The sequence below is a fragment of the Coenobita brevimanus genome, chromosome 71 (assembly GCF_032717465.1).
Source record: "Coenobita brevimanus isolate Jiangsu-jjx chromosome 71, ASM3271746v2, whole genome shotgun sequence".
Taxonomy (NCBI): domain Eukaryota; kingdom Metazoa; phylum Arthropoda; class Malacostraca; order Decapoda; family Coenobitidae; genus Coenobita; species Coenobita brevimanus.
In genome coordinates, this window is record NC_137024.1 from 36,916,720 (window position 1) to 37,060,898 (window position 144,179).

Genomic DNA, 144,179 nt, shown 5'->3' on the forward strand with positions numbered 1-144,179 from the left:
CCTCCCTTCACCCCCCTGAGAAAGCAGCCCCCGGCGACGACGCCCCTGCAGGTGGTTCATTGCCTCCCGCAGGAGGACTCCCCATTAGGGCCCCCTCCCATGCCCGGGCGCCACCTCTGTTAGCCCAGGAACCAAGGGCATAATGGCGATTTCAATGCCTCTCTTATGTCGCGCCTAAGTCTTAACCACAGAGCCAGGAGTGAACGTGACAGTGGAACAGTGAGGGCAATAATAATATAAAGTGACACACAGATACATGAATGCCCAGGCAAAAAGTAAGGATTAATAAGTACTGGCATCAAGACGATCGGATATAAGGAAACATTGTGTCTATACCAATGGCGCACCGAGAAGAGACAAAAACCAGTGAAATAGTGACGCCGCAGCTAAGTGACAATCCCAGGTGCCGTGACTCGCGCCATAACAAGTGTATAGTAATATTAACCAACCTGACGCTTATTCGATCCGCCTATACTACATCCGGTCCAGAATATTAAATGACAATTATGCCCAAACAATAATACTGGTGTTGTGCTCTAGTGACTAACAATCTGTGTGTATCTGAATATCACCATGTTCTGTTCTTGATGTATTTGTGTACGTTGTATTGGGAAGCCAACTCTGTTATTCTGTCTATTCCATATCCAGTGTCTCTTTGTTCTTATATTGTAAGGTGTGTTGAGCTAAGACAATAGATGTGTTAAGGTGTACTGCCGAGTTTTTATGCCCTGTTCCTTTGTGGGTGCTTTACTTTCGGTCCGGAAAGAGGACCCCGCTCAGTTGCGGGCGTTTTTAGGACGAGAGGTCGAACTAAAAACACCCCGCATAACAAATACTGTCATGCTAGGTGTTTTTAGGCCGACCTCTCATCCTAGAAACACCAGCTGTTGAGCCGGGGTTCTCTCTTGAGACTGGAGCTAGAACACACAACGAGATGAGCAGGATATTAAAAACTCTGGATAACAACCTTACACACTTATTATTTCACTTACAATTCGCAGTATACAATATGAATGTATGTAACACACAGTACACTATTCAGTCTCAGATACATCAGGCAGACTAGAGGGCTCCGACTGAAAACACAGGTATCACACATTATACTTTGCAGTTATAAGGGCACTAGACAGAGACAGTACACAGTATGAACATTGAAATACCGGCCGTGGCAACCCAGATCGCCACCACACCCCTAGGAGGAGACTAAGGAGGGGTAGACAGCGCGCGGCATGTCCAGTCTATACGGACATAAGTTCACCCGGGCCACGTGCCCCTATTCCCTGGAATGCGATCGACGAGACCACCCCAGTCTGAGTGCACTACCTCTCGGGCGAGCTAGCTTTCGCCAGGATCGGGGCGGAGCTGACCCTAAAGCTCCGGGCAGCATCCCGGCGACGCGACGTCCCAAAGCTGCGCAAATAAAGAGGCGGCCCATAGCTATTCCGACCAAAGGGCCACAGCCTATAGCCGGACCCCAGTGACGGCCAAAAACCGCACACAAAAAAAAGGCCACGGCCTATAGCCAGGCTGCCCATAAGGAGACAGCCCATCGCCGCTCTGCCTGGTGCTGCCCACGTCCCCTGCAGAACCAGTGATGGCCCATAGCCGTCCCGGGGAGAGACAGGTATGGCTCCTCTCTTTCTACAGTTGCTTCGGAGGGCAGGACAGCACGTCGCCCTCCATGCGGGACTTCGGCGACAGCCCACTGCCGCACCGACAGGCTAAGCTCCAGTCTAGAAGGGGAACCCAGCAGAACCCAGCTACACTCTAGGCGTTCTGGGGTCGGGAAGCCGACCCCTAAACATAACAGTTATTATTACTCACACTCCCAAACTGAGTTTACGGTCATTCCCATTGTGAGTATTGAAAATATAAAGTAGCGACTAGCGAACTACCACACTCGCTAAAAGGCTTCACAGGTAACTATTATTACTATAGCTTATACCTACAGCTCTACACACTAGCGAGCAAGCTCCGCTCATAATAATCGCTACAAAATGGATTTGGGTAGACTTCTGTAAAATGATAAATACATAATGTGGACTGGCGTGTTATGCTTTCATGTAATAAACATTTTTCAAAGAATGAATCAACGATAAGAGACAATATTGTCTGTTATCCTTGGAATGAATGGTGTGAGTTTCGTGTATTTTTGCTTTAAAAAATTTAATTTAGCATCATGTTTGTACGACAGAGATATAATGTTTAAAATATCTTTTCGTAATTTATTGCTTATCCTTAGTTTGGGATTTGGTGGAAAATTGTACGTGGTGCTTTTTTTTTTTTTTTTCATTAGCGTTTGCCGTGTTGGGATCTGGGAACACTGTCATGGTTGGGTCAAACACACGCGTGTGTATATGGTAATCGGATGCCAGCAGCGCTGCAGTGGGTGTATATATCTTTATACACCGATTAACTACGGACAATAGAGGTCTCCTACCAGTATGGCAATGCTGGCTGAGCCACGACGCAGGCAAAAGTGGTCACTGAACCCCAGAGGAACGGCTTGGGCCAACGGTACTTATGTATCTGTAACAGTTTTTAGACATTAAATAAGTACAATAATATAATTGATAATTAGTTCTCATTTGGGTATTATTTTTCAAGTTGCCAATATGCGGTTCAGGGATATTACAACCATAAACGCATAGTATGATACCTGATTCTCAGGTAAGCATTCTGCTGCAGCAGGTTAGGTTAGGTAGGCTAGGCCCTGAAAAATATACTGAACAACCTGGGGATGTGGTATTATTTGACAAGTTGCCAATACGCAGTTCAGGAATTTTAGCACCATTAATGTACAGTATATTCCCTAAGGATCATAATGAACCCCCATAACCCTATTTGGAAATTGGTATTTTCAGAGATAATGAATTTAATTTAAAATTCCAAAAAATACATACTTTGGATCTTCACTAGGCCAGTCCATGTTAACCCGCCATGTGCCGGCTATTTTTAACCGTATGGGTCACCGCAGTGCCAGCCATTTTTCGACCTTTTTTGGGGGGGGAGCTTAAATGATAGATTTTGAGGTGGAAACAACGAATTTTGCCATTAAAATGCTCATCGAGGCTCGGAAATCAGTTTTATTGAGTCCTGCATACTCGTGTACAGGTATAGCCGCTCTCATACTCACCACGTACGTGAGAGAAAGCCATTTTCTATGTAAGGTATACTCAGGTATCTATGCTGGGAAGGTATAGCAATGTTCAGTACACTTTTCTGATTACTTATTACTTCAGCATCTATCACAATTTTTGCGTCTTTCTCTGTGAATGCATTATCTTACACTTAATTGAAGGTACAACCTGATTTCATTACATACAGTCCTGGCACTTACAAGAAGGTATTTACAACTTGACTTCACTATATAGTCCTTACACTTACAAGAAAATATTTACAACTTACACTTATATGAAAATACAGTATTTACAAAATGCCTTCACTATGTACAGCACTGGGTGAGGCACACGGGCAGAGTGAGGCAGAACAAACATGAGGGGGGGAGAGAGTGAATGTATGGTCTTGACAGCGTGGGGGATGGTAGAGGAACAGTTACCATACATGCCTGCCAATTTTTACCCGCGAATCTTGAAATATGCGCTCACAGCGAAGTTTTTTTATTTTAAATCGTTTTAAAACGGCACTGATACTGGCTGCGAAATTATGTCAGACCATTTTAAAATGGCACTGGCACATGGCGGGTTAAAAATGCGTGCGTTCGTACGTGTGTTTCTCTTCCCCTTGACTGCGCATGCATCTCATAGGTCTGTATCACCCACTCATAGGCCTACTTAAGGCCTGTCTATCTATTGCCAGATGCCTCAGTCCTGTATGGGGCAGCCACAAACAAATCTCCTCCATGTTGCCATGTCCCCCGCCATTTTACTGCACTGCTTCCAACTCACACCCCCCTCTCTCATATACCTCTCCACCCCACCCCTCCATCTCATCCTCGGCCTCACCCTCCCTCTCCCCCCCTCCACCTCACTCGCATACACCCTCCTCGTCAGTCTTTCACCCTCCATCCTCTCCACATGGCCAAACCACCTCAGTGTGTTCCTCCTAATGCTGCCTATCACATCCACACCACAACGCTTCTTTATATCCTCATTTGTCAGCCTGTCTCTCCATGTGACTCCACAGGCTCCTCTTAAATAACTCATTTCCACTGCTCTCACTCTTGACTTGTGTACTTTTAGGTCATGTGATGGTATTCTACCAATGAATTTGAACCGTGGTCTTTGATTCCTTGTGGATGGAAAATTCAAATCCTTCTCGGTATGGCCTGTGAAGAAAAAAGACATGCTGTGTGTCCCGGGTGTGATATTGATTATTTACGGGTGAATAAGTGTTTCCACTCGGAACCTGAGGAGGCTGTTGAGTTTCTTAGAAGACACGGTGTATTACCTTCAGAAGTTTATTGCCCAGACTGTCAGGAACCATTTAAATTTAGAAAAGACAGACATCAGTGGTACTGTGGTCGGTACAAGAAGTACGTCCTATTCCTGGAGGACAATGACGACCTAGACGGCCCTCATCCTGGACCATCGTATCTCTAGGGTAAGCATTCCCCTAGGATAGGTTAGGTATGTTGGTTAGGTTTGGTGTGTTTGGTGAGGTTACGTTATGTATTCCCCTAGGATAGGTTAGGTATCTTGGGTTAGGTTTAGTGTGTTTGGTGAGGTTATGTTACGTCTGTTTGGTTAGGTTTCGTCTGTTCCGTTACGTTAACCGGTGGTGCAGTATATTTTTCTGGCAGTTTTTGATGCAATTTGAGTTGTTTTTTTACTTCATTTTCCCTGGAAAATGCTTGATTCACCTGTTTGTCCAATCAAAGTTCATGATTGGAAAAGAGGGGAAATGAGGCATTTCCGACAAAATTGAAGGTCAAAAACATTCGAATTGCATCAGAAACTACCAGAAAAATATATTGCACTACATGGGGGGTGTATTGGCAACTTGTAAAAATTTACCTTGGTATTATTCTACAAGTTGCCAATACGCAGTTCAGGAATTTTAGCACCATTAACGTATATACAGTATAGTACAGTACTCATCAAAAGTATTCAGCGTTGTCTGCCGGGCGCGCAATCCTTATGGCCCAAAAAGAATCACCCATTTTTGGGGGTGAAAATTGAGCCACAAGTTTGCGCCGCGAGCATGACGTCACGGTAGCCTGAGGCCTTCCGATGCGCTCGTTGGTTCCCGCCTCAGTCGCCCACGGGCTGCCTGAGAGAGAGGAACTCCGCCGCGTGTCCCTCTCAAATTGCACCATTTTTTACCGAGTGTCCCGCAGTGTTTTGGGGTTTACCACTTTGTTATGGCACCTACCCGTGAACTATCGAGTGAAATCATATCCCAGATCATTGCTCTAAAGGAGGCAGGTCACCAGACAAAGGAAATTAGTGAATTGGTTGGTGTGGCACGATCGACAGTGCGTCGTTGGTGTGCGCGGTTTCGGTTGGAAAACAGTGGTGAAGTTCCCACAAAGAAACCGAGGTCTGGTAGGCCTAGGAAAACTTCCCCTAGGCCTGTTAATGTTTTAAAACGTGCAGTGGAGTTTAATCCTCGTGTGAGTGCAAGGAAAATTAAGGAGAGCAACCCGGAAGTGTTTGGTGAGGTGTCAGTGAGAACAGTGTCTCGTAGGGTGCATGAGCTTGGTTACACAAGTCATAGGCCTGTGAAAAAGCTTCTTCTCACCAAGAGCCAGAAAATTCATAGGCTTGTCTTTGCTACTAAATATCTCAACTGGGGTGAGGAGCAATGGTTGTCAGTGTTGTGGTCTGATGAGGCAACGTTTAGTGTTACCTGTAACAGAGGAGCACGTGTGTATCGACGCAAAGGTAGTGACCCATTTGATCCACGGTATGTGGAAAGCACAGTAAAACATCCTGATTCACTCATGGTATGGGGTTGTTTCTCAGGGAAGGGTTTGGGGAAGCTTGTTGTACTTCCCAAGAACCTCAGAGTGAATCAGGATGTTTACCTGGAGCTTCTGTCTGGTCATCTACCAGACTCCTTCGAGCTAACAGGTGCACGAGTGTTTCAGCAGGACGGTGCACCTGCTCACAAGGCAAATTTGGTCACCAATTGGCTTCATGACTGCGAGGTATCATTCATGAAAGACTGGCCAGGAAATAGCCCAGACCTCAACCCGATTGAAAACCTCTGGTACCTCGTAAAGAAGAGTCTCCAAGGGAAGGACGTGAGCTCTCTGCCTAAGCTGGAAGCCGCCATTCGTGACTCCTGGGACAAAATACCCCTCCAGCACCTCAGGAGCCTCGCCCTTTCACTTCCAAGATGTCTCAGGTCCGTGAAGAAGCGTAAAGGCTACCCTACGAAGCATTAGAGGTAATTAAAATGCATTATTTATATGTTTTTTCAACGCTGAAAGGTTTGTTTCTTAGGAGGGACGCAGGGTGCTCCATACTTCTGACGAGCACTGTATATTTCCTAAGGATCGTAATGAACCCCATAACCCCATTCAGAAATTGATATTTTCAGAGATAATGAATTTAACTTAAAATTCCAAAAAATGTATACCATGGATCTTCACTCAGCCAGTCTGTGTTAAAAATGCTTGCGTTAAATTGATACAGTGGAGTCTCTTTTATCCGAAATTCTTTTAACCATAATATGCCATTAACCTTAGGTTTTACTAAAACGTACTCATTTCGATTAACCGCAAAAATCTGAAAAATATCCAAAATTCAAACGGCAGGCTTGTTTTGCACCTCTAGCATTAATTTACGGTTGCTCCACTAGTCACTAGAGCGAGCGTTGGTTGCACCAGCCCCCATCCACCGCCTCAGAAGATTTGGATGATGTGGGAGATGATGTGGAAATGACTGAATAAGGAAACAGAAAATATGGAAAAAAAAAAAAAATTAGGTTTAAGACTTAATTTGTTCGAACTGCTTACAGTGAATTATGTAATTGTTTTGATGAAGGTTTATTTAAGTTTATTTGAGTGAAGATTTATTGAAGTTGACAGTTTCTATTACAGTTACAAAAGTGCAGTTACATATGTACAGTATTAAGTGTTTTGGTGATGGTTGAGTGGCTTTTGGGGTGCTGGTGGTGGTGGTAGGCTGGACGTCGCCAGAAATGGGTGAGTACAGTACTGTTCCCTTGTATCCTATATATTATTACAGTATCTTTTATCCAAAAAATCAGTTAAACAAAACTTTGAAAGTCCCATGATTTTCAGATAATAGAGACTCCACTGTATTTATTTTCTTTATTGCTGTTTTGTTAGTGGACAGTCTTATCTTACCCAGTGGAATTGTGCTATCATATTGTGTATGCCTGTATATGTGTTTTTGTGTGCAAATGCATATTTCTATTTTTTTATGAATATTATTCATTTTTAATTTAAAACAAATTAAAAAATTAATACCGTAAAACGCCATAACTTCGGACATTTTTTATGTGTTTTAATGAATAACTCATTGTAGAATGGTGCAATTTTATTCCTGTTGGTGTCATGTGGTAGCCAGGGAGAGTACCTACTAACTCCATATATTTAAAAAAATTAGCCAAGCTAAACTTGTGTTTTTTTTTTTCATTTTCAAGTGTCCGAAGTTAGGAACAAATTTTCTAACTTCGGACAGCTCTTCCAAACTTCGGACATCCATGTATTTTCCCTTTAAACATGAGAATGGTTAATGGGATCTATCTCTGGACACACTGGCCAAACTTCGGACACTTGAGAAGTTTTTAAAAAATGTAAAAAAAAATATTGGGCACTCGTGACCAGAGTTATACATATATATAGAGAAGTATCCCAAAATATCTTCTTTTTGGAGCTCGTAATTTCATATCACATTAAATTGCATCATATCACATTGTAGTGAGGTATTCTGGCCGTAAATAGAACTAAGAACTATTCAGGAACTTTTTGAGATGAAAAAATAAAATAAAAATGCACTGCATATACCCAAAACTGTAAGAGGAACTGTCCTCATTTTCCTAAACAAAACTTCACTTAATTATCAAGTATCTACCTCATTGACTCAAGAAATGCATACTGAAATAACATAATATGATGTTGAACATTTCTTACAGGTTCTAAAGACACACACACACACACACACACACACACACACACACACACACACACACACACACACACACACTGTCACTGCTGTCATCAACCATTGGGTATACAAATGTGTGAGGTGTACCCTGAACGTGTTTGAGAAACCTGACATGTATTTCTGGTTTTACCTTCACAATGATAGCAATATAATGCCTATATCTGTCTTTGGTATCAAAGGGAACCCTCACAACTACCCAATCTGAGGGAACAACTTTATCCCCAATAATCTGGGTAGAGGTGACTGTCAGGGGAGATGCTTGTGCTTCAATCTGAGGGAACAACTTTATCCCCAATAATCTGGGTAGAGGTGACTGTCAGGGGAGATGCTTGTGCTTCATGGTTGGGTGCAGATGTGGAAGTGGAAGGCTGTGCTGCTATCTCTGCTGTATCCTCTTGTGGCTGCAGTGGCTGGGGTTGTGGATCATCAACTTCACACTCTTCATGCTGGCTCTCTGTTTCATTTTGTAGTGCCCTTGTAGTAATAATCATGCCCGGTGACACATTCAACCTTTTCTTTCGCCTTGGTTTCGCTATAGCTGGACTTGAGCTTGACTGACTGGTTCCATGCCTCATGTCCTTCAACAATTCCAACACTGAGCTGTCTAAGGCAGTACTGGTAGATGGTCCTGGTGTACCAGTATCAGCTGTATCTTGGATTGAATCTTCTGGAAGTCTTGAGATGGATTTCTGTGGATCAAGAGGATAAATGCCGCACTTCCTAAACCCACTACGTAGGTTGTCAGCAATGGTCCCTTTAACTTTATCCACCAGTTCGGTCAGTAATGCTGGGAAGCAGTCTTTAGGTAATGAAGCACTCAGCCTACCAACATTAGTTTTCTTGAAGTTCTCGAGGATCTTACGCTAGTGCACTTTTAGAGGCCGGAACACAGCAACATCGAGAGGTTGTGTCAAGTGCGTGGAGTTAGGTGGTAAGAGAAGAAAGGAGATATTATGTTTCTCACATGACTCAATAACACTGGGTGATACATGGCTTGCCAAGTTGTCTCCTATAATGACAAATCTACCTGTCTTGCGTTTAGCATAGGGGAGGATAATTTTGTGGAACCAGTCATCGAATGAACACGAGTTGAACCATCCACTGGGGGACCTATTGTATAGTGTTCCAGGAGGGCCCCCTTCAGTCCATGTATCGTAAAGATGGATAGCTTTATACACCACATATTGAGGGAGTAACACACCAAATGCAGTTCCAGAGAACATAATAGATATTGAGGATTTTGTTGAGTTCATGATTCTCTCTGGATATTTAGTGCCCCACCTCACTATGACTTTCTTTTTACCTGGATCATCAGTAAGATTGGTCTCATCAAAATTTATTATGTTCTTTGGAGGCACACCTTCTAGGGATTTTTTCAGGTTACTGTAGAACTCGGCTAGCATGGCTCTTGTCACTCTGGCTCTGTCAGTCTTTATATTCTGGGACAGTCGTCTACTAAGGGTTTGTTTGTGGCACTTGAAGAAGGAATGGGCCCATTTAACACCAGGTACATTGTTACTGAATCGTGACACAACAACCCCTCGTTTGTCTAAATATGCTTTCACTAACATCCTCAAGTCCAAATTGTCGAGTGGGAATCCCCATTCTGCCAATGTGAGGATTATCTGACACACCAGTAACTCTTCATCATGGCTTAATGAAGTATTACGTCCCACTTGTTTGCAATGTTTTTGTATCAGGTAATCATGTAATGTGCTCTTTTTTAATTTATATTTTTCAGCTGCTTTGCGCACACTCATGTTCTTGTTATTTATGTCATCTTTAGCCTTTTCCAGGGCACTTTTGGACACTTTACTTGTGTAGGCTCTTTTCTTCTTTATAGGAGATTTCGCTGTTTTAGCCATGTTTTTCTGTTTATATAATTAGCATCACTTTACCATTAATATTATTGTCTGTCCTAAGTTTGGACTTTATTTGGCTCAAATAATTTGTCTGTCCGAAGTTAGGAATTTTTTCTGCGAAATAAAGAAGTATTCATTACAGCAGGCATAGCAAGATTATCCATGCATATATTTTGAAACAGTTTACTTCCCAGTACTTACAGCACTTTTCTACATATAATCGTACTGTTCACTTTTTTACAATTGAAACTGTTTGTTCTGTGTGAACAAAGTTTTGCAGGGTAAGAAAATTCAGTTATTTTTTCCAATGGATTCACGAATTTTTTTCACCCACACATATTCAAGCTAGTTTAATAGGATTAATACATAATAGTCTTAGAGGATTACCCTACCTACCCACATCATTATTTTTTGCAAATATTGCACTCTTCCAATAAACTTGAATTATTACATTTTTTTACGAAATGTCCGAAGTTTGGACGCCGTCCGAAGTTATGGCGTTTTACGGTAATAAACAAAAAAAGAAATATGCATTTGCACACAAAAACACACATACAGGCATACACAATAGAGAGATTATTAATTTCTATGATCTTAGGAGGAAGTAGTTCATACAAGGACGGTGGAAAGGTTACAAGTGGATGGAAAAAAGGCAGAATATAAGAGGGAAGTGGAGGAGTGATTGGATAAATATGGATTGGAGCAGGTGGGGGATGTGGAAGGTGTGTGCAAGATATTCACAAATCTGTGCAGCATGTGAAGTGGTGTGTGGGGTGAAGAGAAGACGAAAGGGGATGCAGGGAACAGCATGGTGGAATGAAAAGTGAGAGAGACTGTGGCTCAAAAGAAGAAAGCATATAGTGCGTGGATGAAAAACAGGGACGTGGAAGAAGTTGAGAGATGGAAGAGAGAGTTATATGTAGAGAGGAACAGAGATGTGAAAAGATTAGTAAGAGAGAGTAGGAAGAGAGTGGATGAGGAATTTGAAAGTAATTTGAGTGTAAAGTGGAGGGAATGTAAGAAAATGTTCTGGAAAGAGGTAAGGAGAGTAAGACAGGGTGTTAAAGAAGTTAGTCGGAGAGTGAAAGATTAAAATAGTAGATAACTACTAGTGGAAAAGGGAGAAAAAGTGAGCAGATGGAGAGAACACTTTAAGGAATTGTTGAACATAGAGAATGAAAGTAATGCAAGTATAAGTGGCTGGGGAATGGCAGGGAGACAGAGGGATGTGAGAAGAAAGGAAGAAATCAGTAGGATGGAAGTTGTGGAAGCAATGAAGAAAGTCAAAATGGGGAAAACCCCAGGAATTGCTGGAGTGTGTGGTGAAATGCTGAATCATGGGGGAGAGAAAGTACAGTATTAGAATAGATGTGGAAGATGTGCAGATTGGCCTGGGAGGAAGTTAGAGTCCCAGAAGATTGGAAGTCAGGTATAATTATTCCCCTGTACAAAGGAAAAGGGAAAAAAAAAATGTGTGGTAATCATAGGGGCATTTGTCTTTTTAGTGTAATAAGAAAAGTATATGGTAAGATACTTATTGACAGAGCTAGGGAAGTAACAGAGGAGGTTCAGGTTGAGGTTAGTTCGAGGTGTGTAGCCTTTCCAGCGGCACAGCTGTTCACTTCTCTATGTTTCTGTTTTATTTTCCTTTAGTTCATTTTCTCTTTTTATTCACATATCATATAGTTCTTTCTTTTTTTCAATATTCTCTGCCTGGAATAAAAACAATCACTCATTTTTCGCCTTCTATTCTGGGTCTCTGTAGCTCTACGATACTGTTTCTGTATCTATCTATCTATCTATCTATTGCCAGATGCCTCAATCCCATTTGGGGTGGCCACAAACAAATCGCCTCCACATTGCCCTGTCCCCCGCCATTTCACTGCCCCGCTCCCAACTCACACCCCCCTCTCTCATATACTGTACCTCTCCACGCCATCCCTCCATCTCATCCTCGGCCTCCCCCTCCCTCTTCCCCCGTCCACCTCACTCATGTACACTCTTTTCGTCAGTCTTTCACCCTCCATCCTCTCCACATGGCCAAACCACCTCAGTGTATTCCTCGTAACGCTCCCTATCACATCCACACCACAATGCTCCTTTATATCATCATTTGTCAGCCTGTCCCTCCATGTGACTCCACAGGCTCCTCTTAAATAACTCATTTCCACTGCTCTCACTCTTGACTTGTGTCCTTCCAGCAACGTCCAAGCTTCACTTCCATACCTTAGAGTTGGTATCACAATACTGTCTTCTAGTAACTTTTTCACTTCCATGCTCACTTCCCTGCTTCTTATCACTGCTTTCAAGGAACCAGCAACCTTTCTTCCTTGTTGTACTCTTTCAAGCACTTCACCCTCCAAACCTCCATCCTTACTCATCACACTACCCAAGTAGCCTACTTAAACGTACTCACATTTTCCAATTCCTCACCATCCAACCTCGCTGTACATTCACTGACTTCACGTCTCTCAAAGACCATCACTTTACTCTTCCCTATATTCACCTTTAGATTCCGTCTCTTACACAGTCTCCCAAACTCATCCACAAAGCCTTGCAGCTCTCCTTTGTCTTCACTGAACTACACAGTATCATCTGCAAACAACAGTACAGGGAGTTTCCAAACACTACCCTCTCTCACCAGGGCCACTCCAACATCCACTACCCTACCTTGTACCTCTTTTCTTATTCCATCCATGTACAGATTGAACAACCATGGAGACATGACACATCCCTGTTTCAACCCAACCTTCAAAGAGAAAAATTCACTCAGTTCACCATCCACATGCACTGCAGCATTAGCACCATCATACATACTCTTCACAGCATTCAACAACTTCCCATCTAATCCATATATTCTTAATACTTTCCACAATCCTTGTCTATCCACCCTGTCATATCCTTTCTCCAGATCCATGAAAGCTGCATACAACTTCTTTCCCTTCTCTAGAAACTTTTCCACAAAAGATCTAAGAATGAATATCTGATCTACACAACCTCTTCCCTTCCTAAAGCCTCCCTGTTCTTCTCCAACTAATTCATCTGTTCTTTCTCCAGCTTTGTCAATAAGTATCCTACCATACACTTTTCCTATTATACTAAGAAGACAGATGCCCCTTTGACTACCACACACTTCTTTTTCCCCTTTTCCTTTGTACAAGGGAATAATTATACCTGACTTCCAATCCTCCGGGACTCTACCTTCCTCCCAGGCCAATCTGCACATTTTCCACATCCATTCTACTTCTATCTCTCCCCCATACTTCAACTTTTCACCACACACTCCATCAATTCCTGGGGCTTTCCCCAATTTACCTTTCTTCATTGCTTCCACAACTTCTATCCTACTGATTCTTCCTGTCTTCTCACCTCCCTTCTTCTCCCAGCCATTCCCCAGCCACTTATACTTGCATTATTTCCATCCTCTATGTTCAACAGTTCCTTAAAGTGTTCTCTTCATCTGCTCACTTTTTCTCCCTTCTCCACTAGTAATCTACCATTTTTATCTTTCACTCCCCTGCTAACTCCACTTCCACCCTGTCTTACTCTTTTCATCTCTTTCCAGAACATTTTCTTACAGTCCCTCCACTTTACACTCAAGTTTCTTCCAAATTCCCCATCCGCTATCTTCTTACTCTCTCTTACTAATCTTTTCACCTCTCTTTCTTTCTGCATATAACTCTCTCTTCCGCCTCTCAACTTCTTCCACCCCCCTATTTCTCATCCATTCATTATATGCTTTCCTCTTTTGTGCCACAGCCTGTCTCACCTCTTAATTCCACCACGCTGTTCCTTGCACATCCATCCGTCTTCTCTTCATCCCACACACCACATCACATGCTGCACATATTTCTTCTGTAAATATCCTGCACACACCTTCCACATCCCCCATCTGCTCCAATTCATATATGCCCAATCGTTCCTCCACTTCACTCTTATACTCTGCCTTTTTCTCATCCTCTTAATCCATACAGATTCATTACACTGCAGTTCTAATGCAGGCTTAAATGAGTGACATTTTCAGTCCAGGTGTAAGTAGTATTTGTTTCACTTTGTGTCTACAATATACAGGAGAAGCTTCATTTATGCAAAAGTTCATTTTTTCTTTATTTTACGTGACATCATTTTGGTATCGTTGTGTACCCTCAGGCACGGGATACCCTTGGCGGTCTTTGATGCTTAGTGCTATAGTGCATTGTTGTCCATAGGGCCAGTCCAAAGCAGTCATATTTCTGGGGGCAGAACAGCTTTTGACTAGTCTTGACTGGTCTAGTTATCCAAAACAGCCGTGGGACCAGTCAGAACCAGTCCAGATTGTATTTAAAAGCCTCACAGAAATAGGTACTGCTTATGGACCTATTAAATCTGTAAAAAAAAAAGTGTCCCTTTTGAAAAGCCTCACAGAAATAGGTACTGCTTATGGAACTGTTAAATCTGTAAAAAAAGTGTCCCTTTCAAGAAAAAAGAAAAATCTGCTTGCTGAATTTAACCTATACTATAGTTTTTGCTGTGGTCACTGGCCATATTAGTGTTTTATTGAAAGTTGTTGTTGTTGTATACTACCATTTCCTGAGCAGTGTTAATAGCCTGGAAAAGTGGGCAGGGCTGTGGTTCTGCCAAGGCCATCTGGTGTGGGAGAGTTGCCAGGAGGGAAATATTGGAGTTGATGGGGTGAAACCAGGGATGTTTGAGTGAATGAGGGTCAGACTCTTGTCACTTGGTACGCTGCCTTTGTATTTTGCTCTTCATGTTTATGGGTGTTATGTAGTTGTTAATAATTGGAAGTATGATTAGGATGTTTATCACTGTCCAGTATGGCATATCAAGGAGCTGCTACGACTAGTTCTGGTATGTAACAGATATGATTTATTGAAGAGGTCATGCTGGATTTATTTTTGTCACATTTACAAGAGTTGAAATGAATACTTTTACTCAGATACCTTTAGTAGAGTTTAGGTATTTTAGTACCACTAGTAGAGTTCTTTATTTCATAGTACCAGTAAGTGAGTGTGAGATGTTAGTAAATTCTTCTAATTGCAGATGGCAGCAAATTTGGACAGAAGCTAATGGAGAAGATGGGCTGGACTAAAGGCAAGGGCCTTGGACGAGAGGAGCAAGGAATGAAGGAGCATCTGTCTGTCAAATTAAAAGATAACACCAAAGGTCAGAAAAATTCATGTTGTCAGAGGTATATCTTGTATAGTCTCACTGCATTTTGGTACATAGGTGTGATCACGTTGATGAAACTGCATTTACAGAATGGTGGTTTTGATCCCGATCTCCTGACCAAAGTCCCAATTTTTCTTTCATTGCTTCCCTTTACTGTCAAGCACATTCTCACACATTGTGCAACCTAAATTGTTTGCATTCATTACCCTTTGAAACTGGGCTAAGCTGTAGGTGAACTGTTCAAATTTTCGCACTAAATTAGACTTCAAAACACCCTATATATAGAAGAAAATCTATTATTTATTGGCACAAAATTATTATGAAAAGCGATAGATCTAGCACCAACAGCGTCAGACTGACAACTATGGTCACATGGGTACCAGCAACAAGCTGGCGACCTAGTCGCTGGTGCTGATCGGCTCAACATATGGCCCAAAAGAGCAGAGGACTTTTGTATTGGGACTATTTATGGAAACCACCGAGAGAGCGGAAATACTGTAAGACCAGATGCCAAATGATAGGACCTTTACTGTATTACTGGTTTCAAACATGAAATTTTACATGCAGTAATCCCTCCACTATCCGATAAAATAGAGCCAAAGGCATGTCCGGAAAGTGGGCCCCTGGCTCCTGGACTGGTACTTAAGGACCCTAACCCAGCCTAACTTTGAAAGCTACCTAAATAACTCCCTACTGGACATGCATAGAACCTATTTAAACCTATTTAAGACCCTGTTCACACCAATAATGGACATAAAGCATGAAATAAATGAAAAGGAACCAAAGAATGAGGAATTAGAAGTGACTGTACCTCAGCATGTCTTTGGCTGCCTTCTCTAAGGCTTTGGCAGTGGTGAAAATGCTCTTGAAGCACGTACAGTAATCCATTGTTGTGCCGCACTTACAGTACGATAATTCTTTGCACTGTGAGTTATGATTGTTTAACACTGCACATTCTGTTAATTGCACCACGCCAGTTTCAACCGTCAGTTTGCACGCCACAGTTAATCCTTTGCACTCTAAATTCTAATTTCTTTACACTGCACAACACTGTAAATTCCTGTGTGGTCTAGTGGCGAGGTATTGCAGTTTATTCACTGTTTATTCACAAAAAATGAGCACGTGCACCATCCTTTGCGATAAGCATCTACTCGTGATTGCAGTTAAGCAGTAACTGGTGGTGAGGGAGGAGCAGGGTTGCCAAATCGGAGCTCGACCACATTACCACACTCCTCAGTTTTCATTACCAAATTTAACTTTTCATTACCAAACTCGTAAAGCTAGCATTTATTCTTCACTAATTATATATACAAGTGGAAATAGATGTACATCACTCTTCTTATAATTAACAGCATGTTGATTATTTTCACACTATGTAGGCTAGGATTAATCAGAGAGAGCAGACAATCCACCATCTCCATCCTGTGTATCCTCATATATGTGAAAAATCCGTTTGGTAATGCATTATTCTGATTCATTACTAAACAGATTTCTCATTACCAAATTGATCCACATTTGGTAATGAAAAATAACCACTGTCAACCCTGACAGGGAAGCGGGAGGGGGAGGAAGGAAGGGGTGAAGGGGCTGTGGTGTAAACAGCTGTTCGACGCCCCGCGGCAATTTCAAATTACGAGTGGGAAAAAATCGTATTTTTGGGGGAGATTTTAAATTTTTTTTGGCCATTTTTGGGTTCCGAAGGTAAAGGCCCACAATGTCCGGTAAGTGGGGTGTCCGGAAAGTGGGCGTCCGGATAGTACGGGGATTATTGTACTTTATGAGTTCATAAAGTGTTGTGGACACTTGTAAGAAAAAGTACAATGTTAGTTTTACTTGATGCGCTCTAGCAGTAATAATATAATTATCCAAAATGAAATGGAGAGCTGAATGGTTTAGTAGGCTATAGGATGATGCTAAAGTAGGTAATGTACTTACTATAACTCCTTTGCTGACGAGGACCTTGCTTGCATGGACTTTGTACACACAGAGACCATAAGTGGCACCAGAGTTTGGTAGAGTGCTTCAAACTGCAGTGCTTTTGAACTACCCACATAGTGATCTCTGGGCTATCATCTTGGCTGCCATCTTAACCTTTATCAGGAAAATTTGAGAGGTTTGCAACTAACACTTAGGAACTCTGTAGAGGACTTGGTTTTTATTTAACAAGTTAGTCTGTTATTGTGAAGCTTTCCCACTTTTTTATTCCTTCAAACCCTTTTAATGTCTGCTTTACCTCTGTACGGTAGGTTATGCATATCTGTAGTCTTGTCATGGAGAATTTTGTATTGGCAAGGTGGGAGTGTATCATAGTGAGATTTTCCCCAGTTTTTTATCCCTTTAAACCTATTTAAAAGACCTGTCTTATGTTTGCTTTACCTCTGAGAAGTAGGCTCAGCCCATAAGAAACATCTTTAGCTGTAGTCTAGTTGGGATCACAGAGGGTTTTTAAATGGCTAGCTTTAGTGTATCAGGGTGAGATTTCTGTCTTTATTCCTTTGAGACATCTGAATCTGTTTTATGTTTTGTTTTACCCCTGTACAGTAGGCTTATGCCCTCATGAAGCATATCTGTTCTTTAGTTGGGTACATAGAGGAATTTTAGTCTGCAAGTTGGGGTCTGGCTGGAGGATTGGTTAACACATTAGCTTTATTATAATGGGTTAAAGTGGCATTTTTATATGGATTCCACATGTACGGTCTGCCAAGTTAACACTTAAGTTGCAAAGAGGAGATACAATGTACATTTACAGTACTTTGCTTAAAATCATAACTTCTTCATGCTGAATATTTGTTTTGATATTTCACAGGTCTTGGTTATCAGGGGAAAGATGATGAGTGGATTAAGCATTATGAAGGTTTTGAGAATGTCCTTGCAACACTTAACAGTGAAGAGAACAGTGCTGCTAATTCTAAGAATGCCTCCACCAACAACAGTGCCACTAACAGTGATGATGAGGATGTTTGCCAGAAGAGTCAGAGCTTCAAGTCTTTGGAGGCTATGTCAAAAACCTCTAAAGCCAGGGTGCAGTAAGTTCCTTTTAGCAGTAGTTTGATTTCCATTTTTAGATACTTTATATTTCATCAGAAAGTGAGTTGGTGGAGGGTTAGTGCCTATCCTCATAAAACAACTAACTCATAGACAAATGGCCATCCCTCGTGGGATTTTGGTGTCTGGCTGTAAATAGATAGATACAATGGGAAAACAGTGGAGTAAACATAGATGGAGAAAACTTAAACCATTTCAGATTTTCAGTTGACGTTGTCCTAATTACTGAAACAGCAGAGGCATTGTAAGAAATGTAATATGACATGAACAGAGAAAGTCTCAAAGTATGACTAAATTTGAACCGAGTAAAACTAAAGTCCATCTATCTATAGCCAGATGCCACAATCCCATAAGTTATGGCTGTTTGTCTTTAAGTTAGTTGTTTTGTGGGAAGGGGCACGAACCCTCCACCAATCCACTTGTTGACACGTAGGGACTATGAGTTGGTTATATGGTTACCACCCAGTGTTGTAAATGGTTTCCTGGCTTACAGGAAACCATTAGGTTTGTCACACAGTGTAAACCCACCTGGAAAGGAAAGAAGAGAAATAAAAAAGTGACAGGAAAGATGGGAGAAATGGGAAGATAGGAGGGTAGACACAGAAAAAGAATGATAAAAGTGAAGGAAGAAGTAGGCAGCTCAGCACGAAGTGAGTGGATGATGGTCGCCACCGCCTACCAGCAGTGACGTGTAATTAGAATTCGCCAAAGAGTGTCATCAAAATAAATGAAGAATCTCTCATCAGGAAGTTGAGTAGAACAATTACTTGGAGGAAATACGAAAACTAATGAATGGGCACGAAAATGAAGTAAGAAGATGCATTGCACATTGATAGAAAGCTTTTGGTAAACATAGTGACATAATGAAAAGTTGCATGCTAGTATGCATTTAGTGAGAAATATATAATGACAGCATGTAGAGAGTGAGAGCAATGTGAGTATAAGTGGTTGGGGAATGGCTGGGAGAAGAAGAGAGGAGGGAGGAAGAGATCAGTAGGGCGGAAGTAGTGGAAGCAATGAAGAAGATCAAGATGGGAAAGGCCCCAGGAATTGATGGAGTGTGTGGTGAAATGCTGAGGTATGGGGGTGAGATTGTTGTGGAGTGGATATGGAAGTTGTGTAGATTGTCTTGGGAAGAGGGAAAGGTTCCAGAGGACTGGAAATCAGGTGTAATTGTTCCATTATACAAAGGAAAAGGGGAGAGAGAAGTATGTGGTAACCATAGGGGTATTTGCCTTCTTAGTGTGACTGGTAAAATATATGGTAGAATACTCATTGATAGGGTTAGGCATATGACAGAGGAGCTAGTTGGAGAAGAACAAGGGGGATTTAGGAAGGGAAAAGGGTGTGTAGATCAGATATTTGTTCTAAGATGTTTAGTGGAGAAGTATCTAGAGAAGGGAAAGAAAGTGTATGCTGCCTTCATGGACTTGGAGAAAGCTTATGACAGAATGGATAGGCAAGGTATGTGGAAGGTATTAAGAATATATGGGGTGGAGGGGAAATTGTTGAATGATGTGAAGAGTATGTACGAAGGAGCTAGGGCTACGGTGCGAGTGGACGGTGAGCTGAGTGAGTTCTTTGATCTCAGTGTGGGACTGAAACAGAGTTGTGTGATGTCTCCATGGCTGTTTGATATATACATGTATGGGGTTGTGAAGGAGGTGCAAGGTAGGGCAGTGGATGTGGGGGTGGCTCTACTGAATGAGGGTGAGATTTGGAAGATTCTGGTGTTGCTGTTTGCTGATGATACAGTATTGTTGAGTGAAGATGAATGGGAGTTGCAAGGTTTGGTGAATGAATTTGGGACAGTGTGTAGGAGGAGGAAGCTGAAAGTTAATGTAAACAAAAGTAAAGTTATGGTGTTTGAGAGGAATGAAGTCAGAATATACAGTGAGGTTGGATGGTGAGGATGTGGAGAATGTGAGTGCATTCAAGTACTTGGGTAGTGTGATGAGTAATGGAACTTTGGGGGATGAAATGCGTGAAAGAGTACAGCAGGGAAGGAAGGTTGTTGGTTCACTGAAAGCAGTGATGAGAAATAGGGAGGTGAGTATGGACGTTAAGAAGTCACTGCATGATAGTATTGTGATCCCTACCCTGACGTATGGAAGCGAGATGTGGACCTTGCAAGAGGGGAGCAAGTCAAGAGTGAGAGCAGTGGAAATGAGTTACTTGAGAGGAGCATGTGGAGTGACATGGAGGGACAAGTTGACGAATGTAGAAGTGAAGGAATGTTGTGGGGTGGATGTGGATGTGGTTGAGAAGATTAGGAGAAATACACTGAGGTGGTTTGGACATGTGGAGAGAATGGAGAATGAAAGACTGATTAAGAGGGTGTATGTAGGTGAGGTGGAGGGAGGGAGAGGGAGGGGTAGACCGAGGATGAGGTGGAGGGATGGAGTTGAGAGGTATATGAGGGAGGGGGGGGGTGAGTTGGGGGGAGGGTAGTCAAATGGTGGGTGACAGAGCGACTTGAAGGCGTTTTGTTTGTGGCCACCCTTTGCTGGATTATGGCGTCGGGCTATAGATAGATAGATAGATAGATAATCCCTAGTTAAAGTTTGTGCCAACTTTAACATATGGATGTGAGACTATGGTGTGTCATGAAAATGAAAAGTCAAGAATTAGAGCAGTGGAGATGGGACTGCTGAGGAATGTATGTGGATTGTGGATGGTGGATAGGAATAATACGAAATAATGTTATTTGTGAAAGATGTGGAGTGAGGAAGTCGGTGGACACCAGAATCGAAGAAGGTGTACTGAGATGGTATGGTCATGTGGAAAGAATGGATAACAACAGATTGGTGAAAAAGGTATATCTGAGCAAATTTGAAGGAAGGAGGAGGCAAGGTAGGGCAAGGAGAAGGTGGAGACATGTGGTGGATGAGTGTGTGAGGAAGATAGGTTTGGAAGTTGATGAGGCTAGGGAACTGACAAGAAATTGAGCTGGCTGGGTGAATGTTGTGAGGAGAAATGCATGATCAGGGATTTGGCACCCCATTTTAACATGGCAGCATTCGGATTGACTCTGTCGGATATGTTTATTTGAAGCTACAGAATGTGGTGAATGTTTTGGTGTACCTGATAGAGCCAGGATTCTAGGGGCTTGAATGAGTGAATGGAAGTGTGGCCCAGTGGATTGGGGAAACTTGGGCTGTCTGGACGTTGCTACTCCTCACCGTACCCGAGGGTGGGAAATGAGGTCTGGATGATGATGATGATGATGTATGACATACAGGTGTGAGACCTGGAAACCAACGAAATCAATGGAAAATGCCTTGATGTTGTTGCTGTCGATCAGCTTCAGTCTGTCTGGCTGAACAGAGCCACCACCTGCAGCAAACAACCTCCCCTTCAGGACCATCCCTTGCAATGAACCAGTATTCCTTTATGGCTGATTGCACCTTGCCACAGTGAGGTACAGGAAGAAGTGTGGAGGTATGGTTTGTGGATGGATGCCACATTTGCATCTCATGCAGTTAATAGGGGCGCCGTAGCATGCTCCACTTCACCCTGTAATTTGCTTGTATGCTTACCACTCAGCATTGTTAATGGTTTCTAGAGTAAGAGGAAACCATTAGATTTGTCACTCGGTGTAGAGCCACCAGAAGTGGAAAGGAGAGTAATAAAATGTGACAAGAAGGAAAAGGAGCTGTAGGAAGAGAAGAGGGACGATACAGAGTCAGAATGAGAAAGGAGAAGAAGTAGGCAGCACTACATCAAAAGAGTGGATGATGGTTGCCATCATCAAACACCATGCTCAAATGTAATGTTGTGATGTGAAGGATTTCCTCCATGCCTCGAGGTGCCAGGAACTTGATGATTGGTTGTATTTTTCTGTGGCCCCTAGGTTGTATAGTAGTTTGCCCATGTCATTAGTCTTGACCTCTGGTAAACCCTTTAAGGGAAAGTTCAAAGCCTTTCTCGGTTTAAGGAACTACAGTCTTGAGAGAGGTGTTGTGATGGATGAAAACATCTGCTTTTCTGCATATGGAGTTTTTATTGTAGTGTACAGTATCTGAGCAGTGTCACAGTTCTTGTAAAGGTCATAGTGTGTGTTGAGCACTAATGAAGTACTGTACTTAGAATGAACTGGCACTTTTGAGAAACCAATGACCAGATCCTTTATTATGTGAAATATATTCCTCATTTCTCATCTACCTATCTATCTCTCAGTAGCCAGATACCATAATCCCATAAGGGGTGGCCATTTGTCTTTGAGTTAGTGGTTGTTGTACAGGGAGGGGCACAAACCCTCCACCAACCCACTTGTTGACACATAGGGAACACATAAGGGTTGGTTATGTGATTTCCACTCTGCATTGTAAATGGTTTCCCGGCTTACAGGAAACCATTAAACTTGTCACTCAGTGTAAAGCCATCTGAAGAGGAAAGAAGAGTTAGAGGTGATAGGAAAGATGAGAGAAATAGGAAGAGAAGAGGGCAGATAGGAAAGGAATGATAAAGGCAAAAGAAGAAGTAGGCAGCACTTATTTACAAGGTGTGTACAAGATAATCTTGGGTTGAGACCGCTGAATGGATAAGGGAATATTTGAATGATATTGTGCATTGGAGGGAGCACAGACAGTCAAGAAGATGCTGGATATAGCAGTTGAATGTGAGATAGCAGGATATGAAAGTTGAAGAAGCGAAACAAGTGTTGAAGGGTCAGAATAGGTTGTTGTTGCATAATGCTGGTCTGTCTGGTTGAGCAAACCTGTCAACCCCAGGTAAGCTACTGCTTTGATGAGGCCATCCCACAGGTACAGTACAGTGTATGTGTGTGTCTGGTGCCTCCTTATGGTAGACAGTATCTTACTGGGGTTGAATTAGGGTCCTTCCCACAGTGAGGTGCAGGGAAACGATGAGGTTTGGCTGCCAGGTGCATGCTGCAGCTGTTTCACCCAGGGTCACAGCTCCACCATGTACAGTATAGGCATTTTTTCAAAATGGATAGAGAAAGTATATATGGAGATGCACAGGTCAGGGATTGTCAACATAGTCATGGCCTCACAGCTATTTATGAAGCATGTTAAAGAAAAGAATACCGGTATGTGAATGATATGCCATTATGTTGGAGTGGAGTACAGTATTTTTAACCACAAAGCATAAATTTCCCATCCATCCCATGATGTAAAAAAAAAAAATAATAATAATAATCCATGCTTTAAGCCAGTTTTACATGATGTGAAAGAGAATATAGTGAAGTATCAGTACAGTACACATGATATTAGGTGAATCTCTCTCATTTTAGTCATCCATCTATCCATCCGGCATCTAAACCCGTGTTGCCCCATGAGAAGCATAGGGGCCCAGGGTTAGGCAAGTTGGTCCTGACATTTACAATGAGAGTGACCAGCCTCACTCATCCATGAGTGGCATTATATGAGCAATAAATCCCAGTCATCCCTTGGAAATGAACCGACACAGGCTTAATCCAGTTGGAGCACCTTAATTACGCACTAAAACACTAGGTGCCATAGTTTGGTTATGTGGTTACCACCCAGCCTGGTAAATGGTTTCATGGTGTACAGGAAACCATTTGGCTTGTCACTTAATGTAGAATCACCCGTAGACAAGGAAAAGTAAAGAATTAAGGAGAGAACAACATAGGGAGGAAGGAAAGAAGGAAGGAAGAGAGGAAAGGGCAGCCACCTGAGAGCAGCACTACATCAAGTAAGTGGATGGTGAGTGCCCCCACATACCACCTCATAATGGAATTACTTCTGGGATTTTATTTAATCATTTACCTTTTTATTTTTATTTTTGTTACATCACAAGTAGTTTTTAATGTGGTGAGATAAAGGTCAGATTTTTAGGTTTGGGTGTGTCAGTTTGTAGGTCAGTATCTACCATAGTATAGTATGACCAGGGAAAATACTGTACATGTATTTAAAGATTAAAATTCAGAGCACTGCAGGAAAAGTTTCAGATCCTCCAGTTTCCTTCACACACAAAATTTACCGATATGAAAGGATGATACTCAGTATACGACATGCCAAAGTATGGGTCTGCCAGTTATTAGGCATATGGTAGAGTTTGTTTAACCATGGTGAAGCTGGAGGCTGAGAATAGTTGGCTCTGCAGCATTCAGTGAGGGATTTATTTATGTCATGTATGGCACTAAATTAGACATGGAGTATTAAAAAGTTCTGATAATTGTCAACAAACAGTTTTACTGAACATCAGATGCATACTTCAAAAATCCACTTCAAATTATTTTCCTCCTCCATCCACACACTTATTCCAGTGTTGCTGCCACTGATAAAAACAATAATGGAATTCTTCATTCTTGGTGCTCTTCAGGACAGTTTCATATTAGATTTCTTCAGTTGTGTCAAAACAGTGTCCTTTCATTATGGCCTTCAGTTTGGAGAGTAACCATAAGTTGCATGGTACTGAGTTAGGTGAATTAGGTAAAGTTCGGTTTAATGGAATATTATTCTTGACCCAGATCTGCTGAGTAGCAAGTCATGTATGACTAGGCCTGTTGTTGAGAAGCAGTAGCCACCCACCATTGCATTCCTCACATTGTCTGCATCTCATTGTCTCACGCATTTATTTCAGAACTTCCCTGTAAAATGCTGCAATAATGGTAAAACATCTGGGGATATATTCTGTGTGCACAATTCTTTCCACTTCAGAAAATGCAAGCAGTGTGAGTTTTGCCTGTGATCTTTACTGATGAACTTTATGAGGTCATGGTGACATTGACGTCCTCCACTGGGAGCTCTTGTCTTTTGGCCTCTAGGATATATGTGTAACCTCAGGTTTCATTCTTTGTTGTGACAGTGGATAAGAATGCAGGATCTGATATACCCTGCAAATCAGGCTGGAGGGAGATTTAACACAGTGCACTTTTTGGTCATGTGAGAATGTGGAACACAGTTGACAGCAAAATATTGACAGTTAGCATGTCATATAAGCACATGTTTATCCATGCTACACTGCATCAGAACCACATATTTTGTTGTCTGGTGATATATGGCATTTAGAAGAATGGCTTATAAATGGTAAAATGGCCTGAATCAATGGCCATTCATTACAAATGGATGAGACCATTGTCAGAGTTTTTTATTACACCTTGTAATAATTGTCAACAGACAACATCTCAGTTCAGAGTTAAGTGAAGGATGATCTTGAGCACTATACAGCTTAAGCTGTGAATGGCAGTTTGAATGATGAGATTAGATGTGTGGCCCATTTCTCCTTGTACATTCTTGATACAGTAAACTAATTTCCTGCATTCTTGTTTTCATTTTTGCCATGTCAGGTAATGGATGGGACTTGACTGTATTAGTGTTGTGATGAGGAGGGGTAGATTGAGATAGTTTGAGGATGTTGAGAGGATGGAGGATGACAGGTGGGTGTAGAAAGTAAGAAGTGAATATTGGGAGTAGGGTTTTGAGAGGCTGACTGAAAATGTCCTGGGATGAGGTCTTAGAGACAGTGTGACCTCAGGGGTAAGGGACTGAACAGGGACGCTGCCAGAGATCGAGCAGCATGAAGAGCCACTATTAGGTGACCAAGGCTGACACATGTAAGCATGTTGAAACCTTTTTAAATGATACATAAACATCATGATTCCTATTCCCATGTCAAGATTATGTCCACGTCATTTATTTGTGGGAAGTATTGTCAGGATGATAATGAATCTTTTACTTCTGCCAGCAGTTATGTATTTTGAATACTAACATTTTTTTGTGGTTTTCTAGCTATCATAAGTTTACACGAGGCAAGGACCTGAGCCACTACAATGCTGATGACCTTGGCTGTATACTAGGATCCAAGCGGGCAAAGATCCTGGCAGAAGTTGCAACACAGGAAGAGGTTGGCCTTGGAGGGGAAGCAGGGGAGGATGGGAAGGGGCATGTTGATCACTTAAATGGAGTTACCACCATAAATGGAGGAAGTGCACAGGTAAGATATTTGCTGTTGTTGTATCCTGTCTTTTGCAATAATTGTTGTCTTGAATATTATCATATGTTTCAGTATTAGTATGGAATATCATAGCTAACTTCAGTAAGTGGCACTGAGAGGAACCTACACATGGAGACAATGTGGACCCTGAGTGGAGTAGTTGCAACATTCACCTGGGAGACAAACCTCCTCATATTTACCAACACTTTACAGTGGGGAAGGACCTTGGTCCGACTCTGGTGAGGTACTGTATACCACAAGAGTCTGCTGGTTCCCTACATGGTATATATATATTGTACTCTGCCAGTAGGACAGCCCCTCAAAAAGCAGTTGCTTACCTATGGTCAGTGGGTCTGTTCATTCAGACAGACAACAATAGCAACCTCAGCAAGTGGGATTTAGTAGGGTCCCTGTACAACACGAGATTGGTTATGTAGAACTTCGTGCTGAATCAAGTTCATGCTAAAACATGACACATATTTACGTGGAAATTAGGGGGTTAGACTTCTGGGAGCCCCATATTTTTCCAGAAAAGAATATATATATATATATATATACATATATGTATATGGTAATCCCTCTAATATCCGAACATCCCCCCCCCCCCCCAACCGGACATAATCGTCCCGGGATCCAATATTCCCCCCCCCCCCAAAAAAAAACGAACTTTTCTCGACCGTAATTTGAACTTGGCGCACGGGGCGCGGGACAGCTTTGTTGTGGCGCGTCATTCCTCCGATGTCCGCTAGAGCACCCCTGCATCCTCCCCACTTTCCGCCTGTCTCTCATCACAAGTACACGCTCGTCATCATGGCTGCCCACGTGCTCACTTTTGTGGTGGTGCCTTACCTGCTACAGGCACTCCTGCTGCTCTTGTGCCTCTCCTTCGTGTGTGTGATGATGGCCCCGCCACCTGAGAAGAGGAAGAGAGTGGTGTTGACTCTGGAGAAGAAGCAGGAGATTTTGGAGAAAGTAGATGCGGGGTGGTCTTCTTCCTGCATCCTCCGCGAGTTCAACCTGGCCCGATCTCCTTTGTTTGATATTAAGAGATCCCGAGACAAACTCATGCAGTACATGGCTGACTCCTCGTCGAGAAGCAAACGCAACGTAGAGAGGAATATGATGTTCACTCCCAAGTTTGCTGAAGTTTGCTGGTATCGACAGCAATGTGCTGCTGGTGTGATGGTACGTGGTACGGAGCTGAAGGCTGCTGCTGAGAAGTTCGCCAGGCTTCGCGACGCCCTAGACTTCAAGGCATCTGAGGGTTGGCTCTTCGCATTCAAGTTACGGCATGGCCTTACCAACCGTAAAGCTCATGGCGAAGCTTTGGATGCTAACGAGGATGGAGTTGACGAGTTTCGGCAAAAGGTGAAGGGCTTGATCGACAGGGAGGGCCTCACTCTCGGTCAGGTCTACAACACTGACGAAACTGGTTTATTCTATCGCTCTTTGCCAATGAACACTCTAGCCAAGGAGACGGAAAAGCGTGTACCTGGCCGCAAGCTCTCCAAGGAACGGATATCAGCTTTGTGTTGTGCCAATGCTAACGGCATGCACCGGCTTAAGCCCGTTATTGTTGGCCGTGCAAAGCAGCCTTGGTGTCTTCATGGGGTGATGGATGTCCTTCCTGTTGTCTGGTACCATTCTTTGAAGGCATGTTTTACAGCCCAGATCTTCAAAGACTGGTTCCACCTCCACTTCGTCAAGGAGGTCATACATTACCAGACGGAGACACTGGGAATCCCGCGCGACCAGGTAAAGGCCCTCCTTCTCCTCGTCAATGCACCTGCCCACCCGTGCGACAAGGACTTGGTGGCTGAGAATGGCCGGATTAGGTGCATGTTTCTGCCACCTGATACGACTGCTCTCATCCAACCAATGGACGAAGGAGTGATCGTGGCAACAAAGCACCTATACCGACAGAAGTTCCTGGATGAGGTGATGGTTGTTCTCGAGGACGAGGACGAGCGCAGGGAGGGACGGGACAAGCGAGGCCAGCGGACTTTGGAAAACCTTCGCCGCTACGACATCAAGTCTGCAATCTACAACTGGGCCAGTGCATGGAAGGAAGTCCCTGTCAAGACTCTAGAAAATGGTTGGTCTCGTCTGCTTCTCGGAACGGATGTGGAGTACGATTTTCTAGGTTTTGATGTGGATGACTTCCATGCACATCTACTTAAGCATGGCGACGATGTTGATGTGGACGATGTGCGTGAGTGGTCGGATGACGACGAGGGCGATCCTGGGTATCAGACGTTGTCTGATATTGAGATCGCATCTTCAATTGCAGGTGTCAGTACCCAGCTTGAAGATTCCGACGAGGACGGCGATGGTGATGCGGACTCCTTTCAGCATGACACAACTCCAGCCATCCCCAAGCTGAGCACACTCCGGGAACGCCTAGAGTTCATTCTGGACTACCTGGAACACCCGGACTGCGACAGGGAGATGGGGCCCTTGGGACTTGTGGAGGAAGTGCATGCTTTCAGGCAGCGCATCATCAATTGTCAGAATCGTCGTTCCTTGCGTCAATCAACGATTGACAGTTTTTTCAGGCCCGTGACCCCCGCTGTGCTCAGCCCTGGCTCCACTCCGTTGCCTCCCCAAGACAGGCCCTCATGCTCCGAGCCACAGCCCAGCATATCAGCCACGATGGAGTCACCGCTCGACGTGAGTTTGCGTCTGTCTTCAGAGTCGTCTGCAGTGGGTACGCCATCACCACGACCCAGCGACGCACCCCTAGGTCACCTGCCAGTGATACTCTCGGACTCTGACAGTGAATAGACACCAAGAACATCTTCACTAGACCACACGGGAATTTACAGTGTTGTGCAGTGAAAAAAACTGTGCATTGTGTTAAGGATTTACAGTTGTGAGTGAAAAGACAATTTTTGAACTAAATTTAACGTAAATAGACTTGTGGGTTTTTCCTTTAGAAAATGGTTATAAGAGTGGAAAAAGTTAAAGTGCAGAGTGCAACACTTATTAAGTTACAGCGGAGCATAAGTTAGACAAGAGAGCGCACTGTGAAGAGAATGGACTTCTGAGTGCGAATGACTAAGTTCAGTGCAAGACTTCATGAACAGTGTACTGCAAGTGCTTCAGGAAATCCTTCTTGCTGTCAGAGTCCGAAAGGAGGTGGTTATTCATTGAGATGGCCATGGACTTGCTGTAAGTAGGCAGAATGTTTCATACTGTACTGTACTCTATTTTCCATACTATACTTACCTCAGACACCTCATTTCACTCTTTTATGTCCCTTATTGGTGTGAATATGCTGTGTCTTAGGTGCTATGCATGTGCAGTAGGAAGGTGTTTTTCTGAGTTAGGCTAGGTTAGGGTCCATAAGTACCAGTCCAGGAGCCAGTGACTTATGAGTACCCAGAATGTTGAATGTTGTATGAACCTACCTCAAAAACCGCATTCTATGGTTCTTTTGCATTTATTTCAGTCTTTTATGTGCCTTATTGGTGTGATTTGGGTCTTAAATAGGTGCTATGCATGTCCAGAGGGAGTTGTACAGGTGTTTCTCTGAGTTAGGATCCGTAAGTACAAGTCCGTAAGCTGGGGCCCAATATCCCGACAGGATCACTATCCGGACCTCCCTGTGGCTCTATTACGTCAGATATTGGAGGTATTACTGTATATATATATATATATATATATATATATATATATATATATATATACAGTAGAACCTCTCTCATTCGGACTATATGGGGGGAAGGGTTGTCCGAATTAGCAGATTGTCCAGACCATCAGGGTAATCTCCAGTTCATACCAAACTCTATCTACATATGGTATGTTTGTTAATTATTAACATATGTGGCATATGTCAACCCTACGTAACTGCAAAAGATGAAAGGATACTAAAATAACAAAACTAATCATGTACAACAGTTTTGTATTGCATAATTTACAGGTAAGGCCATGACAAGAAGCTAGCCCATATTTTAAATTGTAGTAAGTGACTAAGGCCCGTGAAGGCAAAAAAATAAATTAATTAATTAACTAATATTTGGAATAAAAATATAACTTATGTAGGCAGAAAATACATTGTCATCTTTGGCATATTGATAACACGCATATGGGCAAGAAGCTAATGTTTGATGTACAAGTAAAGCACATTTAAGTACAGGTAACTCGCACGGAACACGATCTCACGGAACGCGCTCGCAATTATACACGGTAAGGGCTGGGATACATATAAGACAACGTAAGATTAAAAAACCATTATGAAAACTACAAATTAACGCAGGAGAGGCCTTTGAAAGATCAAATCCTCGAACGTCACCACAGCGCGCAGTTTGTTTTGATTATGTGACGATCTAGGCGGGAAATTATTCAGTGAGTGAGACATTCCCGAGTACAGTAGCACAGTATTTATAAGTTAAATATTTACAGTACTGCACTGTTCTGGTAAGTTTATGTGCAACTTAAAGTACTATTAAATAACGTTAAAGCAAGAAATAAAGTCTTATAACCAGTTTACCTGATAGGCGTCAGAATATTGCCTTTTTTATTTGTTCGTTTTTTCCACAATACTGTACAGTATCTGTAAGTTAAATATTTACTGTTCTCGTATGTACTGTACTTGTAAGCACTTAAATAAAGTTAAATAATTAAGTAAAGCCTTGTAACCAGTTAACCCGAATTATATGATTACCCATGATCGGCGTCGGAATATTGCCTTTTTTGTTTGTTCGTTAAACTCTTACTGTACTGCTTTTCTATGGTACTGTATTTGTAAGTTAAATATTTACTGTTCTGGTATGTACTTGTAAGCAATTAAAGCATTAAATAAAGCCTTATAACCAGTTAACCTGATTAATATGATTACCCATGATCGGCGTCGGAATATTGCCTTTTTTTTGTTTGTTCGTTAAAGACTTATAATAAGAGAAAAATACATTTTTGTCTTGGTATCTTAACCTATTTGCTCAGGTTTGCTGTAATGGTTTGCAACTTGTAGAAAACTGTGAAAACTTTCGAGAAGTGAAAGAAAATCTGGGACATGACCTTGACTTCACCGTCTCATGTATCATCTGTCAGTTCACCACCGGCTATCGTGATGGGTGGATGTACGATTTTTTCACTCGTGGCCATGCCTAACCACACATAGTTACACCCATTATCTCAACCCAGACAGAAAATACAACCTTTTTCCTCCCTTGCAAAACACAAACAACCACCCTGTTTACGAGACAGCAATATATATTGCGAAAATAACAAGGTAAAATGATAAAGATGAACGTAAAATGATAGAGAAAGATGAACATGTTATGACGGAAGAAATACGTTTTCCCCGTCTGTAAACGTATTTATTTCTGCTTTGTATTTGTATTCGTAATAATTAGACTTATTGTTAGTTCTGAAACTGCATTACGATTCTATTTTTAGCCATTCTTGTGGTGTGGGAGCTGGAAGTTGTGACACAACTTCCTTATTGCTAATCGGACTGACCCTCCACTTTATTCTCCCGTGGCAGAGTCTAGCCTTGGAGGACGTGCAGTTTTCTCATTTAGGACTGAAAATTCAACTCTTTCGCTCCCTTTTCCAAGCATGGGCACAACGATAACATAAAAAATAACTCGAAACTACCATAAACATATATCAAAAAGGTGTAAATGTATTCATAACATTTTTTTTTTCCAGCCATTCCTAACAGATTATGTACTGAAATCATTCGATATCACAGCACTGCATTTCTAAGTTAAATATGTACTGTTCTGGTATGTACTTGTAAGTTAAAGCACTGGTACCAGTTAACCTAATTTGTATGATTACCTATGATCGGCGTCGGAATGTTTCCTTGTGTTTACGTACAGTATTTGTGTGTTGAAGTTTTGCTCTGGAGTACTGTATTTGTGAGTTATAACATTAAATAAACCTTCTAACCACTTAAAGTGCTTTCTAGTGACAGATAACAGCAAAGCAACACATTTGGGGGGTCTAGGGAGCAAAATACGGAGTAGTTTAAATATACGCGATTTCGCACCTAACACGGCACGGTAGGAACGAAACCCACGTGTTCCGTGCGAGTTACCTGTACAAAAAATAACCTACAGTAATCACTAAACACTGCAGAATATTCTGACCCATTTTTGTGTAAGCAAACTCCTCCTTTTAACACCTTTATTCATTACAGAAGCTACACTTGCATTAAGGGGCACTGTAAGGAGGATTAACTTTTGAAATACAACGTAAAAATATAAATGGTTGGTGAACTAGTTGATGGAACGAATGCTAGCATGTGTTTAAACAGGCACCCATGCTGCGACCTAGCGTGATCCGACACTAAACGAATGATGATCGCTTTCTGCGCCGATACTGAAAATGACTTTAGAATTACTTTCAACATATTTTTGGAGCTTATTATTTATAAATTTTGTCCGGATTAACAGAAACCCGGATTAAAGGGGTCCGGACCAAAGAGGTTCTACTGTGTATATATATATATATATACACACACATATATATGTATTTATATATACAGTAATCCCCATACTATCCAGACACTCACTCTCCGGACACCCCACTTACTGGACATTATGGGCCTGGACCTTCAGAACCCAAAAATGGCCAAAAAAAGAAAAAAATCCCCCCCCAAAATCCTAATTTTTTCCCCACCCGTAATTTGAAATTGCCGCGCGGCGCCAACAGCTGTGTACACCACGTCCCCTTCACCCCTTCCTTCCTCCCCCCTCCCCTGTTAGGGTTGCCATTTGTTATTTTTCATTACCAAATGTGGGCTAATTAGGTAATGAAAAATTTGTTTGGTAATGAATCAGAATACTGTAATGTACTGTATTACCAAACGGATTTTTCACATTTATGAGGATACACAGGATGGAGATGGTGGATTGTTTGCTCTTCCTAATTAATCTGCTAGCCTACATTGTGTGAAAATAATCAACATGCTGTTAATTATAAGAAGGGTGATTACATGTATTTCCACTTATATCTATCTATCTATTGCCAGACGCCATAATTCCGTGAGGGGTGGTCATTTGACTTTGAGTTATTTGTTTTACAGGGAGGGGCACTAACCCTCCTCCAACTCACTTGCTGACACGTAGGGAGCACGTATGGTCTGGTTATATGGTTACCACCCAGTGTTGTAAATAGTTTCTTGGCTTACAGGAAACCATTTGGCTTGTCACTCGATGTAAAGCCACCTGTAAGGGAAATTTATATAATTAGTGAAAAATAAATGCTAGCTTTGCGAATTTGGTTATAAAAAGTTAAATTTGGTAATGAAAATTGAGGAGTTTGGTAATGTGACTGTTGCGATCAGGCAACTCTGTTTCCCCGTCACCAACACTCCAACAGTTACTGCCTAACTTCGATTGCGAGTAGATGCTTATCGCAATGGAAGCCACACGTGCTCATTTTTTATGAATAAACTGCAATACCTCGCCACTAGACCAAACGGGAATTTGCAGTGTTGTGCAGTGTTAAGAAATTAGAATTTAGAGAGCAAAGGAAAAAGCCTATGACAGTCCCTAGAGAGGTGGTGAACTGGGCAATGAGAAACCTTGGCTTGGAGGAGTGGCTGGTTAGAGTGGTTATGGCTATGTATGTGGGTGCCCACACCCAGGTAAGAGTGAATGGAGGTTTGAGTGATGAGTTTTCTGTGAATGTTGGTGTGCATCAGGGGTCAGTTTTGAGTCCCATGTTGTTTATCATGGTACTTGAAGCCCTCTCACGTGACTTTAGAAACGGACTTCCGTGGGAGATGTTGTATGCTGATGATTTGGTGTTGATTGCAGAGGACGAAAGGGAGGCGGAGGAAAGGATTAGGAAGTAGCGAGATTGTATGGGGCACAAGGGCTTAAGGGTAAATGCAGATAAAACAAAAGTGATGATATCTTGGGTTGTTGGCGGTACTGTCAAAGACGAGGGAGAGTGGCCATGTGCAGTTTGCCACAAGGGCATGGGAAGTAATTCCATCTTGTGCAGTGTTTGTGATAAATGGGTGTACAAGAGATGTAGTGGTATCAGAGGTATACTGCGAGATAATGCCGATTTTATGTGTACGGCGTGTCAGGGAGAGCAGATGTAGATTGTCATGCTTGAAAGGATTGAACTTGCTGGTTAATCTCTTGAGTGTGTGGAACAGTTTTGTTATTTGGCAGACGTGTTGTGTGCTGGAGGTGGGGCTGGAGCTAGCTCTGTGGCAAGGGTGAGAAGTGGTTGGAAGAAGTTCAGGGAGCTCTTGCCTCTCCTGACATTGAGAGGGCTCTACTTAAGTGCTAAGGGGTCTTTGTATGCAGCATGTGTTAGGAGTGTAATGCTGTATGGTAGTGAGACCTGGGCAGTAAAGGAGAAGGATATTCACCGGCTCAGACGTACTGAAATGACAATGATTAGGTGGATGTGTAGTGCATCCCTGTATGCAAGGTCTGGGGGGGCTGGGTTTACGATGGAAGAGTTGAGAGGTAGGATGGGACTGGAGTGTATTGGTGTTGTGATGAGGAGAGGTAGATTGAGATGGTTTGGACATGTGGAGAGGATGGGGGATGATAACTGGGTGAGGAAGGTGAGAAGTATTAATGTTTGGGGTGGGGTTACGAGGGGTAGACCGAGAAAGACATGGGACGAGGTCATTAAGTGTGACCTCAGGGTTAAGGGACTGAACAGGGAGGCTGCAATGGATCGTGCAGCGTGGAGAGCCGCCAAAAGGTGACCGAGGCTGATGCATCCAAGCATGTTGGAGCCTTTAAAAACGAAACGAACGAAACAAAACGAAAAGAATAACTGTGGAGTGCAAATTGGTGGTTGAAACTGGCGTGGTGCAGTTAAGAACAATGTGCAGTGTTAAATAATTATAACTCACAGTGCAAAGAATTAAATGCAGCACAACACTGGATTACTGCACGTGCTTCAAGAGCATTTTCACCACTGCCAAAGCCTTAGAGAAGGCAGCCACAGATGTGCTGTAAGTACCCTGGCTGAGGTACAGTCACTTCTAATTCCTCATTCTCTGGTTCCTTTTTATTTATTTCATGCGTTATGTCCATTATTGGTTTTAATAGGGTCTTAAATAGGTTTTAATAGGTGCTATGCATGTCCGGTAGGGAGTTATTTAGATAGCTTTCAAAGTTAGGCAGGGTTAGGGTCCTTAACCCCTAAAACGCGGCCGTGGACAGCCGACCCCCCCCGTGTGGCGGGGTTGTATCGTGGTCTGAGTACCTGTAGGAAAATATTTGCCAAAAATCAGAGATTAACCCTAGAACATTATAATTTTTATGGCAGATAGAACTTACATTCAGCTTTCTCCTGAGACAGGTGTTGAGCCTTCGTGGACTACCCAAGGACTTGTGGAGACTTGCAAAGTTGGGTAACAAAATCTTCACTTTCACACCTCCAGCAACCCGGTTTCCCCTCTACCACAGCCTCAGTCTGTCACAGTACACTTTATACTACAACGTACAGGTAGTTTGGAATCCGTATTTGTACAATAAGCACTGAAAATAAGGCTACAATCAACGGAGCGTACGGCCGACATGCAGCGCGGCGGCGGTCTTCCCGTCACTGAACAAACATTTCCCTTTTCACAGCTAAAAACACGTATACTACATTATTTTCCTTCATAGTACTTCCCAAACGCTCGCATGGCACTATTACGGCCATAAAAATCACTGTCACTGCCAGTATTGTGAAGCGGGAATGAGAAAGACCACCGCAGCGTGATTTTATTCTGCCTTACGCCAGTCACTTTATTCTCGCTCCTGCCGGCCGCTCGCACTTCATTTCTATCGCTCTGTTTCACGCTCGCCGTCAGTTTAGTGCCTTATTCATCAGTATCACTGTTATTAGTTATAAAAATAATATTTTCTACACACCAAACTGTCACTGTCATAACATAGAATAGAAAAATATGCTTTCAACTTCTTACACTGGAGTGACTGTCACTCTCAATACTTATATTATTACTATGTACAATAATTTACACTGAAATCACTGTCACTGTCAGTGGTATTACAACTACATACACTAATTTACACTCAACAGACTGTCACTGTCAGTCACGTACAAGAAAACTAAACACTCGTATCACTGCCACTGTCAGTATTATTTACAATATTTTTACCCTTATTTTCAATATCTACTCAGGCTGTGGTAGTCAAAGAAACACGGGTAAGCACACAGGGGAATTTGGCACTCTTTGCACTGCAAGGAGGTGCGTCTAAATGTTCTTTCTTGCCGGGTAGTGTGGCTGCACACATGGCACCTCCTCAGTGCTTTTCCCCTCTTGGCAGTGCTAGGCAGTGGCTCCAGGTGGTGTCGCTGAAGGTAGTCCTGGCACTGTAGGCAGTCTGGAGGTGTCTGTAAGTGGCACCTGGGACCTGATGGCAGTACCTGCCCAAAACACTGAAGCAGCTGGTAGACACAAGTCTTAGAAAACTGCCTGAGAGAGTAGTTAGCTGCGTTCCTGTTCTTGATCTTATACAGGATGAAGGCGTTCAGCATGCACATATCCAGCAAGTGCAAGAACACCTTCCTGTACCAGCGCCGGTTCCTCCTCAGGCAGTCAATCCCGATCATCATATTGGACTTGTCCACCAGCCGCATATTGACGTTGTAGTCAATTACAGCATCAGGCTTCATCACAGGATCGCCAGTCCTTCTGTCGACCTTCCCTGTGGCTTGCATTTCCCCCTTGTGCACTGTGGTGAGCAGATTGACGATCCTCTTGTCGTGCCACCTTATCGTCAGCATCTTGTCGGATTTCTTCAGGTGCACGTCTCCCCGCTTTGATCTTTCAGCCTCGGGGAAGGCAGGGTAGTGTGCCCTATTGCTCCTGACAGTGCCACAGGATCCGACGCCGTGCTCTGAAAGGTACTTGGCGAGTTTGGGTGCTGTATAATAATTGTCCGTATACAGGACATGATTCCCGCCAAAGTACTTTTCCAGAAACACTTTCACCACAGAGCTAGAGAATCCAAGGGGGTCAGTCTTGTCCAAGTCCACATTGCTGGCGGTGTAGATAACAAAGTCTAGGATGAATCCCGTCTTGCAGTCGCACAGCACGAAAAACTTTATTCCATAGCGGTGGCGTTTGCTTGGAATATACTGCACGAACCGAAGACGGCCCCTGAACAAAACCAAGGACTCGTCGATCACTACTTTCTTGAAGGGCCTAAGGAACATCATAAACTTGTCCTTGATCATGTTCAGGATTCCCCTCACTTTCCATAGGGGGTCAGTCCGGGAAGGCTCATCGTTGTTGGCAAAGTGAAGGTACTTCTTGAGTTGCCTGAAACGATCCCGAGTCATGTACTTGTTGAAGATGGAAGTGGGGCAAAGATCGTCAGCACTCCAGTACTCCTCGAGCTTGTGCTTCCAGTTATGTGGCATCAGAAGCATCAAGCCGATGAATACAAATAGTTCCCGGATCGTCACAGGAACCCATGCTGCCATCCGTGACGTGGATGGCGTTGCACCTTCACCTTGACGAACTGCAGCACATTGTCCTTCGTACCTGTTCGTCTCGGTACAAATCTGCTCCATGACTTCGTTATCCAGGAAGGCCAACAGGTAGTCCAAACATTCACCACCCTCGGGGACAGGGAAGTCAGCCTGGATCCCACACCCAGTGGAATCAAAGGGCAGATCCTCTGGCACAAAATCAGAGCCCTCAGACCACACGAAGGCATCCAGAGCGCCCTGCCTAGGCTGGGAGTGGGTGGGTGCGGCAGGGGGTGAGGCAGGCCGTGTGGCAGTGGGTGAGCTAGGTCATGCCTGTGTGGTGGTGGTGGGGAGAGTAGGAGAAGGTTTAAGGTCACTCGCAGTAGCCTGGGTGGTGAGTTGCGTAGTGCGGTAAACCTTACCATTAATTCTAGCACTGGGAGACACTTTCCTACTCATGCCAGCACGAACACGGGGCCTACGAAAACCAGACTGCCTGCTTCCCTTCCGAGGTGGTGAAGGAGACTCTGAAGACTCAGGAGAAAGCACAGCAGACGAAGATGACGACAGAATGGGGCTGGGAGTGCGAGGCGGTATGGCTGCGGCATGACCTGGGGTAGGGGACAATGGCCGGCCTGAGGAGAACAATGGCTGGGAACCGGGGTCACCACTTCGCTTCCTCTTGGCCCCCTTACCATACACCACTCCCTTCTGCACTGGAGCCTTGCTTGACGAGGTGCTAGGCACAGGAATTGTCTCTTCCTGCACCTCAGACTCAGCACTCGATAAAGTGTCTGATTCAGCAAGGCTCGATAACACCGCAACGTCACTACCGTAGTCCATAGAAGCTTTCAGTAATTCTAGGCCTATAGCAGACTCACTTAGGCCCTTCGCACTCCCTAGTAAGGGTTTGGATGGGGTAGAAGTCACAAAGCCCTTTTTCGGAGGGCTGGAAGGCACTGACTCGGAAGAGCTGGAATTTGACATGGTGTCACCTTCAAAGACTGCGGTAAACTGACGCTAAACAGGGGCAAACTGCGCGAAAAAAAGCTAGTGTGACAACTGGGGAAACAAGTGTTTCCAATTAGCATAAAGTGCTTGCGAGAGGAAGGCGCAGATTGACATGTCTGAGCAGTCCGCGCGCTGCCATATATCACGGCGAGGGTGGCCGGGCAGCGGTGCGTGTGCGAGTAAAAAAAAAGATACTTGGCAACAACGGAGGTCAGTGGTACAAAGGTCAAGTGTGCTAATAGTAGCTAAAGAGTGGCGGTACTGATAGACAATACCAGCTTGAGCGTGCTTGCCCGCGGTTATTCAGAATTAACTAGAATCGCAAACGCGACGATCTGCCGTTATGTCCTTTTCGCCAAGCATCGCAAACGCGACGATCCGCGTTTAAAGGGTTAAGCACCAGTCCAGGAGCCAGGGGCCCACTTTCCGGACGGGACCACTTTCCGGACATGCCTTTGGCTCTTATTATATCAGATAGTGGAGGGATTACTTACATTACAGTATATGTATGTATGTATGTATATATATATATATATATATATATATATATATACACACAGTATCTTCGTGTCCAGCACGGTAATATTGTCATGCATGGGTCACGTGTTGGACCAAAAACATGTTGGACTAACAATAGAGCTTATGGGGAAAAATGAATTATGTCAGCAACCCTCGGAAAAGTCACCCTAAATACCTACCATATACCTATACATATATTGATACTATTGTAATTATAATAAATGGTACTGTGCTATGAATGATAATTAACCTTTTAGGATAGTGTTGGTGGGCTTGCTGGGAATGGAAGATGGTATCCAAGGCTGTAGTTAGTCCTACTGGGTCCCCGGAGGATGGCTGCTGGCGTCACTAGCGAGTAATGGCTGTTGCAGCTCCTCAACCTCCCTCATAAATCCTTCGAAATCAAACCTCCCTCATAAATCCTTCGAAATCACACTCAGAATCACTATCTTCGTCCATTAATCCTCGGCAAAGTGCATGCTTCTCACACTGTTGCCAGAGCCCCGTCTCGTGACTGTGGAAAGTGATTGCTGTCGCTGACTCGGTAGAGAATAAGGAGAAGCAACTTTGTTTATAAACTGGTACGCACGCTGATGAGAAGGGTTTCAAAACGATTGATATTTATTCTAAAATATTAATACGTATGCAGTGTCAGGCTAAATGTTCAATGCTGTAGTACGATACATTCTCTGTCGAGTCGCCTGGGTTTTGGTCACACAGTTTTCCCCATCGTATCCTCGGCAGATGAATTCCAAATGCCCGTGGTATCGTCGGGAATTTTACCATGTTACCGTTCCGATTTACCATCGTATCCTCGGCAAACCTGGTATGAAGCGCTGTGTGATAGCCTTCGGCTGCCAGGATCTTGTCTTAAGTTTTTTATTATGATCACGTTGGCTTCATTCATGTCGTAGGCCTTGGCAATGTCAACTTTCCTCTCCCCTTTCTTCTTCCTCTCGATGCTTTCTAGCTTGGTGGCCTGAGGGAGGTGCCGACGCTTCTTGGGGTTCTCAGAAGGCTTCCTAGGCATCGTGAGCAGGGTAAAATGCAGTAACAAGGGCAGAAAATGCAGCAAGAAAAAAGCACCTTCCAATGCAATTATGCGACTGAGTGGCTCTGTGGCAGGAGAAATGTAAACAAAACATCACATGACACCAGAAGTGTTTTTAATTGGCCGGCATCACGATCACGTCACGATAGCGGGCGAGGAAGGCTACTTGATCAGAAGTTTTTCATTGGCTATCATCATCGTGGGAATGTCCAGTATGGCCGTGTTGGACCGGGGGTGATCGTGCTAGAGTGAACTCTGCGGATTCGGCCCACTTCTCGGAGCTCTGTGCGTGTTATGCTAACACACTCGTGTTGCAGTAATTAAATCGTATTAAATAATACTAATTAATTGCTCACCGTGCTGGACTCGAATCGTGCTGGACTAATGCGTGCTGGACGCGAGGGTACTGTATATATATATATATATATATATATATATATATATATATACTGTATATATATATAAATATATGTATATATATAAATAAATATATATAGCCAACGGCCATACCACGTTGAGTACACCGCTTCCCATCCGATCAGCGAAGTTAAGCAACGTTGGGTCTGGTTAGTACTTGGATGGGTGACCGCCTGGGAACACCAGATGCTGTTGGCATAACTCCCTACGTGTCAAGTGGGGTTGGTGGTGAATTAGTGCCCCTCCCTGTAAAACAATTAACTCTAAGCCCTTGGCCACCCCGTTTGGGATACATGGCGTCTGGCAATGAATGAATGAAATATATATATATATATATATATATATATACAGTGTTGGGCAGGTGCGCAAAGACTTGTGCATTGCGCATCGCACGAGACCTTGTGTGGTATTGCACTTTTGCACATGAAAAGGCAGGTGCGCAAGCACATTTAGTTGCGCTTGCACAACTAAATTTGCACTTGCACACCTGCCTTGTGCACCTGTCCTGTGATTGCGCGCAGGATTGCGCACTGCGCAATCCATGGGACACGTGGTTTTGGGAGCTGCCCATATGGCTGGACAAGGGATGGGGGTAGCCTGGGTGGGTTGCGAGGGTTCTGGATTGTTGGGGGGAGGCAGGAGGGTAGTACCGTTTCTTAAAATGCTTCAACAGAGATAATGTATTTTAATATTTTTTAAATTAGTATTATTCTTGGTAAAAAACAGTGGAAGAAATCAGTAGGATAGAAGTTGTGGAAGTAATGAAGAAAGTCAAATTGGGGAAAGCCCCAGGAATTGATGGAGTGTGTGTTGAAATGCTGAAGCATGGGGGAGAGATAGTAGTAGAATGGATGTGGAAGATGTGCAGATTGGCCTGGGAGGAAGGTAGAGTCCCAGAGGATTAGAAGTCAGGTATAATTATTCCCTTGTACAAAGGGAAAGGGGAAAAAGAAGTGGGTGGTAATTATAGAGGCATTTGTCTTCATGATGTAATAGGAAAAGTGTATGGTAGGATACTTATTGACAGAGTTAGGGAAAGATCAGAGGAATTAGTTGGAGAAGAACAGGGAGGCTTTAGGAAGGGAAGAGGTTGTGTAGATCAGATATTCATTCTTAGATCTTTAGTGGAAAAGTTTCTAGAGAAGGGAGAGAAGTTATATGTGGCTTTCATGGATTTGGAGAAAGCATATGACAGGGTGGATAGACAAGGATTGTGGAAAGTATTAAGAATATTTGGAGTAGATGGGAAGTTGTTGAATGCTGTGAAGAGTATGTATGAGGGTGCTAAGGCTGCAATGCGTGTGGATGGTGAACTGAGTGAATTTTTCTCTTTGAAGGTTGGGTTGAAACAGGGATGTGTCATGTCTCCATGGTTGTTCAATCTGTACATGGAAGGAGTAATAAAAGAGATACAAGGTAGGGCAGTGGATGTTGGAGTGGCCGGGGTGAGAGAGGGTAGTGTTTGGAAACTCTCTGAACTGTTGTTTGCAGATGATACTGTGTTGTTGAGTGAAGACGAAGGGAAGCTGCAAGACTTGGTGGATGAGTTTGGGAGAGTGTGTAAGAAACGGAATCTGAAGGTGAATGTGGGGAGAGGAAAGTGATGGTCTTTGAGAGAGGTTAAGTCAGTTAATGTACAGTGAGGTTGGATGGTGAGGAATTGGAAAATGTGAGTACGTATAGGTACTTGGGTAGTGTGATGAGTAAGGATGGAAGTTTAGAGGGTGAAGTGCTTGAAAGGGTACAACAAGGAAGAAAGGTTGCTGGTTCCTTGAAAGCAGTGGTAATGGGGAAGTGAGCATGGAAGTGAAAAAGTTACTGCATGACGGTATTGTGATACCAACTCTAATGTATGAAAGTGAAGCTTGGACGTTGTTGGAGGGACAGAAGTCAAGAGTGAGAGCAGTGGAAATGAGTTATTTAACCCCTCAACCATGGGGCATCACTTTCGTGACACTTGGCAGCAAGGGATCATACCACGGGGCGTCACTTTTGTGATTCTGTGTTATTTTGAATTCGCCTGGGCTTTCAAGTGGTGGCTTGTATCATCTGTCAGTACTACCAGTGTCCAACACTAGTCAGCACTCGTAATGTCACTTGTACTCCCATCCATTGTTGACAGTTTAGCCATTTCTCCTTGTTCTTGACTCCCCTCCTTACCTCCCCTTCATTACCCTCTCCTCTCACCTGCCCGGCTGTGCTACGCTAAGTATATCTTTCCTGGAATTTTCCACTGATTTCATCCATTGAAATAAGCCCTATGCCCTATTCTTATACCAAATAATATATACAAAAAAAAAAATAAGGTAAGTGATAGTGCTATACATCTGGAATTGGCTAATTATCACCTGGCAACACCTCACATGCAGTCATTTGCTAATTTTCGCTGTTTATTTCCCCTTGAAATATGCCATATAATCTATTGTAATAAAAATATATATAAGGAGGAAGGGAGAAGCCAAAGTGATATTTACATTCGCCTGGAACTACCTAATTTATTATGTATTGTCTAGATTTCCTGCCAATCAGTTCATAGCGTATATATTAGCAGCTGTCACCAGGCTGAGATTGGCAGCTCTGCACTTCCCCTAGGCAGCCCACGACACACTGTTTACTGTCGTCTTTCAAGGTGAAAGCACGTCGGATTCGCGCCTGTCAAATTTTGCCCCTTTTTAGCTCCATGCAAAGGGCCCTGTGACCTCTACCTCTGCTAAACCTCGTGTGGAAAGAGGTAAAGGGATAAGTGATTGGTGTGGAATGTGAACTGGGTAATTTGTCAATGAAAATGATAGAGAGTGACTACGATCTTTCTGGTGAGTAAAACAGTGCAAGTGGAAATGTAAATACTGTAATGTGTAAATAATGTGTAAACAGCAAGTGAAAACAATGAATGTAAATATAAGTGAACAGTGGAAAATAGTTTTATAAGTTACTACAAGTGACAGTGCCTAACACAGTGTAAATAAAATAGAAATGTAAATAATGTTAATAAAATAGAGATTGTAAATAGAAATGAGTAGTTACATAAGAATACGAGTATATATATATACTAGGAGTAATGAAAGTGAAAGTTTCACTCTAGCGTGTATGAATACAGTACTATGAGTTATGAAAGTGAAGGTGAAAGTGATAGATCTTGGGTAAGATTGATGCGGAATGGTCAACTTCCTGCATCATAAATGAGCACTGTTTTCCATGCTTGACCATGGTAATTTCATGACTTTGGTTTATTGGTCTGCTTGACCAGATTGACTAGTGTTAAACAACAGGAACAAGTGTTGTACGTTGTACTGTAGTGTAGTCCTTTACAATGGCTTTCAAGCTAGGTTATGTAAGAAGGAGGGCCAGGGGAGAAGTCCATTGTCTGGATGGATTCACTTTCCTGACATGCCTCTGGCTCTAAAAATATGGGATAATCGAAGGATTACTGTACATAACCTCGTCCAACTTCGTTGGCGGAGGTAATAAATTATTGCAGCATAGGCTGCTCACCAGTTAAATAGAAATATGAATATATATTTTCATCAGATCATCCACATCATTATCAGAATTATCATCTTACTGTAATTCGCATGTAAAATACTGTACAGTACTGGGTTAGGTAGGATCCAGAAACAGAGAGAGAGAAATGTAAAATTGTTAAACATCATGGCAGTGAAATGGGCCACACAGCCTTTCACACATCATTAAATCATCATCATCATCATCATTGTCATTGTTGTCATTGTCGTCGTCATCATTCCATCATCATCCATCATCCAATCTTACATTGCCCCATGAGGAGCGTAGGAGCCCGGGGCTAGGCAGTTGGTCCCGACATTTAAGATGAGAGTGACCAGCCTCTCTCATCCCTGAGTGGCATTACATGAGCTGTCAACCCCAATCACCCCTTGGATATAAACCTTCACCGGCTCAATCTGATTGGAGTGCAATAATTACCCACTAAATCACCAGGTGCCAAAATTTGGTTATATGGTTACCACCCAGCATAGTAAATGGTTTCCTGTTGTACAGGAAACCATTTGGCTTGTCACTCAGTGTAAAGTCACCCACAGGCAGAAGGAAGAGGAAAGTTTGAAGGAAAGAAAAGAGAAGAGGGAGTGTAAAGTCGTCTGCAGGCAGAAGGACAAGGAAAGAATGAAGGAAAGAAATACAGAAGAGGATGGAAGGAAAGAGGGATGGAGGAGAGGAAAGGGCAAACGCCCGAGAGCAGCACTACATCGAGTGAGTGGATGGTGAGTGCCCCCACCTACCACAAATCATCATTATTATTTTCTTTTTCATCCTCATCCTCCTCTGGAAGAAATAATATAATTAAACACTCACAGCATTAGACATCATCATTCTTGCTTAACTAACTTACTTGACTTCTTCCATGATGTTTAAAATCTTAAAATGACTCAAGAGCAGTAGATATAATTTACCTCAACTTTCAGAAAGCATTTGACACTGTCCCTCATAAGTGTCTCATAAGCAAAATAGTAGCCCAAAAGGAAATATACAGAAATGGTTGCAAGATTGAAGACTGAAGACAGCGAGTTGTGATAAACGGAAAGGAATCCAAATTGCATAATGTAATTAGTGGCGTTCCCCAGGACTCAGTACTTGAACCAATACTTTTTATTTTCTATATAAATGACATAGATGAGGGTCTAAATTGTAAAATATCCAAATTTGCAGATGATACTAAAATAACCAGTAAAGTAACTTCAAATTTAGAGTGGCAACAGGTACAAAGTGACCTTAATACTTTGGCAAACAGTTACAAAGTGACCTTAATTCTTTGCCAAGCAGGGCAGAAAAATGGCAAATGAAACTCAACTTAGAAAAATGTAAAGTACTTAATATAAGTAACAACGTCTATGCGGATTACAAAATGAACAATATCCAGTTATCAAGTATAGACAGTGCAAAGGATCTTGGTGTGATAATATCAGATGACCTTGAACTGAGTAAGCAGTGCACCGAGGAAGTTAAAATTGCAAACAAGCTGGTGGGTTTTATGGGAAGAACTTTCAAGTTTAAGTCGGAAAAAGTCATACTTGCCATGTACAGCACATTAGTGCGTCCCCATCTCGAGTCTTGTGTGCAACTCCAGCCTCCGTACTACAGAAAGGACAGAAAAGTTAGAGAAAATACAGCAGAGAATTACAAAAATGATACCATGACTGAGAAACAAACCATATGAGGAACGCCTTGAAGAACTTAAATTTTATCCATCTATAGCCAGATGCCATAATCCCGAAAGGGGTGGCCATTTGACTCTGAGTTATTTGTTTTACGGGGAGGGGCACTAACCCTACACCAACCCACTTGCTGACACGTAGGGAGCACGTATGGTTTGGTTATATGGTTACCACCCAGCATTGTAAATGGTTTCTTGGCTTATAGGAAACCATTTGGCTTGTCACTCAGTGTATTATTTAGCCTAATGAAATGCAGGGTAAGAGGTGACCTTATTGATGTTTTCAAAATCATGAAGGGATATGACAACTTAGACATGAATAAACATTTTGAAATAGACCAGTCGAGTCAAACCAGGAGTAATGGCTGCAAAATTATGGGAAGGCATTTCCAGTCCCCTGAAGCAAAATATTTCTTCTTCAACAGAGCCATAAATATGTGGAACAGATTGCCCTCTTATACCGTGAACAGTATCTCGATTAAGACATTAAAAAACAAAATACAGTAGACAAGTATTTGCTCGAGAATCCTCAGCTGACTGTTTTTCTGTCTGAATAACTTACTTTTACCAGCTAAGTGTAAGTTCATTCCCCTTCTGTCTACGAGACACCCCATAAACTTAACGTACCCGTACACAGCCTGCGTCACGTTATTATATACTGTATTTTTCAATTTATTCAATGCAAATATAGTAATATAAGCACAGATTAGGATCTGCACAGATGGCCCTGAGTTAACAGTCACTGCTCTTGCTTTAGACCTATGATGGGCTGTGGATCACTGAGGGTCCCTTTTAGCTAAGTGACCACCAACGGGATTTTTTAAAAATGTACCAGGGGTCACTGCTTCAGGAGGTAAGTTGTATTGTCCCGCATGGGAGAGTTCCTCGTATCAGTGGAGTGAACGGAGCTGGGGCCTGATTGACGCTGCATACCTTAAAAGTGCCAGGCAAGGCTGCCGCACCACCCCTGAACATCCACACTGTGCACTGTGCAATTTCCACATTATGTCTACAGACACCCCGTTTACTCAACGTACCGATTCATAATGTCATGTCATAGTTATTTGTTTATTTCGTTACTTTCCCTATTCAGGTTATTCAGACTGGTAGCATATAGATAAAGTGTTATAGATTGTAACTTTTCCTTTCCAGTCCTTCCTATGAAATTTCCATGTTAATTTTTCCATGCTGTATGGTGGTTTTTCTTACTTTCCTGGAGGATGTGGGGGTGGGGGGAGTCTTCATGCTGTACTACTCTTATCTTTCAGCATGAGGAGTTAGATCTTGTAGTCATACTCTACTCTGTAACAAGCAGCCTCGAAAGGACCAGAAGGTCTGTTGCTGTTTCCTTTGTACAGTATATTCCTCCTCCTCCTCCAAATGGGATGTGGTAGGTGGGACCCTGAAACAAGGAAAGTCTTTATCTATCTGTCTGTTGCCAGATGCCTTATTCCCATACGGGGTGACCACAAACAAATCACCTCCATGTCGCCCTGTCCTCCGTCATTTCACTGCCGTGCTCCCAACTCACACCCCCATCTCTCATATACCTCTCCACTCCATCCCTCCATCTCATCCTCGGCCTCCCCCTCCCTCTCCCCCCCTCCACCTCACTCACATACACTCTCCTCATCAGTCTCTCACCCGCCATCCTCTCCACATGGCAAACCACCTCAGTGTGTTCCTCCTAACGCTTCCTATCACATCCACATCCACACCACAACGCTCCTTTATATCCTTATTTGTCAGCCTGTCTCTCCATGTGACTCCACAGGCTCCTCTTAAATAACTCATTTCCACTGCTCTCACTCTGACTTGTGTCCTTCCAACTATGTCCAAGCTTCACTTCCATATGTCAGAGTTCGTATCACAATACTGTCATGCAGCAACTTTTTCACTTCCATGCTCACTTCCCTGTTTCTTATCACTGCTTTCAAGGAACCAGCAACCTTTCTTCTTTGTTGTACCCTTTCAAGCACTTCAGCCTCCAAACTTCCATCCTTACTCATCACACTCCCCAAGTACTTAAACGTACTCACATTTTCCATTTCCTCACCATCCAACCTCATTGTACATTCACTGACTTCACCACTCTCAAAGACCATCACTTTACTCCTCCCTACATTCACCTTTAGATTTCATTTCTTACACACACTCCAAACTCATTCACCAAGCCTTGCAGCTCCCCTTTGTCTTCATTTAACAACACAGTATCATCTGCAAACAACAATACAGGGAGTTTCCAAACACTACCATCTCGCACCCCGGCCACTCCAACATCCACTGCCCTACCTTGTATCTCTTTTATTACCCCATCCAAAAACAGATTGAACAACCATGGAGACCTGACACATCCCTGTTTCAACCCAACCTTCAAAGAGAAAAATTCACTCAGTTCACCATCCACACGCATTGCAGCCTTAGCACCCTCATACATACTCTTCACAGCATTCAACAACTTCCCATCTACTCCATATATTCTTCATACTTTCCACAATCCTTGTCAATCCACCCTGTCATATCCTTTCTCCAAATCCATGAAGGCTGCATACAACTTCTTTCCCTTCTCTAGAAACTTTTCCACTAAAGATCTAGGAATGAATATCCGATCTACACAACCTCTTCCCTCCCTGAATCCTCCCTGTTCTTCTCCAAGTAATTCCTCTGTTATTTTCCTAACTTTGTCAACAAGTATCCTACCATACACTTTTCCTATTATGCTAAGAAGACAAATGCCCCTATGATTACCACACCCTTCTTTTTCCCCTTTTCCTTTGTACAAGGGAATAATTAAACCTGACTTCCAGTCCTCCGGGACTGTACCTTCCTCCCAGGCCAATCTGCACATCTTCCATATCTATTCTACTACTATCTCTCCCCCATGCTTCAGCATTTCACCACACACTCCATCAGTTCCTGGGGCTTGCCCCAATTTGACTTTCTTCATTGCTTCCACAACTTCTATCCTACTGATTTCTTCCTGTCTTCTCACCTCCCTCCTTCTCCCAGCCATTCCCCAGCCACTTATACTCGCATTACTTCCATTCTCTATGTTCAACAATTCTTTAAAGCGTTCTCTCCATCTGCTCATTTTTTCTCCCTTCTCCACTAGTAATCTACCATTTTTGTCTTTCATTCCCCTACAAACGTCACTGCCACCCTATGAAAGGCAAAGGTACAAAAGTGGGAGAATAATCAACATCATGCCCAGTAATATGGGTCAGAACCATTCACACATCATTCAAGGCCACAGAATCCTGGATTCACATTACAAGTCTAATCGTCTGCATGTAGTTTAGAGTTTTTATAAATGTACCTCACATACACTACCAGATAGTCCTTCCATCAACTACCATAGTCAGAAGGGATGCCAATACCTTGCCATGTACACTCACGGAAAAAAAATCTTTACACCAAACTCTCTAAACATTCTGGATGTGGGTTGAAATCTTGTGATAATACTTGCATCCACTCTGCTGCGATATTGGTAACCCTGCTGGAGGTCGCCAAGTATATGATTCGAGTCTTCGAATGAACCCCCAGCATTAAGACAACAGTGTGAACAACTTTCATTTACATTGGTATTTGTGGTAGGTGGTGGCGACCATCATCCACTCACTTGATGTAGTGCTGCCTACTTGTTCCTTAGCATTTATCATTCTTTTTCTGTGTCTGTCCTCCTCTCTTCTTATTTCTCCCATTTTTCCTGTCACTTCTTATTGCTTTTCTTTCCTTTACAGGTATCTTTACATTGAGTGACAAGCCAAATGGTTTCCTGTAAGCCAAGAAACCATTTACAGCGCTGGGTAGTAACCATATAACCAACCCATCCATGCTCCCTACGTGTCAACAAGTGGTTTTGTGGAGGGTTAGTGCCCCTCCCCATAAAACAAATAATTCAAAGTCAAATGGCTACCACTTACGGGATTATGGCGTCTGGCAATAGATAATAAATAGATAGATAGATATTCAGTTGCCTAACAACATACTATCTACAGATAATAGTATAAGATAATAAACACCTCAGTGAATTTGATATTATGATTAACCCCTAAAGCGCGGCCGTCGACAGCCGATCCCCCCCCTGTGGCGGGGTTGTATCGCGGTCTGAGTACCTGTAGGAAAATATTTGCCAAAAATCAGAGATTAACCCAAGAACATTATAATTTTTATGGCAGATAGTACTTACATTCAGCATTCTCCAGAGGCAGGTGTTGAGCCTTCGTGGACTACCCAAGGACTTGTGGAGACTTGCAGAGTTGGGTAACAAAATCTTCACTTTCACACCTCCAGCAACCCGGTTTCCCCAGACCACAGCCTCAATCTGTCACAGTACACTTTATACTACAACGTACAGGTAGTTTGGAATCCGTATTTGTACAATAAGTACTGAAAATAAGGCTACAATCAACGGAGCGTACGGCCAACATGCAGTGCGTCGGCGGTCTTCCCGTCACTGAACAAACATTTCCCTTTTCACAGCTAAAAACACGTATACTACATTATTTTCCATCATAGTACTTCCCAAAGGCTCGCATGGCACTATTACGGCCATAAAAATCACTGTCAATGCCAGTATTGTGAAGCGGGAATGAGAAAGACCACCGCGGCACGATTTTATTCTGCCTTACGCCAGTCACTTTATTCTCGCTCCTGTCGGCCGCTCGCACTTCATTTCTGTCGCTCACTTTCACTCTCGGTGTCAGTTTAGTGCCTAATTCATCACTGTCACTGTCATTACTTATAAAAATAATATTTCCTACACACCAAACTGTCACTGTCATAATATAGAATAGAAAAATATGCTTTCAACTTCTTACACTGGAGTGAATGTCACTCTCAATACTTATATTATTACTATGTACAATAATTTACACTGAAATCACTGTCACTGTCAGTGCATTTACAACTACATACACTAATTTACACTCAACTGACTGTCACTGTCAGTACGTACAAGAAAACTAAACACTAGTATCACTGTTGCTCTCAGTATTATTTACATATTTCCACCCTTATTCTCAATATCTACTCAGGCTGTGGTGGTCAAAGAAACACGGGTAAGCGCACAGGGGAATCTGACACTCTTTGCACTGCAACGAGGTGCGTCTAAAAGTTTGTTCTTGCCGGTTTGTGTGGCTGCAAACATAGCACCTCCTCAGTGCTTTCCCCCTCTTGGCAGTGCTAGGCAGTGGCTCCAGGCAGTGTCGCTGAAGGTAGTCCTGGCACTGTAGGTGGTCTGGAGGTGTCTGTGAGTGGTGCCTGGCACCTGATGGCAGTACCTGCCCAAAACGCTGAAGCAGCTGGTAGACACAAGTCTTTGAAAACCGCCTGAGAGAGTAGTTAGCTGGCTTCCTGTTCTTGATCTTATACAGGATGAAGGCGTTCAGCATGCACATATCCAGCAAGTGCAAGAACACCTTCCTGTACCAGCGCCGGTTCCTCCTCAGGCAGTCAATCTCTCCGATCATCATATTGGACTTGTCCACCAACCGCATATTGACATTGTAGTCAATTACAGCATCAGGCTTCATCACAGGATCGCCAGTCATTCTGTCGACCTTCCCTGTGGCTTGCATTTCCCCCTTGTGGACTGTGGTGAGCATATTGACGATCCTCTTGTCATGCCACCGTATCGCCAGCATCTTCTCTGATTTCTTCAGGTGCACGTCTCCCCGCTTTGATCTTTCAGCCTCGGGGAAGGCAGGGTAGTGTGCCCTATTGCTCCTGACAGTGCCACAGAATCCGACGCCGTGCTCTGAAAGGTACTTGGCGAGTTTGGGTGCTGTATAATAATTGTCCGTATACAGGAAATGATTCCCGCCGAAGTACTTTTCCAGAAGCACTTTGACCACAGAGCCAGAGAATCCAAGGGGGTCGGTCTTGTCCAAGTCCACATTGCTGGCGGTGTAACTAACGAAGTCTAGGATGAACCCCGTCTTGCAGTCGCACAGCACGAAAAACTTTATTCCATAGCGGTGCCGTTTGCTTGGAATATACTGCACGAACCGAAGACGGACCCTGAACAAAACCAAGGACTCGTCGATCACTACTTTCTTGAAGGGCCGAAGGAACGTCATAAACTTGTCCTTGATCATGTTCAGGATTTCCCTCACTTTCCATAGGGGGTCAGTCTGGGAAGGCTCATCGTTGTTGGCGAAGTGAGGGTACGTCATGAGTTGCCTGAAACGATCCCGAGTCATGTACTTGTTGAAGATGGGTGTGGGGCAAAGGTCGTCAGCACTCCAGTACTCCTCGAGCTTGTGCTTCCAGTTATGTGGTATCAGAAGCATCAAGCCGATGAATACAAATAGTTCCCGGATCGTCACAGGAACCCATGCAGCCATCCGCGACATAGATGGCGGTGCACCTTCACCTTCACGAACTGCAGCACATTGTCCTTCGTACCTGTTGGTCTCGGTACAAATCTGCTGCATGACTTCGTCATCCAGGAAGGCCTACAGGTAGTCCAAGCATTCACCACCCTCGGGGACAGGGAAGTCAGCCTGGATCCCACACCCAGTGGAATCAAAGGGCAGATCCTCTGGCACAAAATCAGAGCCCTCAGGCCACACAAAGGCATCCAGAGTGCCTTGCCTAGGCTGGGAGTGGGTGGGTGCGGCGGAGGGTGAGGCAGGCTGTGTGGCAGTGGGTGAGGCAGGCCTTGTGGCAGTGGGTGAGCTAGGTCGGGCCTGTGCGATTGTGGTGGTGGTGGGGAGAGTGGGAGAAGGTTCAAGGTCACTCGCAGTAGGCTGGGTGGTGAGTTGCCTAGTGCGATAAACCTTACCACTAATTTTAGCACTAGTGAGACACTTTCCTACTCATGCCAGCACGAACATGGGGCCTACGGAAACCTCTACGAATACCAGACTGCCTACTTCCCTTCCAAGTTGGTGAAGGAGACTCCGAAGACTCAGGAGACAGCACAGCAGACGAAGATGATGAGAGAATGGGGCTGGGGGTGCGAGGCGGTATGGCGGCGGCGTGACCTGAGGTTGGGGACAATGGCCGGCCTGAGGAGAACAATGACTGGGAACCGGGGTCACCACTTCGCTTCCTCTTTGCCCCCTTGCCATACGCCACTCCCTTCTGCACTGGAGCCTTGCCTGATGAGGTGCTAGGCACAGCAATTGTCTCTTCCTGCACCTCAGACTCAGCACTCGATAAAGTGTCTGATTCAGCAAGGCTCGACAACACCGCAACGTCACTACCGTAGTCCATAGAGGCTTTCAGTAATTCTAGGCCTATAGCAGAGTCACTCAGGCCCTTTCCACTCCCTAGTAAGGGTTTTGAAGGGGGTAGAGGTCACTAAGCCCTTTTTCGGAGGGCTTGAAGGCACTGACTCGGAAGAGCTAGAATTCGACATAATGTCACCTTGAAAGCCTGAGGTAAACTGACATTAAACAGGGGCAGACCGCGCGAAAAAAAACAAGTGTGACAACTGGGGAAACAATCGTTTCCAATTAGCATAAACTGCTTGCGAGAGGAAAGCGCAGATTGACATTTCTGAGCAGTTCGCGCGCTGCCATATATCATGGCGAGGGTGGCCAGGCAGCGGTGGGTGGGTAGGTAAAAAAAAAAAAAAAAAAGATACTTTGCAACAATGGAGGTCAGTGGTACAAAGGTCAAGTATGCTAATAGTAGCTAAAGTGTGGCGGTACTGATAGACAATACCAGCTTGAACCTGCTTGCCCGCGTTTATTCAAAATTAACTCGAATCGCAAACGCGACGATCCGCCATTATGTCCTTTTCGGTGAGCATCGCAAACGCGATGCCCTGCATTTTAGGGGTTAACACACACTACTACATAAATGTGAAAACACTCTCTCTCTCTCTCTCTCTTTCTTTCTCTTTCTCTCTCTCTCTCTCTCTCCCTCCCTCTCTTTCTCTCTCTCTCTCTCTCCCTCCCTCCCTCCCTCTCTTTCTCTCTCTCTCTCTCCCTCCCTCCCTCTCTCTCTCTCTCTCTCTCTCCATATATTCTTCATATATTGGTATTTTTTTATTAATTTATATTTATATATAGATAGATACACCCTCATTTATCTCTATCTGCAGCCCAATTAGGCTGTGTCAACATCCATGTAAAGGATATGCTGGAGGAGTAGTAATATTGACCCCCACCTTTTTTTTTTACACAGTTAGTAAAGGGTGTATGAGCCTCCTGCACTTAAAACACAGTTCAACCTCTTAGGCATCTGACAACTCTTCCAGCAATGTTTTACTTCAATAGTGAACCACTTTTGAGCACAATGATCTTGAGACAGTTTGGCCATTGATTACAAAATGCTTTAGTAATATTATAGGAAATCTATCTATCTATCTATTGCCAGATGCCATAATCCCGTAAGGGGTGGCCACGTGACTTTGAGTTGTTTTACGGGGAGGGGCACTAATCCTCCACCAACCCACTTGTTGACATGTAGGGAGCGTGTATGGTTTGGTTATATGGTTATCACCCAGCGTTGTAAATGGTTTCTTGGCTTACAGGGAACCATTTGGCTTGTCACTCAGTGTAAAGCCACCTGTAAAGGAAAGAAAAGCAATAAGAGGTGACAGGAAAGATGGGAGAAATAGGAAGAGAGGAGGGCAGGCACAGAAAAAGAATGATAAAGGCTAAGGAAGAAGTAGGCAGCACTACATCAAGTGAATGGATGATGGTCACCACCACCTACCACAAATTATAGGAAATACCTGTAATAATCACAGATATAAAATATAACAATGTAATGTGTTTATTTGTAACAAAGATATGTGTTCACGTCACACCCTCAAGGTAGGATGGTTATATCAGTTATCTCAATGACACGTTTATATGAGCGAATCTTACTCAGGCACAGCCAATTGTTGGAGATCTCACTTGTCCTTGATTCAGGCATGCCAACACCACAGACTGATGCTTCACCAGATTCATTCCGTTCACACAAACATATTTCCAGCTCACCAGAGTAAAGATTGTTTTTTCTGCGAGTGTTCCTTTCTGTCCATAATTCACTCAACTAACTTGATCACTCTATGGTTCCATAGCATTACTAGATTCCTTACTGACTGTATCAGATACTCATTTACTGTATCCACCCTCTGTTTTCTTGGCCTGCAACACCTCCTACCTTCAGAGTCACTTGTGAGTACCTGTTTTCAACCTTAGTTATTTCCATTCTCTTCATGTGACCATGCCACTTAAGTATTGGTAAACTCTTTGTGAATATATGTGAAGTTCATCTCGAAAGGAAAGAAAAAAAAAAAGCAGATGGGTAGACTGAGGTGGAACCAGGATTCTGGGGCAAGAATAATGTACTGTTACCTTGAATAAATTACTGATGTTAGGTTTTCCCCATCATTGAAAGGTTTAGGTGATTGCTTCCAAAACCAGACATTATGTAGTTAGGAACATTTTCTTTGTTTTTACTGATAGGAAGGCATATGTTTAGGGCGTCAGACAGTTTCTGTTGAGAAATTATTATTCATCCATCCATCTGTCATCCAGTCCTACATTGCCCCATGAGGAGTGTAGAAGCCTGGGGCTAGGCAAGTTAGTCCTGACATTTCAAATGAGAATGACCAGCCTCACTCATCCCTGAGTGGCATCACGTGAATAATACACCCCAACCATCCCTTGGATGTAAATCTTCACCGGCTCAATCCGATTGGAGTGCTGTAATTACCCACTAAAACACCAGGTGCCATAATTTGGTTATACAGTATAGGTACCACCCAGCATAATAAATGGTTTCCTAGTGTACAGGAAACTATTTGGCTTGTCACTTATTGTAGGCTTGAAAATTTAATCATATCCTTTGTATCGTATTGTTTATAAGGGCTCCAAATGCATACATGCATCGGCCTTGATCACCTAATGGTGGCTCTTCACACTGCATGATCTCTGGTAGCCTTCCTATTCAGTCTGTCATCCCTGAGGTCACACTATGACCTCATCCCAGGCCTTTATTTTTTTTGGTCTGCCTCTTGCAGTCCTACTCCCAGTGTTCACACTCCTCACCTTCTGCACCCAAATGTCATCCCCTTTCCTCTCAACATGCTCAGACCATCTCAGTCTACCCCTCCTCATCACAACACCATTGCATTCCAGTTCCATCTTTCCTCACAGCTCTTCAATAGTAGTCCTTTTCCCCTCAGGCCTCACATTGAGTGCCGCACTACACATCCATCTGATCATCATCATTTCCATATGTTTGAGCTTGCAAATATCCTCTTCCTTTATTGTCTAGGTGTCACTGCCATACAGCATTACACACCTAACACATGCCAGATACATGGATTCCTCTCAGTTTAAATGTAATTATTGTGTTGTGAAGAAAGAGATTTTATATATTGCTGTTTTTATGCTCAGAATTAGTCATGATCAGTAAGAAATCAGAATTAGTGTAGTAGTGGACTGATTACTGTATTGGAATGAGCGGTTATAAGAGAGGGAGATACAGTATTTGCAGGAACACAGTAATGTAAATGTTCTTGACATGACTGTCACCTGAGAGGGGTTTCTTGAAAGGTGTGGGATATTGGTGAACCTGATATATTAACTTTTTGCTTTTGCCTGCTCTTAAATATAATGCAGTATCTCTCTCTCTTACTTACAGGAATACTTTGCCCAAAAATTGAAAGCCTTAAAAAAGAAATCTGAGAGGGAGCCACCGACAGAAGACAAAGCCAATGAGGATGAACCAGAAGAGAGTTCATCAGCAAGACCTGCATTTGGAGCTAACTTAAGCCTCTGCGATGAAAGAGATGCAGATAACTTAGCCCAGTGGCAGGACCAGACTGTTTATAAGGCTATGAAAAAGAAGAAGAAACACTCAGCAGAGGAAAATGGTATGGAAAATATTAATTTGGGAGTAGGAGAAAATGAATGGAGTGAAGTACATAGCAAGAAATGGGATTCTGAAAAATCACGTGTTGAAGAAAATGGATTTGAGCATGGGATTGGTAAGAAGAAAAAGAAAAGGAAGTATGATGAAATTAAGGAAGATGTTGCAGGTAACAAAGACATATCTGATTTTGTCTTCAGAGAAGTTGACATCAAAACCAAAGAGAAAAAGAAGAAGAATGGTAAGAAATATGGAGGTAATGAAACTAAAGTGATGGAACAAGTAGGTCATGAAGATGATGAATTAAGGAAGAAGAAAAAAGAGGTAGTAGTGGATGAACATTGTAGTGGAAATGTTGACTCATCATGTTCAGGTAAGAAAAATAAGAAAAGGCAAAGGAAAGGGCTAGAGTCAGTGCTAAGAGATGATTACCTAGGAAATGCTGTTACTAATACTTCAGAATCAAATAAGAATGACAGGAAAAAGAAGAAGAAAAAGAAGAGGCATGATAAGCATCTTTTAATAGACGAAAGCCATGTAGAAGTTGCTGGTGTTTCAGTTCCTAGTAAGAAGCATAAGAAAAAGAAAAAGTGATGCAGCAATGGGGGATAGCTCAGGAAATGTAGATGCATCAGTTCATTGTGAAAATGAAAAAAGAAAGATGTGGTAGAAGAATACACTCATATTAGTGAAAACAATAATAAGTAGTACGTTGATAATCAAATCATTTGTGTAACAAAAAAAAAAGATTAAGAAGAAAAAAAAAATAATCATGAAGAAAGTCAAACATAAAAGAGATCTTCAAACATAAAAAGGATCTTTCTAAAGGATGGCCCAAAAAAATCAGGTTGTAGTTTTGTATTATTATGAGCTTAAATTACAATCAGAATTATAGTGTTACCCAGTTGGATATAATTTCAGAGATTGCCTTCTTCCCAGCTTGTATTCAGTATATAGTCACATAGGCTTTCACTTGTCTGTGTGTGTTTTGAATCAGTGGATAATGGTGAGAGTTTAAGGCCACTTTCACACGAGGCCGCCACTGGTGGCCCATTGTGAAGGGGTCGGCAACTAGTGTCCTCCACTGAACTCAAGCCACTCCTTGGCACAGTTCTCAGTTGAAAGAATGGCATCACAGGAAGAGCTCCTTCTCCTTGCCGTGCTTGTGGCAACTGGTGGCACCGTATGAAAGCTCCGATTTGAAACGATGCTTTACAGCGAGTGGCAGCAGCCACCAGTGGCGGACACTAGTTGCATGAGCAAGCCACCACCGGGAGCTGGTTGCCGGCCGGGCAACCGCAGTGGCCTTGTGTGAAAGGCTCCATTGAAAACTATGGGAGGCAACTAATTGCAGCCACCGGTGGCCTCGTGTGAAAGCGGCCTAAGTATTGATGTACAGTAGTCTGCATGATTTTATGAAGTTAGGAATCACAGTACAGTACTTACCACTGGTGTTGATACTGTAGATAATAAACCATGGCTATGTATGTTTTTTGTTGTATGAAACCACCTAACTCTATATAGAATTGACCTTGATTGATTTTGCATACTGAGTAATGTCTTGCATACTGAATAACCTTATCTGCATCTTGAAGAATGTGGATACAGTGCTATAGCAGTAGTACAGTGCAGCTACTTGTTACAGTACTTAGATATACTTTTCATTTTTCTGTATGGTCTAGAGATAATGGCAGGCAGTAATAATAAGCCATGTAATTTTTCAGCTGATGTTTTAAAAGTTTTATAATACACCCATACCCTGTTAACTGGCGCCTCGCTAAACCTAACACAAGAAATAGAGGAATATGCCCACAATCTGAACAATATGAATGTCCATCACCTCAGTAGTCTGACATTCCACTTCTCTAGTCCAACACCCTGCCTCTCCTTAGGTTTGAAACGAGAGACTCGCGGTCCTCCTTTCCTCCCTCCGTCCCCTCTCATCCCCCCCTATCCCTCCATCCCCCACCACACCCAGCACTGTCTAGGGATGTCTCCCTCCCCTTCCCCACCCATGATTTTCTCCCTCTCCACCCCCCCACCCTCCCCCACTTCTGCTTGTATTGTGTGTGTGTGTGTGTGTGTGTGTGTGTGTGTGTGTGTGTGTGTGTGTGTGTGTGTGTATTTACCTAATTGTATTTACCTAATTGTGATATACAAGAAATGAGCTATGCTCATGGGGTCCCGTCTCTGTTTCTCAATAAGTCAAATTTTGCATTAAACTCAATTTAAGTTTTTAGACTGGACGATCCCTTTGTCCAGGCTATTCCACAGGTCTGTGCATCTATAAGGAAAACTATGTTTCTTGATATCCTTCAAGCAGCTTGGCCTCTTCAGTTTCATTCCGTGTCCTCTTGTTACTCTCTCATCCCATACAAACAGATCTTCTTGGTCGATTTTATCTACTCCCATCATGGTCCTGAACACTACAATCATGTCGCCTCTGTCTCCTTTCCTCTAAGGAAGGCAAATCCAGCTTTTCCAGCCTCTCTCTGTACAACAGATCTGCCAAACAGGGGACCATCTTGGTTGCTGTTCTTTGTATTCTCTCAATCTTGTTTATATCTTTCTTTTTGTGTGAGAACCACAATACTGCTGCATATTCTGACCTGGGGTGGATCATGGCCACTATCAATTTTTTCATCATCTCCTCATCCATGTAATGAAATCCTACCCTTATGTTAGTCAAGAGTTTATACGTCTCTCTAACTGTCTCAATATGTTTTTCAGGTGACAAACTATCCTGGGCCAGCACTCCCAAATCTTTCTCTTCTCTCGCTTTTGTGATTGGTTCATTACCCATCAAATAATTCAGTGATGGCCTCTTGCTACTTTTACCCAATTCCAATATTTTACATTTCTTTCCATTGAATTTCATTTCCCTCATCCGGCTCCAATCATGTATCCTATCCAGATCCTCCTGCAGCATTTTACAGTCCTCCTCAACCTCTACCTTCCGTAAGATCTTTACATCATCAGCAAACAGACTTGCATAATTGTTCACTCCATCTACCATATCATTTACGTAAATCAGGAACATTACTGGCCCCAACACCGAGCCCTGTGGGACTCCACTTGTTACTTCCCTCCATCCAGACATCCTGTCCTTTATGCATCATCATCATCATCTGGACCTCCATTCCCACCCTAGGGCAGGGTGAGGAGTAGCAATGTCCAGACAGCCCAAATTTGCCCAATCCAATGGGCCACACTTCCATTCACTCATCATTCAAGCCCCCAGATTCCTGGCTCTATCGGATACTCCAAAAACATTCACCACGTTCTGTAGCTTCACATAATCGTATCCAATAGCGTCAATCCAGATGCTGCCACGTTAAAATGGGGTGCCAAAATCCCTGATCATGCACTTCTCCTCACAACATTCATCCAGCCAACTCTACTGTATCTCCTGTCAGTTCCCTAGCCTCACCAACTTCCAAACCTCTCTTCATCACACATTCATCAGCCATATCTCTCCACCTTCTCCATGGCCTTTATTACTGTCCTCATTTGTGTGTCTCTCAAATAAGTCCTCATTCATTCCAGTAGGTTTCCCTTCAGTCCTCCTGTATGCTTTAATTTCCACATTAGTCTCTTATGGGGTACCTTGCCGAAGGCCTTCTCCAAATCTAAATACACACAGTCTACCCAACCGTCTCTCTCCTGTAGCATGTCAATCGCTCTTGAGTAAAAGCTCAACAAGTTGGAAACACACAACCTTCCACTTCTGAATCCAAACTGACTTTCAGCCAAAATATTCGTCTCTTCCAGATATTTTATCCATTTATCTTTCAGGATTCTCTTGCACAATTTTGCGACCATGCTGGTTAGGGATACTGGTCTATTCAGGGGTTCTTCCTTGTTTCCTCCCTTATAAATTGGTACCGCATTTGCCCTCTTCCATTCTTGAGGCACTTTCCCCTCTCCCAGAGAACAGACACTTAAACTGTGAATCTTATCTGCCAGTTGTTCTCTGCATTCCTTCAGTACCCAATTAGAGATTCCATCTGGTCCTGGGGCTTTCCTTACATCTTGAGTTTCCAGTAGTTTATATACTTCCTGTACTTCCACTTTTATAACTTTTATCACCATATTTCTAGTCACTTCCTCCCCTTCCACAAACTCTCTTTTGTTAGTGAAAACTGATTGGAAACATACGTTCATTATTTCAGCTTGCATTGCCGCATCTTTATAGATCTCTCCTTCTGTTTTCAGTTTGGTGATTCCTTCGTTTTGGTTCAGTTTGCCACTGACAGATCTGTAAAACAGTTTGGGTTCATCCTTACATTTGTCTGTTATACATTTTACAAAGTTCCTTTCTTCCTCTCTACATATTCTTGTATATTCATTTCTAGTTCTTTTGTATTCTTCCCTTGTTTTGTTATTACCTCTCTTTCTCCAGTTGTTCCATGCCGTGTCCCTCTCTTTTTTTTTCTTGCTTATACACCTGTAAAACCACTCCTTTTTCCTGTTTTCTTTCCCCTTACTCTTGGCACATATTTTTCCACTCCCGAATTACAGAGGTCTAGAAAGATATCCCACTTCCTCTGTATCTCTCTTGTTTCTCTGAATTTTCTCCAGTCTGCATTTTTGAGAAATTTTCTCAATCCTGTAAAGTTTGCTTTCCCGAAGTTGTATCTTCCATGTCTATAAAGCTTGTCTCTTGGTACCATGTTCCCTATTATCATCTGGAAACTCAGTGACCACATGATCACTTTTTCCCATAGGACACAGATATTTCAGAGATTCAGTTACGTCATGTTCTTTGGTTAGCAGTAAATCTAATCTTGCTGGTGTGTCCTCACCTCGGAATAGTCTCTTCTTTGACCCACTGCATCATCACATTGTTCATTGTTATATTTAACAATATAGTGCCCCACAAATCTTCACTGCCTGAGTCCCATTCCTCCCAGTTCACCTCATTACAAATAAAGTCACCCATTAAAATTATATTGTCGCTTTTCTCAATCACTTTCTGTAGATAACTAGCCATGTCTGACAACATCTGGTATTCATCATCATTCCATGCTCTTGTCTTAGGGGGAACATACACTACTGCTGTATCTCTCTTGCCATTCTCCCCAGTTTCTAATTTTGTATTTATCACCTCATCCCTACCTTCTCCCATTTCCACAGAATCTGTATTTATATTGTTCTTTACTGCTATCATCACTCCTCCTCCTGTTTTTTCTGTCTCTTCTCCACAGTTTGTATTTACCATCTCCCATAAGAACATCAATATCTTCTCTCAACTTGGTCTCTACAAAGCACATGACATCAGGTTCATGTACTCTCAAAAAATTGTTGATTTCTAACCTTGTCGATATTAAACCATCAGCATTAGTATGTGCCACTTTCAAACTTTTTGTTGTTGTTTTTTATACACTCTTCTCTCTTTCTCTCCGTTGGTACCACTTCCTCAATTTCTGATCCATAACTCTCCAATAAAACACTGTCTTCTCTTCCTCCGTTCTCTGTTCGTTTTTTTCCTTTGCTTCCTTTAACCCCTTAACCGCGGGGCATCACTTTCGTGACGCTTGGGAGCAAGGGATCATACCGCGGGGCGTCGCTTTTGTGATTCTGTGTTATTTTGAATTCACCCGGGCTTCCAAGTGGGGGCTTGTATCATCTATCAGTACTGCCAATGTCCAACACTAGTCAGCACTCCTAATCTCATCTGTACTCCCATCCATTGTTGACAATTCAGCCATTTCTCCCTGTTCTTGACTCCCCTCCCTATCCCCCCCTCCATTACCCTATCCTCTCGCCTGCCCGGCCGTGCTACGCTAAATAAATCTTCCCTGGAATATTTCACTGATTTCATCCATTGAAATAAGCCCTATGCCCTATTCTTTTACCAAATAATATATACAAGAAAGAAATAAGGTAAGTGAGAGTGCCATACACCTGGAATTGGCTAATTATCACCTGACAACACCTCACGTGCACTCGTTCGCTAATTTTCGCTGTTTATTTCCCCTTGAAATATGCCGTATAATCTATTTTCGTAATAAATATACATATAATGAGGGAAAGGAGAAGCCTAAGTGATATTTACATTTACCTGGAACTACCTAATTTAAAATGTATTGTCTAGATTTCCTGCCAATCATTTCACTACTATATATTAGCTGTGTCAAGAGGCTAACATTGGCAGTAATGCATTTCCCTAGGTAGGCCACCACCCCGGCCCACCCTTATCAGTTCACTCTCATCTTCCAATGTGGAGGTACGTCTGTTCGCTCTTGCTAGCTTCAGGGACTTTTCACCCCTATGCAAAGGGCCCTGTAACCTTTACCCCCTACTAATCCTCGTGTGGAAAGAGGTAAAGGGCTGACAATTGATAAAAGAATAAATTGATATTGAGTAAAACAGTGCAAGTGGAATTGTAAATAATGTGTAAACAGCAAGTGAAAGTAATGAATGTAAATATATGTGAACAGTGGAAAATAGTTTTATAAGTTACTTCAAGTGACAGTGCATAACACAGTGTAAATAAAATAGAAATGTAAATAACGTAAATAAAATAGAGAAAGTAAATAGAAATGTAAATGAGTAGTGTTATAAGAATACGAGTATATACCCTAGGAGTAATGAAAGTGAAAGTTTCACTCTAGCATGTCTGAATACTATGAGTTATGAGAGTGAAGGTGAAAGTGACATTCACTCTCAATGCTAGTATACAGGACGAGAAAGTGAATGCTACGTATTTTACTGAAAGAAATTGAATCCCTACAGTGACAATAAACTAATACTACTGAAGGAAACTTATGGATAAAGACTGTAGATATATATAAGTGTTATATAGTAATAGAAATATAAAGTGTGAGGGGTTTTATGAATAATAAATGACAGGGTACCAAGAGCGAACTAGCGCAAGTGCGACGGTCAGACGCGCTCGTAATTTTCATTGCTTTCACAGTGGGTTTTTTTTTGGAGTATGGATCCCAAACTACTTGAAAATCATAGAATAGTGTTTATAGTGTTAATATCTGGCTGTGGTAATCATATTACGGGTTGTCGGGAAGTGTAAAGTGGAGACTTTGTTACCCAACTTCAGAGGTCTCCACAAGTCCTACGGTAACCGACGAAGGCACAACAAACATTCCAGGAGAAAGCTGAAGGTATGTGCCATAAGCATATGTAATTTTAATATTCTAGGACTAATAACTGATTTTTGGCAAATATTTTTTGAGAGTCTGTCGGAGCCCGAATAACCCCGCGGCACACGCAAAACATTGGTAAACATGCCCGCGGTGTTGGGGTTAATAACTCCTTTATTTTAGCTCTTTCTATCTCATTTGCATCTCTCCTTATCCAAACATTTTTGAACCCCTCTTTGTCTGATAATTTCCATGTTCTAATGATTTCATTTACCATTATCTGGGACTTAAACTTTACCTTCAATGGCCTCACCCCTCCTTCCTTGTACTTTCCTAACCTAAACACTTCTTCAGTCTCTTCTTGAGCTTCGTTGTTACCCTCCATAACTACTGATATTATTTCTTTAACCTTACTTAGTTCTTCTCTTTCTCATTCTAATCTTACTGTCATATGTTTTTCTTTTAGTCCTGAAATTGTTACACATTTTTTCTTAGCTGCTACATCCCGGACTGAAGATTCTCATTACCCTAACCACTTCCTTCTCCACCTTTTCCTTGCTTTGTTGTTCTGTAATCTCTCTCAAATTTACATTTTCTTCCACCCCTTATGTTGCTCCTTGATTTCTTTAATGTGCTCATCTTGCAGCCTTGATTTGGATTCATCTTCATCAAGTTTGCTTTTCATCCTGTCCATTTCTTCTTCCAACCTTTTATTGTCCCTCTTGAGCTGTTTTATTTCATTTGAGGCAGATTCATTACTCACTTTTAATGCTGTGACTTCTCTTTCTTGTTCATCACTGCATGTGCAAACTTTTTCCAGTTTATTCTGTAGACCTTTTATTCTGTAGACCTTTGATCTCTTTCTTCTGCCCTAAGGTCTGTTCCTGCAACTCTCTAATTACTACACATACCTTCTTTAACCCCTGGACATTCCTCTCTGCCGTTTTCTCTACTCCTGCTACCCTTGTTTGGTTCAGCTTAGTTCTTCCATTTCCCACATCATCTTCAGAGAAGCCCACAAAATCCCCCTTACCAATTGTAAACAAAGCACCGTCCCTCTCCACCATGATGCAACCATTTGGAAACTTTCTGTTTCCATTGTATCTTGTACACTTTATGACCGAAACGTGTTTTTTTTTTTTTTTTTTTTTAACTTGTCTAACGGGACCACCACTCATGCACCCATTCACATAATCACAATAGGCTGGTCTCCTTTTCGTGGCTGATTCAGCGATTATTTCCCCACGATCCAGGAAGAGCTCCGTCTCTGTTGACGACCTTTGTGTGTGTGTGTGTGTGTGTGTGAGTGGTGAGTGAGTGAGAGTGTGGTAAGTGTGAATGAGTGAGTGAGTTGGGGGGGGGGGAGATAGAACAGTTTGGCTTTCTTGTCTCCTTCCCTGTCCCCCCACCCTCTCCTACCCACATTTGTCTTTCTCCCCCACCCCTGGTTGTCTCCCTCCCCATCCTCCCACCCTCCCTGACCCCCGCTTGACTCCCGTGTGTCCCGTGTTCTTACGTAATTATATACAGTATGTATATATATATATATATATATATATACACATTATATATATATATATATATATTTATATATATATATATATATACAGTATATATATATATATATATATATATATATATACAGTATATATATATATATATATATACAGTATATATATATATATATATATATATATATACATACCCTCAATCCTCGTAAACCGCGGCAATTTGGGTCTGGACCACTGCCGCGGATTACAAATTCCGCGGTTTATAAATAATAACTCTTATGTGAAAAACTAATTAAGGTCTGGACTTTGGCCAACCACCCCCCAAAAGCACCCTACCTACACCTATCTAGGCACCATCAAACACAAACATACATATTTAGGAATATTCAGTGCATGTATTTAATATAAATAAGCAAGTTTAAGGGATCTCACCTTAATCCTATGACGATATTGCTTAAGTGAATGAAGTGGGGTTGTGTTGGGAAGAACTTAGAACCTCTCAGCATGAGGTGGGGGTGCTCCCTCATGCTGTTCTCCCTTCCCCAGTTCCTCAGCCTCCCTCAGGAAGCCCTCAAAGTCTGCCTGGTTTTGTTTTGGTTTCTCCTTGGTTTTGTAGATCGTCCTTATGGTCGACTCGTTCCTCCCATATTCTTTCGCCAGGCTTGCAAACTTCTCTCCCTTCTCAACACGACAAATGAGCTCCAAACATTGACTGTACGATAAACGGCGGCTGCTTCTTGATGCCACAGGGCTTAGAGCCCTGGGGTTCGGGAGGGGCCATGGAAGGTAGGAGGTAGGGGGAAAGTGCACAAAAAAAGGCAGGTAGCTCTCGTACCGCACGGTGATGCTCTGAACTGTGCGGGTTGGCGGGCAGAACAACGATAACATGGCGGCATTAGTATGCACACTTGCCACCGGGGATGGGTGGTGATTGGTTGTTGGGTCACGGCTATCAAATTGAATGCCGCGGTTTACGATTCTCCTTGGAAAAGGCCCACTTCGGTGCCTAGGTCCGCGATTTTCGTGACTTAACAGCGGTTTAAGGGTGCCGGCAGTCTGACAGCCACTTTGCCGCGGATTACGAATCCGTGGATTATAAACACGCTGTTTACGAGGATTGAGTGTATATACATATACAGTAATCCCTCTAATATCTGAACGCCCAATATCCGAACATCCCCACTAACCGGACATAATCCTCCTGGGATCCAATATTCCCAAAATGGGCCAAAAACCGCAAAAAATAAAAAAAAAATCTGACTTTTTTTCCCTCCCATAATTTGAAATTCCCGCCTGGCGCCAAACAGCTGTTACACCATGGTCCCTTCACCCCTTCCTTCCTCCCCCTCCCCCCTCCCCTGTCAGGTTGCCATTTGGTATTTTTCATTACCAAATGTGGGCCAATTTGGTAATGAAAAATTCGTTTGGTAATGCATTAGAATAATACATTACCAAATGGATTTTTCACATGTATGAGGATACACAGGATGGAGATGGTGGAATGTTTGCTCTCTTTGATTAATCTGCTACCCTACATAGTGTGAAAATAATCAACATGGTGTTAGTTATAAGGAGAGTGATTACATGTATTTCCACTTGTATATATAATTAGTGAAGAATATATGCTAGCTTTACGAATTTGGTAATGAAAAGTTATATTTGACAATGAAAGTTGAGGAGATTGGTAATGTGGCTGTTGCGATCTGGCAACTCTGTTGCCCCACCAACATCAACAGTCACAGCTTAACTCCGATGGAGAGCAGATACTCATAACAGTGCAAGCCACAGGTGCTTGTTTTTTGTGAATAAACAGTGAATAAACTGCAATACCTTGCCACTAGAACACACAGGAATTTACAGTGTTGTGCAGTGTTAAGAAATTAGAATTTAGAGTGCAGAGGATTAACTGTGGACTGCAAACTGGCGGTTCAAACCAGTCCAAGAGCAAGGGACTTGTAAGTACCCAGAATGTTTAATATTGTATAAACTCACCTCTAAAACCTCATTTTATGGTTCTTTTGCATTTATTTCAGTCTTTTATGTCCCTTATTGGTGTGATTTGGGTCTTAAATAGGTGCAATGCATGTCCAGAGGGAGTTGTATAGGTGTTTTTCAGAGTTAGGGTCCATAAGTACAAGTCCATAAGCTGGGGCCCAATATCCGGACAGGACCACTATCCGGACCTGCCTATGGCTCTATTGATCCGGATATTGGAGGGGTTACTGTATATATATATATATATATATATATATATACAAATATATATATCATCATCATCATCATCATCATCAGCCGTTGAGGTCCACTGCAGGACCGGCCTATCCCTACCGAAGCAGGGATGATACAGTCAATGTATCTCTACCAAGTGGCTTAGGCTGTCTGGTAGAAACTGTATGTAGGGTGAGAAGTGCTTGTGAGTGTAATTGTAGTGTTGGAGTGGCCTTGGATGTGTGTGTAGTCTGTGAGCCAAGTGTAATCGGCCCGCCTTAAGCCGACTGGGTGCAAGCATACTAGTATGCGACACTGGTTCAACCACAGCACCCCTTGTGTCCGCCAAAGTGGTCAGTGGCGTGGTGAACGCTTCCCAAAGTTTTTACAACTCTGGCGGGGAGGCGAACCCCCGCTCACCAGCGTGCGAGACGCACACTCTACTACTGTACCACAGAGGCTCCAAATATATATATACATATATATATATATATATATATATATATATATATATATATATATATATATATATATATATATATATATATATATATATATATATATATATATATATATATATATATATATATATATATATATATTATATATATATATATACATATATATATATATATTTACCACGTTGAGTACACCACTTCCCATCCGATCAGCGAAGGTAAGCAACGTTGGGTCTGGTTAGTACTTGGATGGGTGACCGCCTGGGAACACCAGATGCTGTTGGCATCCCTATGTGTCAAGTGGGGTTGGTGGAGGATTAGTGCCCCTCCCTGTAAAACAATTAACTCTAAGCCCTTGGCCACCCCGTTTGGGATACATGGCGTCTGGCAATGAATGAATATATATATATATATATATATATATATATATATATATATATATATATATATACATACAGTATATATATTCTGATCCTTTTTACAACCCCTAATGCATATACTGTGGGGCCACCAGTTTGGTGACCACAGTAGTCTGAAAAAACCTTGCCAAACTGAAACCCTCTGAAATGAAGGCAAACTTCTGATGGGAAAAATTCACAGGAATCTTTGGTCACCCAAAAGTAAAACTTTTGAGCTATTTTTGTACTTCTAACCCATTATTTTTGAACGATAAAATAAATAACAATGTAAATACATAAAGGAAATAAACTTACTAATAGCATATTTATGAGTCTTTTATTGGGCCGAAGTAGTAAGTGTTATAGGCCGACTGTTTTCCTGGGTGACTGCTGCATTGTCAATATCCTCACTTTCCTCTCCACTGTCATCACTGTTCTCTTCTTCGCCTCGAGCCTCTCTCTGCCTCCCTCACCCCTCTCCTAAGGGCCTTTATTTAGTTGGTCAAGGCCAAGGGTGCAAGGCATTCACAGTGGTGGGGACCAATTACAAAGATGGCTGCCAGTCTGGATGTGCATTGGATTTGGAGACAAAACTAATTCTGCCAAGGGGTGTAAAGAATAACCTTCTGTATGAATTCTGATAAAAAGAAAAAGTAAGAGAAAAACACAAACTCAGCATAACTAAACTTCAGTAGGGGAGGCCGTTGCAAAGGCAGATTCCCCAACCAGAACCAGAACCAGGACCAGATCAGCTGTCAAAGTGAAGGCTTTCTCACCAAACTGGCAGACATGAGAAGTTTCTAACCTGTCGCCATACTGAAATCCGCCAAACTCTTTAACGCCAAACTGGCAGCCCCACTATAAAATGCCACAGACACATCACACACCCTTGCCTCATACCAGTAGTTAGCAGTATATTGAGCCATTCACTCAAACCTCCATGAACACTTTTATCTTAAAGATGTACGGGGGACACAGTAGCTCAGTTTTAGAGCTTTTGGCTCGTGATCGGGGGAACGCGGGTTCAAGCCACGCCCAGGTCTGCCATGCTGGGAGGGGTAGCTCCCTCCTGTAATCTAATGGGGCTATATGACCTTTGATGTCTAGCTCGGGGAATTCATTTCTCCATTTAAGGATATACAGTACAGTACTTGATCTTTTATTCTGGTTGATGCCAGGCACTTTTAGATAGCTAGGGAGAGATCTTTTGGGATGAAGGAATTAGAAAACTTAATAATGCATTCAGCATTAGGATGTAATTTGTATTTTCAGGCTAATGCCGGACAAAGATATTCAGCTCAGGTGAAATTCTCCTTAGTGAGGGAATAGTTCTCACACATGCTTCACTAGCCTTACTATTATTGTAAAGGATTACCACAGCAGTCATAATTTTTGTACACTATTCATTTACATTACAGCATATGCAATTCCTTCCACAATCTCTCACCTTATTAGCCTTGGATATTTTTTCAGATCCTTAAATATCTCACATACCGTTATTGTTAAAATTTTTGTAGTTTTGTTCCTTCACCATTTCCCTCATTCCAAACAGCTTCTCTATGTACCCCTTAAACTGTGAAAAATATGCTACTTTTATTTTGCCAGATCATGTAACTGTTGTAATACTGTATCTGTCACATCTTCTAAATGATTATTCTTTGATAAATCTTATAATGACTGGTTACTAGTGTAAGGTAGTTGTTGGTAACTTTTACTCTAAATCAATGTTACATTCACTCTTTATCTACCATGGTGGCATTTCTTTCTTGGTTTTTATCATACTGCATTAAACACAATGATATATTGTTCCAGACAATTTTGTTTTCCATCCTGCCACAGTGTAGTGTATTTGCATTACAGGTTCTGCAGCAGGAAGTTTATAAGCTTTCCAGGTGTTGAAATATTCCACTACTAATAAGAAATATTTTGATGTTGCAGGAGCATTTTGCCAAGCTGTTAGCTGCATTGAAGAAAGCAGGGTTTGCAGTAAACTTAGAAAAACAAGAACTGGAGAATAGAGGGAAAAACTCAGATTTTGCTCTTGAAACTGGAGGTACCAGTAGTGATAATTGTGAACAGTTGTCAGCAGAAAAAGAAATGAAGAAAAAGAAGAAGAAGAAAAAGGATAAACCAAAGCAAGAACAAGAAGTAGGTGGCAATACTGTTTCACTTTACAACAGTGAGAATGACCTTCATGAAATTGAGAAGCATATTGACTATACTAATGAGCTAGAATGTATAGGACACAGTAAAAAAAGGGGATCAGGGACAGAAACTGAAGCAATTAAATTCCGAGAAGATGAACAAAGTTTCAGCAAAAATCAGCTGACAGCTGATTATGACACTTCAAAAAAGAGAAAGAAAAATAAAGTGGAAGCAGCCATAAGCTCCCCTGAAGTACCTGTTGTGTACCCAGAACTGAATCAGGAAAATAATCTGGGAAAGAAAAAGAAGAAAAAGGAAAATCATAAGGAAGAAGAAGTTGTAAATGAATATGTAATGCTATTGGACAGTGAAGCCTCCCAAAAGAAACCTGAAAATGAAGTAACCATTAGTTCCCTTAAAGTTAATACCTGTGTAGTGCACCCAAAACTAGATGAGGAAAATGATGAGGGGAACAAAAAAAACAAGATATATAAGGGAAAGAGTGAAGTTTTGAACAGTAGCCAGGAGATAGGGACTGCTGTTAACCAGGAGCAGGCTGATGTGATTTCTGATGCAGAATCCTCATTAAATGAAGCAACTTTGAACACTGCTAATAGTTTAAACAAAAAGAAGAGAAAGGTTAATGAAGGAGTATCAGCTGATAGAAAACACAAAAAGAAAAAAGAAAGGCTTCAGAATAGCAGTGCCATTCAGAATATTGCTGAAAATCCTCTACAGAGATTAGAAATAGAATCAACATGTGCAGAAAAGAAGTTGGTAATTAAAAGGAAGAAACCAGAAATTACTAACTGTATCAGTGCAAAAGGTCAGAATGAATTAGAAAATGGTGCTAAGAGTGACACAGATTGGCCACCTAGTAAACGACAAAGGAAGAAGGAAAGGATAGTGCAGCTGTTGAGAGAATTAGAATTGTGTGTAGCAAAAGTGGTAAAAGAAATAGAATCTTGTGTGGATTCAGACTCCAGCCAAGATGAAGAGCAGCCATTACAAGAAGTAAAAATAAAAATAGATAAAAAGAAGAAAGATAAACAAAATACTGGTAGATATGAGGAAGGAATGAGTGAGGACCACAGCAAAGTTTACAGGGAGGAGAATGATGTGCATGAAGTTGAAGAAAGTAACAGAGGAAACTGGGAACAGCGAGATATCATAACATTTGCAGAATCAGCAGCAGATCCAGAAGAAGTGGAATCTCTGAAGAGCCGCAAACAACGAAGGACCCGACCTATTGAACAAATACTCAAGAACATCACAGCTGGAAATAGAATCTTTAGGGTCAAAGAGTCCAGGTTTGCAAGTGTGTCGGGCAGTAGAGGAACAGCCTATCCAGAAACTGTAAATAATAAAATCATAATAGAAAATGAAGAGTCTGTCTTAGGACAGGTTGAAACAGAGTCTTCGCTGAATATGGGAGATGGCCAGCGTGGTAATATGGGAGAGGAACCAGTGCCAAAAGATTCAGAGTCAATTAAGCTGGATCATAACACAGAAATCAGCCCAAGTCAGGACATAATTGACCCTGACTGCCCCAGTTTCCAAATCCCTCTCAGTCATGGTAAGATAGACAACACACAGCGAGAAGTGAATGCGGGTAAGAGACAAGGAAGTAGAACGGACAAGGGACTTGTTGCGAAACGATGCAGAAGATTGGAACTTGCTGAGAAACGAGGCAGAGGAATGGGATTTGCTGGAGGAGAGGGCAGGGGCATGGGATGGAACAGGAAAAGAAACTGTAATGTGAGACAAGGCAGTGAGTATGGTAGGGGAAGAGGCAGAAAGTTTGATAGTGGATGGGGAAGGAGGTTCAACTGGGAACAAAACAGGGGATTTAATGGGGGACAAGATAAGAATTTCAGTGGAGGACAGGGCAGGGGATTTGATAGGGAACCAGATAAAGGGTTACATGGGAGAAGTGGCAGGGAATCACATCAAAGAAGGAACCATGGTAAGTGGAAGAAGGGCAGAGAGAGACATGATGAAGAGTCCTTGATCATGGCAAGCAAAGCTTTTAAAGGAGCCAGCTTTGATTCATTTAAAGCTTATCATACTTAATGCATACTGTATATTGAAGAAACATTATTGGATGTGAGTTTCTGAGTGTCCTACAATTTTATGGCATTATGCTTAAATTTTTAGTACTAATGATGTTTGGCAGAGAACTTTATTGTAGAAGTTATGTTGCTAGGTAAGGTAATACTAATGTTCAGGAGAGCTTCATTCTGGACATTCACCTGTATGATGTTCAGTGAGCAAGAAGAGGAGAGTAGTGTTTTAAATAAGGCCAGAAGTGTTAACTTTGTAAATACTGTATTGTGTATTTTTTGAGAGACTGGTTATGGCACTTACTCTCCCAGAAAAATGAGTGATGTGTTGATAGTACACTGTCGTGTCATTGTCATTATTGTTGTTATCATCATATCTTTTTTTCTTTTTTCCACTCAAAGATGGGGTGAGGTAGAGCTCAGAAAGTAAGAAAAGTGAAAACTATGATACAAGAACTAACTGTCATGGGCTACACACTCAGTCACTCACTGTCCGGTCTCCAGAATCCTGACTGTCTCACAGGCATAATCAACACATTCATGTCTCATTACCCATCAGTTAGAGTTAGTCCTGTGACCACCAGGGTAAAAAGGTGGTTCCAAATCCTTGTCCTGTGCTTCTCCTGTTTAAGTACTGTGTGAATATGATAATAAAGAAGTACAAATGTTACACTTTGAAGAAATGTAGAACTGTCTTTTGGTGACTGTACATTAAGTGGTGTGCCAAATGCTGTCTTGCACTCTGGGAAACTGATTCCTGTGTTATACTGGTTAGTACTACTACTACTACTAATAATAATAACTAACATCATCATTATCATCATCATCATGCGGACCTCCTTTCCCATCCTAGGGCAGAGTGAGGAGTAGCAACATCCAGACAGCCCAAGTTTGCCAAATCCAATGAGCCATGCTTCCATTCACCCATCATTCAAGTCCCCGGAATCCTGGCTGTATCTGATACGCTGAAAAACTTTCACCACATTCTCTAGCTTCACATAAACGTATCCGATACAGTCAGTCCAAACGCTGTCATGTTAAAAAGAGGTGCCAAATCCCTGATTGTGCAGTTCCTCTCACAACATTCATCCAGCCAGCTCGATCTCTTGTCAGTCCCCAAGCCTCGTCGACTTCCATACCTCTCTTCCTCACACACAAATCCACCATATCCCTCCACCTTCTCCTTGGCCTACCTCGCCTCCTCTCTCCGTCAAATTTGCTCAGATATACCTTTTTTTTTTACCACTGTATTGTTATCCATTCTCTCCAAATGACCATACCATCTCAGTACACTCTTTGATTCTGGTGTCCACAGACTTCCTCACTCCACATCTTTCACGGATCACATTATTTCATATCCTATCCACTCTCTGTACTCCACATATATTCCTCAGCAGTAAAATCTCCACTGCTTACACTCTAGACTTCCATTTTCATGCCACACCATAGTCTCTCACCCATATGTTAAAGTTGGCACTAACACTACATCATGTAATCCTCATGCAGCTGCAACACTCAGGCCTCTGTTTCTTATCATGGCTTTCTTTGCACCAGCTGCTTTCCTTCCTTGTGTCACTCTGCTTTCCACTTTTGCACATTTTCCTCTATTTTCTATCACTGTACCCAGGTATTTGAACTCTCCCCAATTCCAGTCTCTCTCCATTCATTGTAACATCACATGGGGAGTCACCTACTCTCTCGACTACCATCACTCTACTTTTTTCTACGTTTACTCTCAAGGCACGACACTCACAGACATCAGCAAAACTCTGCACTAGTTTACCGAATTCTTGTACAGTATTTGCAAGCAGCACTGCATCCTCAGCATACAACAAATTTGAGATACTCCATCCATCACCATTCATTACCAGTGCCATCCCTCTCCATTACTCATGTTTTTACTCCTCTCATTGTGGTAGGTGGGGGCACTCACCGTCCACTCACTTGATGTAGTGCTGCTCTCGGGTGTCTGCCCTTTCTTCTCCTCCATCCTTCTTTCCATCCATCCTCTTCTGTCTTTCTTTCCTTTTTCTTCTGTCTGCGGGTGACTTTACATTCCCTCTTGTGTCTTTCTTTCCTTCATTCTTTCCTCTTCCTTCTACCTGTGGGTGACTCTACACTGAATGACAAGCCAAATGGTTTCCTGTTCACCAGGAAACCATTTACTATACTGGGTGGCAACCATATAACCAAATTTTGGCTCCTGGTGGTTTAGTGGGTAATAAAGGTGCTCCAATCGGATTGAGCCGGTGAAGGTTTATATCCAAGGGGTGGTTGGGGTTTATTGCTCACGTAATGCCACTCAGGGATGAGTGAGGCTAGTCACTCTCATCTTAAATGCCAGGACCAACTTTCCTAGCCCTGGGCTCCTACGCTTCTCATGGGGCAATGTAGGATTAGATGAGGATGGATGGATCACCCCTTCCATATATATATTTAACAACCATGGGGACATCACACAGCCTTGTCGCACACCCACATTGGTCGTGAACCATTCACTTAGATGCCCATTTACTCTTACACATGCCTCACTACCATCATAAAAACTCTTGATGGCATCTAGCAGTTTACCAACTACACTGTACATGCGCCAAACCTTCCACAGTCCTTCTCTGTCTACTTTGTCGCATACGTTTTCCAGATCCATAAATGCCATAAACACCTTATAGTCCTTCTCACAAGCCTTCTCCACTATATGTCTCACTGCAAATATTTGATCCACACATCCTTTGCGACTCCTAAAGCCACCCTGTTCATCGCTCACTAGGACTTCTGATATCTCTCTTACATTCTCTATAATAATTCTTCCATATACCTTTCCCACAACACTCAATAAACTCATGCTACGATAAGTCTTGCACTCACTTCGCTCACCTTTATTTTTGTACAGGGGAACAATCACAGCCTTTTCCACTCTGCTGGCAAAAAATCACTCATTCATGCCTTCTTACATATCTCCAACAAGCACTTCGTTCCGCTATCTCCACTACACTTAATCATCTCTGCATACACCTCATCAACCCCAGCTGCTCTCCCATTTTTCAGCCACTTCACAGTGTTCTTCACCTGTGCCAGTTTCATGTTTCCTGGGACTTCATTCCTTCTCTGCACGCTTCCAGAACCAATCATGTTAACAATGGCTCTGCTCTCACTATTCTCATTCATCAGGCTTTCAAAATATTCATTCCATGTGGTCCATACTTCATCCCCATGAGTTAATAATCTACCACTTACATCCTTCACACGTTCACATTTCTTTCCGCCGTCACTTCTACTGTACATTTCTGCACCTCTTTCCAGAATAACTTCCTGTTTTCATAGTAATTTGCATTCATGAGATCATCATTTACCTCCCTCTTTTTCCTCTTCACTAGTCTCATTACTAGTCTCTTAACATGCTTTTTGCTTTCAGTATATTCAGTTCTTATTTCAACTGAACCCCTGTCCTGTAACCACTGTAGCCACTTCTTCCTCTTTTCCTCCTCCACTTTCTTAACCACTTCATCCCACTAAGCCGTACCTTTCGTCTTTGTTATTACTGCTGCCACACCACACACCACATAAGCATTCCTAACTAAACAATCCCTATAAGGATTCCACAGGCTGTCCAGATCCATTTAATTCCAATTCACTGATTACAACTCCTCTCCTACTTTGGTCCTGTATTCATCTGCCGTTTCTTTGATCCTCAGCTTCTTAACTTTCAGTCTTTCTCTCTGACTGCTCCTCTCTCTCCTGGTCCCCTCACTCCTCTCAGCTTGATCTTGCATACCACAATCATATGATCTGACAGACCTCCGCATCGTTCTCTCACAGCCCTTGTATCAGCAACCATTTCCAGCATTGACCTCACTACGAGCACGTAATCAATCAGGCTCCATTCAGCACGATCCTCATTCCCTCTATATCATGTATATTTATGTGCATTTTTTTGTTTGAAATACGAGTTACATATGCAGAACCTCCTTTCCTGACACATATCCTTCAGTCACTTCCCATTATCATTTTCTCCGGGTACTCCATTGCAGTCTATCATGTCATTCTCAGCACCAGTGCCTACTCTTCCATTCATATTGCCCTTTACGATCACTTTATAACTCCTGGGCATTTCTCCCACTGCTTCATCCAGCTCATCCCAAAACCTGTCTTTCTCTCTCTCACTCCTGTCCTCACATGGTGGATACACTACAATCACTGCCACTGTCACAAACTTGAACTTGACATACATACATTTTGAGCTGACACATTTGTAATCTCTCATTCCACTCAGCCACACCTCATTCATCAACAAAGCAAGTCCTTCCTTACATCTTCCTTGCCCATGCATTCTTGTTCTTATACATTTCTGACCCTCCCACTCCACGTCACACCCTTTCATCTTTGTTTCATGCAATGCCATCACGGCATATCTCGCACTCTAGAACTCATTCACCACTTCCACCCTCTTGCTTTCCTCATTCACACCTCTCACATTTCACAAGACCATGCGAATCTGCCCATTTACTTGGGGCCATGGGCAGGTATTGGTCCCACTGAGGCTGTCTGAAACATTTGCCATGATTAAGTGATTTTAGACAGGGGAATCTGGGGGACACTTAATCCAACCAAAAACCCTGGTTATATGGTTACCACCCGGCATAGTAAATGGTTTCCTGGGTACAGGAAACCATTTAGCTTGTCACTCAGTGTTGAGAGCATCAGGGCATCCCAACATTGAGTGAGTGCGTGATATAATAATAATAAAAATCATCCATCCATCCATCCATCATCCAATCCTATATTGCCCCATGAGGAGCATAGGAGCCTGGGGCTAAGCAGTTAGTCCCGACATTTAAGATGAGAGTGACCAGTCTCACTCATCCCTGAATGGTGTTACATGAGCAATCAACCCCAACCACCCCTTGGATATAAACCTTCACCGGCTCAATCCGATTGGAGCGCAATAATTACTCACTAAACCACCAGGCGCCAAAATTTGTTTATATCGTTACCACCCAGCGTAGTAAATGGTTTCCTGGTGTACAGAAAACCATTTGGCTTGTCACTCAGTGTAGAGTCACCCACAGGCAGAAGGAAGAGGAAAGAATGAAGGAAAGAAAGACAGAAGAGGAAGTGTAAAGGTACCCATAGGCAGAAGGACAAGAAAAGAATAAAGTAAAGGAAGACGGAAGAGGATGGAAGGAATGGAGAGAGGAGAGGAAAGGGCAGACACCTGCAGCACTACATTGAGTGAGTGGATGGTGAGCACCCCCACCTAATAATAATAATAATAATAATCCATCCATCCATCCATCAATCCATCCATCCATCATCCAATCCAGAGTTGACGTAGGAGCCCAGGGCTAGGCAAGTTGGTCCTGACACTAAAGATGAGAGTGACCAGCCTCGCTCATCCCTGAGTGGCATTATGTGTGCAATAAACCCCAACCACCCCTTGGACATAAACCTGCACTGTCTCAGTCCGATTGGAGCGCTGTAATAACCCACTAAACCACCAGGCACCAAAATTTGGTTAAATGGTTACCACCCAACATACAAAATGGTTTCCTGGTGTACAGGAAACCACTTGGCTTGTCACTCAGTGTAGAGTCACTGTCAGGCAGAAAGAAGAGGAAAGAATGAAGGAAAGAAAGGCAGAGGGACTGTAAAGTCACCTGTAAGCAGAAGGACGACGAAAGAATGAAGGAAACAAAGACAGAAGAGGATGGAAGGAAAGAAGGGTGGAGGAGAGGAAAGGGCAGACACCCGAGAGCAGCGCTACATCGAATAAGTGGATGGTGAGCGCCACCACCTACCAGTAATAATAATAATAATAATCTGTCTATCTATCTATCTATTGCCAGACACCTCAGTCCCGCTCGGGGTGGCCACAAACAAACTGTCTCCACGTCACCCTGTCCCCTGCCATTTCACTGCCCTCCTCCCAACTCACACCCCCCTCTCTCATATATCTCTCCACCATATCCCTCCATCTCATCCTCGACCTCCCCTTCCCTCTCCCTCCCTCCACCTCACTCACATACACTCACTTCGTCAGTCTTTCACCCTCCATCCTCTCCACATGGCCAAATCACCTCAGTGTATTTCTCCTAATGTTTCCTATCACATCCACATCCACACCACAACACTCCTTTATATGCTCATTTGTCAGCCTGTCTCTCCATGTGGCTCCACAGGCTCCTCTTAAATAACTCAATTCCACAGCTCTCACTCTTGACTTGAGTCCTTCCAACAACGTCCAAGCTTCACTTCCATAGGTTAGAGTTGGTATCACAATACTGTCATGTAGTAACTTTTTTACTTCCATGCTCACTTCCCTGTTTCTTATCACTGCTTTCAAGGAACCAGCAACCTTTCTTCCCTGATGTACCTTTTCAAGCACTTCACCCTCCAAACCTCCATCCTTACTCATCACACTACCCAAGCACTTAAACATACTCACATTTTATCCAATTCCTCACCATCCAACCTCGCTGTACATTCACTGACTTCACCTCTCTCAAAGACCATCACTTTACTCTTCCCTACATTCACCTTTAGATTCCGTTTCTTACACACTCTCCCAAACTCATCCACCAAGCCTTACAGCTCCCCTTCGTCTTCACTCAACAACACAGTATCATCTGCAAACAACAGTACAGGGAGTTTCCAAACACTACCCTCTCTCACCAGGGCCACTCCAACATCCACTACCCTACCTTGTACCTCATTTATTACCCCATCCATGTACAGACTGAACAACCATGGATACATGACACATCCCTGTTTCAACCCAACCTTCAAAGAGCAAAATTCACTCAGTTCACCATCCACATGCACTGCAGCCTTAGCACCAGCATACATACTCTTCACAGCATTTAATAACTTTCCATCTACTCCATATATTCTTAATACTTTCCACAATCCATGTCTATCCACCCTGTCATATGCTTTCTCCAGATCCATGAAAGCTGCATACAACCTCTTCCCTTCCTAAAGCCTCCCTGTTCTTCTCCAACTAATTCCTCTGTTCTTTCTCTAAGTCTGTCAGTAAGTATCCTACCATACACTTTTCCTTTTATATTAAGAAGACAAATGCCCCTATGATTACCACACACTTCTTTTTCCCCTTTTCCTTTGTACAAGGGAATAATTATACCTGACCTCCAATCCTCCGGGACTCTACCTTCCTCCAAGGCCAATCTGCACATCTTCCACATCCATTCTACTACTATCCCTCATGCTTCAGCATTTCACCACACACTCCACCAATTCCTGGGGCTTTCCCCAATTTATCTTTCTTCATTGCCTTCACAACTTCTATCGTACTGATTTCTTCCTGTTTTCTCACCCCTTCCGTCTCCCAGCCATTCCCCAGCCACTTATGCTCGTCTTACTTCCATCCTCTATGTTCAACAGTTCCTTAAAGTGTTCTCTCCATCTGCTCACTTTTTCTCCCTTCTCCACTAGTAATCTACCATTTTTATCTTTCACTCCCCTGCTAACTTCACTTCCACCCTGTCTTACTCTCTTCACCTCTTTCCAGAACATTTTCTTGCAGTCCCTCCACTTTACACTCAAATTCCTTCCAAATTCCTCATCCACTCTCATCTTACTCTCTCTTACTAATCTTTTCACCTCTGTCTTCCTTTCTACATATAACTCTCTCTTCCGCATCTCTGCTTCTTCCACGCTCCTATTTCTCATCCATTCATTGTATGCTTTCTTCTTTTGTGCCACAGCCTGTCTCACCTCTTCATTCCACCATGCTGTTCCTTGCACCCCCCTCCGTCTTCTCTTCATCCCACACACCACATCACATGCTGCACATATTTCTTCTATGAATATCCTGCACACACCTTCCCTCATTTGCTCCAATTCATATTTGGCCAATCGTTCCTCCACTTCTCTCTTATGTTCCGCCTTTTTCTCATCCTCTTGTAACCTTTCCACTCTCCTTGCAAATACTCCTTCTTCCCGTCTTTCCCTTCTATTTCTCCATCTTATTTGGATCTTGATTCTGGCCACCACCAAGTAGTGGTCAGAAAGTCCACTCCCCCAACCTCTATAAGCTCTTGCATCCATTACACATCTTTGGATCCTTTCATCCACACACACATAATCAGTCATTGCCCTCCTTTCATTCAGTTCACCACCCACCCTTCTCATCACTCACCATGTATACCTGTGGATCATTTTATGCCTGAAGAGGGTATTGGCTATCACCAACCCCCTCCCAGCACAAATGTCCACTAACGCACTACCATTCTCATCTGTCTCAGCAGGCACACCCCACTCACCAACTATTCCATCCTCCTTCACATTCCCTACTTTACCATTCATATCACCGATCAAAAACACTCTCTCATTCCTTCCAAACTTTTCCATGCACACTTCCACATTTGTCAAGAACTCTTCTTTCACTCTGCTTGCATGATCTTGCGTTGGCTCATACATGCACACAATCACACACATTTGTATTCTAACTTTCAATCTTACCCACAAAATCCTTGACCCAACTGGTCCATACTCTCTTATGTTCTTCTTCCATCTTTTACTCACAACTATACACACTCCTTCTTTTGCCTTCTCATTCTCACCTACTCCTGCACATATACCCCATCCATACTCCCATTCTCTCACCTCTCCATTTAGTTTCAGTTACTCCACATACATCAACTTTTGCACCCTCAAGCACCTGGACAATCTCTCTCTCTTTCACCTCATCATTCACACCTCTTACATTCCATGTTGCAATTACCATCTCTTTTGTCTGGTCCTGGGTTGTCATCTTTTGGTCAGTCCTTGTCCGAGGCTTCTTGTTCTACTTTTTAGTTAGTTGTTTTTTGGGGAGGGGCACTAACCCTCCGCCAACCCTTTTAGTCGCCTTGTACGACAAGCAGGGATACTGGGGGAGTATTCTTGAAAAACTCCCCTACCCCCAGGGGGGTATAATAATAATAATAATAATAATAATTACAATAATAATGCTGGGTGGTAATAATCTATCTATCTATCTATCTATCTATTGCCAGACGCCTCAATCCCGTTTGGGGTGGCCACAAACAAATTGCCTCCAAGTTGCCCTGTCCCCCACCATTTCACTGCCCTGCTCCCAACTTACACCCCCCTCTCTCATATACCTCTCCACCCCATCCCTCCATCTCATCCTTGGCCTCCCCCTCCCTCCTCCCCCCTCCACCTCACTCACATACACTCTCTTCATCAGTCTTTCACCCTCCATCCTCTCCACATGGCCAAACCACCTCAGCGTGTTCCTTGTAACGCTTCCTATCACATCCACACCACAACGCTCCTTTATATCCTCATTCGTCAGCCTGTCTCTCCATGTGACTCCACAAGCTCCTCTTAAATAACTCATTTCCACTGCTCTCACTCTTGGCTTGTGTCCTTCCAACAACGTCCAAGCTTCACTTCCATACATTAGAGTTGGTATCACAATACTGTCATGTAGTAACTTTTTCACTTCCATGCTCACTTCCCTGTTTCTTATCACTGCTTTCAAAGAACCAGCAACCTTTCTTCCCTGATGTACCCTTTCAAGCACTTCACCCTCCAAACCTCCATCCTTACTCATCACACTACCCAAGTACTTAAACGTACTCACATTTTCCAATTCCTCACCATCCAACCTCGCTGTACATTCACTGACTTCACCTCTCTCAAAGACCATCACTTTACTCTTCCCTACATTCACCTTTAGATTCCGTTTCTTACACACTCTCCCAAACTCATCCACCAAGCCTTGCAGCTCCCCTTTGTTTTCACTCAACAACACAGTATCATCTGCAAACAACAGTACAGGGAGTTTCCAAACACTACCCTCTCTCACCAGGGCCACTCCAACATCCACTACCCTACCTTGTACCTCTTTTATTACCCCATCCATGTACAGATTGAACAGCCATGGAGACATGACACATCCCTGTTTCAACCCAACTTTCAAAGAGAAAAATTCACTTAGTTCACCATCCACACGCACTGCAGCCTTCGCACCATCGTACATACTCTTCACAGCATTCAACAACTTCCCATCTACTCCATATATTCTTAACACTTTCCACAATCCTTGTCTATCCACCCTGTCATATGCTTTCTCCAAATCCATGAAAGCTGCATACAACTTCTTTCCCTTCTCTAGAAACTTTTCCACTAAAGATCTAAGAATGAATATCTGATCTACACAACCTCTTCCCTTCATGAAGCCTCCCTGTTCTTCTCCAACTAATTTCTCTGTTCTTTCTCTAACTCTGTCAGTAAGTATCCTACCATACACTTTTCCTATTATACTAAGAAGACAAATGCCCCTGTGATTACCACACACTTCTTTTTCCCCTTTTCCTTTGTACAAGGGAATAATTATACCTGACTTCCAATCCTCCGGGACTCTACCTTCCTCCCAGGCCAATCTGCACATCTTCCACATCCATTATACTACTATCTCTCCCCCATGCATCAGCATTTCACCACACACTCCATCAATTCCTGGGGCTTTCCCCGATTTAACTTTCTTCGTTGCTTGCACAACTTCTATCCTACTGATTTCTTTCTGCCTTCTCACCTCCCTTCTTCTCCCAGCCATTCCCCAGCCACTTATACTCGCATTACTTCCATCCTCTATGTTCAACAATTCCTTAAAGTGTTCTCTCCATCTGCTCACTTTTTCTCCCTTCTCCACTAGTAATCTAAAATTTTTATCTTTCACTCCCCTGCTAACTTCACTTCCACCCTGTCTTACTCTTTTCACCTCTTTCCAGAACATTTTCTTACAGTCCCTCCACTTTACACTCAAATTCCTTCCAATTTCCTCATCCACTCTCTTCTTACTCTCTCGTACTAATCTTTTCACCTCTCTCTTTCTTTCTACATATAACTCTCTCTTCTGCCTCTCAACTTCTTCCACTCCCCTATTTCTCATCCATTCATTCTATGCTTTCTTCTTTTGTGCCACAGCCTGTCTCACCTCTTCAGTCCACCACACTGTTCATTGCAGGCCCCTACGTCTTCTCTTCCTTCCACACACCACATCACATGCTGCACATATTTCTTCTGTAAATACCCTACACACACCTTCCACGTCTCCCATCTGCTCCAATTCATATTTGCCCAATCGTTCCTCCACTTCTCTCTTATACTCTGCCTTTTTCTCATCCTCTTGTAACCTTTCCACTCTCCTTGCAACTACTCCTTCCTCTCGTCTTTCCCTTCTTCTGTTCCTCCATCTTACTTGAATCCTAATTCTGGCCACCACCAAGTAGTGGTCAGAAAGTCCACTCCCCCAACCTCTATAAGCTCTTGCATCCATTACACATCTTCGCATCCTTTCATCCACACACACATAATCAATCATTGCCTTCCTTTCATTCAGTTCACCACCCACCCTTCTCATCACTCGCCATGTATACCTGTGGATCATTTTATGCCTGAAGAGGGTATTGGCTATCACCAACCCCCTCCCAGCACAAATGTCCACTAATGCACTCCCATTCTCATCTATCTCAGCAGGCACACCCCACTCACCAACTATTCCATCCACCTTCACATTCCCAACTTTGCCATTCATATCACTGATCAAAAACACTCTCTCATTCCTTCCAAACTTTTCCATGCACACTTCTACATTTGTCCAGAACTCTTCTCTCACTCTTCTAGCACGATCTTGCATTGGCGCTTACACACACACAATCGCCCACATTTGTATTCCAGCTTTCAACTTTACCCAAACAATCCTTGACCCAAGTGATCCAGATGGTCTTATGCTCTTCTTCCATCTTTTACTCACAGCTATACATACTCCTTCCTTTGCCCTCTCATTCTCACCTACTCCTGCACATATACCCCATCCATACTCCCATTCTCTCATACTTTCTCCTCTCCATTTTGTTTCAGTTTTTCCACATACATCCACTTTCGCACCTTCATGCACCTGGACAATCTGTCTCTCTTTTACCTCATCATTCGCTCCCCTTACATTCCACGTTCTGATAACCATGTCCTTCGTCCGGTCCTTGGTCGTCATCGTTTGGTCAGTCCTTGTCCAAGGCTTATTGTTTGTTTTTTTAGTTAGTTGTTTTCCGGGGAGGGGCACTAACCCTCCGCCAACCCTTTTAGTCGCCTTTTACAACAAGCAGGGATACTGGTGGAGTATTCTTGAATTATTACTGGGTGGTAATAATAATAACAGTAATAATACTGGGTGGTAATAATAGTAATAATAATAATGACAATAATAATTATAATTACATTAATAATAATAATGATGATGACGATGATAATTTTACTGGATAACCTAAATATGCCCCAAGGAAGAATGTATTATTTATGGTGGCAAATCAGATGAAGAGAGAAAACAGGATTATCATAGATAAGCAGAGTATGAAAAATGATGAGGAAAACGTAATGGTGGACAGTGAGGATATTAAAGATGCCTGGAGAGAACATTATAACTGGCTACTGAGTGAAGAGTTTAACTGTAACAGGGAAGGTTTGGAGTAAGTTGATCCAGGGTTTGGCCCTTGTCCTTTGATGCTGCTACTGTGAGCACAGCAATAGGCAGGATGTAGTTGGGGAGGGCGGCAGGTATGTTTGGGTTGGCTGCTGAAATGTTAAATGCCTCAGGAGATATAAGAGGGGGTTCAGTTGCTGATTTGTTAAATTTGATTATGTGTGTGTTGTCCCAGATGACTGGCTGAAGAGTGTGATTGTAAATGTGTATAAGGGGAATGGTGATGCCCTGGAAAGAGGAAATTGTAAAGGTATAAAGCTTTTGGACCAAATAATGCTGGTAAGGGAGAATCCTAGAATGCATGAGGGCATACTGATGAGATGCATTTGAGTTTATACTAGGCAGAGGGACCGCTAATGGCATGTTCATTGTCTGACAGCTTCAGGAGAAATATATAGGATAGAAAAGGGAGCTTTACTCTCTTTATGTTGACTTGGAGAAGGCCTTTCACGTTCCATGAGGAGTTGTGTAAGTGGGCAGTTAGAAAGCTTAGGATCAAGAGGCGGTTGGTCCGAGTTGTTATGGCTGTGTATGTGGGTGCTTGCACCCAGGTGAAAGTGAATGTAGATTTGAGTGATAAGTTTTCCATGCATGTTGGCTGCATCAGGGCTAAGTCTTGATCCTCTTGTTGTTTGTCATGGTGCTTAAAGCTCTCTCATGCGATATCAGAAATGGACTCCCACGGGAGATGTCGTATGCTGATGACTTGATATTACTGTAATTCAGAGAATGAAAGGGAGGTGGAAAAAAGATTTAGGAAGTGAAGAGACAAAATGTAGCACAAGGGTTTGAGAGTAGATGTTGATAAAGCAAAAATTATGATGTCTAGGGCTGGTTGCTGTACTGTCAAAGCAAAGGGAGCGTAGCTACATGCAGTTTGCCATAGAGCTGTGGAAAGTAACTCCATCTTGTTCAGAGTTTATGATAAGTGGATGCATAAGAGATGTATTGGTATTAAAAGTAGGCTGCAAAGTACCAGTAATGCAAATTTTTTGTGTGCAGTATGTTGGGGAGAGCATGTGGAGGGTGAAAAGTGTGAAAGGATAGATCTTGCTGGAAAGTCTCTCATTTGGAGGAGTTTGTTATTTGGAGGACGTGTTGTGGTGGAGGTCGGACTCTGGCTATGACAAGAAGTGGCTGGAGGAGGTTCAGCAAGTTGTAACCTCCTAACATTGAGAGGGCTGCCTCCTCATGCTAAGGGATCCTTTTATGAGGCCTGTATTAGGAGTGTAATGCAGTACTGTAGTGAGACTTGGGCAGTAAAGGATGAGGATATTTGTAGGCTCAGATGTATGGAAATGACAAAGAGTAGATGGTTGTGTAGTGCATCCTTGAATGTGAGGCCTGGAGGGGCTAGGATTATGACTAAAGAGTTGAGACGTAGGACTGGACTTAAATGTACTGGCATTGAAATGAAGAAGGGTAGATTGAGATCGTTTGGGCATGATGAGAGGATGGACGATGACAACTTGGTGTGGAAGGTGAGAGATGTGAACTTTGAGGGTAGAGTTATGAGAGGCAAACCAAAAGACCTGGGATGAAGTCATAGAATGTGACCTCTGATAAGGGATTGAATAGGAAGGCTGTGAGGGATTGAACAGTGTGGATAGCCTCCATTAGATGATCAAGGCCGACGTACGCAAGCTTGTTTAAGCCTTTATATATGATACATATGTGTAAATGATATGCAAGTAATGATAATAACAATAATGATAATTTGGTCTTTGTTTTTTAACCCGTACCATGCTAGCGACATAGATCTATGTTCCCCTCTAAAACGCCAGTGACATAGATTAACATCCTGCAGTATTGAGAAGTCATTGCAAGAACTGAAGTAAAGTGCAAGGTAATAACGCATCTCGCTAACTTCAGACATTTCTCCGCTATGTTTACAACACTGATTTAGGAGCATGGGAGGCGAGTGACAGTCTTCACAGTCTAAAAACTGCTCTGCTCTCTCAGTAACCTTGAAGATTTTTGAGGAACAGTGGCTCCAACCTGACTCAATTCAACCAACTTCCTGGCTTTGATGATTACTTTTATTAGTGCCAGGGATCTTATATTGATGTATTAAGCCCATTTATTCACAAAAAAAATAATCCAAAATCGGTTCACAAGCTCACAGCCGCTCGGCTCTCTCAGTAACCTCGAGGATTTAAGAGGTAGAGTGGCACCAACCGGACTCAATTCAACCAACTTTGTGGCTTCAGTGAACACTTTTATTAGTGCCAGGGGTCTTATAGTGATGTATAAAGCCCATTTAGCCAAGAAAAACAAAAAATCCAAACTCAGCTGGCACAGAGGGGTATATATTCTTTTTTTTTCCAGCACAGTATGGATCAAAGCACCAGTTTTTCCTAAAGAATTCACCAATACTCAAAACTCATTTACACTTTTACAATTATAGTGTAAGAACTGTGATGTCACTAATAATACAGCCCTCATGAATGAAAAATGTGACAGCAATTAAACCCTTTAATTGTCCATCACAACACTACTCCTCAAATTGCTGGGTCTTTAAAAAAGAGAAAGGCTTTGAGCAGCTCTTTAAAAGATTTGGCTGAAGTCAATTGCCTCATGAATAATGATAGTTTATTATATACCGGGTAACCTAGAGATTGTATAGGAGAAAGACCTATCAGAGAGAGATGACTGATGAACAGTTGTAGGCTCATTGAGGTACAAGGAATCATCTTCACTTCTTAACAGCACACCTGGGTGCAGTGACTGAAGTTTTAATAATTCAGCAGGATAATTTGGCTTGCCTAACTGGAGAACCTTGCCGATAATAAGACACAGTTTAAATTCGTTTCTAGCTCTTACTGGCAATCAGTGTAACTCGATTTGAAATAAGGTGGCTGGGGTTCTTGGGGGGGCAGGCCAGAGATAAGGCTTGCTGCTTTATTCAGTACAGATGAACCTTCTTTAATACACCCAAGTTTCAGACAGAACTGTCTGGATGAAGCTGTGACGTACCAGTCTTCGAGTCAGGGCATTAGCAGTGTCACTACCCATCCTGTTTCCTTGACTATTAATGATTTCTGTTTTACCATCATTCAGCTTGACCCCTACCTGTAGCACAGGTTGACGTGTATAGCCGTTAGGATTTTAGGCGCAGAGCAATGCCGGTTGACGTGTACACTGCATGCATCTTCCCGCCATCCTATGAACCCATAACCGTTTTCTATGACAACAGGGTAGGTAGATACCCAAGGTGCCCCACTGACATGTGGCTCAGTCTGTACATGGCACTGGTAAAGTGTAGAGCGATGTCTTGCTCATCCTACTCGTCCGATTCTGCTCCCCCATGCGCGGGGCCAATTGCATCATCAGTCCCCGCGAAAGTTCTGCCCTTACTGCCGGGGAAAGGACTCGGTGACTGAGGGGGGGTGTGGGAAGTTGTAAATAGTAATCAGGTATGCACAAGTTTTTTTTTTTTTTTTTTTTTTTTATGCAGTGTGAAATGTAAGGTTATTAGTCATATCTATTAAGTTTTATAAGTGCCTTGTAATAAGCTTTACAAGTGCAGTGCATTAAGTGTTACTGTTTATGGTTATTTGTGAAACAATAATTGGAAATACCTTGAGTAGCCCTACCTGCTACATGAAAGAAAACCAGGAGTGCATGGATGAGAAAGAGAATGACCTGGTTGGCTACAACTAAATTTTTTCCCTCATTACACAGAAAATAATGGTGAATATGTCAGAATTAGTGTATTTGTGATGTAAAGTACAAAAAATTTAAGTTGTGTGTAAGATTAGTAATAGTTTCATGATGCCCCTGATTAGTACTGTAATGCTAGGTGAAAGAGGCCCGACTCCTCGGTTCTAAAGCACCTAACGAGTAGCGGGGTCCTCTTTCGAGACCGGAGCTTAGTGCAATAAAGAGAGGCAGGACACAAAAACTTCAGGCAATAACCTTTACACGTATATTACCACAGTCAGACACAGGACAAAAACAGCAGATATTACAACACAATATATGACAAAGAAATAAAACCTTAACTAGGATATTAGTATCTCGGAGGATACTGGCTTAACTAATACTGATGCCAATACAGTAATTGTAATGCTGTGTTTTTAAGGCGACTTCTCGTCGTAAAAACACTAGCTACTGAAGCGGGGTCCTCTTTCTAGACCGGAAGTAAAGCACTAACAAAGGAACAGGACATAAAAACCAGGCAGTATACCGTATCACATCTATTACCTAGGTCCTACTCATAACAGTACACATAGAATGATATTTAGGATACAGAGACACAGAGATACAGAATTAACACTTGGCTTCACAGAATAATCGTATGCACTACCATTATCACACAGGGAGATTGCGAGTATTCTTTAATAGGGTTCTTATGTCACTTGGAGGTAATATATAAATGGGGTTATTCACTTTAGGTTCTTTAATGGGATTCTTATGTCACTTGGAGGTAATATATAAATGGGGTTGTTCACTTTAAGAATACACGAGATTGAGGTCTGATTTAGGGATATTACTATAAAAGAGGTAGGGTGCGGATAGCGACACTCGACACTGTCACCTGGTCACGGAGACACGTACACTTATCTTTCGACTCGCCTGCGCTCCTACCTCTAGACTCACAGAAAACTCCTTGGTTCCTTAATATAGGGAGGGACTAAGACAATTCACAAAATGCACTTTCTGCCCTGATAGCACTAGATTCTAGTGGGCCACTGTTTACTATATTCTCTTGGGTAGTCACTGTCACTGTTCTCCTGGTTACTGTCACTGTCACTGTTTCCCCTTGTTTCCTGGGTATAGTCACTGTCACTGTTTCACTTTAGGGTACAGGGAGGCTCTCCCGTGTGGGGGCCTCGACCTGAGAGGCGGCCCTCGTCTTAGGGCCGCGCCGGTGGGGTGCAGGGAGGCCCTGTGGTCTGGGGGCCTCGACCTGATAGGTGGCCCTCAGGACTGGGACCGAACAACCGGAGCAGTCGGGCCTGTTTCCTCCGACTCCGGGGAGTGAGGGAGCCTGGATCGCCTTCGTCGTGGGTTGTGGAGTCAAGCCTGGGCGTCCTGGGACTGCGGGTACCAAGAGGGAGAGGCGGCGTCAGGACTGGACTGCGGCAGCGTCTCCTACGGGGCTCCGGCAGGAACAAGGAACTCCCGGGTGTGGGCGGTAGGTCCGCTATCGGGCCTTGCCACCACTCTAATGTCTCATCCGGGGCTATATTCCTGGATGGCGACGAAGGGCTCCCCGAAGGGAAAGAGGCTAGAGGAGGACTCACGTTGCCCGTGGTCTCTCGAGTGTGTTTGGAGGACGGAGCCAGGGATCTCTTTCCCCTATTACACACCTTGGCTGTAGCCGTGAACTTGCCCGGCGTATGGGGTACACCTATAGGGTGATTGGGGTCACCCTTTCGCCGCGGCTGGGTACCGCCGGCGTGGTGTTCCTCCCGTAGTAGGAGACAAGCCGGAGGGAGGGACACAGAGGCCGCACTTTCTCCAATACGGACTGATCCTACCTTCAGGGAATTCTCTACCCTGGTATGTGCTCCGGCCGGAGCCGAGTGTCTGCCCGTATGGAAGACAACTACCGGGCGAACTGGTTCGCCCGCACGCTGCGGCTGGGTACCGTCCACGGGGTGTCGCTTCCGTAATAGGGAAGTACTACACGTATGGCAGCAGGGGCTCCTTACCCTGGTCCGTATTCTGGCCGTAGCCGAAGAACAGCAGGAGAGGGATGCACTAGGGCAACTCTCTCTCCCTGGTGTGTTAAGGCCGGAGCCTGGGGTCGCCTTCCCCTTTTCACACTCTATTAGGCCGTAGCCTAGGTTTGTCTGTCTCTTTTTACTTTTAGTTAGGCCGTAGCCTTGGGCCTCCTGCCCTTGGGCCTCCTGCCCTAGAGGGTGTAACAAAGCCGTCAATACGGTGTTACCTGGGACTGATTTAATTTCAGTCCCACCCCTATTCTGTCGATCACTGCTCTGCCCGCACAGTAGTTCAGTTCCCCTGATCACCTGGGGTTGGGGCACTTGCGGGGAATAGGGGCTCAGGGCCGTGATGCCCTGATGACCCTCTTGCCCGGGGTCACTAACCTCACCAGTGTGTCCTCCTGGGGTGGTGGTGGGGTGGCGGCTCGGTGGTGGCGTGGGGGGTGGTGAGGTGGGAGGTCCTGCGGCGGGCACGACGGGCATTTTACCACCCTCCGCGTTGTTGAAGTCACGGCCCCGTGACTGGAGGTGGTAGGTGGTGGAGGTGGCTGTCTGGTAGGCCGGGGTCAGGTGTTGGGTGAGGCTGACCCAGTGAGTGGTGAACGCGTTGGGCTCCTGATGGGGGTTGAGCGTGAAGTGGAGGGAGGACGGATGGTTGGTCCGGCGTAGGAGGCGTAGCAGGTGGTAGGTGCCCTTGATTCTGGCTGGTAGGCGGTTGTATGGCTGCCAGCGGACTTTCGTCACCTTCATCTCGGGGAATGGTGCCTGGTGGAGAGATGAAATTTGAATGCTGGAGAGTGGCGGGAGGTTGGTGGTCTTATTGGGGCTAATTTGGTGGGAGGAGCGTCGTCCTCTGGGGAATTGGGAATTGGGAAAGTTCCAACGTGCTTGGTGGAGGGGGAGGGTTATGGGGGAGGTGTTTGGGGGGGTATGTGGGGAGGGTGGGTTTTGGGGTGGGTGTGCGATGGGTGGAGATGTCGGTGTGTATCTTGCGGGTGGGCGTGAGAAGCGTCCTGATCTGGTGGTGGTAGTGGTTATGGTGGGTGTGGGTGGCGAGGCTGGTTGTGTGCGTGGTGGTGGTGAGGGTGTGCGGAGGTTAGGGGGGGGAATGGTTGGGGGTGCGGTGTGGCACGTATAATGGGAGTGATCATGAGGAAGGGTGGTGGTGGGTGTGGAGGTGGTGGGGTGGTGAGTGGTGTGGTTTTCGGGGGGGGGGGCAGTTGTGGTGATGTGGGTGGCATGGGTGAAGTGGGTTGGGAGGTGGTGGGTGGATGGGTGTTAGGTGGGTGAATTTCAGGTTGTGAGGTAGTGGTGGTTTCAGCCTGTGGTGGTGGTGTGTCGGGGGGTGGGCTGGTTGCTGGTGAGTTTGAGGAAGGGGGTGAGAAGGAGTAGGAGTAGGAGTCTGGGGGTGATTCTGAGAAAGGTCGGGGTGGACAGGTGTGCGGGCCGGGGTGCAGGTAGGCTTAGTGCGGGGGTGGGCTGTGTCGAGTGGGTGGAAGGGGCGCACGTGGCGATTTCTGTATGTGCGGTGTTGTCCTTGTTGATCTACAGTGACTTGGTATGGGTTGGGTACTCGCACAATTTTGTAAGGTCCGTTGAATTGGGGGGAGGTCTTGGGTGGGGTAGGCAGGATTGCGACGACAACAGACTGGCCAGGTGTGTATGGGTTGGAGTGGGTTGCATCAGGTGCTAGGTCTTGTTGTGAATGCAGATGGTGGAGGCGGCGTTTGAGGTGGTGGAGAGGGTCGGTGGTGGAGGGTGGGGTGGGCGGTTGTAGGTGGTGGCGGAGTGGTAGGAGTAGGGGCGATTCTTTGAAGACTCTCTCATGTGGAGTTATTCCGTCTTCTCGTGGGCACGTATTTAAACCCCATTGTATGATCTTGACGTGTGCAGGCCAGTCTTCGTTTCCCGTTTGCATAATGCGTGTGCGGACCTGGTTCATAAGGGAGCGATGGCTTCTCTCGCAGATGCTGTTGCCCTGGGGCCAGTAGGGGGATGAGTGAGAGATGTTGTATCCGAATATGCTTGCTAGTTCTTCCCAGATTTTTCCCGTAAATTCTGGAGCATTATCCGAATGTAGAGCCTGTGGGATCCCAAAATACGGGAATACATGTCGGGTGAGGGCGTCGGCAACTGATAGCGCAGTGTGATCCTTGGCGGGGCAGGCGATGATAAACTTAGAATATACATCCACGAAGGTAATTATGTACTTGTAGCCTGCTTTTGGTGTGAGAGGGCCGATGACGTCTAAGGAGAGTAGTTGCCACGGTTTTTATGCTGTTAACTTTCCTGTAGGGCCTGGTGTTCGGGTGATGTCCTTTCCAAGGGCGCATGCTCGGCATGATTGTATGATCTTTGCGATGGTGGATGGGTTTGGGGTCCAGTACATGTCGTTAAAGACTTGTAGCAGTTTCTTCGTTCCCAGGTGGATGCCGTTGTGGGCATGGAGGTGGAGCATGGTGTCGTGGGCAGTGGCGGGGCTAAGGACGATGTGTCCATTTGGGTCGAAGAGATGTTCGCCGTGTGGATGGAGTTTAGTGAACGTGGTCGGTGGAATCCAGGTGGGGCGTTGTTTATTGTGCCACATTTGGACCAGGTCTGGTTCTGTTGTGATGGCGTTGATTGGGAGACGGGATAGAGCATCGGCGTTTGTGTGCAGTTTGCCTGGTCGGTATGTGATTTCGAAGTCATACTCTTCGAGTGTCTCTCGCCAGCGTATCAGTTGGGCATTGGTGGTGTTTGATTGCCGTAGCCATTGTAGGGATTGGTGATCTGTAATGACTATTACATGGGTGCTTGAGATGTAGGACCGAAAGTATTCTAGGGACCAGATGATCCCTAGGCACTCACGTTTGGTGGCCACGTAGTTCCGTTCTGCAGCATTCAGGGTGCGACTGGCACAGGCGATGATGTGTTCTCTCCCATTTTGTACTTGTGCAAGGACAGCCCCTATGGCGATGAGCGACACGTCAGTATACAGGCGGAATGGGAGGTTGTAGTCTGGGAACGCGACTACTGGGGCGGTGGTTAACTTGGATTTGAGGGTGGTAAATGCTGTTTTCCTTGTTTCGGTCCACACGAAAGGCTCACCCTTTTTTGTTAGATCGTGTATGGGTTTGGCGATATCAGCAAACCCTTTGACAAACCGCCTATAGTATGATGTTAACCCCAGGAAGGCTCTGGTCTCATGTACGTCGCGGGGCAGGGGGATGTCTGCGATGGCTTGAAGCTTATCTGAGTCTGGTGAAATGCCTTCGGCGTTAATTAGGTGTCCCAGGAAAGACACTGATCTCTCGGCCAAGACGCACTTTGTTGGTTTCAATTTTAGCCCTGCTTGGTGTATGCGGTGAAACACTTGTTTGAGGCGGTGAAGGTGGTCGGTCCAGGTACGACTGAAAACGATGACGTCGTCGAGATACGCCAAGCAAGTCTCCCAGGTTAGTCCACTGAGGACTGACTCCATCAAACGGGAGAATGTGGCAGGGGCGTTGCAGAGTCCGAAAGGAAGGACGTTGAATTCATAGTGTTTGCCATTCGATGTGGAGAAGGCGGTTTTGTGTTTGTCGTCGGGGTGTACAGGAACTTGCCAATAGCCCGACTGCAGGTCTAGGGTGGAGAACCATGTCGAGCCATGTAAGGAGTCCAGTGAATTGTCTATCCGGGGTAGGGGAGTTGCATCTTTGACTGTGACGTCGTTGACTCGGCGGTAGTCAACACAAAAACGCATTGTCCCATCTTTTTTTCTTAAGAGTACCACCGGTGAGGACCATGGGCTAGTAGAGTTGGAGATCACGCTGGCATCTAGCATGTCCTGGACCTGCCGGTCTTCTGCCCGTTGCTTTGGATTCTTTCATCGTGATGGTTGGCGAATTGGAGGTCCGGTCGTGTGTATCTCATGGCTGAGATAGGTGGTATGGCCAAGGTCGGTTGGGCCGGAGGAGAGTAGGTCCTGAAAATCCAGGAGGAGTTGTCGTAGGCTGTTGGTTTGGGCAGGGGATAGGTGTGATGGTAGGTCGGGGAGAGTGGGATGGTCCGGAGGTGGTGCTTGGCATGGTTCGGCTTCTTCTGTGTCGCCGATGATGAGTCCTCTTGGTAGGGTTAGTGGGTTAGTGGCGAGGTTGGCGATACGGATTTCGTGGGCATGTGGGGGGAGGAAGGTGGGGCTTACTAAAAAGAAAGAGAGTGGTCCGGTGGGGATGGATGGTGAGAAGAGGACGGAGGTATGAGAAGGTTTGTTTAGTTTTACCCAAGCTTCATGGTGGGGTGGAATAGTGATTGAGGAGGCGATAGTGGCAGGAAAAGATGGGGAGGGGCGCAGATGATGTGTGGTGGGTGGTGGTGATGGGGGTAAGGTAGTGTGAGGGGTTGGGTTGGGGTTAGGTGTATGGGTGATTTGGGACAGGTGAGTGTTTGATGGTAGTGTGTGTTTGTGTATTGTGTGAGGGGTGGTGTTCCTATTTTTCTTCGATGTTTTTTTTTTTTTTCTTCTTTCTTGTTGATTGATGCTTGGTTGGGATGGGCTGGACTGAAGTGGAGGCGGCATTGATGGCAGTCAATGGTGGCGTGTAGTTTCTGGAAGAGGTCCAGCCTTAGATATCCATCATACTGATTGCATGTCGAGTCGAATATGATGAATGGGTGGCTAGTGGATATTTGTTGGTGGGTGTGGGTTTGAAGGGCCCGTGTTTCCCCACGGATAGGCAGGGGGCCGTCCCCCGCGTCGACGAGGTTGGCTGAGGTGGGGAAAAGAGGGCCGAATGCAGCAATGCTGCGGGAGTAGAAGTGGGAGTAGAGGCACGATCTGGCTGCTCCCGTATCCACTAGTAGTCGTGCCTTGACCCCGTTTAGCCAAATCTTGTTGTAGACTGGGGGTCTGTAGTTCTGTGAGGTGGCCCCCGCCACCGTGGGGAGGTGCGGGGGCGGGCCTAAAAATCCATCTGTTGTGGAGTGGTGTCGTCTTGGTCGTCGTCGTCCGTTCCCGAGTAGTGTTGTGGCGGTGCGTCGTCTTCCGGGGCGTCTTCGTCTAAGGAGGAGACTTTCTTGCGCCCTTGGTGAAAGGTTCTGCGCCTGCTAGCTTTAAGCTGTTCCCTAATGTCGTGCAAAGGGCAGGTGCGACTGCAAGCCGTGAATTCCCAGGGATTAATTGTGATGAGGTTTCCTTGCTCCCTGGGGTTTGGGCGTTTCCTCTGCGGGTAAGCTCTAGGGACTGTGGGAGACAGCTCAGTAGTTGGCTGGTGAGGCGGCAGCTTAGGTTTGGATGGGGGGTGTTGCTTTGTTGGAAAACTTGTCACCACGTGGAGTGGCTGTGGTGTGGGGCGGGCGGCGAGCAGACGTCGGACGAGTTGCAGGTCATTTTCCATGTCCCCTGAGGGGTCGTAGATTGAGAAGTGCTCCCTGACTATGCTGGGGAGGATCCTCAATAGAGCATTGAATGTAGGTATATCCCGGGCATTTGTAGGTGCCTCGGGATAGACAGCGCTGACGAGGCGCCGAGCCTGGGTGAATGTATCATCCAGGTTTCCGTCGTAGGTAAGGGAGTCGAGTTGAGAGAGAGCGACAACTCGGCCTATTGATGGCATAAAAGCCTGTCTCACTATTTGCGAGATATTGGTCCCATGACAGTTCTGGGACGATTTTTGGTGCGACAGTAGTGATTATTTTACTCAGGTTAGGTAGTGTGACTGCGATCTTTTCTCTGTCTGAGTCGAACCCTATGTCTAGGAGGGGTTTGACCATATCTAAATATACCTCTATGTCGCACTGGTCCGGGTTGAACCTCGGCAATTGGATGTGTGGTTTGGCTGCCATTGTGTAAGTTTCCTTTCTTCGTTCCTCCGTGCTTTTACTCGGATCCAGAACCACCGCTTGCCACCAGTGTAATGCTGTGTTTTTAAGGCGACTTCTTGTCGTAAAAACACTAGCTACTGAAGCGGGGTCCTCTTTCTAGACCGGAAGTAAAGCACTAACAAAGGAACAGGACATAAAAACCAGGCAGTATACCGTATCACATCTATTACCTAGGTCCTACTCATAACAGTACACATAGAATGATATTTAGGATACAGAGACACAGAGATACAGAATTAACACTTGGCTTCACAGAATAATCGTATGCACTACCATTATCACACAGGGAGATTGCGAGTATTCTTTAATAGGGTTCTTATGTCACTTGGAGGTAATATATAAATGGGGTTATTCACTTTAGGTTCTTTAATGGGATTCTTATGTCACTTGGAGGTAATATATAAATGGGGTTGTTCATTTTAAGAATACACGAGATTGAGGTCTGATTTAGGGATATTACTATAAAAGAGGTAGGGTGCGGATAGCGACACTCGACACTGTCACCTGGTCACGGAGACACGTACACTTATCTTTCGACTCGCCCGCGCTCCTACCTCTAGACTCACAGAAAACTCCTTGGTTCCTTAATATAGGGAGGGACTAAGACAATTCACAAAATGCACTTTCTGCCCTGATAGCACTAGATTCTAGTGGGCCACTGTTTACTATATTCTCTTGGGTAGTCACTGTCACTGTTCTCCTGGTTACTGTCACTGTCACTGTTTCCCCTTGTTTCCTGGGTATAGTCACTGTCATTGTTTCACTTTAGGGTACAGGGAGGCTTTCCCGTGTGGGGGCCTCGACCTGAGAGGCGGCCCTCGTCTTAGGGCCACGCCGGTGGGGTGCAGGGAGGCCCTGTGGTCTGGGGGCCTCGACCTGATAGGTGGCCCTCAGGACTGGGGCCGAACAACTGGAGCAGTCGGGCCTGTTTCCTCCGACTCCAGGGAGTGAGGGAGCCTGGATCGCCTTCGTCGTGGGTTGTGGAGTCGAGCCTGGGCGTCCTGGGACTGCGGGTACCAAGAGGGAGAGGCGCCATCAGGACTGGACTACGGCAGCGTCTCCTACGGGGCTCCGGCAGGAACAAGGAACTCCCGGGTGTGGGCGGTAGGTCCGCTATCGGGCCTTGCCACCACTCTAATGTCTCATCTGGGGCTATATTCCCGGATGGCGACGAAGGGTTCCCCGAAGGGAAAGAGGCTAGAGGAGGACTCACGTTGCCCGTGGTCTCTCGAGTGTGTCTGGAGGACGGAGCCGGGGATCTCTTTCCCCTATTACACACCTTGGCTGTAGCCGTGAACTTGCCCGGCGTACGGGGTACACCTATAGGGTGATCGGGGTCACCCTTTCGCCGCGGCTGGGTACCACCGGCGTGGTGTTCCTCCCGTAGTAGGAGACAAGCCGGAGGGAGGGACACAGAGGCCGCACTCTCTCCAATACGGACTGATCCTACCTTCAGGGAATTCTCTACCCTGGTATGTGCCCCGGCCGGAGCCGAGTGTCTGCCCGTACAGAAGACAACTACCGGACGAACTGGTTCGCCCGCACGCTGCGGCTGGGTACCGTCCACGGGGTGTCGCTTCCGTAATAGGGAAGTACTACACGTATGGCAGCAGGGGCTCCTTACCCTGGTCCGTATTCTGGCCATAGCCGAAGAACAGCAGGAGAGGGATGCACTAGGGCAACTCTCTCTCCCTGGTGTGTTAAGGCCGGAGCCTGGGGTCGCCTTCCCCTTTTCACACTCTATTAGGCCGTAGCCTAGGTTTGTCTGTCTCTTTTTACTTTTAGTTAGGCCGTAGCCTAGGTTTGTCTGTCTCTTTTTACTTTTAGTTAGGCCGTAGCCTAGGTTTGTCTGTCTCTTTTTACTTTTAGTTAGGCCGTAGCCTAGGTTTGTCTGTCTCTTTTTACTTTTAGTTAGGCCATAGCCTTGGGCCTCCTGCCCTTGGGCCTCCTGCCCTAGAGGGTGTAACAAAGCCGTCAATACGGTGTTACCTAGGACTGATTTAATTTCAGTCCCACCCCTATTCTGTCGATCACTGCACTGCCCGCACAGTAGTTCAGTTCCCCTGATCACCTGGGGTTGGGGCACTTGCGGGGAATAGGGGCTCAAGGCCGTGATGCCCTGATGACCCTCTTGCCCGGGGTCACTAACCTCACCAGTGTGTCCTCCTGGGGTGGTGGTGGGGTGGCGGCTCGGTGGTGGCGTGGGAGGTGGTGAGGTGGGAGGTCCTGCGGCGGGCACGGCGGGCATTTTAGTAATTCTAGTGCACAGGTGTACAGGGTACACGGGAGCGCGGGGAGAGAGGCTCAGACGGGGGGGGGGAGGGGAAGGACTCGTGACAGGTCATAACAGGGTTATAGTAATGTGTTGGGAGAGGGTAAGTATTATTAATTCAAACTTAGTATCATCTGCTACCAAAGGGGTTTTGACATTTGATTCTATTTCTCGTTTACGTTTACGCTAGCTGCTGGGAGGAGATTCTTTAGAAAGCGAGGGAGTGGAGGGCACTGGGAAATCACTGTGTTTACGATAATACAAACGGGAGAATGTTATTTACACTTTATTATTTTCTGGTAACAAAGGACATGGGTGTATTTTCACTATGGTTTTCTACAAGGGCGTCACTTGTGAGTCAGATTCCTCAGAACTTACTCTCTGTGCTCGTCCTTATCCACCCGTGATTTCACTCGCCCCGATATTTAACATACATTAAGTCACTGTATCACTGTAACCTGTTTCTAGGGCAACGTCACACTTAACATAAGTCAGTTCACTAGTTCTGGGGCAACACCACACTTAACATAATTTACTCATGTAGTGGGGGCGACGGGGAGACACGCCGGCGACTACTCTGCCGGGCTAGGGGCACCGCCAGGGGAGGGCATGCCGAGAGGGCACGGGAATACTCGCATGGGCATCCTCTCGGGTCCAGGGCTGCAGGTGGCGCAGGGGCCTGCAGTCTCCGGGCTAGGTTCAGGGGTGTGGTCCTCAGGACTGGGGCCGAACAGGTCCAGGAATCTCTGGCTCAGGTTTCGGCTGGAGGTGGAGGTCTTACGCCGTCTCGTGGGCGTGGAGAGGTCTCGGCCGGGTGTCCTGGGGAGGGCCTGGAGTGACTGAGGACTGCGGTCGAGGGGCGCCGTCAGGGAGGGGCTGCGTCACCGACCTGAACTAGGGTCCTTCAGGCGGGTCTTTTCTAGGGCCAGGCGTAGAGAGCGGAGGCCAGGAAAAGCCGTGAGGCCTTGCTGGGTTTCTCCGGCGCTGGGGATCCGGGCGTCTGCCTCACGCAGGGGCAATGACACTGGAAACACCTCTCTTTGGCCGTGGGGCCCGTCAATTGGCCGTGGCTGCCCAGGGGCGCAACTATGAGGTGCCAAGGCCCGGCAATTGGCTGTGGCTTCCCAGGGGCGCAACTATGAGGCGCCAAGGCCTGGCAATTGGGCGTAGCTGCCCAGGGGTGCAACTATGAGGCACCAAGGCCCGGCAATTGGCCGTGGCCTGAGTGGAGGAGTCAGCGCTACTCTGGACGCCTTCGGAGCGGCAATCTGCTGTCTGACGAAGGCAGGAGCGGCATTAGCCGTCTCTGAGGCGACGCCTTCGGAGCCGCAATCAGCCGTCTGGCGAAGGAGGGAGTGGCAGTAGGCCATCTCCTGAGGGGCACTGTCTGGAGCTGATTTGGCAGCTCCATCCCTAGCTGATCCGGCAATCCCACTCCCCGAAGGTAGTGTCCTCCTCCTGCTAGGGTGACAATGCAATGGTTGGGTGTTATAAGGGCGCATGGCCTGGGCTGCCTTATGCTGTTGTCGCATGGCATCCCCTAGTTTGGCTGCGGCTACTCCGTGGGGCCCGGGTGGGGGTGTCGGTGCATTTCCGGGGACACTATGCTGGTCGTCACTCATCTCATTTTCGGGTGCACTATACTGTTCCTCACTCACCTCGTTTTCGGGGGCACTATTTTGTATGCTACGCATTTCAAGTACAAATTAGTCACACTTTTAGACAAGCAATTACCTCATACTCAACGATACTGTGTGAAACCGCCAGAACATTTACTTCTTCAAAGTGCAATTACCGGTAACTGTGATGTCAAATGCAAATGTAAGTGCTGTAGTAGAGGGAATTTATTGTAACTGACACAAGAAGTAGTGTACATAATATCAAAGAGCTATTCTTTTCCCACACATCTACAGGGCATAGTGGCACTATGAAACAGGTAGAAAACCCTATTGGAAGCTTCATGAACAGGGTGATGACCCATCCCTATGACAGTGAGTAAGGAAAAGTTCTGGGTTTCTCAGTGGAAGGCCGGGCAGTGTTACAATCACCACTTCGGTCAGTGCTACCAACGCTAGCCAGCAAGTCCAAGGTCACTGGCATTGGCACGCACTCGGAAACAGCCTGCCAAAACACGGAAAACCAGTCATCTTTAACATATCCTTACTCATCGAGGGGATCAACTGGAGACCTGGGGATACTTTCATTTGAATGAGGAAGAGCTGATGAGTCTTATGTATCTTTAATTTTTTCTCTAGCCATTGTAATTTGGCAGATATTAGGGTTTGAAGTAAGGGTATTTTTTCCAAAATCACAGAAATCCTCCACAGGGAGGAGTGGGCGACGTTTGAAAACCCCTGGCACGTAGGGGTTAAGTCTCCTCTTCATATATATAAAGAAGCCTAGATGCTGCATAGCCCATTCTTTAGTACAGCGGCAGTGCGTCTGTGCAGCCACCATCTTGGGGCGGTCAAGTATGTAATAGTGGCGCTTGTTTTAGAGTGAATTCAGACTGAGAAAATGTTTTGTGTGTGTGTGTGTGTGTGTGTGTGTGTGTGTGTGTGTGTGTGTGTGTCTGACTCTGGGCATAGGCTTCACAGCCTGTTTCCAAGGCCCAGTAGTCCTCCTACATACCATACACCTCTACATGTCACCACTTCGGTGCTAACACCCACCGCCCATATTGAATATATGCTAGGGTTGTCTCGTGCAGGACTGGTGTATTGGTATTAGCGGTGGTATTTTTACGACATGTCTGTGGGTCTTCTGGTAGATCGGTAAAGTCTGCTTTTACGAAATTCAAATCCATAAACTATTCCCTGTCCCAGCGGGGATTTGAACCTGGGTCTGGTAGGACTGCAGGCCACCTCTCTACCGAGAGAGGTGATGGTGGTAATGTCAGGACTCCAGATTATAATAATACAACTCATAGATTGGTAGACAGATAGATAGATAGATAGTTAGAAGCACCAAGCCAGGGTGTGAGATAGGTAGTGTATCAGCGAGAATCAAGCAAAAGGAAATTAGCTTGCAAGTTTGTGGTAGGTAGGGGCGCTCACCATCCACTCACTCGATGTAGTGCTGTTCTCGGGTGTCTGCCCTTTCCTCTCCTCCATCCCTCTTTCCTTCCATCCTCTTCTGTCTTCCTTTCCTTCATTCTGTCACTGTTCACTGTTCTTCTTCCCCTGGCTTATTTTCGGTATAAGGGGCTTCACTTATTTACCCGTGTTTCCTGGGTTGTTACACTCTGTCGTCGGGCGTGAGGAGAGGACCCCAGGGGGACTCTGCCCGTATCGGGCAACACACTACCCGCAAGGGAGTCACTGCCCGGGTCTGGGCCGTCGGTGAGGTGTAGGGAGGCCCTCCTGTCTGGGGGCCTCGACCTGAAGGGAGGCCCTTACCTCGGGGACTCGTTGGTGGGGTGCAGGGAGGCCCTCCTGTCTGGGGGCCTCAACCTGAGAGGTGGCCCTCGGGACTGGGGCCAACAGCTGGAGGAGGCGGGCCTGGCGTCGGTGGCTCCGCGGGGTGAGGGAGTCGGGGTCGCCCTTGCCTGTAGTCTGCTGGGCTTGCCTGGGGGTCTTGGGGGTGCGGTCGTCTGCCAAGGGACATGCCGTCAGGGTTGGACTGCGGCCTTGTCTCCTGCTGGTGCCAGCAAAGGACAGAGATTTCCCAGGCGTGGGAGGCAGGTCCGGTCTCGGACTTTGCCACCACTCTGGCGACACCTCCGGGGCAACACTCCCGGGTGGTGACGAGCAGTTCCCACAGGGGAACGAGATAGGCTGAGTGTACACGGAGACCGTGTCCTCTCCTATATACAGGGAGGGAAGCACAGAGGCGACTCTCTCTCCTGGGTCTGTCACGGCCGTGGCTCCAGGTCTTTTTTCACCCTGGGACCCACTTCTAGCCGTCTGCTAGGGCCTCCTGCCCTTGGAGTGGCTGAGGGTACTAACGCCTCGGTGCTCACTATAGGGCCTCTTGCCCGGGAAGTGGCTGAGGGCACTGACACCTCGGTGCACACTATTGGGCCTCCTGCCCTGTACGTGGCTGAGGGCACTGACACCTCGGTGCTCACTATAGGGCCTCTTGCCCTGGGCGTGGCTGAGGACACTGACACCTTGGTGCACACTATTGGGCCTCCTGCCCTGGACGTGGCTGAGGGCACTGACACCTCGGTGCACACTATAGGGCTTCCTGCCCTGGACGTGGCTGAGGGTACTGGCGCCTCGGTGCTCACTCTAGGCCGTAGCCTTGGGCCTCCTGCCCTTGAGGGTGTAACTATGGCCGTCGCCAAAACGTTACTTGGGACTGAAACCTGGTCAGTCCCACCCCACTGCTGACGATGGTTGTCCCGCCTGCCGGGTCGTTGCCGATCTTTGGTCACCTGGTGTCGGGGCAGTTGCGGGGAAGAGGGGCGCAGGTCAGTAGTGGACGGGTGACCCTCTTGACCTGGGTCACTAGCCCCCCTGTTGTGTCTTCCTGGGGTGGTGGTGTGGCGGTGGCCCGGTGGGGGGTCCTGCGGCGGGCATTTTAAGTACGCCAGTGATTGCTGGTCAGAAAAAAATCTCTGAGGTCCGATCGTAAATCGTAATCCCGTGTCCTCTGTTTTGATACGGATATGCAGTGATGATACAGGGGAGTGATGGTCCGATTTAGAACACTTGCACTGTATCATATCTCTGGGTGACAAGCAACGATGATACGATACGCGGATAGGCAAAAGGTGAATACCCAACCTTAGGCTGTGGCTAATGTTGTCATGCTATGCTTCTGTTCTGACCGCTCTGATATTACTTCTCATTCCTGTATGTAAAATACCTTATAAATTATGTACACTTCTTAACACATACTACAACTAATATTAACTGAAAGGCGTGTGTCTTCCCACAATATCAAAGTGTATTTTGCTGAAGGTTTGCGGCAAGATCCATCACCTTGTTTTGTTGTATAAGTACTCTGTACCCTCTTAGGACAATAAATATGAAATCAAATCAATATAGTTTGAAACTATTTTGATTGGCCTTTAAATTGGTGTGTAGATGAAAACGAGCTCAAAAACTTTTCACATTTTTAACGTGAGGTAAGTAAATTTTTTTTTTTTTTTTTGTAACCAGGCATATTGTGAATTTACATTTGTTTTGGATTAATGATTTCTCCATTAAGAATTAATAAATACATGAATGGATAATGTTTAAGCGAGTTCCATGATAAGTAGCTGCTTCTATTCATATACTGTATTTCACGCTAGATAATTCTCTAACATTTTTCACGTCAACATTCATATACAGTATACACATTATAATACCGCCAAGGAAAATCAGCGTTTTACTTTCTTCTAAATGTAAAAGTTTAATCATGATTGCTAGAAAAATATAAAATAAAACATCATTGAGTACATTCAGCCGAAGTGGCGCCAATCATATGGAGGAGTCCTTTAAAGTTTCGGCCAATCAGCGCGCAGAGGCGGCCGCGGCTCAACCAATCAGCGTCCGGGAATGCCTCCCAACATTCAAAACTTGTAAACTTTGGCTGGGTGCTGGTGGTGACGGACAATTGTATTTATATTTGGTGGGATTTGTGAGCAGAATAGAAAAATGGCGACCCACCACAAAGATGAACCTAAAAAAGAGATTCCTGAGATTATTACGGACCCTTCCACAGGCAAGAAGTACCAGCGGGGGAAATTTCTGGGCAAGGTGATTGGTAAGCCCTCCGTGGCTCCCTTCCATTTTGTTATAATGGCATGTATGTGTAAAGTAGGTGGTTGATAACTTTTCTCCAGCTCTGATAACAATGCATTTGAGCCATTGCAATATAAGAGAGCCAGGAGATAAACATAAAACAATACCATGTAGAGGCATAGGTCTGTAAAGTATCAGTAAGCCTAACTACTTTATATTAGGATAATGCATATGAAAATCATTTATTTAGTAATACATTGATTAGTATATGTTGCTTTATATTTAATAATTTGGAAAGTGTTCTCATGTCTGATATCTTGCAGTATAAAGGAAACCATTGATGTGACAGCTCAACTGTAATTAAATTTGTCAGGTACAATGCAACAACAGTATCTATGGACCAACTCTATATATGTGTGATTTATGCACTACCCATTCACATCATCATCCAAATTTATTTTTGCATAAATGTGAAAAGTTTCTAGAGAAGGGAAAGAAGTTATATGTGGCTTTCATGGATCTGGAGAAAGCATATGACGGTGGATAGACAAGGATTGTGGAAAGTATATATGGAGTAGATGGGAAGCTGTTGAATGCTGTGAAGAGTACGTATGATGGTGCTAAGGCTGCAGTGCGTGTGGTTGGTGAACTGAGTGAATTTTTCTCTTTGAAGGTTGGGTTGAAACAGGGATATCATGTCTCCATGGTTGTTCAATCTCTACATGGATGGGGTAATAAAAGAGGTACAAGGTAGGGTAGTGGATGTTGGAGTGGCCCTGGTGAGAGAGGGTAGTGTTTGGAAACTCCCTGTACTGTTGTTTGCCAGAGGTCCACAAGGCTGAGCTCTACATTTTCCTCATATTATGTATGAAGAGATTAGTAGCTGCAAGTATGGCTGGTCCAACTCTATGTCAGCACTGTGGGAAGGGGCAAGAAGTCTCCTCTAAATGGGTGGCTTGTGACCTATGTGAGAAATGGTGTCACAAAAAGTGTGTGTATCTCCAAGATGTTAAGGATGCTGACCTAGAGAATGTTGATTGGATGTGTAAACTCTACACAAAAGCTGTGACTTGTTAAGGATGCTGACCCAGAGAATGTCGACTGGATGTAAACTCTGCATAAAAGCTGTGACTGAATGCTATCGCGATCATAGAAACCTAAGCGAGATGGTTACGAAACTGGAAAAAGAAAATGATATGTTAAAAAATGAAAATAGAGTGTTGAGGGAGAAAGTGGAACATGGTGGATTGACTCCTGTAGATATTGGTGACAGTATGACTAGGTTAGTAGTAAGTACTGAAAACTTGCATCAGAAATTGGATGATGTAAAGGATGAGGTAATTACTACTATGGTTAATCTACATACTAATGCACTTGATGATGGTTATGCTAATGCTGATGATGGTGAAGTACCTACTGCTGTGAAAGAAATAAAGAGAAGGAAAACTCTATTGGCTGATATGAGGGATGAGATTATTAACACCATGGTAAATCTGCATGCCAGCACAAAGTATGAAGGTAATGGCAGTGGTGTCATCACTTATGCTGCAGTTACTAAGAAGAAGAAAAATCCACTTGTTGCTAAATCTACTAATAAGGAATGTAGTGTGACTAATAGAAAGGAGGAGCTTGCTGGAGTACTGAAGGATATACCTGTGGTTGATACAAAGTTCACCAATGGTGGAAACGTTGTTATGAACTTTGCTAGTGAGTCTGAGAGGGAAACTGCAGCAAGGAGGATCAGTAGTGGAATGAAAAACATGGAAATGAAATTCACAAAGAAGTTCTCTCCAAAAATCATGATTTGCAATGTCTCTAAGGAGGAGAATAAGGATGAGATCATTGATTATTTGATTGCAAAGAATGGGTACTTACAGAATGTTGAAGATGTGCATGACAAAATTAAGCTAGTATTTAATAAACCAGCAGTTGGAGACACGGTGCACTACATGCTGAAATGCTCACCAGAAATAAAAAAGATAATACATAATCATGGGGATGTTGTTTGCTTGAAATGGGCTAGGTATATGGTCAGAGGCAGATATGTTTTTAACTGCTACCACTGTCAAAGATATGGACTTACTGAGAAAGATTGTAAATTTAAACGGAATGGTGATGCTGCTAGTTGTGCTAAGTGTGCTGGGGATCATCAAACCAAAGACTGTACCACTGACTGTGTTAAATGTATTAACTGTCAGGCATTCACGAACCGAAACAAATCATGTAGCAAATAGTAGAGGTTGTAAGTCACTAGAGCTGGAACTTAATAAAATTAGAGATATGACTGACCATGGATACTAGAAACACCAATCATATTCAGTGTGGATTTATAAATATACAGTCTGTTGGTAATAAAACTATTGAAATAAGGAAGCTAATTACTAAGAAGGCTTTTGACGTCTTTGCTATAGCAGAAACGTGGCTAAATGAATTTGATCATGCAAAAATCCACGAAATGACTCCTATCACTCACATTTTCATGCATATTCCTAGGGTTAGCAGAAGAGGAGGAGGAGTAGGGATATTTATATCAAAGAAATATTCTCGCATACAGTTGCTGGTCTCTCCAAAATTTAACACAGTTGAACATGTAATGGTGAGTTTTATGTTAAACAGTAATCAAAAGCTAACATTTATAGTTGTTTATAGACCTCCGGAGACAAATCGAATATCTTTTATTGATGAATTTAGAACATATCGCAAGGGAATAGATCACTTAAATAGGTGGATCTTTATTTGTGGAGATTTTAATTTATGGATTGATGATAATAATGATCATTATGGCAAAGAATTTATTGATATGATGGACTCTCAGCAATTCACAAACAAAATCAGTCATGTAACTTCCTGTTCTGGCCATATGCTGGATTTAGTCTTTTGTGATAGTAAGTTAGGAAAAATTCGACAGCTTGAAATGGAACCTGACTTTTCTGTTTCTCCTTATCACAAACTTGTTACTTGCACTATTGATGTTTGTAAGGGTAAGAAGACCAAGAAAAATATAACTTTTAGAAGTAAAAGAAACTTTGACCCTAGAGTGTTGCTTCATAGAATCTATCTATCTATCTATAGCCAGACACCATAATCCCTTAAGGGGTGGCCATTTGACTTTGAGTTATTTGTTTTAAGGGGAGGGGCACTAGCCCTCCACCAACCCACTTGTTCAAATGTAGGGAGCACGTATGGTTTGGTTATATGGTTACCACCCAGCGTTGTAAATGGTTTCTTGGCTTACAGGAAACCATTTGGCTTGTCACTCAATGTAAAGCCACCTGTAAAGGAAAGAAAAGCAATAAGAAGTGAAAGGAAAGATGCGAGAAATAGGAAGAGAGGAGGGGAGGCACAGAAAAAGAATGACAAAGGCTAAGAAAGAAGTAGGCAGCACTTAATAGAATGGAAGAGGATATTCATGATTCTTGTACACATACAAATGGTATTGTAATACAGAAAGGTCAATGTTTGAGTTGTATGATCCTATTATATAAAGCTGCACTACAAGGTGAATATGACAACATGTGTCCAGTGTTAGAGAAAGAGGTTATTGAGAAGGACAACACTCCATGGTTTAACTCCGCGGTTGCAAATGCTATTAGAATTAGAAGGTGTAAGGAAAAACTGTGGCGTACATTACGAACGGAGGAATCCAGGAGAGGGTACATTAATGCAAGGAATGAGGTGAATAAACTGATAAGGAGAAGAAAATGTATGTATTTTAGACAGAAAATTGCTGTAGCAGTGTCAGATGTGAAGAGACTGTATTGTCTTATCGCCGACTTGATAGGGCATACAGGAACAAAGAAGCTTCCTGACAATTTCTCTGATGCAGACTTAGCGAATAAATTTATGAAGTATTTTGATGAGAAAGTCTTAAATATTGTCAACAGTTTCCAAGGTGTAGGACCTGTGGTCCACCAAGTGCACCTGCCAGATATCCCGTACATTGGTTTGTGTTGCTTTAAGGAAGTTAGTTTTGTGAAATTAGAGACCCTGATGAAAAGAGTTAAACTGACATATTGTTCTACTGATCCAATCCCAATGTCAGATGTAGCGAATGAGGAAGGCTTCCCTAGTCTTGTGCAGTTGATCATGAAAATTGTAAACTTAAGTATTACTAAATGTGTGTTTCCACAAAGTGAAAAGTTGGCAATTGTCAAACCAACCTTAAAGGGCAATAAGGATCATCAGAGTTTGAGCTCCTATAGACTAGTGTCAAATCTGTCATATTTGTCCAAAATTATTGAGAATGTTGTACTTGATCAATTGATGGAATATCTGGTGAACATTAATGTATTACCAGATAATCAGTCTGCTTATAGACAATTGTACGCAACAGTAACATTGCTGTGTAGTGTCACTAATGATTTGCTAGGATGGATGGATGAGGGAAAATGCGGTGTCTTGATATTATTAATTTTAAGTGCTGCTTTTGACACAGTAGTACACGAGCTATTGTTGGAAGATTTGAGAGCTATAGGAGTGACACAAAGAGCACTCAGTTACTTGGAAAGTTATTTAGATAATAAAAGTTACTGTGTACAAGTGGGAAACTTTTTCTGAACATAGGTTCCTTAGAAGAGGTGTTCCCCAAAGCAGTGTACTGGGACCTGTACTGTTCTGCATTTACACTATTGAACTTTCATTCTTGCTGAGGGAACATGGAGTGGCCTTTAACCTTTTTGCTGATGATACTCAGTTTTATTTGTCTATTAATAATGTAATGGACACTGAAACTCTGTTAACTATGATTATGGGAGATACCAAGAAATGGATGGATAGTAAACAACTAAAACTGAACGAAGATAAAACAGAATGTTTGATTTTTGGTTAAAGGGATGTCTTGAGAGGGTTACATGGTTTGCAGGGTATTTAGTATTAATGGAAATATTGTAAATATATCTGGGGGTAGGGGGGTTTCAAGAATACTCCTCCAGTATTCCTGCTTGTCGTACGAGCCGACTAAAAGGGTTGGTGGTGGGTTAGTGCCCTACCCCGTAAAAAGAACGAACTAAAAAAAGCGAATAAAGCGCCTCGGACCCGGACGGAGTCGTACCATACGTTGACGACTAAGGAACGGACAAAGGACATTCTAAGGGTGGGAACGTGGAATGTGAGAGGAGTGAATGATGAAGTGAAAGAGAGAGAGATTGTTCAGGTGCTTGAGGATGCAAAAGTGGATATATGTGGATTGGCTGAAACTAAATGGAAAGGTGAAAGGGCGAGAGAATGGGAATATGGTTTAGGTATATGTGCGGGAGTCAATGAGAATGAGAGGGAGTATGTCTGATGATAAGCAAGAAGTGGAAGGAGAATATAAGAGAGTATGGAACAGTGGGTGCAAGGATTGTATGGGTGAGGATGAAAGTAGGTATACAAGCGTGGGCGGTTGTATGTGTGTATGCCCCGACAGAGGATCGAGAGGCAAGAGTGAAAGATGAATTTTGGGCGAGAGTAGAAGCGTGTATGGACAAGTTTGAGAGGAGCGAGAGAGTGCTGTTGATTGGAGACATGAATGGCAAAGTTGGGAATGTACGGGTGGTTGGTCAGTGAGGTGTGCCAGCTGACGTAGATGGGAATGGAAGTGCTTTGGTGGACATCTGTGCTTGTAAGGGGTTTGCAATAGCCAACACCTACTTTCGTCATAAGATGATCCACCGGTATACATGGAGAGTAATGAGGAGGATGGATGGTGAACTTGTTGAACGAAAGGCAATGATAGACTACGTGTGTGTGGATGAGCGAATGAGAAGACAAGTGTTGGATGCAAGAGTGTGGAGAGGGTGGGGGAATGTAGTCTCGGACCATCACTTAGTGATGGCCAAGGTAGAGTTGCAAAGAAAGTGGTTGAGGAGACGAAGGGGAAGACAGGAGGAAGCAGCTCCTGTGAGAAGAGTGGAGAAATTGCAAGATAGTGAGAAAATGATAGAGTATAAGAGCATAGTGGAAGAAAGATTGGGAAGGTATGAGCTAGAGCAGATGGAAGAGGTGGAAGACGTATGTAAGATATTCACGGAAGAGATAGGCGCAGCGTGTTGAGATGGTTTGTGGAGTGAGGAGGAGATGCAAGGGACAGCATGGTGGAATGATGAGGTGAAACGAGCTGTGGAACAAAAGAAGAAGGCATATATGAATGGTTAGCGAGTAGAGGTAGGGGAGAAGATGAGAGAGAGGTATATATGAGCAGGAGAAGGGAGGTTAAGAGACTGGTGAAGGAGAGTAAGAAGAAAGTGGATGAAGAGTTTGGGAGGAATCTGAGTGTGAAATGGAGGGAGAGTAAATTGTTTTGGAAGGAGGTAAAGAAAGTAAGGCAGTGTGAAACGGGAAATAGTAGGGGAGTGAAAGATAGGAATAATAGATTGTTGGTGGAGAATAGAGAGAAATTGAGGAGATTGAAGGAGCACTTTGAGGATTTGTTGAATGTAGAGAGTGAGAGCAGTGCGAGTATAACTGGTTGGGGAATGGCTGGGAGAAGAAGAGATGAGAGGTGGGAGGAAGAGATCAGTAGGGCGGAAGTAGAGGAAGCGATGAAGAAGATTAAGTTGGGAAAGACCCCAGGAATTGATGGAGTGTGTGGTGAAATGCTTAGGTATGGGGGTGAGATTGTTGTGGAGTGGATATGGAAGTTGTGTAGATTGGCTTGGGAAGAGGGAAGGATTCCAGAGGACTGGAAATCAGGTATAATTGTTCCTTTATACAAAGGAAAAGGGGAGAGAGAAGTATGTGGTAACCTTAGAGGTTTGCCTTCTTAGTGTGACTGGTAAAATATATGGTAGAATACTCATTGATAGGGTTAGGCATATGACAGAGGAGCTAATTGGAGAAGAACAAGGGGGATTTAGGAAGGGAAAAGGGTGTGTAGATCAGATATTTGTTCTAAGATGTTTAGTGGAGATGTATCTAGAGAAGGGAAGGAAAGTGTATGCTGCCTTCATGGACTTGGAGAAAGCTTATGACAGAATGGATAGGCAAGGTATGTGGAAGGTATTAAGAATATATGGAGTGGATGGGAAATTGTTGAGTGCTGTGAAGAGTATGTACGAGGGAGCTAGGGCTACAGTTCGAGTGGATGGTGAGCTGAGTGAGTTCTTTGATCTCAATGTGGACCTGAAACAGGGTTGTGTGATGTCTCCATGGCTGTTTAATATATACATGGATGGGGTTGCAAAGGAGGTGCAGGGTAGGGCAGTGGATGTGTGGGTGGCTCTAATGAATGAGGGTGAGATTTGGAAGCTTCCAGTGTTGCTGTTTGCTGATGATACAGTACTGTTGAGTGAAGATGAATGGGAGCTGCAAGGTTTGGTGAATGAATTTGGGACAGTGTGTAGGAGGAGGAATCTGAAAGTTAATGTAAACAAAAGTAAAGTTATGGTGTTTGAGAGAAATGAAGTCACAGAGTGTGCGGTGAGGTTGGATGGTGAGGATATGGAGAATGCGAGTGCATTCAAGTATGGTACTTGGGTAGTGTGATGAGTAAGGATGGAACGTTGGGGGATGAAGTGCGTGAAAGGGTACGGCAGGGAAGGAAGGTTGTTGGTACACTGAAAGCAGTGATGAGAAATAGGGAGGTGAGTATGGAAGTTAAGAAGTCACTGCATGATAGTATTGTGATCCCTACCCTGACTTATGGAAGTGAGGCATGGACCTTGCAAGAGGGGAACAAGTCAAGAGTGAGAGCAATGGAAATGAGTTACTTGAGAGGAGCATGTGGAGTGACATGGAGGGACAGGTTGACGAATGAAGAAGTGAAGGAACGCTGTGGATGTGGTTGAGAAGATTAGGAGAAATACACTGAGGTGGTTTGGACATGAGAGAATGAAAGACTGACTAAGAGGGTGTATGTAGGTGAGGTGGAGGGAGGGAGAGGGAGAGGTAGACTGAGGATGAGGTGGAGGGAGGGAGTTGAGGGGTATATGAGGGAGGGAGGGGTGAGTTGGGGGGAGGGTAGTCAAATGGTGGGTGACAGAGCGACTTGGAGGCATTTTGTCTGCGGCCACCCTTTGCGGGATTAGGGCGTCGGGCTATAGATAGATAGATAGTAAAATTGGCAAGATGTAACTTACGAAATATTGCCTTTATAAGGAAATATTTGGATACACATTCTGTTAAGATGCATATACATAACTATGTCATTAATAAATTGGATTACTGTAATTCTCTGTACTACAATTTGCCTAAATATCAACTGAGGAAAATGAAAATTATCATGAACAGAGCAGCTGGATTAATAATGAATTTGCCATCATATGTGAGGATTACACCAGTTCTCATTGAACTACACTGGTTGCCAGTTAAGGCTAGAATCATATACAAAATTTGTGTTATGACATATGTGGCAGTGAAGACCGGGAAACCGGAATACTTAAGGAGATTATTACAGCCATTTGAACTACAAACAGATATTGTAGTTAGACATGCTTCTGATGGCTACAGACTCTTAGAACCAAGGTGTAACACAAACATTGGTTTTAGAGCCTTTAAAAATTGTGCCCCAAGACTATATAATAGACTACCAAGTGCTGTTAAGAGCAGTAATAATGTGGATCTGTTCAAAAGGAGACTAAAAACATTCTTGTTTAGTGACTGCTATGATATGGAGGACAAGTGTATTAGGGATTATTATGTATTATGAAATTTTGTAAAGTGTGCAGTATTAAATTGATAGGACACATTATTGTGTTATTATGAGTAAGTCAGTATGATCATGTTATTTACTATAAAGTGTCAGGGTGATAATTAATAGTCTTGTGTCAAATTCATTGTATTATTGAAAATGGGCACTACTGAATTGGAATTACGATACTAGTTTTATTACTTTTAGGTATGCATAACCATGTTTTACTTTTAAGTTTTAATATTATTACCTAGTCTTTCTTTAATATTAAGTTTTACTAATAAGTTTTGTTACCTAGTCTTTCATTAATATTAAGTTTATAGTGCAATAATTGTATCAAAACATGTTATATTATTTTTGTAAAATATTGGCGGCTCTGCAGAGCACCACATTTGGTGGAGTGGAGCCTGATAAACCAAATAAAGACAAAGATAAAGATATAGATACTGTGTTGTTGAGTGAAGATGAAGGAGAGCTGCAAGGCTTGGTGGATGAGTTTGGGAAAGTGTGTAAGAAACGGAATCTAAAGGTGAATGTAGGGAAGATTAAAGTGATGGTCTTTGAGAGAGGTTAAGTCAGTGAATGTACAGCGAGATTGGATGGTGAGGAATTGGAAAATGTGAGTATGTTTAAGTACTTGGGTAGTGTGATGAGTAAGGATGGAGGTTTGGAGGGTGAAGTGCTTGAAAGGGTACAGCAGGGAAGAAAGGTTGCTGGTTCCTTGAAAGCAGTGATAAGAAGCAGGGAAGTGAGCATGGAAATGAAAAGGTTACTACATGACTATTGTGATACCAGCTCTAATGTATGGAAGTGAAGCTTGGACGTTGCTGGAAGGACACAAGTCAAGAGTGAGAGCAGTGGAAATGAGTTATTTAAGAGGAGCCTGTGGAGTCACATGGAGAGACAGGCTGACGAATGAGGATATAAAGGAGCATTGTGGTGTGGATGTGGATGTGATAGGAAGCGTTATGAGGAACACACTGAGGTGGTTTGGACATGTGGAGAGGATGGAGGGTGAAAGACTGATGAAGAGAGTGTATGTGAGTGAGGTGGAGGAGGGGAGAGGGAGGGGGAGGGATGGGGTGGAGAGGTATATGAGAGAGGGGTGTGTGAGTTGGGAGCGGGGCAGTGAAATGGTGGGGGACAGAGCGATGTGGAGGCAATTTGTTTGTGGCCACCCCGAACGGGATTGAGGCGTCTGCCAATAGATAGATAGATAGATAAATGTGATGACCACTTTGGTTATCTTGTTAGTATTATTGAGCTTTGTTAACTCATTTAAAGTTTCCATGTAAAACTGCTGTTGAGTTAACGTATACTTGATGTTGCCTACGACTCATTATAAACCTGTTTGGAAATCATAAATGTTTTATATACTCCCAACCTCTTGGTCTATCTATCTATCTATCTATTGCCAGATGCCATAATCCCATAATGGGTGGCCATTTGACTTTGAGTTATTTGTTTTACAGGGAGGGGGACTAACCCTCCACCAACCCACTTGTTGACACATAGGGAGCATGTATGGGTTGGTTATATGGTTACCACCAAGCGTTATAAATGGTTTCTTGGCTTACAGGAAACCATTTGGCTTGTCACTCAATGTAAAGCCACCTGTAAAGGAAAGAAGAGCAATAAGAAGTGACAGGAAAGATGGGTAGGAAGAGAGGAGGGCAGGCACAGAAAAAGAATGATGAAAGCTAAGGAAGAAGTTATGAACCAAAAGTATGTTTCATGTAAAGTAGCATTTTGCTTCTACATAGCAAACTTCAATTGAAGAAGACTGTACCTTGTTAATTTAGAAGGGGAATTTGGTATGCTAAGATATCTCATTGCCTCTTTGTCTCTGTGCAGCTGTTCACTGTACGGGGGTTTCATTCACCCCTGTGTGGAGTACAATATTGGGGGGACCACACATGGCTCTTCTAAACAAGGTGAAGTCAAAGACTTTTCCTCTGAATAACCCCTTCTCTATCTGATTCCCATCAAGGTCTCTCTGTCTCTGCTGCATTTTTGCTATTTAGTTGGTCAGTGCTCTTCTGAACTTTGGTAGTATTCCTCCTCCATTACAGTTGTCTCACAGGACCCATCTGACAGAGCACCTGCCTCGTCTGTCCAACTCTCTGATGTAATGCTTAATTAATACTCTCGGTCCTTCATATAGCCTATGCAATGGGTTAACTCAGCAGCTGCCTTTTTAGGTTTGTATTTCCCTCTGCCTGTGACCTCCAGTCTTTTAAATGCATTTTGTCCAGACATCTTTGAAAATTAATGATTTTAAATATAGGTTTCTCTTGTTTAGTGCTGTATTTATTTAATTTTATTTTGAAAGAACAATATTAAGGACATCTAACCTTTGGTTCCTTTTTATTTGGGGAAAAAAAAAAAAAAAAAAAAAAAAAAAATCTGGTCTAATATTAAAGCCAAAAAACACATACTGTATGACAGTATTTGTGTTTCATTTGGAATATCAGTTGGGAACACTTGAGAGTACTGGTACTGTGCAGTACCAGTACCGGTATCATACTTTACACCTGTTTTTATCAGAAGAGTATACTGTAGATTATAACATTCATTATTTTTATGTACTACACTGCACTTGTTAATAAAGCCTACTGTATATAATTTTTGAGGAAGATGAGGGTTTGTAAGATGCTGTGAATTAATTCATTATTATTATTATTATAAATATGTACTGGTACTGTACTACTGTAAATAGATTATACTGTATGTGTATATATATATATATATATATATATATATACATATATAGACATGTGAGTACGTTTAAGTACTTGGGTAGTGTGATGAGTAAAGATGGAGGTTTGGAGGGTGAAGTGCTTGAAAGGGTACAGCAGGGAAGAAAGGTTGCTGGCTCTTTGAAAGCAGTGATAAGAAACAGGGAAGTGAGCATGGAAGTGAAAAAGTTACTGCATGACAGTATTGTGATACCAACTCTAATGTATGGAAGTGAAGCTTGGACGTTGTTGGAAGGACACAAGTCAAGAGTGAGAGCAGTGGAAATGAGTTATTTAAGAGGAGCCTGTGGAGTCACATGGAGAGACAGGCTGACGAATGAGGATATAAAGGAGCGTTGTGGTATGGATGTAGATGTGATAGGAAGCGTTATGAGGAACACACTGAGGTGGTTGGTCATGTAGAGGGGACGGAGGGTGAGAGACTGACGAAGAGAGTGTATGTGAGTGAGGTGGAGGGGGGAAGAGGGAGAGGGAGGCCGAGGATGAGATGGAGGGATGGGGTGGAGAGGTATATGAGAGAGGGGGGTGTGAGTTGGGAGTGGGGCAGTGAAATGGCGGGGGACAGGGCGACCTGGAGGCGATTTGTTTGTGGCCACCCCAAACGGGATTGAGGCGTCTGGCAATAGATAGATAGATGTATATATATATACATATACTGTATGTATATATATATATATATATATATATACACACACACACACACACACACACACACACACACACACACACACACACACACACACACACACACACACACACACACACACACACACACACACACACACACACACACACACACACACACACACACACACACACACACACACACACACACACACACACACACACACACACACACACACACACACACACACACACACACACACACACACACACACACACACACACACACACACACACACACACACACACACACACACACACACACACACACACACACACACACACACACACACACACACACACACACACACACACACACACACACACACACACACACACACACACACACACACACACACACACACACACACACACACACACACACACACACACACACACACACACACACACACACACACACACACACACACACACACACACACACACACACACACACACACACACACACACACACACACACACACACACACACACACACACACACACACACACACACACACACACACACACACACACACACACACACACACACACACACACACACACACACACACACACACACACACACACACACACACACACACACACACACACACACACACACACACACACACACACACACACACACACACACACACACACACACACACACACACACACACACACACACACACACACACACACACACACACACACACAAACACAATGTATGTGCAGGGGTAGGTGGGAATGAGAGAGCAAAAGCAGCAGTGTGTATTGTTGTGAGTAAAAGATGGAAGAAGAACATAAGAGAGTTTGGATCAGTTGGCTTAAGGATTGTGTGGGTGAGATTGAAAGTTGGAATACAAATGTGGGCGATTGTGTGCATGTATGCGCCAATACAAGATCGTGCAAGCAGAGTGAGAGAAAAGTTCTGGACAAATGTGGAAGTGTGCATGGAAAAGTTTGGAAGGAATGAGAGAGTGTTTTTGATTGGTGATATGAATGATAAAGTAGGGAATGTGAAGGTGGATGGAATAGTTGGTGAGTGGGGTGTGCCTGCTGAGATAGATGAGAACGGCAGTGCATTAGTGGACATTTGTGCCGGGAGGTGGTTGGTGATAGCCAATGCCCTCTTCAGGCACAAAATGATCCATTGGTATACATGGCCAGTGATGAGAAGGGTGGGTGGTGAACTGAATGAAAGGAAGGCAATGATTGATTATGTGTGTGTGGATGAAAGGATGCGAAGATGTGTAATGGATGCAAGAGCCTATAGAGGTTGGGGGAGTGGACCTTCTGACCATTACTTGGTGGTGGCCAGAATGAAGATCCAAGTAAAATGGAGAAATAGAAGAAGGGAAGGACAGGAGGAAGGAGTAGTTGCAAGGAGAGTGGAAAGGTTACAAGAGTAAGAGAAAAAGGCAGAATATAAGGGGGAAGTGGAGGAACAATTGGGTAAATATGAGTTGGAGCAGATGGGGGACATGGAAGGTGTGTGCAAGATGTTCACAGAAGAAATATGTGCAGCATGTGATTTGGTGTGTGGGGTGAAGAAAAGATGGAAGGGAGTGCAAGGAATAGCATTGTGGAATGAAGAGGTGAAACAGGCTGTGACACAAAAGAAGATGCATGCAATGAATGGATGAGAAATAGGGGAGTGGAAGAAGTTGAGAGGCAGAAGAGAGAGTTATCTGTAGAAAGGAAGAGAGAGATGAAAAGATTATTAAGAGAGTGGAAGAGGAATTTGAGTGTGAAGTGGAGGGACTGTAAGAAAATGTTCTGTTAAGAGGTGAAGAGAGTAAGACAGGGTGGAAGTGAAGTAAGTAGGGGAGTGAAAAATAAAAATGGTAGATTGCTAGTGGAGAAGGGAGAAAAAGTGAGCAGATGGAGAGAACACTTTAAGGAATTGTTAAACTTAGAGAATGGAAGTAATGCGAGTATAAGTGGCTGGGGAATGACTGGGAGAAGGAGGGAGGTGAGAAGACAGGAAGAAATCAGTAGGATAGAAGTTGTGGAAGGAATGAAGAAAGTCAAATTGGGGAAAGCCCCAGGAATTGATGGAATGTGTGGTGAAATGCTGAAACATGGGGGAGAGATAGTAGTAGAATGAATGTGGAAAATGTGCAGATTGGCCTGGGAGGAAGGTAGAGTCCCAGAGGATTGGAAGTCAGGTATAATTATTCCCTTGCACAAAGGAAAAGGGGAGAAAAAAGTGTGTGGTAATCATAGGGACATTTGTCTTCTTAGTGTAATAGGAAAAGTGTATGGTTAGATACTTATTGACAGAGTTAGGGAAATAACAGAGGAATCAGTTGGAGAAGAACAGGGAGGCTTTAGGAAGGGAAGAGGTTGTGTAGATCAGATATTCTTTCTTAGATCTTTAGTGGAAAAGTTTCTAGAGAAGGGAAAGAAGTTGTATGCGGCTTTCATGGATTTGGAGAAAGCATATGACAGGGTGGATAGACAAGGATTGTGGAAAGTGTTAAGAATATATGGAGTAGATGGGAAGTTGTTGAATGCTGTGAAGAGTACTGGTATGTATGATGGTGCTGAAGCTGCAGTTCGTGTGGGTGGTGAACTAAGTGAATTTTTCTCTTTGAAGGTTGGGTTGAAACAGGGATGTGTCATGTCTCCATGGTTGTTCAATCTGTACATGGATGGGGTAATAAAAGAGGTACAAGGTAGGGTAGTGGATGTTGGAGTGGTCCTAGTGAGAGAGGGTAGTGTTTGGAAACTCCCTGTACTGTTGTTTGCAGATGATACTGTGTTGTTGAGTGAAGACGAAGGGGAGCTGCAAGGCTTGGTGGATGAGTTTGGGAGAGTGTGTAAGAAATGGAATCTAAAGGTGAATGTAGGGAAGAGTAAAGTGATGGTCTTTGAGAGAGGTGAAGTCAGTGAATGTACAGCGAGGTTGGATGGTGAGGAATTGGAAAATGTGAGTATGTTTAAGTACTTGGGTAGTGTGATGAGTAAGGATGGAGGTTTTGGAGGGTGAAGTGCTTGAAAGGGTACAGCAGGGAAGAAAGGTTGCTGGTTCTTTGAAAGCAGTGATAAGAAACAGGGAAGTGAGCATGGAAGTGAAAAAGTTACTACATGACAGTATTGTGATACCAACTCTAACTTATGGAAGTGAAGCTTGGACATTGTTGGAAGGACACAAGTCAAGAGTGAGAGCAGTGGAAATGAGTTATTTAAGAGGAGCCTGTGGAGTCACATGGAGAGACAGGCTGACGAATGAGGATATAAAGAAGCGTTGTGGTGTGGATGTGGATGTGATAGGAAGTGTTATGAGGAACACACTGAGGTAGTTGGTCATGTGGAGAGGATGGAGGGTGATAGACTGACGAAGAGAGTGTATGTGAGTGAGGTGGAGGGGGAAAGAGGGAGGGGGAGGCTGAGGATGAGATGGAGGGAGGTGTGAGTTGGGAGCAGGGCAGTGAAATGGTGGGAGACAGGGCGACGTGGAGGTGATTTGTTTGTTGCCACCCCAAACGGGATTGAGGCGTCTGGGAATATATATATATATATATATATATATATATATATATATATAATATATATATATATACACACACAGTATTAGTGGTAGGTGGTGGCAACCATCATCCACTCACTTGATGTAGTGCTGCCTACTTCTTCCTTAGCCTTTATCATTCTTTTTCTGTGCCTGCCCTCATCTCTTCCTATTTCTCCCATCTTTCCTGTCACTTCTTATTGCTTTTCTTTTCTTTACAGGTGGCTTTACATTGAGTGACAAGCCAGATGGTTTCCTGTAAGCCAAGAAACCATTTACAATGCTGGATGGTAACCATATAACCGAACCATACGTGCTCCCTACATATCAATTAGTGGGTTGGTGGAGGGTTAGTGCCCCTCCCTGTAAAACTAATAACTCTAAGTTTAATGGCCACCCCTTATGGGATTGTGGTGTCTGGCAATAGATAGATAGATAGATATTATATATGTACAGGTATACCTTGATATGCGATACCCCGGCTTAATGATGGGAGTAGAAATACCACCATACCCCACCTAACGATGGGCAACCCCCAGTTTGATTATTATTATTATTATTTTTTTTTTTCCGATTTTGATGATATTTTAGACTAAAATTGTATTTAGGTTGATGTATAAACTGTTTTTAGACTTAGATTTATGTGTTTTGGAAATAGGTGGGGTGAACATTGTAAATTTGGGATACAGTTTAATAAGCTTTCATTTTCCAGACTTATATTTGACGATTTTCTGGTTTTATTTCTTGGTTTCAGTGAGTTATTTACTGGTGTTAGGCATAGGTTAGCTTTTTTTTTATGGCTGTTAGGCCATTTAGATTGGCTTTATACTTGGTTTTGGACTCATTTGGGTGGGTTCAGGGCTTGGTTGAGGGGGAAACCCAAGGCTCAAAAACGCATCCCTATACTTTACATGTTAAGTCTACCCCGAAATGTGATACCCTGCCTAACGATGGGTTTTTCCTTAACCAATTGCATCGTTAAACCAAGTTATACCTGTATATACTAGTACGGTAGTCCCTTATTTATCCAGATGTGCTCATTATCTGGACGCTGGACCTTGGCTCTATTAAACCATTATTTGGATTTACATGCCATTATCCAGATGTAAAAGTCCCCAAAACCTTCAGCTGGCCAGCCATCATGTTCAAACATTCGGTATTATGGCAGCTGGGCTCAAGCTGTGAGTGGGAAGTAGGCTGTGTAACCCACAACTAGAGCTAAAATATCCATCCACCCCTGTACTGAATGGCCAAAGTCGCATGCTCGTCTGATCACTCCCAACGAACCACCTGCACCTGAGTAATACGAATGTAACCCACAAGTGGTGTCAAAACATCCTACGCATCCCCACCGAATGTCCAAAGTAGCACGGCCACTGGGCTAAGTCTTTCCTAACTGCCACTGAGATTGTAACTCAGACCGTAGGCCATGAGTACATGTTTGGTGACAGCTGCTGTCTGCCTCATTACCGAACGTCCAAAGTTGCCCGGTCACCAGGAATTGTGTTTCCGCATGGCCACTGGACGTCTAACAGACTGCAAGCCATGAGTAAATGTTCAGTAAAAGCGCCTGTCTTCGTGACGGAAGGGTGAAAATCTTGCCCACAGCCTCGCTTCTCCCCTCCTCCCATCCCTCCTCCATACCCTCCCGGCTTCCCCCTCATTCCCTACCTTCGTCCATGGTGATAGCACTAACTCATGAGTTTTTATTTTTTTTTGCGATTTATTCAACTACGATTAGTCATATTGAAATTCCGCAAAATCCACGAGAAAGCTCATGAAATTCTGCATCTAGACATATGCTTAACCCTCAGAAGGTGCTGGCAGAATTTTGCTCTAGGATGGTGGGAAGTTATGTGAACGTAAGTTTTATTCCTGAACTCTTTATTCTCACTGCATTTCTGTGCCTTCACTTATCAGTGTGTTTTATCTTATAGTATAAACACCAGCAAAGATGATGGTATACTATTTATGCCAATATAACCAATTTCAGGTGGCATATTTGGCTGTGGATTTTTTTTTTTTTTTTTTTTTTTTTAAAGCTCCAGGAGGAATCACTCGTCACAGATAACTGATTTTCAAACCGTCTTCAGGTTTTTTATGGCTTTTTGTTGTTATGTGTTGTTTTCTTGATGTTTTGCATTATTACAGATAATCCTATACCGGGTATGTGTTTTGATGTCTCAATATGGCAGAGTGACCAGAGAAGATGCCAAAATTAGGAGGGGTACTGAACATAGCCACAGTAGTGTATAGGTAGTTTTTTTTTTTTTTTTTTTTTTTTAATGGTTTTCTTGGTGTTTAGCATTACTTTGGATATTCCTGTGTGCGTTTTGATATCTAAATATGGCATAGTGACCTGAAAACAGTGCCAAAATTAGAAGGGGTAGTGTACATATAGTAGTGTAGTGTTTTTTGTTTATTTTTATTTTTTTTGTTTAGCATTATTTTGGATATTTTTGTGTGTGTTTTGATGTCTAAATATGGCAGATTGACCTGAAAACAGTGGCAGAATTAGGAGGGGTACTGTACATACAGTAGTGTATAGGTAGGGTGTTTTTTGGTTTTTAGTGTTTTTTCTTTTCATGGTTTTCTTTGTGTTTAACATTACTTTGGATATTCCTGTGTGTGTTTTGATGTCTAAATATCCCTGAATGACCAGAAAACACTGCCAAAGTAAGCAGAGATACTGTACAAATAGGTTAGGTATAGGTTGGAGGTTGGGTATAGGTAGGGCCTGGGTAAAGTAGGGGGAATAATGTTCATTATCTGGATGTTGCCACTACCTGGACATGCCATTGGCTCTGTTAGGTCCGGATAAATGAGTGATTACTGTGTGTGTGTGTGTGTGTGTGTAATTGTATTATATATACCAGTGTATATATATATATATATATATATATATATATATATATATATATATATATATGTAATCCCTGTAATAACCAGACACCAATTCCCGAACATTTTGGGCCCAGGCCTTTGGGACCGCCCCCCAGGGGGGGGAAGGACATTTTTCAATCGTACTTTGAACTTGGCGTGTGGTGCTGAACAGCTGTGTTTTCGTGCTTAGTAGTGGCCCCCTGCTTCCTCCCCTCCCCAGTTCCTGCCTAATTACCATTGTGACTAGATGCTCGTAGTAGTGGCTGCCACATGTACTCGTTTTTGAGAATAAGCAGTGAATAAACTGCAATACCTCACCACTAGACCACATGGGAATTTACAGTGTTGTGCTGTGTTAGGAAGAAATTTGATTTTAGAGTGCAAACTGGTATGTTGCAACTGATGTGGGACAAGTAAAAACACTGTGTGCAGTGTTAAACCGTTATAATTCACAGTGCAAAGGTTTAAGTGCAGAACAACACTGGATTACTTACTGTACATGCTTCAAGAGCATTTTCATCACTGCCAGAGCCTTAGAGGAGGCGGGTTAATCTTCGTAACGGCCACGGACGTGTTGTAAGTACCCTGTACACTGCTAAATATTTTCCATACTTCTTATTCCTTATTCTTTGGTTCCTTTTCATATATTTCATGCTTTCTGTCCCTTATTTGTGTGAATAGGGTCTTAAATAGGTGCTATGCATATCCAGTCGGGAGTTATGTAGGTGGCTTTCTGAGGTAGGCTGGGTTAGGGTCCATAAGTACCTGTCCAGGAGGCATTTTCAAGTCCCGGACAAACCCAATTTCTGGTCATGCCTTTGGCTTCATTGCATCGGTTATTGGAGTGATTACTTATATATATATATATATATATATATATATACGAATCCACCCAAGGGTCATTGGTACACATCAGGAAGGGCATCTGGTCATAAAATGCTACATGCTCCAGTCCAAAGTCCTCTACCCAGGGGCAACACCTTAGCCCTTCGGGGATACCTGGCATAAAACCAAATTATTATTTATATATATTATTATATATATATACTGTATACATATATATCTTACATACTATATATACACTCAATCCTCGTAAACCACGTGTTCATAAACCACGGATTCGTAAACTGCGGCAAAGTGGCTGTCAGGCTGCCGACACCCTTAAATCGCTGTTAAGTCACGAAAATCGTGGATCTAGGCACCAAAGTGAGCCTTTTCTGAGGAGAATCGTAAACCGCGACATTCAATTTGATAACCGCGACCCAACAACCAATCACCACCTGTCCCTGGTGGCAAGTCTGCATCTAATGCCGCCATGTTGTTGTTGTTCTGCCCACAAACCTGCACAGTACAGAGCATCACCATGCAGTACGAGAACTACCTGCCTTTTTTTGTGCACTTTCCCCCCACCTCCTACCTTCCATGGACCCTCCCAAACCCCCGAAGAAGCGTTCTAAGCACTGTGGCATCAAGAAGCAGCCGCCGTTGTCGTACAGTCAATGTTTGGAGCTCATTTGTCGTGTTGAGAAGGGAGAGAAGTTTGCAAGCCTAGTGAAAGACTTTGGGAGGACCGAGTCGACCATAAGGACGATCTACAAAATCTACAGCATCAGTCATCTTTGAGGGCTTCCTAAGGGAGGCTGAGGAGCTGGAGAAGAGAGAACAGCATGAGGGAGCACCCCCACCTCGTGCTGAGAGGTTCTAAGTTCTTTCCAACACCACCCAACTTCATTCACTTAAGCAATATCGCCATAGGTTTAAGGTGAGATCCCTTAACATTGCTTATTTCTATTAAATACATGCACTGAATATTCCTTAATTTGTATGTTTGTGTTTGATGGTGCCTAGACAGATGTATGTAGGGTGCTTTGGGGGGTGGTTGGCCAAAGTCCAGACCATAATTAATTTTTCACATAAGAGTTATTATTTATAAACCGCGGATTTTGTAAACCGCGGCAGTGGTCCAGACCCAAATTGCCGCGGTTTACGAGGATTGAGTGTATACATATACCTGTATATATATATATATATATATATATATATATACTGGAGCCTCTGTAGTACAGTGGTAGAGTGTGCGTTTCGTACACGAGTGAGCCAGGGTTCGCGCCCCACCAGGGCAATTAACTTTGGGAGTGTTCACCCGGCCATGTACTGCATTGGCGGACACAAGGGGTGCTGTGGTTGAACCAGTGTCGCTTACTATAAAGTATGCTTGCACCCAGTCGTCTTGCACAGGCCGATTACACTTGGTTCACAGACTACACACACATCCATAGCCACTCCAACACTACAGTTACACTCACAAGTACTTCTTACCCTACATACAATCTCTACCAGACAGCCTAAGCGACTTGGTAGAGATACATTGGCTGTATCATCTCCACTTCGATTGGGATAGGCCGGTCCTGCAGTGGACACTGAAATGGCTAATGATGATATATATATATATATATATATATATATATATATATATATATCTATCTATATATATATATATCTATCTCTATCTGTCTACCTATCTCTCTCTCTCTCTCTCTCTCTCTCTCTCTCTATACTGTACTGTAAGTAATCCCTATACTATCCAGACGCCCACTTACCGGACATTGTGGACCTGGACCTTCAGATCCCCCAAATTGCCAAAATTAGAAGGGAAAAAAAAAAATCCCCCCCCCCCCCAAATCCCCTCCCGTAATTTGAAATTGCCGCGTGGCGCCGAACAGCTGTTCACACCATGGCCCCTTCACCCCTTCCTTCCTTCCCCCTCCCCCCCTCCCCTGACAGGGTTGCCATTTGGTATTTTTCATTACCAAATGTGTGCCAGTTTGGTAATGAAAAATTTGTTTGGTAATGAATCAGAATAATGCATTACCAAATGGATTTTTCACATGTATGAGGATACACAGGATGGAGATGGTGGATTGTTTGCTCTCTCTGATTAATCTGCTAGCCTACATAGTGTGAAAATAATCAACATGCTGTTAATTATAAGGAGAGTGATTACATGTATTTCCACTTATATATAGAATTAGCGAAGAATAAATGCTAGCTTTACGAATTTGGTAATGAAAAGTTAAACTTGGTAATGAAAATTGAGGAGTTTGGTAATGTGGCTGTTGCGATCTGGCAACTCTGTTTCCCCGTCACCAACACTCCAACAGTTACTGCTTAACTTCGATTGCGAGTGGATACTTATCGCAGTGGATGTCACACGTGCTCATTTTTTTTGTGAATAAACTGCAATACCTCGCCAGTAGGCCACACGGGAATTTACAGTGTTGTGCAATGTTAAGAAATTAGAATTTAGAGTGCAAAGGATTAACTGTGGACTGCAAACTTGTGGTTGAAACTGGTGGTTGAAACTGGCGTGGTGCAATTAACAATGTGCAGTGTTAAACAATTATAACTCACAGTGCAAAGAATTACTGTAAGTGCAGCACAACGCTGGACTACTGTACATGCTTTAAGAGCATTTTCACCACTGCCAAAGCCTTAAGAAGGCAGCCACAGTCGTGCTGTAAGTACCCTGGCTGAGGTACTGTCACTTCTAATTCCTCATTCTTTGGTTCCTTTTCATTTATTTCATGCTTTATATCCATTATTGGTGTGAATAGGGTCTTAAATAGGTGCTATGCATATCCGGTAGGGAGTTATTTAGGTGGCCTTCAAAGTTAGGCTGGGTTAGGGTCCTTAAGTATCAGTCCAGCAGGCAGGTGCCCACTTTCCGGACGGGACCACTTTCCGGACATGCCTTTGGCTCTATTACATCAGATAGTGGAGGGATTACTGTATATATATATATATATATATATATATACACCATATATATATATATATATATATATATATACATATATATACATATATATATATATATATATATATATATATATATATATACAGGTATATATATATATACATATCATATATATATGTATATATATATATATATATATATATATATATACACACTCAATCCTCGTAAATCACGGCAATTTGGGTCTGGACCACTGCCGTGATTTATGAATAATAACTCTTATGTGAAAAATTAATTTGGGGCTGGACTTTGGCCAACTCACCCCCACAGCACCCTACCTACACCTATCTAGGCACCATCAAACACAAACAAACAAATTTAGGAATATTCAGTACATGTATTAAGGGATCTCACCTTAATCCAATTATGAAATTGCTTAAGTGAATGGAGTGGGGTGGTGTTGGGAAGAACTTAGAACCTCTCAGCACTTGTTCTTCCCAAATTCTTTCGCCTGCTTTGAAAAATTCTCTCCCCTCTCAACATGACAAATGAGCTCCAAACATTGACTGTACAACAACCGCGGCAGCTTCTTGACGCCATATTGCTTAGAGCGCTTCATTGGGGGGTCGGGAGGGGCCATGGCAGGTAGGAGGCGGGGGGAAGTTGCATAAAATAGGCAGGTAACTCTCGTACTCCATGGCGACAGTCTGTAGTGTGCAGACTGGCGGGACAACAACAACAACAACAACATGGCGGCATTAGTATGCACTTATGCCACCAGGGACGCGCGTTGATTGGTTGTTGGGTTGCGATTTTTAGTTTGAATGATGCGGTTTTATATATATATATATATATGTACTGTATATATATGTACATATATATATATATATATATATATATATATATATATATATATACACACACTCAACCCTTGGCTATCACGGGTTCCGCTATAGTGTATTTCGCTATCACGCCAAAATAAAAAACTACCCAAATACCTTTATCACGCACTAAATGCACGCTATCATGCACCGGAAATGCTCAAAATTTTCAAGAAGGCCGGGCTCCGGTGCTCCGCCCAGCCAACAAAAGCTTCACTCCGTGATAGGTCGTGTGACATCAGCGCCAGCCAAGTGCTGATTGGCCGCTGACCGAGTCTCCTGCCTGCCAAACCATTCAAGTGCGCACCCTCAGACTGTGAACAGTGACAACGAGAACAATAACCTTTTTTATGATATGACCATGGCCAACGTACCCCCTCCCTGTCCCACTACCATCACCCAATAATGCTGCGGCACCTGGCAGGGAAATAAAAGAAAAGGAAGAACCTAAGTTATGCAGATAAACTGGAAATGTGAAACTTATAGACAATGGAGAGACCAAGCGAAGTGTGGGGAAGAAATATAACATCAGTGAGGGGTATTTATAAGAATCATGATCACATCATAAAACATGCTCATTTTTGGACTATTGTATGTTAATATGTGGTACAAAATGGGTATCTTAGGGGTAAAGATTGAGATCATGGCACCAATTAGAATTATTTCCATAAGTTCTTCAATTCGGCTATCACGGTTTCGGCTATAGCGCAGCCATAGCAGGACCAAATGGGAGTGATAGCCGAGGGTTGAGTGTATATATATATATATATATATATATATATATATATATTTATATATTTGTATATATCTATATCTATCTATCTGTCTATATACAGTATATATGTACAGTATATACATATACAGTATGTATGTATATATATATATTTCATTCATTCATTGCCAGACGCCATGTATCCCAGACAGGGTGGCCAAGGGCTTAGAGTTAATTGTTTTACAGGGAGGGGCACTAATCCTCCACCAACCCCACTTGACGTAGGGATGCCAACAGCATCTGGTGTTCCCAGGCGGTCACCCATCCAAGTACTAACCAGACCCAATGTTGCATATATATAAATATATATGTATATAGGGCTTTGCAAGTTACTATGAACTAATGCTCACATTTTTACAGTAATATGTCCTGTGTTCTCTTCTGGTTAATAAATAATTTTCATTTTTTCAGGGGGGCTTTGCAAGATGCTATGAACTAACAGACTTAAAAACCAAGGATATCTTTGCTGGGAAAATAGTGGCCAAGTCCCTGCTAGTGAAATCTACACAGAAGGAGAAGATGTCACAAGAAATTTCCATCCATCGAAGCCTCAAGGATAAACATGTTGTTGGATTCCATGGTTTCTTTGAGGATTCTGACAATGTTTACATAGTTCTTGAGCTGTGCCGGAGAAGGGTAAGCAGCTTTCCATAGCTATACGTTGTTTCAGCTTAAGAAGTATTTCTAATTTCATAGACTCTTCGGTAGACCTTTTCATCAGGCTATGTGTATGTGCTGTATTATGCTCATTTTATTTTGTTTCTTGCTCCTATGACTGCCTCTTGTACCATTTTTTTTTTTTTTCCTCCCTTTATTGTGACATTTTCCTTTTCTGAATAACCAGAATACTGCTATATATAGTACTGTAGAGTTTATCATTATCATCCTTCCCCTTATTCCCATTAATACACTGAGTGGGTAAGATTCAGAAGGAGGAACAGGAAGGCTAAAAAATATGAAAACCACTATCAGCAAGGTGCTCGGTGGAATGTGCCACATATCATTCAGACCTTTGAAATTATTATTTCTACCCTCCAGACTGTTGTAATTATCAGTTCGACCCTCCAGGTCAGAGTATTCATCCAAAAATTGTGCTCCATGGTATTTGTAAGATGGAGATCATAGCATTGACTATCATTTTAAGAAATGAGGTTTAGCCCTTGTTTTGGATGACTTCCTGTGTATCAGTGAATTTCATCCATTCATTTCTGTCTTTTATCAGTTTTTTTGCTTCTTCATCCTTTTATATTTGACCTCTACATTCAGTTGTCATTTCTTGGCTTCTTTTTGAATAGTCCATATTACATTCAGTTCCACATCAAGCTGCACACTAGCGTCCAAACACTAGTCTACCCATTCTATTATATATACATGCTTGGCAGGAATATTTAATATCCTTGGTGGTGTATGTGCAACAGAAAGAATTGGTAGGCATTTGTCAGTAACTGTACTGTACGGTGCAAATATTGTGTCATTGTGGGTCAGCCTGCTCCATGTTGGTATTTAGGATTCATAAACAAGAAGATGGCACAGATGTAGAGGAACTATTTATAAAAAAAAAAAAAAAAAAAAAAAAAAAGTCATTCAGGTCTTGTAGTCTTGAATTTTGCCTGACAAGCATGTAATTTCTGCCAGTGTTTTCATTGTTTCAGTTCATTAACAAGGACTTGTGGAATATTCGTTCTGTTAGCAATTATTAAAAATTGGGTTCAATGCTTGTCACATACTATAAACATAACATATATCAGCCATTCATCTCCTTTGTCAATACCTTTGCTTTCTCACCTTCCATACCCTTCTTTGTCACACATTCACATAACCATATCCATCCATCTTCCACTTTGATTTCTTACCCATTTCCCACTGTGAAGTGCAGATACAGTACCTGTTTTGTACTCTTTTCTATTCATTGTCCAGTATGACCTTGCCATCTACATCAAGCATGCTCAGCCATTTTGTACAGAAGGGTTGGCTTTAATCTAAGCAAGACTTGCAGGCCACAGTTCCGTGCTGTACTTTATTAGTTATGTCGGGTGAGAACACAAACAAAAACAGTGTAATGAAGTTTGGCTATACAGTATTTAGTCTAGAATGTATGGAGTGAAAGTTGTGATACTATGAACAGAGTAAGTTTCCATGATCTTTGTAACATTTGTTGTGAAGAGTATGTATGAGGGTGCTAAGGCTGCAGTGCATGTGGATGGTGAACTGAGTGAATTTTTCTCTTTGAATGTTGGGTTGAAACAGGGATGTGTCATGTCTCCATGGTTGTTCAATCTTTACATGGATGGGGTAATAAAAGAGGTGCAACACAGGCCAGTGGATGTTGGAGTGGCCCTAGTGAGAGAGGGTAGTGTTTGGAAACTCCCTGTACTGTTGTTTGCAGATGATACTGTGTTGTTGAGTGAATACAAAGTGGAGCTGCAAGGCTTGGTGGATGAGTTTGGAAGAGTGTGTAAGAAACGGAATCTAAAGGTGAATGTAGGGAAGAGTAAAATGATGGTCTTTGAGAGAGGTGAAGTCAGTGAATGTACAGTGAGGTTGGATGGTGAGGAAATGGAAAATTTGAGCATGTTTAATTGGGTAGTGTGATGAGTAAGGATGGAAGTTTGGAGGGTGAAGTGCATGAAAGGGTACAAGAAGGAAGAAAGGTTGCTGGTTCCTTGAATGCAGTGATAAGAAACAGGGAAGTGAGTGTGGAAGTGAAAAAGTTACTACATGACAGTACTGTATTGTGATACCAACTCTAAAGTATGGAAGTGAAGCTTGGACGTTGTTGGAAGGACACAAGTCAAGAATGAGAGCAGTGGAAATGAGTTATTTTAGAGGAGCCTGTGGAGTCACATGGAGAGACAGGCTGACAAATGAGGATATAAAGGAGCGTTGTGGTGTGGATGTGATAGGAAGCGTTATGAGGAACACACTGAGGTGGTTTGGCCAAGTGGAGAGGATGGAGGGTGAGAGACTGATGAGGAGAGTGTATGTGAGTGAGGTGGAGGGGGGGGAGAGGGAGGGGGAGGCCGAGGATGAGATGGAGGGATGGGGTGGAGAGGTATATAAGAGAGGGAGGTGTGAGTTGGGAGCAGGGCAGTGAAATGGCGGGGGACGGCGACGTGAGAGATTTGTTTGTGGCCACCCTGTACGGGATTGAGGCATCTGGCAATAGATAGATAGATAGATTATGTATGTATTTAGTGGTTGGTGGGAGACACTCACCATCCACTCACTTGATGTAGTGCTGCTGTTGGGTGCCTGCCCTTTGCTCTCTTCCTTCCTACATTCCATCCTTCTTCTTCTTTCTTTGCTTCATTCCTCTTCCTTCTGTTTGTCGGTGACTCTACAATGAGTGATGAGCCAAATGTTTCCTGTACACCAGGAAACCGTTCGCAACACTGGGCGGTAACCATATAATCAAATTATGGCACCTGGTGGTTTAGTGAGCAATTAAGGTGCTCCATTTAGATTAAGCAGGTTTATTGCTTACATAATGCCACTCAGGGATATGTGAGGCTGGTTGCTCTTATCTTAAATGTCAGGACCAACATGCCTACCCACAGGCTCCAACGCTCCTCATGGAACAACGCTGGATTAGATGATGAATGTATGAATGAAAATAATTTTGAGATATACAGTACTAGAATGTACAATAGTCAGCTAACAAATTAGGTTGTTGCTGTTGAATAAATGTGATATATCTGGTTCAGTAGATCCATCAACTGCAGGCAAGCAACCAACCCTGCAGGACCTTCCCATGCTGTGAACTAATGTTCTCTTGTGGCAGACAGTGCCTCACCACAGTAAGGCACGGGGAAAGAGTGTGAAGGTTTGGTTCCCAAAACACCACCACATTTGCATCTCTTCACCCACATAACCTGACGACTGTGGCATTAGGTTTCTGGTCAACTCCCCGCATGTGCAGAAAAAAGGGGGATTTTTTGTTTTGTTTTTTTGTTCTCAAAAATAAATTTTTTCTCCTGTGAAATGAAAGAGTGCATGGAAAAGTATAGGAAAAACAAATATTAATGGTACCTATAGTTCATTATTTACCTTAGCTCAGCCATGGTGAAGTAATGAGGACGTGGAAGAAATATGTAGTGTGCCCGTTTAAAAAAAGGCATGCTCATGTGATGTACATTGCAGCTACAAGTTTTCCATTATATGAAGTACATCGCAGCTATCGGGTTAACTGGGGGAACCATGGTAGGCTCCACATCACCCTGTTATTTAATTACATGGTTATTACCCAACATTGTAAATGGGGTCATGGGTTACAAGGAGCCATCAGAGCTTGCCATGCAGTGTAGAGTCACTTGAAGTGGAATGAAGAGTATTAAAAAGTGGTACAAAGGATAGGAGAGACTAAAAAAATGGGAGGGCAGTTTTTGAATTAAGATGATGATCAAACATTGGATTTAACAAGTTTTCAGATTGGAGTACACACTTCCCCTCAGTATTTTTGTGACAGGGTTCCAAGGGAGGTGGTGAAGTGGGCAGTGAGAAAGGTTGGGATTGAGAAGTGGATGGTTAGAGTGGTTATGGCAATGTACATGGGTGCTCACGCCCAGGTGAGAGTGAATGGAGATTTGAGTGATGAGTTTTCGGTGAATGTTGGTGTGCATCAGAGTCAGTCTTGAGTCCCTTATTGTTTATCATGGTGCTTGAAGCTCTCACATGACCTCAGAAATGGACTCCCATGTAGCTGGCTGTGTGGCTAGCCTAAAGTAAGGACTAGTTAGAGAAAGTTCAGGGAGCTGTTGCCTTTCCTAACATTGAGAGGGCTCTCCTTCCATGCTAAAGAATTTTTGTAGTAGTAGTAGTAGTCGTTCCCAAGGCAGTCTGGCCGAACGTCTGAAGTCCCTTAGGAAGGCCACGGCCGGGACTGGGCTTTCCCACAGAGCACTCAAGGAGTGTATGTTGAGTTGTTGGCACAAGAGATTGTGTGCAGTGCAGTCTTCCATAATATGCTTAAAAGGATGGAGTGCTCTGTTTCATCATGGACAGGCATCAGCAACAGGGTCATCCAACCTCTTGTGACAACTCAAGAGGGCTGGATGATGCACACATCTCAGCCTGGCCAGGTGGACCCTGTCCTCACGAGGGAGATAGGATTCAGAAGGGTGGATGTCAAGAGGCTGTGCACGCAGCTGCGTGTTGTCTTTCAGTGACTGAATGGAGCGGCAAGTGACTTGAGCATGGATATGCTTCTGGATGCTGGTTTGAGGCAGGCGAGAGGGTAGAGATGACAGTACAGTATTTGGGAATGACATTGTGTGCTGGTTGTTGATATTCCTTGGTGTGTGTGGATGTGCTGCCATGTAGTGTAGTAGATGGTGTACGTTTGTGGAGGCTGCAGCAAGATATTTTTTTTATTTATTTATTTGTGTGTGTGTGTGTGTGTGCCTCTCATGTGTAGATAATCCTTGACTTTGAGGATTTTGGTTTCTTGGTGTAGGTGGTCTGTAGGTGTAGTAGCTGTGCAGCCTGTGATTATTTTTAGGGCCTTGTTCTGTATGGTCTGTAGGGTGTTGTAGTGTGTTTTAGTGAGGTTAGAAGCCCAAGCAAGGCTTGGATAGTTCATCACTGAACATATATTGTTTGTATACTGTGGTGGTGGTTTCTTTGGTGTGTCCGAATGTTGTATGGGCAAGTGACCTTTGGGCATTGAGTCTTGGTGTTATGTTTTTAATGTTTGTGATGTGTTGTTTAAATGACACTGATGTATTGTTTGTTACATCAAGTATTTCTGTGTGTGTGTGTGTGTGTGTGTGTGTGTGTGTGTGTTTTGTTTTGTTTCTTTTTAAAGGCTTCAACATGCTTGCATGCGTCGGCCTTGGTCACCTAATGGCGGCTCCCCATGCAGCACGATCTATTTCAGCCTCCCTGTTGTCTCTTAACCCTGAGGTCACACTTAATGACCTCATCCCATGACTTTCTCGGTCTACGCCTCATAACCCCACCCCTAATATTAACACTTCTCACCTTCCTCACCCAGTGATCATCCCCCATCCTCTCCACATGCCCAAACCATCTCAATCTACCTCTCCTCATCACAACACCAATTCACTCCAGTCCCATCCTACCTCTCAACTCTTTCATTGTAAACCCAGCCCCCCCAGATCTTGCACGCAGGAACGCACTACACATCCACCTAATCATTGCCATTTCTGTATGTCTGAACCTGCAAATAGCCTCCTCCTTTACTGCCCAGGTCTCACTACCATACAGCATTACTGTACACTCTTAACACATGCTGCATACAAAGACCCCTTAGCATGTAGGGAGAGTCCTCTCAGTGTCAGGAGAGGGAACAGCTCCCTGAACTTCTTCCAACCACTTCTCACCCTAGCCACAGAGCTTGCTCCAGCCCCACCTTCAGCACACAACATGTCTCCCAAATAACAAAACTCTTCCACACACTCAGGAGATTCTCAAGCAAGTTCAATCCTTTCACGCCTGACAGTCTCCACCTGCTCTCCCCGACACACCTTGCACATAAAATCAGCATTATCTTGCAGTCTACCCCTGATACCACTACATCTCTTGTGCACCCATTTATCACAAACACCGCACACGTTGGAATTACTTCCCATGCCCTTGTGGCAAACTGCACATGGCCACTCTCCCTCGTCTTTGACAGTAACGCCACCAACCCTAGGTATCATCAGTTTTGTTTTATCTGCATATACCCTTAAGCCCTTGTGCCCCATACCATCTCTCCACTTCCTAAACCTTTCCTCTGCCTCCCTTTCGTTCTCTGCAATCAACACCAAATCATCAGCATGCAACATCTCCCACGGGAGTCCATTTCTGAAGTCATGTGAGAGGGCTTCAGGTACCATGATAAACATCATGGGACTCAAAGCAGACCCCTGATGCACACCAAAATTCATGGAAAACTCATCACTCAAATCTCCATTCACTCTTACTTGGGTGCGAGCACCCACATACATAGCCATAACCACCCTAACCAGCCACTCCTCCAAGCCAAGCTTTCTCATTGCCCACTTCACCACCTCTGTAGGGACTCTTTCAAAGGCCTTTTCCAAATCAACGAAAACAAAATACAGATCCCTTTGTGTGTGTGTGTGTATGTCTTTGTGTGTGTGTGTGTGTGTGTGTGTGTGTGTGCGTGCATGCGTGCATGCGTGTGTGTGTGTGTACGTATGTGTGTGTGTGTGTGTGTGTGTGTGTGTAAGGGGAGTGTTGTTAATGGTGAGGTGTATTTGGCTGGGGTAGTTGTGGGTCTGTGGTGAACCATTCGTTAATGTGTTGAAGTAAGATTGGAGGATGTGTGCGACTGTTTATGTTTTGGTGTGCATGTGTAAGTGTTACGTCGTTTGCATAGGAAGCTATGATATGTGTATTTGTGGTGTGTGGGGTGTGGTTATGTCTTGCATGTATAGGTTAAAGAGTGTAGGGGACAAAATAGATCCTTGAGGGATGTCATTTGTTCTGATGTTCAGTGTCTGACCGGCAAATGTTACATATGCACATCTGCCTGCTAAATAGTTTGCCGGCCATCTTTTTGTGTTATTGTGCATGTTTGTGTTGAATATTTTGTTTGTGAGGTTGTGGCGGGGGATGACATCAAAAGCTTTGCTAATGTATAGTGTGACTAGGAGTGTTCTGTGTGGTGGCTTAGCTGAATTGATGCCATTAAAAAGTCTTTGTGTAAGGTCTGAAAGAAGAGTGTTTGTGGTGTGTAGCAGCCTGAAACTATGTTGTGATGGGGCTAGGGGGATGTGAGGTTTTACTGATTGTAATACCAATTGTCCAGTGACTTAGGATGGGGCGCAGAGGAGTGTGATGGGGTGGTGTGAGGAAGGTAACATGGGGCTTTTGTTAAGTTTGGGGATAGTGATAATAGTCCCATGCAACCAGATGTTGGGTATTATGTTGTGTGAGTATCAGTAATTTGATGTATTGGTGAGTGCTTGTATGCCTGGGGGTCCAAGATGTTTAAGGTGTATGTTGCTTATGTTGTCTGGGCCACAGGCAGATGAGTGCTTAAAGTTGCTAAGAATGTGCTTTGTCTTGTTGTAAGTGAAGGGTTTGAAGTCTGGGTCTGTGGGGAACTGTCTCTCGCTTTGGATGACACGTCGGCCGTCGCGATGGGGGTTTAGATGACTGATATGTGCAGAGTGATTGATGAGAGTGATTGCTTGTTGTTTGTTTAAGGATGTGGTGTCTGTTGTTGTGATGGCAGTGTGTGATTGTGTTGTGTTGCTGTTGGAGAGTGTAATGCTGTTTAGTGTTTTTTAGAGTTTGCTCGGGTTTGTTCTGTGATCAAGTGTTTGAAGATAATTATTATAATTTAGTGTTTGCTGCTCTGATATTGTTTATTTGAATGTTGAGTTCCTGTATTTGTTGTTTAGTGTCTTGTGTATGGGGTGGTGGGGGGTATTGTAGAGTGTCGCATTGACTGATGGGGCCTTGAATTTCAGGTGTGAAGTTGGGATTGTGTCCCTTTTTGTTGCCCTTAGGGATGTGTCGTTTGTTTGCATTTTTAATAATTGTATTGCGAGGATGCACAGCGGTTTTGATGTTTGTGATGGGTGTGCTGTTTAATGTTTCAAAGTGTTGTTCTGTTTCAATTGCAAAGGCCTCCTAGTTGGCTCTCTTATAATTAGTGTGTGTGTGTCTGTGGCCAGCTGGGGTGATTTTGGTTTTAGAATGATGATGATTGGAAGGTGGTCAGAGCCAAGGGGTTTGACCACTCCAGGATGTTGTGGGGGCGAGGTCTTGGGGGCAAAAGGTGATGTCTGGTGATGATGAGAGGAAGAGGGCTTGGTGTGGGATTTTTTTTTTTTTTTTTTTTTTAATGTGAGGAAGAAGGAACCAAAGGCCATGAGCCCACAAAACCATTCCTTCCAAGAGAAAAACAAAATATAAGAGAGAGCCAAATTCAAGATCCATTCATTTCGAGATGCCTGGACACACTGCGTTTGAAAGACTGGAGATCATAGGAAGCAGGAAATACAGACAGAGGGAGACAGTTCCAGAGTTGACCTGTTGCATAAATGAAGGACTGGGAGTAACGGTTAACTCTTGCATTAGAGAGTTGGACAGAAAAGGGGTGAGAGTTTGCTGCTAGACAGGTGCTACGCGCCCGTCGTAGAAGTGGAGGAATGCATGCAGACAGTTCAGAGGAACAGTGACCATTGAAGTATCGATAGAAAAGAGATAAAGATGCAACACTGCGGTGAAGAGACAGAGGTTGAAGGGAGTCAGTAAGAGGGGGAGAGTTAATGAGACGAAAAGCCTTTGACTCCACCCTATTGAGAAGAGCTGTATGTGGGGAGCCTCCCCACACATGAGAGTTGTACTCCACACAGGGGCGGATAAAACCCCTGTATAGAGTCAACAGTTGTGCAGAGGCAAAGAAGGAACGGAGTCGGCTTAGCACACCCAATCGCTTGGAAGCCGATTTTACAAGAGATGTAATATGAGCTCCAAGACAAGTCCTGAGCAAATAAAACCCCAAGCATGTTCAAGGATGATGCAGGATTAAGTTAAGTATTATTAAACATAAGTGGGTATACTTGTGGAAGATTTTGTCGGGTTGATAGGTGCAAAAACAGTCTTTGATGCATTAAAAACAACCAGATTATTTTTACCCCAGTCAGAGATATGAGCCAAGTCAGACATTAGGTGTGCCATAGCCTCATCCCTTGCCTGTTGAAATAACTGCTGAGATGGACGTTGTGGGAATCGAATGGAAAGGTGAAGGGTGGATTCATCAGCGTATGAGTGGATAGGATTAGATGTACAGCTTAGAAGGTCATTGATGAATAAAAGGAAGAGAGTTGGTGATAGGACAGAGCCCTGAGGAACACCACTGTTAATAGATCTAGGAGAAGAACGATAGCCGTCTACAACAGCGGCTATAGAACGACCAGAAAGGAAGCTAGAGATGAAGGCACAGAAAGAAGGATAGAAACCGTAAGAGAGCAGTTTGGAAATTAAAGATTTATGCCAGACTCGATCGAAAGCTTTTGAGATGTCAAGTGCAATGGCAAACTTTCCGCCAAAGTCCCGAAAGGAGGATGACCAGGAGTCTGAAAGGTAGGTGAGAAGATCGCCTTTGGAGCGTCCCTGACGGAACCCATACTGACGATCAGAAAGAAGGTTGTGATAGGAAAGATGCTTTAAAATTTTCCCATTAAGAATAGGCTCAAAAACTTTTGAGATACAGGATGTTAAAGCAATTGAGCGATAGTTAGAGGGTTGGGAATGGTCACCCTTCTTTGGGACTGGCTGAATGAGAGCAAACTTCCAGCAAGAAGGAAAGGTACAAGTTGACAGACAAAGGCGAAAGAGTTTGCCTAGGTAGGGTGTAAGCACAGAAGCACAGTTCTTGAGAACAACAGGAGGGACTCCATCAGGCCCATATGCCTTATTAGTACTGAGGCCAGGAATGGCAGAAAATACATCAGCTGAAGAAATTTTAATGTTAGCCATGAGGAAGTCAGAGGGGGGAAGTGATGGAGGAACAGCACCGGAATCGTCTAAGGTGGAATTGGAGGAGAAAGTCTGAGCGAAGAGATCTGCTTTATCAGTAGAAGAAATAGCTACAGAGCCATCAGAGTAGAAAAGAGGAGGGAAGGATGATGAGGTAAAGTTGTTAGAAAGGTTTTTGGCAAGGTGCCAGAAGGAGCGGGAAGAGTTCGAGTTGGAGAGTTGAGAACATTTTGTACGGATGAAATTATTTTTAGCAGAGCGAAGAACAGACTTAGCACAATTCCGGGCAGAAATGTATAAAAGATGTGATTCAGGGGTGGGTTGGCTCCGGTACCTTTTATAGGCCCTCTCCTTGTTGCGGACAGCATTAGAACAAGCGTGATTAAACCAAGGCTTTCTTGCGTTAGTCAAAGGATATGAGAAAGGAATGTATGCTTCCATGCCCGAGAGAATAACCTCCATAATGCGCAAGGCACACCCAGATGGCTCATGGTCATGAAAGCAATAATCATTCCAGGGAAAATCAAAGAAGTACTGCCTGAGGGCCTCCCAATCCGCAGCTCCGCTCCAAAGTGCCAGAGACGACGTTTTTTTGGAGGGTCCGCAGGCCTTACCGGAGTGATAGGACAGGTTAAGGTGATAAGGTTATGATCGGAGGAGCCCAACGGAGAGAAAAGATTAACAGTGTAAGCAGAAGGATTAGTTGTAAGGAAGAGATCAAGTATGTTGGAGCTCTCTCCAAGGCGGTCAGGGATACGGGTAGGGTGCTGTACAAGCTGCTCTAGGTCATTAAGGATAGAAAAGGTGTAGGCTTGTTCACCAGGTGGATCAGTGAAAGAAGAGGAGAGCCAAAGGTGGTGGTGAACATTGAAATCTCCAAGAATGGAGATTTCAGAGAAAGGAGAGGTGGATAGAATGTGTTCCATCGTAGAAGTAAGATAGTCAAAGAATTTTGATAGTCAGTAGAATTAGGAGATAAGTAAACAGCACAGATATATTTAGTCAGAGAATTACAGGAACTGCGGTAGGTGGTGGCGACCATCTTCCACTCACTTGATGTAGTGCTGCCTACTCCTTCCTTAGCCGTTATCATTCTTTTTTTGTGCCTGCCCTCCTCTCTTACTATTTCTCCCATATTTCCTGTCACCTCTTATTGCATTTCTTTCCTTTACAGGTGGCTTTACATTGAGTGACAAGCCTAATGGTTTCCTGTAAGCCAAGAAACCATTTACAATGCTGGGTGGTAACCATATAACCAAACCATACGTGTTCCCTACATGTCAACAAGTGGGTTGGTGGAGGGTTAGTGCCCTTCCCCGTAAAACAACTAACTCAAAGTCAAATGGCCACCCCTTACGGGATTATGGCGTCTGGCAATAGATAGATAGATAGATAGATGACAGGAATGCCAAAGCCAGAGTGTAGAGAATTCAGAAGAATCGAGTTCAGGAACACGAGAGCAAGATAAGTTGTTGCGTATATGTACACAACAGCCACCTTTGGCTTTGAAATGAGTATAGAGAAAGTAGGAGGATACAGAAAAGAGTTTGCTGTCAGTTGCCTCAGACAGCTGAGTCTCAGTTAGGAAAAGAAGGTGAGGTTTAGAGAAGGAGAGGTGGTGCTCAACAGAGCGAAAGTTAGAGGAAAGGCCACGAATGTTGCAGAAATGAAGAAGAAGAGAGTCAGACAGTGGTTCCAGGCACCTTGAGTCGTCACCGGGAGAGGGGCTGAAGGTGGGGGCATTTATGGTCCTCCCCCCTGGGGACTCCGAGGCTATGTTTTTCGACGCCATTTTTGAAAATTTTGAAAAGGAAGTGTGGTACTGTGCATGTAGTTTGGTGTTGATAATTGGAGAAACTTGTATTGGAGAGCATGCTAGTCTGCTCTCTGTGTTACTGAGACACTGAAAAAGTTCAGCAAAGGGGGATGGTCGGGACCTAGTCCCGAGGGCTGATGAAACGGGAGCTCCAGGTCTCCGTGTCATCAGCTTTCCATCCACCTTGGGAGTACTGTCCTGCTCGACTGGTGCTACAGTCTACTCCACTATGGGTATGTTGAAGAAGACTGTTGAAGATGAAAAGATTATCTGTTTGGGATTGTAATACTAGCCCTCTGTTTGTGTCAGGGTTGTTGACATAACAGGCCGATGCCTTGTCGTTGAAATCACCACCCAGGATGATGTTGGGTATGTTAGAGATGTGGTGTATTTGAGGAGAGTAATTGTGTGATACTGTGGGGGTTGACTGGGGGAGAATGTACTGTATGTATTGATGATTGTTATGAGTGATTTGTCGGCAGTGCACTTCTTAATTGATTGCATATCTGTTGTAGTGTCATGTGGGGGGGAGAAGTGATTTTGTGTGTGCACTAGTATCTGATAAGTTGATGAATTGGTGTACCAGGGTGATGAGTCAACTGCTACCGCTGTTGGCACGGCCATGTCTGATGGTGGTGAAATTATGAAGTGTATGTGTCTTTTGTGTTCTGCATAGTTTTGTTTCTTGTAAATTGTCAGTGTGTATATTTTGTTGTTTGATGATTTTTGTTTGTGATATGTGTTAGGAGTGTAATGTTGTAAGGTAGTGAGACCAGGACAGTAAAGGGAGAGGATTTTCGTAGGTTCAAACGAACAGAAATTTCAATAATTAGATGGATGTGTAGTGCGTCCTTGAATACGAGGCCCGGGGGGACTAGGATTGTGACTTCAGATCTGGGAGGAAGGATGGGATTTGAATGTATTGGTGCTGTGATGAGGAGTAGATTGAGATGATTTGGGTATGTTGAGAAGATGGTGAATGACAATTGGGAGCAGAGAGTTAGGGGTGTGAGTGTTGGGAGTAGGGCTGCAAGTGGCAGACCATAAAAGACCTGGGATAAGGTCATATATTATGATCTCAGGGGTATGGGACTGAATAGGGGGGCCACTAGAGATCGTGCAGTGTGAAGAGCTGCCATTAGGTGACCAAGGGCGATGTATGCAAGCATGTTGGAGCCTTTATAAATGATATGATGCAAAACTATACAAAATAATCAATATAGCCTGTGATTTCTTCTTGAGAATATTAATTTATAATTATTTGAATACCTTGTAATACTATTATCCAGTGGAAAATGTTGGATATTTTCCAACAGTCATCGTTTGTGGTGTCAGATTGTTTTGCGCCATGTATACACCAGTACGTTTTGACTGACTGTACCTGTATGTTTTTTATTCTACTTTAGTAGGTTTATTTGCTGTCATCTCTTCATTATTAACTACTGTACAGTTTTATAACTGATAGTATTTTGTACTTGAATTGCAACAGTAGAATTTCGTTGTTAGCTACCTTCCACTGGTTTGGGAAATTATTCGTAGGCAAAAGTAGGACAGTTTCATGTTGGAATAGGTATTTGAGTGCTACATGGTAGCTTGATACAGATACTGCAGTAAGAAAGAGACTGACATATAGTGTATATTTATCCTCACCCATGTTTCTTCCTCAGTCTCTCATGGAACTGCACAAGAGAAGGAAGGCACTCACAGAACCAGAGACACGTTATTTTTTGAAGCAGATACTTTCTGGTGTAAAGCACCTGCATGACAGGAAGGTCATCCACAGAGACTTGAAGCTTGGCAACCTTTTCATTAATGATGAAATGGAAGTAAAAATTGGAGATTTTGGCCTGGCTACTAGAGTTGGGTATGAAGGCGAACGAAAAAGGTGGGTATTGTCATAGTTTGTGTTTACATTTTTCTGTTTGAGTTAAACATTGAAATAAATACCAGCATAACAGTATTGGATGAAGTACTGATGTGCATGGAGAAACACAGTTTTTTCATTTATTTATTTATTTTGTTTTGACTGACAGGAGGAAGCAGAACTTATCCATTAAAAGGGAAAAAGAAAAGAAAATTTTGCTGAGAGTTGTTCAGGTGAGGTAGAACAAGGATTTTGAACACTTGAATGTTTTGTGAATAACATCATGGTCCATTTCACTTGGCATGCAGTTGATGATTTTTCTACTTCTTACTTTCTCTTGTTTTGTATCCGGATCTTACCTCACTCCATCTTTTAGATGGGATTAAGGATTGAGATGATTTTTATAAACCCTAAAGTGCACAGACCAAGGGTTTGTTCACATCCTTGTGTAAGTTCCACCTCAGATTTTTTAAACAGTTGTCTACTCACTCGATGTAGTGTTGCTCTCGTGTGTCTACCCTTTCCTCTCTTCCCTCCTTTTCTTCCTTCCTCTTCTGTCTTTCTTTACTTCATTCTTTCCTCGTCCTTCTGCCCACAGGTGACTTTACACTCCCTCATTTGTCTTTCTTTCCTTCATTCTTTCCTGTTCCTTCTGCCTATGGGTGACTCTACACTGAGTGACAAGCCAAATGGTTTCCTGTACACCAGGAAACCATTTACTATGCTGGGTGGTAACCATATGATCAGATTATGGTGCCTGGTGGTTTAGTTGGTAATCGCGGCGCTCAACTCGGAGAAGGCTTATATCTAAGCGGTGGTTGGGGTTATTGCTCACGTAATGCAACTCAGGGATGAGTGAGGCTGGTCACTCATCTTAAATATCAGGACCAGCATGCCTAGGCCTGGGCTCCTATGCTCCTAATGGGGCAGGGTAGGATTGGATGATGGATGGGTGGATTAAATATGTGAAGTGTACTAATGAGGGTAATGTAAGGAAGCATGGGATATGTTCGTCATGAGCTGCTAAGGTGTTAGGTTGAAAATTTTGTTGGCTTTCTCCAGTGTTCTGTTGCTTTACCAGTACGGTAACTGTTCAACCACATCGCGTATGATGCTGCCATGGTATTTTATATAAGACCTGTGTCTCATCCCGGAGATAGTATAAAACGTTTAGATTTTACATTGTGTCACGAGAAATCTAACTCTTATGTAAGTAAGATATTACATGTTCTGTAGATCATTATAGGTGAAAGATATATCTGCAATGCAGCGTTATTGATATTGTAATCGTTCATGTAGATAGACTTGAATGGTATTTGTTTGTGTGTGGGGAGGCTGCAAGGTGTTTCAGTGCCCACATTAATGCATAGGTGCAAGACTTTGGTGTGGCATATGAACTAAAATTCAGAATTGAGAGCAGTGGAAATGGGATTAATGATGAATGTGTGTGGAGTGCATAGAGTGAATAGATAAGGAATAATGTGATTTGTGACATGTGAAGTAAAGAAGTCTTTTGACGGTAGATTTGAAGTGAGAGTGCTTACATGATATAGAGAAAATGGAGGTATTGAGAAGATAACTGGATATGCAAAATGAATGTGTGAGAGTGGTATGTTAGCTGATAAGGCTAAGGAACTGACAAGGGATCAAGTTAGTTGAATGAAATATTGTACAGAGGAGCATGTGACAAGTGTTTGGCACCCCTTTGTTAATCTGATAGTCAGTTGATTGACTCACTCGGTAGGTAATATGAAGGGCATCTATAAAGAAGTGAAACAGACTATGTGCAGAGGG

At 43.5% G+C, this 144,179-nt stretch overlaps 2 protein-coding genes, 1 non-coding gene and 1 pseudogene across 3 annotated transcripts in view; all 4 read left to right on the forward strand.

The window, feature by feature from the left end:
* Positions 1–2,398: 2,398 nt before the first annotated feature.
* LOC145406749 (uncharacterized) lies at positions 2,399–76,275 on the forward strand. Its single transcript, XM_080277848.1, has 6 exons — positions 2,399–2,517; positions 15,005–15,127; positions 17,940–18,159; positions 25,897–26,101; positions 70,140–71,958; positions 76,226–76,275. Exons 1-6 carry the CDS (start codon positions 2,445–2,447, stop codon positions 76,273–76,275), a joined length of 2,490 nt encoding a protein of 829 aa, XP_080133974.1. The 5' UTR covers positions 2,399–2,444.
* Positions 40,594–40,712, forward strand: LOC145406894 (5S ribosomal RNA). Its single transcript, XR_013898602.1, has one exon. It is a non-coding gene; the product is annotated as a 5S ribosomal RNA (ribosomal RNA).
* Positions 67,971–68,089, forward strand: LOC145406944 (5S ribosomal RNA; annotated as a pseudogene).
* Positions 76,276–104,296: 28,021 nt separating the features above from the next.
* The window catches only part of polo (Serine/threonine-protein kinase polo), a 290,744-nt gene continuing 250,861 nt past the window's right edge, over positions 104,297–144,179 (forward strand). Inside the window, exons 1-3 of the mRNA XM_080277925.1 lie at positions 104,297–104,398; positions 128,656–128,880; positions 142,189–142,406. Coding sequence (XP_080134051.1) covers positions 104,297–104,398; positions 128,656–128,880; positions 142,189–142,406 — 545 coding nt within the window. The remainder of the gene's footprint in view (positions 104,399–128,655; positions 128,881–142,188; positions 142,407–144,179) is intronic.

Coding starts and splice junctions, on each gene's coding strand:
- LOC145406749 (XM_080277848.1), top strand. CDS start 2,445: ATGGCAATGCTGGCTGAGCCACGACGCAGGCAAAAGTGGTCACTGAAC. Junction 18,160..25,896: donor ACCTCTAAAGCCAGGGTGCA/GTAAGTTCCTTT, acceptor GTGGTTTTCTAG/CTATCATAAGTTTACACGAG. Junction 26,102..70,139: donor TAAATGGAGGAAGTGCACAG/GTAAGATATTTG, acceptor TTGATGTTGCAG/GAGCATTTTGCCAAGCTGTT.